This window comes from Zingiber officinale, chromosome 1A (genome assembly GCF_018446385.1).
Source record: "Zingiber officinale cultivar Zhangliang chromosome 1A, Zo_v1.1, whole genome shotgun sequence".
Taxonomy (NCBI): Eukaryota; Viridiplantae; Streptophyta; class Magnoliopsida; order Zingiberales; family Zingiberaceae; genus Zingiber; species Zingiber officinale.
The window spans coordinates 7,399,326-7,524,943 of record NC_055987.1 but is presented as its reverse complement, the minus strand read 5'-3'; the positions used below and the strand labels follow the sequence as shown (position 1 = coordinate 7,524,943).

Sequence of the window (125,618 nt, the reverse complement as noted above, 5' to 3'; positions counted from 1 at the left end):
CCTGATGCCAGTCCGGTCCTCCAGACCGACTGGACTTTTCACCTAGGGTTACCACCCCCTAGGACCTAGGGTTACCGCCCCCTAGGGTTTTTCTCCACCTAGGGTTACCGCCCCCCTAGGACCTAAGGTTACCGCCCCTTAGGGTTTTCCTCCACCTAGGGTTACCGCCCCCTAGGACCTAAGGTTACCACCCCTTAGGATTTTTCCCCTGCCTAACCGCAGCTAGGACTTTCCTGAAACACTCATTCAAACATGTTAGATCACACACTAACTTAACTTTGAATCCTTTGCCATTATCAAAACTAAGGTTCGATCGTCAGATGCTTCCCGCACCAACAATCTCCCCCTTTTTGATAATGGCAACCGAAATTCAATGTTAAGTAAAAGAAATATGTTGTTATGTATAAGCACAAGACACAAGATAAGCGTGATAGCAAGATAAACATAGCTCCCCCTTAATACAAGCTCCCTTTAAAATATTTTCCTTGAATTTCTCTACTCTTTCTTTGAATTTGAATTTCTATTTTTATTTTTATTTCTTTCTTTGAATTTCTCTACTCTCCCCCTTTGCCATATATCAAAAATGAGCTAGTTTTGAAAAAAACTTAATTTTTCAAGACAGAATTTAGCAGGAAACATTTTAACTTAGGCAAGGAGCAAGTGAAAGGTAACACTTTAGAATAGCAATATTTTTCAAAATTTTGTCAATTGATTTTGTTTGAAGTGATTTGCCAAGAGGAACTCTTTTTAACTTAGTGTGTTTTGGGAGTTTCCAAAATTTTCACAGAAAAATTTTCAAACAAAAATTTAACTTCAGAAATTTTTAGACAAAATTTTCAACTTCAGAAGTTTTTAAACAAAAAAAATTTTCAAACAAAATTTTCAGCTTCAGAAATTTTCTAGAGAAAATATTCAGGTTTTTAAAGAAAATTTCCAAGGAAGATTTTCAACTTAAAAAAAATTTTCAAAGCTTTAAATAATTTTCTAAAAATTTTTAACTTGACGAATTTTCGAAAAGGTTTCAGCTTAAATAACTTTCTAACGAGAAAAAAAATTTCAGAATAGAGGACACTTGAAAATTTGGAGAAAGTTTTTGAAAAAGTTGCTTTAAAATGAATTTCAAGAATACTTAAGGCAAAGGAGAAGCGATAACCTTATTTTTTTTTAATAGCTTGCCATTTTATTTTAGTAAGGTATCAGAGCCCTAAAGTCCAAGCATGAGTAAAGATTTGTTTTGATCAGGTATCAGATCCCTTAAGTACAGACATGCTTAAACCTATTATTTCCTTCACCAACTGTCTAACCGTTTAGCTACTTGCTGATTGCCTAGAGGGCAACAGTGTTCACTTGGTTAGTCAAGTCAAGTCAATTGATCCAGTTAGATTTGACTAAGGCTGGAAGACTTGATTTGATTACTTTTAGTCACGTATTTAACGCCCAGACTCATATTGATGCACAGAAATAAGCATTCTCGAGTCCAGGCTGTACCCTATGCATCTCACACCGTTCTATGTTTTACAAACACAATCAAGGTAAACCTAGGTGTTTTTGAGATGCTCTGGCTGAGTCCTGGGGGAACATTATTTCTAGGGGGAAATCCTAGGCTAAATCCAACTTTTGAAAGTCTAGTAAAGTAGGGATTTTAAAAAAAACAAAGTTTTGCCTAGAATTTTAAAAATGTAAAAAAAAGCATTAAAAGGACTGAATTGAAAGTATCTATTCTACCCAGCACATTCCTATTTGTCTTCTCAGTGTACTGAACTCAAGTTCAGGTAAGGGTTTTGTAAAGATGTCAGCTAAGTTTGATTTTGACTCAACATAGTTGAGTACAATGTCACCCTTAGCTACATGATCCCTTACAAAGTGGTGTTTTACTTCTATATGTTTAGTCCTTGAGTGATGAATTGGGTTTTTTGTTAGATTTATTGTACTTATGTTATCGATTGAGATTTTTGTTTTTTGATATTCAAGTTGATAGTCTTTAAGGGTATGCATCATCCATAGTAATTGAGATGTGCATTCACCTAGTGCTATATATTCAGCTTCAGTGGTAGATAAGGCAACACAGTGTTGCTTTCTACTTGACCAACTTACTAGGCAGTGCCCTAAAAATTGACAACTGCCACTTGTGCTTTTTCTATCTAGCTTGCAGCCGGCATAGTCAGAGTCAGAGTAGCCGGTTAGATCAAGGGTGCAAGATCTAGGGTACCAAAGTCCTACGTTTAGGGTTCCCTTAACATACCTAAGGATTCTTTTTACTAGGGTTAAGTGACTCTTTTGCACAAGATTGGTATCTTGCGCACATACCTACTGCAAAGATGATGTCTGGTCGACTTGCAGTTAGGTACAGTAGACTTCCTATCGTACTTCGATAGTATTTCAAGTCTACTGGTTTACCTTCTAAGTCTGAGTCAATTTTAACATTAGTAGTCATTGGTGTATTGATGATTTTTGAGTTTTCCATTCCAAATTTACTAATTAATTCCTTAGCATATTTGGTTTGATAAATATAAATTCCATCTTTGGTTTGCTTAATTTGTAACCCTAAAAAGAAATTAAGTTCACCCACTAGACTCATTTCAAATTCATTTTCCATTAGTTTGGTAAATTCTTTTAGAAATTTTGAGTTGGTTGATCCAAAAATAATATCGTCAACGTAAATTTGGGCTATAAAGATGTCACTTTCAAAGGTTTTTACAAAAAGGGATGGATCTATTTGACCTTGGTTGAACCCTTTTGATATTAGATAGTTGGATAGTCGTTCATACCAAGCTCTAGGTGCTTGTTTTAGTCCGTACAGGGCCTTTTTTAATCTGAAGACATAATTTGGATGTTCTATGTCCTCAAATCCTGGGGGTTGGTCTACGTATACTTCTTCTTTTATGAATCCGTTTAAGAATGCGGATTTTACATCCATTTGAAATAGCTTGAATCCTTTGTGTGCTGCATAGGCCAATAGCATCCTGATGGATTCAAGTCTTACTACAGGAGCATAGGTCTCATCATAGTCTAGCCCTTCTATTTGATTGAACCCTTTGGCTACTAACCTGGCTTTATTTCTTACTATTTCACCTTGATCATTTAATTTGTTTCTAAAAACCCATTTAGTGTCAATTATGGTTTTGTTAATGGGTTTAGGCACTAATTCCCATACCTGATTTCTTTCAAATTGGGCCAATTCTTCTTGCATTACTATAGTCCAATCTGGGTCTGGTAGGGCTTCTTCTATGGTTTTGGGTTCAATTTTTGAAATTAGGGCTATTTGACTCTGGTTTCTATAGGATGACCTAGTTCTTACTCCTACAGTTGGATCACCCAAGATTTGGTCAGATGGGTGATTTGTGCTTGTTCTGGTTGGTTATATGTCATTTGAATTAGTGATTTGTTCTTCAGATTCAATAGGTTCAGGTTGAGTTTCGTCATCTTCTCTGTTTATTGGATTAGCATTTTCTGTATCTTCAGTTTCATCTATAGTGTCTTCATCAAATTTTATATTTGTTGTTTCTTCTACTTTTAGGGTATTCTTGTTATATACTCTATATGCTCTACTAGTGGTGGAGTACCCTAAAAATATTCCTGGGGTTGTTTTTGATGTAAATTTTCCTAAGTAGTCTTTAGTATTTAAAATAAAGACTTTACACCCAAATACTTTTAAATAGTTTAAGTTAGGAATTTTATTATAATAAATTTCATAGGGGGTTTTATTTTGAAATTTGTTAATTAAGATCCTATTTTGAATGTAGCATGTTGTACTAACTGCTTCAGCCCAGAATTGATTAGATAGATTATATTCGTTTAACATGGTTCTAGCAGCTTCTTGTAAGGTTCTGTTTTTACGTTCTACTAAACCATTTTGTTGGGGGGTTCTAGGACAGGAGTATTCATATTTGTACCCATTTATCTCACAAAATTCAGTGAAGTTGTGATTCTCAAATTCTCCTCCATGATCACTCCTTATCCTTTTAATTTTAGTATCTTTTTCATTTTCTGTTAATTTGCAAAAATTACTAAATTTTTCAAAGGTTTCATCTTTTGTTTTTAGAAATTTTACCCAGGTGAACCTGGAGTAGTCATAAATTATAACTAAGTAATACTGGTTCTTGCTTAGTGACTTGGCTCCATGTGAATCAAATAGATCTAGGTGAAGGAGCTCAAGTAGATGGGTAGTTCTAACCGTATCTGTGCCATAACTCAGTTTCCTCTTGTTGTGTTAGAAAACACTTTATTGAGGATAATGGTAGATAGACGGTGTAGACATTATCTTTTCTAGTGCCCTTAAGTATAATTTTTGGATTATCGACATGTTTGACTATACATTCAGACTTGGTAAAATTGACTGAATAACCAGTATCGCATAGTGGACTTATACTTAATAAATTGAAATTAAAATTTTCAACTAACAGTACTTTTCGAATAATAAAATCAGAATTAAGTTCGATATTACCTTTTCCGATTACTTTTAGTTTTCCATCGTTGCCGAATGCAACTGATCCTAGGTTCTTTAGTTTTAACTTAGTGAACTTCAACCGATCTCCAGTCATATGTCTGGAACATCCACTGTCCAACACCCATTGATTCAATTCCTACACATAAAGTAGTTGATGGATCAAAAGACAGTTTGATTGAGGTAAGTCCCAAATTTTGCATCTTACCTAATCTGAGTTAATTCTATGGGAGTTTGTTTGGTGATTTGATGTTTAATTGAGAAATATTTAAATTAATTCAATTTTGAAAATGTTTAAGTTAATGTGATTTTAAAAATATTTAATTTGCTTAGTCATCTCACCCGATCTATGTTTTCAATCAGGGTATCCTATTATTCTGTGAGATGAATTAGTTCAATTTATAGGGTTTTGTTTAACTTTATGTTAGATTTGGGTTTAGCTTTGGGTTCAACAAGTAAGCATTCTTTGGATAAACTTCTGGGCTATGGTGAGTCACAAGGAGCTCATTAAAGTAACCATGCCTTCGAGGTTTCCCAAATAGTCCTACCCATTGAGCTTAATACTAAACCTTGGTCTAACTAGTTAGGATCCATTTAAGGGTAGTTTCGGTTAGTTCCACTTGGCCAAATGCACCAGGTCGAAGCCATATCTTCCTAGACATGCGATGCCCAAGTTTTCCCAACGTACTATCATCCAAAAACTTCACCAGTACTATGCTTCAAGTTAAAATTTAACCCTTTTTAATCTATCCTTATTTACCCATCTGGGTAATCTACTCTAGTTTACTCATTTCGGGTAGATTAAGTTTGGTTACCCTGTCGGGTAAATAGATTTCGGATTTGCCAGCTATTTTGGACCCTCCTTCTATTTGATTTTTGAGTTTTGAATTTTAGATTAATTTCGAATTTTGAATTTTGAGTTTTAGATTTATTTTGAATTTTGAATCTTGAATCTTGAGTTTTAGATTTATTTTGAATTTTGAATTTTGAATCTTGAGTTTTAGATTTATTTTGAATTTTGAATTTTGGATTAATTTTGAATTTTTAATTTTGAGTTTTAGATTAATTTCGAATTTTTAATTTTGAGTTTTAGATTAATTTTGAATTTTTAATTTTGAGTTTTAGATTAATTTTGAATTTTGAATTTTGAATTTTGAATTTTGAGTTTTAGATTAATTTCGAATTTTTATTGTTTTGACTCCCCCTGGATCATAGCCTCGATAAGGTTTATTGAGGTAATGTATTTAATCCTTAGGAACCCAATAATGTCCAAGTCCAACTTGATTGATCAGGTTGGACTTGGCAACCCATGCTTGGACCACTTTTCTATTTGGTTTGTTTATTAAGGATAGGTAAGATTTATATTTCTTTTTATATCCTAGTCCAGTTCGATTGTAGATTGCCCTTTGTGTTCCAAGAATCAAGTCAAGATTCTTGGATCCCAAGGAAAATCGTTCTAGGGTAGTTTTCAAATCCTTTACCTGACTTTTCAGATTGGAATTCTCTTCCTCAAGTTTTTGAACTTGAGTTGAGGTTCCAGTCTGAACTTGATCAGTTAAGGATTCGTTGTTTGGCGTTTCTTTAAGGAGTGTTACCTCCTTTAGAAGCATTTTGATTCGAATCTTGGACTTAGCTACTTTATGCATTAAATAATTAATTAAGCTATATAAACGATTTTTACTTACAGAGAGGTTCGGTCCTTCTGAAACGGATGCGGATCCGTGGCTTCTCTCGGACTCGGTTTCTGATTCGTCCTCACTTCCGGATCCGTTGGTATAGTCCCGGGCTGTCAAGGCGAGAAAGTTCGTCTGTTCTAGTTCTTCGTCGTCGGATTCCTCGGAAGAAGACTCGTCCCATGTTGCCTTCAATGCTTTCTTTCTTTTGGGTTTCTTTGGATCCTTCTGGTTCGGGCAATTTGCCTTGATGTGACCCTTCTGATTGCATCCGTAGCAGGTCACTTCGAATTTAACCTTCGAGCTGGGTTGGGCTTCTTTAGACTGAATGGCCTTTCTGAGATCTTTTTTGTTGAAGCCCTTCTTTTTGCAGAGCTTCTTTACTAAGTTGACTATTTCGATTGTAAGTTCATCGTTGTCTTCTGAATCTGGTTCTTCTTCTGACTCAGGTTCGGTTCTCCGCTTGATTTTTGACTCACGCGATCTCCCTGTTCCTGCAACCAAAGCCAACCCTTTCTCGGTCGGGCATGCATTAGTCTGTTCATAAAGTTCGAGTTCTGTAAAAAGTTCATCTAGTTTAATGGTAGATAAGTCCTTGGAGACCTTGTAGGCATCTACCATGGATGCCCACAAGGTGTTCCTTGGAAAGGCGTTTAGAGAATACCTTATGATGTCCCGGTTGTCTACCTTCTGTCCAATTGCATGAAGACCATTGAGCAGATCTTGAGTCCGGGCATGGAGTTGGGCAGCTGTTTCACCTTCCTGCAATTTGATGTTAAATAATTTATTAAAAATTAGGTCTCTTTTACTTACTTTGGTGTCGGATGTCCCTTCGTGAAGTTCAATTAGTTTCTCCCACAACTCTTTGGCACTGTTGAAGGGGTCGACGCGGTTGAGTTCTTCTTTTGATAGGCCACACTGGAGGGTGCAGGTTGCCTTGGCATTAGCTTCCACTTTCTTGATCTAAGATACATCCCAGTCCTCGTACGGTAGTGGTTTGCCGGTGCTGTCAGATGGTCGTTCGAATCCGGTTTTGACAATCAACCAGACTTCAAAGTGAGTCTGGAGATATGCCTCCATCCGACCTTTCCAGTACCCGAAGTCATCTCCGGTGAATAGCGGAGGGCGGACAGTACTGTAGCCTTCTTGAAGGGTCATTTCAGTTTTACCTAAAGCGAAAAACAACCATAAAAAAAATGTCCCAGGACTTGGTCTTGGCTTAGTAGTGCGGTAGAAAAAAAATGGATCACGAACTCAGGTGGTGTTGCACCAATTCCAAGAAAAACCGATTCGAGGGAAAAAGAATTAGAATATAGCTATGAGGCTAAATTCTAATCAACTCCGAAAATAAAAAAAAAACCACGAAAAAATATTTTGAATGGTGGTTGCACCAATTCAAAATGACCCCGCTCTGATACCAATTGATAGATCGAAAAGAATTTAGATATCTCCACAATTACATGATATTGTCCACTTTGGGCTTAAGCCCTCATGGTTTTGCTCTTGGGCTCTACCCAAAAGGCCTCATCCCAATGGAGATATCTTTTTCTCTTATAAACCCATGATCTTTCCCATGTGTTTCCAATATGGGACTATGTTTTTGTAGGATCGAAAAGAATTTTAGATATCTCCACAATAGCATGATATTATCCACTTTGGGCCTAAGCCCTCATGATTTTTCTCTTGGGCTCTACCCAAAAGGCCTCATGCCAATGGAGATATCTTTTCTCTTATAACCCCATGATCTTTCCCATGTGTTTCCAATATGGGACTATGTTTGCAACATTTCAACCCCAACAATCCCCCTCTCAAACAAAGGACCATGGGCTTCCCACGTCCGATCCTCGACCCACCAGGTCTTCCTGCCCCTCGGTCTACCCGACCTACTAGGACTTCCTTGCCTAGCCGCAACTAGGACTTCCTACCCCTCGGTCCACCCGACCTACTAGGACTTCCTGCCTAGTGTCTGGTCCTCTTGATCCGAACATAGGAGCCCCCACTTTTTTTGTTCGAGGTCAATATTGTACTCACATGGTTCAATCAGACCATAGCTCTTGTGCACAGTCGGCGGTTAAACCTTCTGGCAGTCCGGGCTCTGATACCAATTGTAGGATCGAAAAGAATTTTAGATATCTCCACAATAGCATGATATTGTCCACTTTGGGCCTAAGCCCTCATGGTTTTGCTCTAGGGCTCTACCCAAAAGGCCTCATGCCAATGGAGATATCTTTTCTCTTATAAACCCATGATCTTTCCCATGTGTTTCCAATATGGGACTATGTTTGCAACATTGCAACCCCAACAATTGTTGGTGCGGGAAGCATCCGACGATCGAACCTTAGTTTTGATAATGGCAAAGGATTCAAAGTTAAGTTAGTGTGTGATCTAACATGTTTGAATGAGTGTTTCAGGAAAGTCCTAGCTGCGGTTAGGCAGGGGAAAAACCCTAAGGGGTGGTAACCTTAGGTCCTAGGGGGCGGTAACCCTAGGTGGAGGAAAACCCTAAGGGGCGGTAACCTTAGGTCCTAGGGGGGCGGTAACCTTAGGTGGAGAAAAACCCTAGGGGGCGGTAACCCTAGGTCCTAGGGGGTGGTAACCCTAGGCGAAAAGTCCAGTCGGTCTGGAGGACCGGACTGGCATTAGGTAATCTCTCCTGAGGGGAGTAGGTGAGGACGCGTTCCCCAAAGAGGGAACAGTAGGCGTCGGGTCGACCTAGGGTTTCCGGTTGGGAATCCGAAGTCAGACTCGGATAGTCTGAAGACTGTCAGTTATTCCTTACTGTGTTTTATCAGATTCTAACACTGTCTTGCAGGGAATTTTGCTCGGACTAACCTGGTTTTGCAGGTGAGGAACCTGTTGGAAAAAGGTGGTCCGAGCGCCCGGGAAGGATCCGGGCGCCCGGGACCAAGTTTTATCTTTGCCGCGACTTCGCCACGTGGAGCATCCTGGTTGGTTGGCCACGTCACACTCCAGGCGCCTGGAAGGGATCCAGGCGCCCGGAATGTCATATAAAAAGAGGGTCGAGGGTGCAGCCAAAAGAACAACGATTTCTAAGCTTTCTTCTGTGAAGTGCTGCCAACGAGACGACCTTGAAGTGCTACTACTCGACGTCGACAACCCAAAGCTCAGACTCTTCGATCTTTTGTTGTCGGTATTAGTTTTTTTATTGCATTAATTGTAATTCAAATTGTAATCTTTCCAATATTATAGTTGTTGCCCACCGAAAGCGGTCAAGGACCGCGGGCCTTCGAGTAGGAGTCATCATAGGCTCCGAACGAAGTAAAACATCTGCGTCTGTTGTGTTTTTGCTTTTACTTTCTGCTGCGTTGAAACTCTGTGTTTTAAAATCGTTAAAATAGCCACGAGCGCTATTCACCCCCCCCCCTCTAGCACTTTCGATCCATCAATTGGTATCAGAGCGGGGTCATTTTGAATCGGTGCAACCACCATTCAAAATATTTTTTTGTGGTTTTTTTTTATTTTCGGAGTTGATTAGAATTTAGCCTCATAGCTATATTCTAATTCTTTTTCCCTCGAATCGATTTTTCTCGGAATTGGTGCAACACCACCCGAGTTCGTGATCCATTTTTTTCTACCGCACTACTAAGCCAGGACCAAGTCCTGGGACATTTTTTTGTGGTTGTTTTTCGCTTTAGGTAAAACTGAAATGGCCCTTCAAGAAGGCTACAGTACTGCCCGCCCTCCGCTATTCACCGGAGATGACTTCGGGTACTGGAAAGGTCGGATGGAGGCATATCTCCAGACTCACTTTGAAGTCTGGATGATTGTCAAAACCGGATTCGAACGACCATCTGACAGCACCGGCAAACCACTACCGTACGAGGACTGGGATGCATCTTAGATCAAGAAAGTGGAAGCTAATGCCAAGGCAACCTGCACCCTCCAGTGTGGCCTATCAAAAGAAGAACTCAACCGCGTCGACCCCTTCAACAGTGCCAAAGAGTTGTGGGAGAAACTAATTGAACTTCACGAAGGGACATCCGACACCAAAGTAAGTAAAAGAGACCTAATTTTTAATAAATTATTTAACATCAAATTGCAGGAAGGTGAAACAGCTGCCCAACTCCATGCCCGGACTCAAGATCTGCTCAATGGTCTTCATGCAATTGGACAGAAGGTAGACAACCGGGACATCATAAGGTATTCTCTAAACGCCTTTCCAAGGAACACCTTGTGGGCATCCATGGTAATTCCAAAATCTAAATTAATGGCCAATAATTCAGGGGGAGGCTCCAAAATAGCTGGCACCTCCAAAACTAACGTACCCGACAGGGTAACCCAAAACAAACTAACCCGGCAGGGTAATTAGGATTAGTTAAAGAGAGACCAAGTTTAACTTGACTCATGGTACTGGTGAAGTTTTTGGATGATAGTACGTTAGGGAAGCTTGGGTATCGCATGTCTAGAAAGATATGGTTTCGATCTGGTGCATTTGGCCAAGTGAAACAGACCGAAGCTACCCTTAAACGAATCCTAACCAGTTAGACCAAGATTTAGTACTAAGTTTCGTGGATAGGACTATTCGGAAAACCTCGAAAGGTTGGTTACTTCTAATGATGTCCTTGTGACTCACCAAGCTTAGAAGTTTATCCGAAGAATGCCTATTTGTGGAAACCAAAGCTAAGTCTGAATCTAACACAAGTTAAAACAAAACTCTGTAATCTAACTAATTTCATCTCACAAAATCATAGGATTCCTTGATTGATAATATAAATCGGGTGAGATGAATAAAACTTAAATTAATTTCAAAATTTTAACTTAAAAACTTGTTTTTAAACTTAAAAATTATTTTCAAAATTTTAACTTAAAAATTTGTTTTTAAACTTAAAAATAATTTTCAAAATTTTAACTTAAAAATTTGTTTTTAAACTTAAAAATTACTTTCAAAATTTTAACTTAAAAATTTGTTTTTAAACTTAAAAATTACATTCAAAATTTTAACTTAAAAATTTGTTTTTAAACTTAAAAATTATTTTCAAAATTTTAACTTAAAAATTTGTTTTTAAACTTAAAAATTATTTTCAAAATTTTAACTTAAAAATTTGTTTTTAAACTTAAAAATTACTTTCAAAATTTTAACTTAAAAATTTGTTTTTAAACTTAAAAATTATTAAACTTAAAAATTACTTTCAAAATTTTAACTTAAAAGTTTGTTTTTAAACTTAAAAATTATTTTCAAAATTTTCACTTAAAAATTTGTTTTTAAACTTAAAAATTATTTTCAAAATTTTAACTTAAAAATTTGGTGTTAAACTTAAAAATTATTTTTAAAAATTTGTTTTAAATTATTTGCAAAATTTTAAAAATTTCAATTTTAAACTTAAAAATTATTTTCAAAACTTTAACTTAAAATTTTTAAAACTTAAATCAATTTCAAATCTCAAAAAAAAAAAAAAAAAAGTCAAAAACCAGGGGCGGGCGCCCCTGGTATTCTCATCGGGGGCGCCCGGAAAGGGTTCCAGGCGCCCCGCCCCAGCAACCCCGGGCGCCCGGAAAGGGTCCGGGCGCCCGGAGTCCCCTATAAATAAGGGGCAGCATGCGCCCCCAACCTTTGCCCCACTCATTCTCACTTTTGCCAAGGTTCACTTTGAACCTCAGTACGAAAGTACTCTAAATTAAAATTTTCGTGCGGTGAAGACGCTGTTGCGATTCAACCGAGGTCGTCAAATCTATATTTTTCGATGGCTCCTCGGTAAAATATTCTTCCCCTCTCTAAAATATTTTTTTGTTGTCTTCTAAATTTTTTTTATATATAGTAGGAAACGAACAAATACTGGTGCTGGACCCTCCAATGCTAGTACAGACCCTAGGTTTCCCACAGACGAACTTAGGATTAAGTTTGAGTCCACCATCTATAAGGCCATTAGGACTACCTGTATAGATAGAGCGTTCTTCCTAAGGTCATGTCCCTCTGCCTTAGAGGTTATAGGTCATTACAATTTAAGGAACCTTGTAGAATGTACCAGTCCAATAAACATAAGTCTATGTGCATAATTTTGCAATAACCTAGTAAAAGTAGATGACTTCACCTATACCACTAGGGCTGCAAGTACTGATATCGTATTTTCCCCTACGACTATCCGAGAGTTTTTAGAGTTGCGTCCTTCTACTTGCTCCTTTTTGTGCTATCCTCCGAGGGATCTACCGTTCGACGATCCCTACTCACATATTACTCTCGATACGATGTATTCGTATTTTTTTGGGGGAGAGAGAGATCCCACTGTGACACAGTTTAGGTCAGTAGAACTTAGCGTCCAGGACTACGCTCTTTATAGGGTTGTAGTTCTTTGCATTTTACCACTGACCACTCGGGACATCGCTGTGATGCGCCCATTCCATTCATTCCTACTTTATGCCCTGATTCATAGGTTAGAAATTGACATTAGCCTACATATCTTCTCGACCATCATTTACGCAGCCGGATACGTGACTGACAGTCGAGTCCATATGCCATTTGGTCACATTCTGACAGCCTACATGTCCTCGCTGCACATTGATGTCACTAGAGGAGACGTTGCCCGTATGACCGAGTTCGATGTTATATCCTCTCGGAACTTTTCCCTAGCCGGCATCCAGGTAGATAGAGATGACGGGACTATGACTTGGCGGAGGGGGGCACAGCACCAGCCCGATCCAGACGCACAGATGGACGAGTTCATGCTCGCACTATTTCCGGAGGAAGCCGCACCGGATCCACCACCACCCCCAGCTCGAGCACCACGACACGCTCCCCGCACTCTAGCCGACCGTATGACCGGACTAGAGAGAGCCATGGCGAGTCTCCAGCAGGAGAACTCCGATTTTCATTGGGGCATACGGCGAGAGGTTGCCGAGTTACGAGCTGCCGGGGACACCCGCCACACTGAGATGATGGCACTTCTTCGATCCTTGGGATCTGGACCACCCCCTTCATCATCGCAGTAGCTTTAGTGATGACCTACTTCTGTAGCTACACTATTTGTAAAATATTTTGGATTTATCTAGTGACATTTCAAACTTACATTGAATATGCTCTATCTCAATAGACTAGGAAATTTCAAAAAAAATTCAAAAATAATTTTATCAACTTATAGGCTAAACTTGTTTGTTTTCAAATTTCCATTTTTAGACTTTCAAAAACTACCCAGGTTTTGATGAATGACAAATAGGTTAAGTTAGTTGTGTTGTTGTCTGACACTTTGATCAAGTGTGCAGGAAAAATCCAGCTAGGTCGACGGGCTGACCGGATAGCTGGCGAGAAGTCCAAGCGGGTCGACGGGCTGACCGGACGCTTGGCGAGAAGTCCAGCTAGGTCGACGGGCTGACCGGATAGCTGGCGAGAAGTCCAAGCGGGTCGACGGGCTGACCGGACGCTTGGCGAGAAGTCCAGACGGGTCGACGGGCTGACCGGACGTCTGGCAGGTAAGTGAGGTAAGTCACTGGAGGGGAGTGACTGTGAGGACGCGTTCCCGGGAAGGGGACATTAGGCGTCGATCCGGCTTAGATCCATTTCGGATATCTAAGTCGAGATCGTGACTAGATTCCGGTCTCGGAAAGACGGAATCTAAGTCATACTTTGCTTATCGATAAAACTGTGCTAACATTCTTTGCTGCAGGGTACATTTGCCTCGGACTAACCTTTTCTTGCAGGAGAAGGACTTTCTGGAGAAGAGGGGTCCGGGCGCCCGGAGGTCCGGGCGCCCGGAGGTCCGGGCGCCCGGAAGGGATCCGGGCGCCCGGAGGCAAGTTTTATCCCCAGGACGACGTTGACACTTGGAGAATGCTGGTTGGGAGTGTTACGTCACATTCCAGGCGCCCGGAAGGGATCCAGGCGCCCGGAGCAGCATATAAAAGAAGCCCCAGGCAGGAGCTTCAAAACATCAGTCTTCTGAGAACTCTGAATCCAATCACTCTGCTGCTCTGCGCTCCAACGACGCTCACAAAGCTCCGACGACTCACTCCGGCTCTCCTTCTTAATTTATTGTTTGTCGGTTAGCTTTGTTTTCCTTCTTTTCATTAGCAATATTTGTACGTAAATTGTAATTATCCGAATTGCTAGTGAATTGCCCAATGAAAGTACTCAAGGAGTACGGGCCTTCGAGTAGGAGTCGTCACAGGCTCCGAACGAAGTAAAAATCAACAGTGTTCATCTCTTTACTTCTTTACATTTCCGCTGCGTTTTAACTCGAGATTTTCGAATCGATATTCACCCCCCCTCTATCGAATCCAACGGTCTTACAAATGGTATCAGAGCAGGTACCGCTCTGATTTGGTGCAACCACCAATCAGACAGGGGGTGAAATAATTTTTTTAATTCCAAACTGATATTATTATCTTTTTGGAAGATTTTTTTTCGTTGCATTTAAAATCTAAATTGGTACAACACCAACTTAGAACTTCTATTTTTTCCCGCACTGCTAATCCAAGACGAAGTCTTGGGATTTTCTTTTTCCAGTTAATTTAGTGTGTGCAGGATAAGATGTCTCAACAAGAAGGCTTCAGCACAGTACGTCCTCCTCTATTCAATGGGGATGATTTTTCGTACTGGAAGAGGAGAATGGAGGTCTACATGAAGACAGACTACGACCAATGGATGAGCGTCACAAGGGCTTACAAAATTCCAGTAGACAACTCCGGGAACATACTAGACCCTGAAGACTGGACAAATGATATAAAGAAAAAGGCATCAATTGAAAACAAAGCCATCAATACTCTACACTGCGGACTAACACGAGAAGAACTGAACCGAGTCGGACCGCATCAAAACGCTAAGGAGCTTTAGGATAAACTGATCGAGCTGCACGAAGGAATAAGCGATGCGAAGGTAACAAAAAGAGATTTGCTGTTAAATAAAATTTTTAATATAAAAATGCAGGAAGGAGAAACGGCAAGTCAGCTCCACGCGAGGATCAAAGATATCCTCAACGGTCTCCACGCGATAGGTCACCAAATGGAGAACCGAGACTTAATAAGGTACGCGTTAAATGCTTTTCCGCGAAATAATTTGTGGGCATCAATTGTAGATGCCTACAAAATTTCAAAAAATTTATCTAAATTAAAATTGGATGAACTCTTCTGTGAATTAGAACTTCATGAGCAAACTAACGCCGGGGTCGAGAAAGGTGTAGCTTTATTTGCAGGTTCCTCTAAAGAAAAGAAGAACAAACCCGAATCTGAAGAAGATTCCGATCAAGACTCTGAAGACGAAGAACACCTGGTGAACCTGGTAAGGAAAATGTTCACCAGGAAATAGAGAAACTTCAGCAAACAGGATCTTCAGAAGATCAGTTCGCCATCCGACTCAAGAAATGTCACATGTTTCGGATGTAACAAAAAGGGGCACTACAAGAACGAATGCCCAAGATTGAAACTTGACAAACCAAAGTCAACAAAGAAGAAAGCCCTCAAAGCAACATGGGACGATTCCTCCTCAGACGAATCGGAGGGAGAAAGGCAAAAGCACCAAAGTCACCTCACGCTGATGGCTCGCGAAGCTGAAACGGAAGACGAATCAGAGGAATCGGAAGACGGGTCCGAACCCGAATCAAGCCACGAGTCCGCACTCGTTTCTGAAGGTTCCGAAGAGGTATACCTAAACTTAAATCATAAATTCTTTAGAATTATCTCGTGTTTAAATAAAAAATTAGTTAAATTGGAAAATGAAAGTAAATCTCTTCTTGAGGAAAATCAAAACCTCAAGGAACAATTAAAAAATTCGAATCCAACTCAAGACCGAACACTTGAGGAGGAGAATTTATCATTAAAAAATGAAATTAATAAGTTAAAAGAATTGTTGGAAAAATTCACAACAAGATCTAAAAATTTAGATTTAATTCTAAATAACCAAAAGGCATGCTATAATAAAACCGGATTTGAATATAAGTCAAACTCAAACAAAACCTTTAAATCATTATTAACCCAACACAAAGCAACCAAACAAGCTTGGGTCCCGAAAGCGTGCTTAACCACGCAAGTAGGACTTAATCAATTCTATATACCTAAAGATAAAATACATTATATAAACTTGAATAAATCAGATCAAAAACTAAAATATAAATTAAAATCAAAATTCAAAACTCAACAAAATTTAGATTATCACCAAGTTGATTATAACTATAAAAAGAATCGACACAAACCCAAAATCTAAATTAATTGCCAATAATTCAGGGGGAGGCTCCAGAATAGCTGGCACCTCCAAAACTAACCTACCCGACAGGGTAACCCAAAACAAACTAACCCGGCAGGGTAATTAGGATTAGTTAAAGAGAGACCAAGTTTAACTTGACTCATGGTACTGGTGAAGTTTTTGGATGATAGTACGTTAGGGAAGCTTGGGCATCGCATGTCTAGAAAGATATGGTTTCGATCTGGTGCATTTGGCCAAGTGAAACTGACCGAAGCTACCCTTAAACGAATCCTAACCAGTTAGACCAAGATTTAGTACTAAGTTTCGTGGATAGGACTATTCGGAAAACCTCGTAAGGTTGGTTACTTCTAATGATGTCCTTGTGACTCTCCAAGCTTAGAAGTTTATCCGAAGAATGCCTATTTGTGGAAACCAAAGCTAAGTCTGAATCTAACACAAGTTAAAACAAAACTCTGTAATCTAACTAATTTCATCTCACAAAATCATAGGATTCCTTGATTGATAATATAAATCGGGTGAGATGAATAAAACTTAAATTAATTTCAAAATTTTAACTTAAAAACTTGTTTTTAAACTTAAAAATTATTTTCAAAATTTTAACTTAAAAATTTGTTTTTAAACTTAAAAATTACTTTCAAAATTTTAACTTAAAAATTTATTTTTAAACTTAAAAATTATTTTCAAAATTTTAACTTAAAAATTTGTTTTTAAACTTAAAAATTATTTTCAAAATTTTAACTTAAAAATTTGTTTTTAAACTTAAAAATTACTTTCAAAATTTTAACTTAAAAATTTGTTTTTAAACTTAAAAATTATTTTCAAAATTTTAACTTAAAAATATGTTTTTAAACTTAAAAATTATTTTCAAAATTTTAACTTAAAAATTTGTTTTTAAACTTAAAAATTACTTTCAAAATTTTAACTTAAAAATTTGTTTTTAAACTTAAAAATTATTAAACTTAAAAATTACTTTCAAAATTTTAACTTAAAAATTTGTTTTTAAACTTAAAAATTATTTTCAAAATTTTAACTTAAAAATTTATTTTTAAACTTAAAAATTATTTTCAAAATTTTCACTTAAAAATTTGTTTTTAAACTTAAAAATTATTTTCAAAATTTTAACTTAAAAATTTGGTGTTAAACTTAAAAATTATTTTTAAAAATTTGTTTTAAATTATTTGCAAAATTTTAAAAATTTCAATTTTAAACTTAAAAATTATTTTCAAAACTTTAACTTAAAATTTTTAAAACTTAAATCAATTTCAAATCTCAAAAAAAAAAAAAAAAAAAAAAAAAAAGGGAAGTCAGCAGGCGCCCCCAACCTTTGCCCCACTCATTCTCACTTTTGCCAAGGTTCACTTTGAACCTCAGTGCGAAAGTACTCTAAATTAAAATTTTCGTGCGGTGAAGACGCTGTTGCGATTCAACCGAGGTCGTCAAATCTATATTTTTCGATGGCTCCTCGGTAAAATATTCTTCCCCTCTCTAAAATATTTTTTTGTTGTCTTCTAAATTTTTTTTATATATAGTAGGAAACGAACAAATACTGGTGCTGGACCCTCCAATGCTAGTACAGACCCTAGGTTTCCCACAGACGAACTTAGGATTAAGTTTGAGTCCACCATCTATAAGGCCATTAGGACTACCTGTATAGATAGAGCGTTCTTCCTAAGGTCATGTCCCTCTGCCTTAGAGGTTATAGGTCACTACAATTTAAGGAACCTTGTAGAATGTACCAGTCCAATAAACATAAGTCTATGTGCAGAATTTTGCAATAACCTAGTAAAAGTAGATGACTTCACCTATACCACTAGGGCTGCAAGTACTGATATCGTATTTTCCCCTACGACTATCCGAGAGTTTTTAGAGTTGCGTCCTTCTACTTGCTCCTTTTTGTGCTATCCTCCGAGGGATCTACCGTTCGACGATCCCTACTCACATATTACTCTCGATACGATGTATTCGTATTTTTTTTGGGGGCGAGAGAGCTCCCACCCTGACACAGTTTAGGTCAGTAGAACTTAGCGTCCAGGACTACGCTCTTTATAGGGTTGTAGTTCTTTGCATTTTACCACTGACCACTCGGGACATCGCTGTGATGCGCCCATTCCATTCATTCCTACTTTATGCCCTGATTCATAGGTTAGAAATTGACATTAGCCTACATATCTTCTCGACCATCATTTACGCAGCCGGATACGTGACTGACAGTCGAGTCCATATGCCATTTGGTCACATTCTGACAGCCTACATGTCCTCGCTGCACATTGATGTCACTAGAGGAGACGTTGCCCGTATGACCGAGTTCGATGTTATATCCTCTCGGAACTTTTCCCTAGCCGGCATCCAGGTAGATAGAGATGACGGGACTATGACTTGGCGGAGGGGGGCACAGCACCAGCCCGATCCAGACGCACAGATGGACGAGTTCATGCTCGCACTATTTCCGGAGGAAGCCGCACCGGATCCACCACCACCCCCAGCTCGAGCACCACGACACGCTCCCCGCACTCTAGCCGACCGTATGACCGGACTAGAGAGAGCCATGGCGAGTCTCCAGCAGGAGAACTCCGATTTTCATCGGGACATACGGCGAGAGGTTGCCGAGTTACGAGCTGCCGGGGACACCCGCCACACTGAGATGATGGCACTTCTTCGATCCTTGGGATCTGGACCACCCCCTTCATCATCGCAGTAGCTTTAGTGATGACCTACTTCTGTAGCTACACTATTTGTAAAATATTTTGGATTTATCTAGTGACATTTCAAACTTACATTGAATATGCTCTATCTCAATAGACTAGGAAATTTCAAAAAAAAATCAAAAATAATTTTATCAACTTATAGGCTAAACTTGTTTGTTTTCAAATTTCCATTTTTAGACTTTCAAAAACTACCCAGGTTTTGATGAATGACAAATAGGTTAAGTTAGTTGTGTTGTTGTCTGACACTTTGATCAAGTGTGCAGGAAAAGTCCAGCTAGGTCGACGGGTTGACCGGATAGCTGGCGAGAAGTCCAAGCGGGTCGATGGGCTGACCGGACGCTTGGCGAGAAGTCCAGCTAGGTCGACGGGCTGACCGGATAGCTGGCGAGAAGTCCAAGCGGGTCGACGGGCTGACTGGACGTCGACGGGCTGACCGGGCGTCTGGCAGGTAAGTGAGGTAAGTCACTGGAGGGGAGTGACTGTGAGGACGCGTTCCCGGGAAGGGGACATTAGGCGTCGATCCGGCTTAGATCCATTTCGGATATCTAAGTCGAGATCGTGACTAGATTCCGGTCTCGGAAAGACGGAATCTAAGTCTTACTTTGCTTATCGATAAAACTGTGCTAACATTCTTTGCTGCAGGGTACATTTGCCTCGGACTAACCTTTTCTTGCAGGAGAAGGACTTTCTGGAGAAGAGAGGTCCGGGCGCCCGGAGGGGATCCGGGCGCCCGGGCGCCCGGAAGGGATCCGGGTGCCCGGAGGCAAGTTTTATCCCCAGGACGACGTTGACACTTGGAGAATGCTGGTTGGGAGTGTTACGTCACATTCCAGCCGCCCGGAAGGGATCCAGGCGCCCGGAGCAGCATATAAAAGAAGCCCCAGGCAGGAGCTTCAAAACATCAGTCTTCTGAGAACTCTGAATCCAATCACTCTGCTGCTCTGCGCTCCAACGACGCTCACAAAGCTCCGACGACTCACTCCGGCTCTCCTTCTTAATTTATTGTTTGTCGGTTAGCTTTGTTTTCCTTCTTTTCATTAGCAATATTTGTACGTAAATTGTAATTATCCGAATTGCTAGTGAATTGCCCAACGAAAGTACTCAAGGAGTACGGGCCTTCGAGTAGGAGTCGTCACAGGCTCCGAACGAAGTAAAAATCAACAGTGTTTATCTCTTTACTTCTTTACATTTCCGCTGCGTTTTAACTCGAGATTTTCGAATCGATATTCACCCCCCCCTCTATCGAATCCAACGGTCTTACAAAGGGAACCCTAAACGTAGGACTTTGGTACCTTAGATCTTGCACCCTTGATCTAACCGACTACTCTGACTCTGACTATGCCGGCTGCAAGCAAAATAGAAAAAGCACAAGTGGCAGTTGTCAATTTTTAGGGCACTGCCTAGTAAGTTGGTCAAGTAGAAAGCAACACTGTGTTGCCTTATCTACCACTGAAGCTGAATATATAGCACTAGGTGAATGCACATCTCAATTACTATGGATGATGCATACCCTTAAAGACTATCAACTTGAATATCAAAAAACAAAAATCTCAATCGATAACATAAGTACAATAAATCTAACAAAAAACCCAATTCATCACTCAAGGACTAAACATATAGAAGTAAAACACCACTTTGTAAGGGATCATGTAGCTAAGGGTGACATTGTACTCAACTATGTTGAGTCAAAATCAAACTTAGCTGACATCTTTACAAAACCCTTACCTGAACTTGAGTTCAGTACACTGAGAAGACAAATAGGAATGTGCTGGGTAGAATAGATACTTTCAATTCAGTCCTTTTAATGCTTTTTGGTTTTTCATAACATTTTTAAAATTCTAGGCAAAACTTTGTTTTTTTTAAAATCCCTACTTTACTAGACTTTCAAAAGTTGGATTTAGCCTAGGATTTCCCCCTAGAAATAATGTTCCCCCAGGACTCAGCCAGAGCATCTCACAAACACCTAGGTTTACCTTGATTGTGTTTGTAAAACATAGAACGGTGTGAGATGCATAGGGTACAGCCTGGACTCGAGAATGCTTATTTCTGTGCATCAATATGAGTCTGGGCGTTAAATACGTGACTAAAAGTAATCAAATCAAGTCTTCCAGCCTTAGTCAAATCTAACTGGATCAATTAACTTGACTTGACTAACCAAGTGAACACTGTTGCCCTCTAGGCAATCAGCAAGTAGCTAAACGGTTAGACAGTTGGTGAAGGAAATAATAGGTTTAAGCATGTCTGTACTTAAGGGATCTGATACCTGATCAAAACAAATATTTACTCATGCTTGGACTTTAGGGCTCTGATACCTTACTAAAATAAAATGGCAAGCTATTAAAAAAAAATAAGGTTATCGCTTCTCCTTTGCCTTAAGTATTCTTGAAATTCATTTCAAAGCAACTTTTTCAAAAACTTTCTCCAAATTTTCAAGTGTCCTCTATTCTGAAAATTTTTTTCTTATTAGAAAGTTATTTAAGCTGAAACCTTTTCGAAAATTCATCAAGTTAAAAAATTTTAGAAAATTATTTAAAGCTTTGAAAATTTTTTTTAAGTTGAAAATCTTCCTTGGAAATTTTCTTTAAAAACCTGAATATTTTCTCTAGAAAATTTCTGAAGCTGAAAATTTTGTTTGAAAATTTTTTTTGTTTGAAAACTTCTGAAGTTGAAAATTTTGTCTAAAAATTTCTGAAGTTAAATTTTTGTTTGAAAATTTTTCTGTGAAAATTTTGGAAACTCCCAAAACACACTAAGTTAAAAAGAGTTCCTCTTGGCAAATCACTTCAAACAAAATCAATTGACAAAATTTTGAAAAATATTGCTATTCTAAAGTGTTACCTTTCACTTGCTCCTTGCCTAAGTTAAAATATTTCATGCTAAATTCTGTCTTGAAAAATTAAGTTTTTTTTCAAAACTAGCTCATTTTTGATATATGGCAAAGGGGGAGAGTAGAGAAATTCAAAGAAAGAAATAAAAATAAAAATAGAAATTCAAATTCAAATAAAGAGTAGAGAAATTCAAGGAAAATATTTTAAAGGGAGCTTGTATTAAGGGGGAGCTATGTTTATCTTGCTATCACGCTTATCTTGTGTCTTGTGCTTATACATAACAGCATATTTCTTTTACTTAACATTGAATTTCGGTTGTCATTATCAAAAAGGGGGAGATTGTTGGTGCGGGAAGCATCCGACGATCGAACCTTAGTTTTGATAATGGCAAAGGATTCAAAGTTAAGTTAGTGTGTGATCTAACATGTTTGAATGAGTGTTTCAGGAAAGTCCTAGCTGCGGTTAGGCAGGGGAAAAACCCTAAGGGGTGGTAACCTTAGGTCCTAGGGGGCGGTAACCCTAGGTGGAGGAAAACCCTAAGGGGCGATAACCTTAGGTCCTAGGGGGGCGGTAACCCTAGGTGGAGAAAAACCCTAGGGGGCGATAACCCTAGGTCCTAGGGGGTGGTAACCCTAGGCGAAAAGTCCAGTCGGTCTGGAGGACCGGACTGGCATCAGGTAATCTCTCCTGAGGGGAGTAGGTGAGGACGCGTTCCCCGAAGAGGGAACAGTAGGCGTCGGGTCGACCTAGGATTTTCGGTTGGGAATCCGAAGTCAGACTCGGACAGCTCAAAGACTGTCAGTTATTCCTTACTGTGTTTTATCATATTCTAACACTGTCTTGCAGGGGATTTTGCTCGGACTAACCTGGTTTTGCAGGTGAGGAACCTGCTGGAAAAAGGTGGTCCGGGCGCCCGGGATGGATCCCGGCGCCCGGAGGTCCGAGCGCCCGGAACAGGTCCGAGCGCCCGGGACCAAGTTTTATCCCTGCTGCGACTTCGCCACGTGGAGCATCCTGGTTGGTTGGCCACGTCACACTCCAGGCGCCCGGAAGGGATCCAGGCGCCCGGAATGTCATATAAAAAGAGGGTCGAGGGTGCAGCCAAAAGAACAACGATTTCTAAGCTTTCTTCTGTGAAGTGCTGCCAACGAGACGACCTTGAAGTGCTACTACTCGACGTCGACTACCCAAAGCTCAGACTCTTCGATCTTTTGTTGTCGGTATTAGTTTTCTTATTGCATTAATTGTAATTCAAATTGTAATCTTTCCTATATTATAGTTGTTGCCCACCGAAAGCGGTCAAGGACCGCGGGCCTTCGAGTAGGAGTTGCCATAGGCTCCGAACGAAGTAAAACATCTGCGTCTGTTGTGTTTTTGCTTTTACTTTCCGCTACGTTGAAACTCTGTGTTTTAAAATCGATAAAATAGTCACGAGCGCTATTCACCCCCCCCCCCCTCTAGCGCTTTCGATCCATCAGTGCGGAGTCAAGACGGCCTAGATCTGGTGGTGATGCATAATCGAGGTGGTCTGGTGTTGGAAGTGGCATGGAGTCTGGGCGGCCTAGATCCGGGAGTGAGGCATAGTCAAGGCGATCTAGAGCCACTACCTCACTAGGATTGTCACATCCCGAGGGTAAGGTTGTCCGACAAAAATAGGATAGCACCTCCTCTATAACAGTGACAATTGAAACCTGTATACAATATCACAAGCCTACTCACAAGATATCAACAGCCCACACGGCTAGAAACAAATATAGCAGAATATAAGAACAATACACAACCTACACGGCTAGTACAAATACAAACCACGCAAGATATTGCATTAACTGCATGTTGGCATGACTTACACAACCACAACACATAACCAAAATAAGGTAGCCATAAGGTTAAAATCCAAAAGCAAGATGAATCACTACACACCAAGTCTGAAAAACAAAGTAAGAATAGCACATTGAGAAATAATTGGAAAAATAGATCTCAGATGTGATGTGGGACTGGCAGCCAGGATCCTCTAAACCAAAAGAGTTTGGTTTAATTATGAACTAAGATGGTTTAGTTTTGAACCAAACTTAATCTTAATGGTAATAGATCGGATAGACTTTGCTTATTGGGTTTGGGAGATGACTTGCTCCCCAAGTCATGTAGAGATGTATAAATATCTCTCTATAAGGAAAAGAGAGGAGTGGTTTTATTCTTTGAGAGAAAACTCTAATTTGATTAGGGTTTCTTCTCATCCTCTTTTTCCTCTCTCTAACCGCTGTCCAAGCTCTTGCCGCTCCAGAGTTACTATCGGTCATCTCCAACCACTAAATTCAGTGCCGACGAATTCAGTGCCGACAACTTTAGTGCCAATGAATTTAGTGCCGACGAATTCAATACCAATGATTTTGGTGCCAACAAATTCAATGTCGATGATTTCAATGTCGCACCACCCACCAAATTATATCATGGGAGTTCTCTCAGATTGCTTCATCTTCAAACTTGGCTAGTATTTATCGGAGATGAATGAACTCGTGACTTTGTGATGTCGTTTCAACGACAACTCGACATGGATACAAATAGAGACAATCTTCGTTGGATTTGCTAGTTGATGCTCTTTCCACTTTGCATCATCCATCAGGTATGCATAGAGTAAAAGTTATTTTAGGAAATTTTATTTTATGATCATGTCTTACCGTGTTGTATCCTTGCATGCATGTGGTGTGTGTGATGCAATATTTAAAAATTATTATATTTTTATTTCCGTTATGCATGTTTTCTTAAACATATTTTAGCACGCACCATATCAGGCTCCCCAACAGAATAAACCACCAGTAAGTTGGCGTTGAGGTTGATTAAGTCGTCGATCACCCAAGAACCTCAAGGATTTGTAGAGGCATCCATTGGAGCCTAGAGAGAAAAGAGAATAGGGAGAAGACTATTACAATAATAGCTGGGGGTTCTCAAGCCCAAGTCACTCTGACGCTCAAGTAAGCCTTCAACGGAAGAATGCCGAAGACGAAGAAGAGTAGAGATTTCTCCAAGCCAAGGTGTCTGTGTATATACCTTCGCCCATAGGAACGGGTGACCTCTTATAGAGTTGTAGCTGCATTCTCACATTCTCCACATGCTTCGAGTTTTGCACCTATGTTATCTATATTTTCTGAAATAAATAGTTGTATTTTTCCATGTTCTTCAAAGAAAATAGTCATGTTACACGTATCTTCCACGAGCACAATTCAATGTCTTGCCTGTGGAGTCTGAAATGGCACAAAACAGGAGCGGTTCGGAGTCAAGGACGACATGGAGCCAGGGCGATCTGGAATCGTAAGTGGCACAGAGTGAGAGTGGCCTAGATCTGGGAGTGACATAAAGTCGGGGTGGTCTGGTGTCGAAAGTGGTGCAAAGTCGAGGCGGTCTAGATCTGGGCGTGACGCATAGTTGGGCTGTCTGGAGCCACTACCTCACCAGGATTGTCAACCTGGAGTCAAAAGTGGTATGGAGCAGGAAGCAGCACTGACCCGAGGATGCCTGGAGCCGGGCCCAACACGAAGTCAAGAGCGGCACTGGATCGGGATGGCCTGGAGTCAGGGAGAGTCTGGAGTCATATTTTGACCACATTTTTACCTGACTTTGACTTCTTATTGACCACGTGGCACTTTACGTTTAGCAAAATGCAAAATGCAAAATGGACTGCTAAAAAGCTTCTCCACGACTTTCCGCAACGACACAAATTCCAATTATATAAGCTAGTGATTGACAGGGAATCCAAAGCTTGGTACAAGCTGAGCAATCAGCATCCTCAATATTTGAAGGTATCAAAAACAGCCAAAACACTAGGATCCCCAGGAATTGAGCGATGAAGGCTACTTAACATCTACTAGAACAGAGTAGAAGGCCAAATGCATGCTACAATAGTTAATTAAAATAGTATATCTTTTTTGTGTTTCCCTCCTTTCTCTTGTGGTAACTAGGCAGCAGAGGGCGTAGAGATGTAGTTTACTTTGTTTTCTGACGTGACCGACTTGATGGAGAAAGTCTTCAAATAGCTCTCTCCTCCTGCGGCAACATCTTCTGCTTTAAAATCAAGTCCCTCGTCATTGTAGATATCCCACCATTTTGCTACCAACATCTTGATGTCCTCCCTATCCATGTTAGCTTCCTTCCCTGTGTACCTCCATGGCTTTGAACCCTATCATGAATTCATGATCACATGAAGCAAATATGTAAGCTCAAGCACAGTCATGCCTATGCATAATTAATGCAGAACTTACTGCAGCACAGTAGTGAACTACTTTGACATCCTCAAGCTTGACATTCTCAGGGTGACGCCACAGCATGGCCAACACCAGATTGTAAGCGAGTGGAATTGGTTTGTAGATTTTCTCAAAAAACATGTTTAAGAAGTCCTGCCAAAATGAAGTCAGAAACAGAGTTACCAAAAAAAACTTGGATTCATAAATACTCGCCTGCTCTGCAAAGGGAGTTGGAGGAGTTATCCTGAGAGTTTCGAGTAGTGTTTCGTAAGTCGATCGAGCTGGTTCAGAGACGAACATGCCGGCATTGAAGTAGAATGGAGGAGGGGATCCCATGTCTGCAGGCCATGCGACCTTGTTGGGGCACTGCTGACAGTAACCGATGGAGTACTGTCGAGAGTGGCTCCATGTCTTCTCGCAGAAGCAGTCCATCGCTGCGTAGAAGTAGCCGTCGGGGAGGTCGAAGAGATGATCTATGTTGTCGTAAACTTGGATGTCTGCGTCCAAATAGATCATCTTGCTGTACTCCACAAACTGCAATTGCGATCGAGCAGTGAATAGATAAGTTCCCGGTGAGCATTAAGCGGAGAACTAAGCTAACGTAATTGGTTGCTACTCACGTTCCAGATGCGCAGCTTGGAGTAGTTGATGACGTAGTAGGCCATGGCGAACTGCACCTGGTTCTCCGGGGGGTACACGGGCTCGATCTCACGGAGGACGCAACCCTGCGCTCGGAGCAACTGGCGGTGTGGCTCCGGCACGTCGGGCAGCATGGCCACCACCAGCGAGTGGGCGCTCCTCACCTTCCTCAGGCCCTTCGCCAGCCCCACCACGCCCAGCACGTAGTCTCCGTCGCCAGCGAGGAACGTCACGTAGGCCCTCTGCTTTCCTGGGCTGGCGAGAGGTGCCTCAGGGTCCATTGGAACAGGGGAGACTGAAGGACTTGGAAAGCTTTTGCCCTTCTTTAAATCCGAACTAGACTGGTAATATCTGTTCAATTCATCTGAACCAAAAAAAATCAGAAGCTTTGATAAGATTGTTCCTGTGGACTGGGTGGCACACTAAGTAGATTGAAAATCAGTGGATGCGTGCCTCTTTTCTTTTCTTCCTTCTCAAAAAAAAAAAAAAAAAAAAAGTAGCGTTTTCAATTGAATGTGTGGCTGTATAATATCAAAATTCTGGTGGTCTTGATCAAAGCGTAAAGGTTTAGCTTTTCCTGGGTAGAAAGAATCTGTTTGTTTTAAGAATATATATGGCACGGGATTTCTCGTGTATCCTCGGCAATTTAGTGTCGCTATCAAAAACTTGGATGTTCCTTAATTTTTCAACATCGTAATATTCCATTTTGATTACACCACGTTGCTTTTAGTTTAAGTCACGTCCATCGAGGTTCACTTGGTGATGGGGCGGAATCTTGCCGTCCTCGCGTGTCTCAAGTGGTTAAAAATTATACTGAAGTGTCAATCAAAATTAAATTAGTGTAGAGGTGACTCGCAGTCTAGAAGGGACTCGAGGGACTCGAGTCCAGTTGAACTCGTTCAATATACCCACTCCCAAGATTTGAGTTTATCAAGGATAAATCAGCTATTACATCTGGGTTTTAGTCATCGATATCGCCCCTAGCTCGGCCCAAATCTCGACATGCTCCACGCCCAGGCCTTAGTCATCAAAATCCTCTTGTCTCAGCTTTAGATTTCAGTATCATTTATGCCCGAGCATCGGATTCTGACATCATCCATGTCTCAATCTCATATCCTGACATCTTCCATATCTCAGTCTCAATCATCGACATCACCATGTCTCGGCCTTTATCACCCATGTCTCAACCTCAGATCCCGGAACCATCCATGCACCATCATCGAAACTCGACATCATCCATGTCTCAGCCTCAGATCCCGACATCCTTCATGCCTTAATCTCAGTAGCCAACATCGCCCCTGTCTCTGCCTTTGTCGTCGACATTATCTATATCTCAACCTTAGATACCGATATCATTCATGCCCCAACATCGGATCTCGACATCATATGCCTTATCCTCAGCCTTAGATCCCAATATCATCCATGTCTTAGCCTTAGTTCCCAACATCTTCCATATCTCAATATCAATTGCCAACATTACCCTTATCTCAACTTTAGTCGCTACCATCATCCCGATCTCAGCCTCAAATTCCAACATCCTCTCTACTTTGACCTCAACTTCATTTATCCTCAAGGCCATTCAATATCGACCTCATTTCCTCATCCTTGGGTCAAGCCCACACCTACGTTGGCCTGCTAAAAACACGTGAGTGGCATGTGAATAAAGAGGCAATATAACCGCCTTATTGATGAGGTCGTTTTTCTTAGAAGATGCGTATAACGATTGTGAATATTTCGAAACATGGCACCAGATGAATGGAGAGATCGTCAAATGTTTGTTAGATCTGGTCTCCTGGGTGTCTCCTTCAAACATTGAGTACTTGGTGAATGGACAGTTGGCAGATCTGGTCCTTTCATTGGCTCATACTAATGACAATAATGGAAATAAACTCTAATTGATTTCAATCAATTGGAATTTATTATATTTGGCACACAATCAAGATCGACATGAATCAAATAGGGAAAAGCATATTTCCAAGTCTATTATATTCCTATGTTTATAATTATTATGATTGTATGTCTTATTTAATCTTTTCATTATTGTTTTGGACAATTTATATAAATAAGTCTATTGGCTTTAGTAATAAGATTATCAAAAAGTTTTATATTATTTCTTTCCTCTATCTATTGATTTCAACATGATATCAGAGTCATCTTCTCTTCCTCTTAATTTTCCTCTTCCGAATTTTTGTTACAGCAGCTACAAGAATTTCTACATCGAGCTTTGATATCATTGTCTATAGTGCGGCAACTTCGGTAATAACAACTTTTCTTCTCCTTTCATCAACAACTCTTTTTTATCGACGGTAGCAACTTCGACAACATTAATCGTAGCAAGCAAGTGCTTTTATTCACGATCGATAGTTGTCTAAGTCAACGCAGAAAATCCTCTGCTTTCTTATCGCCGTCGAAAAGTTACTCTGCCACCCACAACAAGTGGTCGTCACCGTCCACCAAGCTTTTGATTTGTCGCTTTCGTTGGACAGCAAGGTTCTAGTGCCAAGTATTATTTCTAGCCGCCAAAAATTCTTCCAGCAAGGTCTATTACTATCAAGGGACTAGTTATTTATTTTCAATGTTTGATACTCAACGTCATCAAGGTGACCAAAAGCAAAAGTTAGACCAATGTCAAATTTGTCACATCATTGGTCATACTGGTATTCATTGTTCTAGAAGATTTGATTAGTCTTATATTCGGAGAAGATGTCAAATTTCTCTCAGAGTTGGATATATTGTTATTCAATGTCCTAAAAGATTTGACCCAAATTTTGCTTATGGTGCTGCAGCATTGGGGCAAACAACTATTTCACAAGAAGAGCATGCATCTTCAAATCGACCACCACCTTTTTGGCATTCTACAGCCCAGTCATCTCATACTGGAGCACTCTCACATTCTATCTCTCCTAATATGGTTTCATCGATTTTTGAGAACTCAGGATGATATCCGGATTCTGGAGCAACTCATCATGTTACACCGGAATATAATATTCTCACACAAGTTTCGCCTTATAATGGACCCGACATGGTGCAAATAGGTAATGGCTTAGGTTTGCAAATTACTCACATTAGAAACACATCTTTTCACTCATGTGGTCGTACTTTTCGCATGCGCAACACTCTTCATGTTCCTTCTATTATTAAAAATTTACTTTTCGTCCGTCAGTTTGCTCTTAATAATAATGTGTTCTTTGAATTTCATCCTCATCATTGTCTTGTGAAGGATCCCACAATAGGAAATATTCTACTTCGAGGAAATATTAAAGATAGTCTTTATCATCTTCAGCCCACCTATACTAATACGTTTGTTGGATAACACACTGATAAATTCTCTTGGCACACACGTTTTGGTCATCCGTCTCTACGTGTTGTTCAAAATATCATTAACCAGTATGGTTTACTAATTTCTTTAGCCTCCTCTTCTCATTTATGCGAAGCTTGCATGAAAGCAAAATCTCATAAATTACCTTTTGTATCTTCTTCTCGCACTTCTAGTTTTTCTTTAGAAATTATTCACTCTAATGTGTGAGATCCTGCTCTTATTCTATCTAATCAAGATTTTCTCTATTATGTTATTTTTATTGACAATTTCAGCAAATTTACTTGGATTTTTCCTATGAAAAGAAAGTCTGATCTCTTTGATATTTTTTGTCGCTTTCAAAAACAAGTTGAGCGCTATTTTGATCGTAAAATCCTGTCCCTTCATTCTGATTGGGGTGGAGAGCATCAAGCACTTCATCATCATTTTACTTCCTCTGGCATCATCTATTGAGTCTCTTGTCCCCACACTCCTGAACAAAACGGATCCGCCGAGAGAAAACATCGTCATGTGGATGAAATTGCCTTAGCTTTTCTTAATCATACCTTAATTCCACTTAAATTTTAGGATGATGTCGTCCAAACCGCAATCTACCTTATCAATCATTTACCCACTCCACTACTTCAAAATAAGTGTCCCTTGGAAAGACTTTATAATTGTCTTCCAAATTACTCCTTCTTTCGTATCTTTAGTCGCGCATGTTATCCTTAGCTACGACCTTACTCTAAGCACAAGTTAAACCCTCGCTCTTTACAATATGTTTTCCTTGGTTATAGTAATTTGCATCATGGTTACCGTTGCCTCTATATTTCGACCAGTCAAATATATATTTCTCGACATGTTATTTTTGATGAATCTCTATTTCCGTTTGCAGTTGATACCTCATATTCTCCTTCAGATAATCAAGGTCACTATCTAATATCACCAAGCAATATACTAGCAGCCTCACATATTGATTCATCAGGATAAATTGAAAGTACAAGGGGGGATGGTATCTTGGGTCCTACTCCATCTTCACAAGTTCCTGTAGACTCGGCGACTAGTGGTGATCCACTCTCTAGTTCTGATTCTCATCTGTTTGACCACTCATCTCCGAGTAGCTCTGATGATGATATTCCTCGACGGATGCTTCCTCTAAGCGATATTTATGCACGATGCCAACATGTTTCCACTCGTTATTCTCTTCCACGTGCTCTTATTGCTTCTTCAAATTTTGTTGAACCTTCTAGTTTTACACAGGCAGTCAAAGATCCAAATTAGCGTTCTTCGATGGCTATAGAATTTGATACTCTTCTTTGTAATACAACCTGGAGCTTAGTCCCTCGTACCCCATATTGTGGGCTCTAAATAGATTTACCGAATTAAGTATCGTGCAGATGGTTTTATTGAACGTTACAAAGCTCGCCTTGTTGTTAAAGGCTTTAATCAACAGCCAGGTATTGACTTCGATGATATTTTTAGTCCAATCTCCAAAATTACAACTATCAGATTGCTACTATCTATAGCTGTAAGTTCCAATTGGCCAATACGTCAATTAGATGTTTCCAATGCTTTCCTTCATGGACACCTTGAAGAAACTATTTATATGGAGCAACCTCCTGGATTCATCCACCCGCAACTTTCAACACATGTGTGTCAACTTCTGAAGTCTATATATGGTCTTCGACAAGCACCTCGTACATAGTTTCATTGTCTATCTACTTGGCTTCATACTCAGGGATTTTCTAGCTCAAAAATAGACTCTTCCCTATTATACAAATGTAATGAGGAATTTTCAATATTTGTTTTGATTTATGTGGATGATATATTAATAACTAGTAGTGATCAAAACGACATTACTAAATGCTCGTTTTTTTCTTTGGCATAGAGTTTCTTTCACATTCTAAAGGATGTCTTCTCTCTCAAAGCAAATACATTACTAGGCTCCTATAACAAGCTAAAATAGATGGTGCACGTCCTATCTCCACACCAATCATTGAGGGCGGTTTCACTGCACCTTCATCCTCCTCTTTGATGTCTGACATCTAGATCTACCGTAGTATTGTTGGTGCCCTATAATATGTTACAATTACACGATCCGATATTGCTTTCGTTGTGAATCGTGCCTATCAATTTATGCATGCTCCTACTGAACATCATTGGGAAGGTGTTAAGAGAATTCTTTGATATCTTAAAGGCATTATTCTACATGGTCTTCTTTTATATCGTCAGTCTTCACGAGAGTTAATTGTCTATAGTGATGCAGATTGGGTTGGATCTCCCGAAGATAGACATTCTACTAGTAGATATGTTATATTTATTGGGTGAAATCTTATTTTCTGGCTTTCAACGAAGCAACCTACAGTCTCTCGCTCGAGTACTGAAGCTGAATATCAAGCTATCGCTAATGCAACATCAGAAATTATTTGGCTACAATCTCTTCTTTCAGAATTACACTTTTTCCCAACTGCTACGCCTAAAATATGGTGTGATAATATTGGAGCAACTTATCTTGTGGTAAATCCTATTTTTCATGCTCGTACCAAGCATGTAGAGATTGATTTTCATTTTGTTCGTGAGCGTGTGGTGACTCAACAACTTTTGGTTTCTTATATTTCTACGGAAAATCAAATTATTGATATATTTACTAAGTCATTATCTAGACAACATTTCACCAAGTTAGCACTCAAACTCAACGTTCAAGCACTCCTGTTGAGTTTATCGGGGGGTAATGACAATAATGAAAATAAACTCTAATTGATTTCAATCAATTGGAATTTATTATATTTGGCACACAATCAAGATCGACATGAATCAAATAGGGAAAAGCATATTTCTAAGTCTATTATATTACTATGTTTATAATTATTATGATTGTATGCCTTATTTAATCTTTCCATTATTATTTTAGACAATTTATATAAATAAGTCTATTAACTTTAGTAATAAGATTATCAAAAAGCTTTATATTATTTTTTTCCTCTACCTATTGATTTCAACACATACGTGGATGATGAAGGAGAATGCAATGTCTGACGTGAAGATGCTCTTCTGATACAACTATATAAACCCTAGAGACGATAAGTGCAAAAGATTTTGGACTCTCTTCAACTTCATTGAGCTATCTCTTTCTCCTAATTCTTCCTCCTCTAGTTTTGTACCTCAAACAAATCCTAACTAGAGAATTGAAGTGGTTGCCAAGATCCCTCCCTAATGTTATTCTAACTCTTTGTTGAAGTGCTTTTCAGGTCCTCTCATCCTCCTCATCGACTATCTTCGAAGAGCGCACATGTCAGTCCATTCGTTGACTGATGGTTTGACCATCCACGGGATATGGCTAGAATAAATTAGTGTCGTATGTGGAAAATCTGAATCAAGACACTGTGATGGTTAATATTAGAAGAACTACTAACAATCATGACTCTGTCAGAGAGAGAAACTGCGACGAAGCAATCATCATGGCATAAGAAAACATCAATCAACTAGTCTTCAAGGCGATACAAGAAATACAGCCACTAGTGGGAGCCCCACCTCCCTTAGCATGCATTCTCCCTCCTTCAAGTAAGATGCCACCACCCCTCGTGCGGGTTTCATTGGCTATGGTCTCAATCAACATGGGTGTTGTCCTCCAAGATGAAGATTCACATGAGTCACGAGCAGGGGAGACGTCTCTTGCGACCGCAAAGAAAAGACGTCAGCCTTCAATGAGGGAGGTGTCCCAGGAACACCCTTCTCTAGAGAAGTCCTCAAATTTCCTCGCCATTTTTGGTAGCCGTAACTAGGTAAATACATAGGTCGTCGGACTGGGAAGATCATTTGTGTCCCTTTAAGAATAATACCCTGCTAGAATGCTTCCCTGTTAAAATACTTCCCTGTTGCATCAATATAAATATTTTCAACCAATATTTTAAAAGAAAAACTAAATCTAATAACCTATTTTAATATTAAAAAAAAACAAATCTGATGATTATTTTTAAAAATAACATATATATATATATATATATATATATATATATATATATATATATATATATATATATATATATATATATATATATTGTCTTCTCCCAACCTCTTCCATTAACTCCTTTGATGATTTTAAAGTCGCTTTCCTATACCAATTCACCAGCAGTATGAGGTATCAAAAGACACCTCTTAATCTGTTTATCATGAAGCAAAAGCCTTAGGAGACTCTCAAAGAGTACCTTCAGTGATTCAATCAAGTTGTTTGAGATGTTCCATCAACCCCTTCAGAGATCTTAGCCAGCACCTTCTCCTAGGGTTTGGTAGATGAGGATTTCTTCATATCCCTGATAAAGAAGCCTTCGACGAACTACAAAAAGCTATTGGAACAGGCAAAGAAGTACATATGATACGGTGAATAAAGTAGGACCCTCAAGTTCAATGTCGAAGTCAAGAAAGCTATGAGGTGGCGGTCAAAGTTAAGAAGGGGTCAACACTTGGAGCTGGCGTGGTCGCATGGTTCAGCCTAATAGTCTAGTCGATTAGACCTCCTATTCGATCGGATCCCAAGCATAGTCCAGTCGATCGGGTCTCTTGTCCAATCAGATCCTGAATCTTCCTGGCTCAACGAAATTCTGAGTCGTCTTAGTACGATCGTACAGCTTGGCTGAACAGTCCAGTTGATCGAACCTCCTATCTGATTGGAGCCCAAGCATAGTCCAGCCAATCAAACCTCTTGTCTGATCGGATCCTGAATCCTTTCGGCTCCCGAATCCTTTCGGCTCGATGGAATCCCGAGCCGAGTCCTCTCGGTTCAACCATACTCCTTGTTCGAGTGAATGCCTTGCTCGAGCGGACGCCAAGTTCTTAGAGAGGTCGAGTCCTCAAGGAGTCAAGTCCTCAAGGAGGCTAAGTCCTCAGAATAGTCAACACTCCTTAGCCAACCCGACCCCGTCCGAGTACAAAGTCTGACCAGACATTGGAGGGGACTCAGTTGGTCTACCAGTAAAGCGTAGTAAGGGTTCATCAGCTCAATAGCCTAATAATCCTTTTTGACGTCTTTTGTGTTGGAACCCCAATGTTGTTTTGATGTGATTAACAAGTTAAGTTAGGTCCTGTGGTGTTTAACCTTGTGTCTAAGTATGCAGGAGCTTAAGAGCACAGGGGGTCGAGCAATAAACGCAGCTAGCGAGAAGGACGGCACAGGAGAGAGTCGACAGGCTCGGTGCGTCCGAGGGACAAGGTGCTGCGAAAGAGTACGTGGGCGGACGAGAAGGAGGCGCGCGATGTTTCTAAGGGACGAGAAGCCGGAGCGGAAGGTTACTTGAGAAGACCAGAAGTTGGGTTCGGGTGAACCCTATTCCGAATGGCCGAGATCACCCAAGCAAGCAGAGCCAGAGTGGAAGACCCAGACCGAGGCAAGCTGAACCAGAGTAGAGGGCCCGGACCTGGATTTTATTCAGATCGCGGTCAAACGCGATCTATGCTAAAGGGATAAAGTTTTATCCCCTTTTAGGTGCTTGGAACGCTTCCAGGCACCCCAACCAAGGCTATAAATATAGCCTTGATCTAAGAAACTAGATATAACAAGCAATTCTTGCATTCAACACTTGTGTGCTTTCTTTTTAGTTTAGTTTCTTTCTTTTTGCGCTTTCACTGTTGTAAGAGGCTTCTCCGCCTAAAGGAGATCTTTTAGTGTGTGATTCATTCCTTGGATTATCAACCTCCCCGGTTGTAACCAAGTCAAGTCTGTGAGCCTCTTCTTTTAGTTTATTGCTTTCTTTATTTAATTATATGTAAGTGTTTAAGTTATAAGTTCGAGAAGGGTGTTTTGTGTTTGTGTTTTGTTAGGGTTATTCAACCCCCCTTCTAGTCGGCCAAATCGGTCCAACAAGTGGTATTAGAGCCAGGACGCTTCAGGAGGACTAACCGTCGATCGAAGCACCGAACAAATGGTCGGACCAAGCATATACCCACCAAAGTTTGAGGGGGAGTTTATCAGTTGGAAAAAACGAATGCAGGTATTTTTCAAAACTGACTCTGATTCACTTTTAATTATGGAATTTGGTTTTGTAGTACCGGAGGGTAAAGAAAAATACCAGTGGACGAAAAAAGAGCAGGCCGACTACGTGGCAAATGGCAAAGCAGAATTCCATATCCTAAGCGTCCTTCCACCACAAGAAGTCAACCGAATCGGCAACTACGACTCAGCAAATAAACTGTGGGAAAAGTTCTTTGAGCTGCACGAAGGGACGTCCGAAGCCAAGCTCGCAAGATGGGATTTACTTCGCAACCAGCTTACCAGCCTGAGACTTGAAGAAGACGAAGCAGTTGTGCATCTGCACTCAAGAATTAAGGAGTTTATCACCGGACTGTCGAATCTCGAGGAAAAGGTAAGTAACCGAGATTTGCTAAGGTACGCACTCAATTCAATTCCTAGAAATACTAAATGAGCATCACTAGTAGATGTTTTTTATATATCTAAGGACTTAGAAACTATTTCCTTAGAAGAATTATTTTCCACATTTGAAGTGCATGAATCGAGATGTGCAGGTACGAAGGAGATGAAGTACAACGTCGCCCTCAAAGCGTCGAGAGACGAACCTGAGTCAGAATCCTCTCTCGACGATGAAGAAATGGTAATGATGGTAAGGCAATTTAAGAAATTATGTAAATCTAGAAAAATTAACCATCCGCAGGGTAGAAAGAAAAGGACGATCCGATGCTACCACTGCAATGAAGAAGGGCACGTCAAGGACAACTACCTCAAGCTAAGAAACAAGGACAAAGGAAAGAAGCATGTCCAACCGAACAAATTCAAGACATTAAAAGCGACGTGGAACGATACGTCGTCCGAATCGAAAGTCGAGGCCTTCTCCAGACTTGCATTAACGGCAAGTCATCAAGACGAGGACTATGATTCAAGCTCGTCCGAAATGAGCATCGATGAAGGAGGAGCTACGTTGGAAGAAAGTAGCAGTTCAGGGGGAGACACGAATAACAAGATCGACAAGATAAGTCAGATACGATCTCTTCCTCCCGATAAATTATTTAAGTTTGTTAAATTATTAACTAAAGATTGCTGTAAGTTAGAAAAAGAAATTAAAAATTTAAAAGTAATTCTAACTAAATCTTACCCATTAGAAGAATTAGACAAATTAAAATTAGAAAATACTGATTTAAAAAAACAAGTAGATAACTTAAAAAATCATGTATGTTCACATAATACAAATTTTAGAAAATACAACAATCTAAATTGGTATTTTAGATATCATAAGGGATAAATTAGGAATATTTCAAAAAAGTATGTCCCTAAGAAATTCTTAGTTAATCCAGTTGGTTGGAACCTATATTGGGTTCCAAAGTCTTGTTTAACCTAAACTCTAAATTAGACTTAGCGCTTTCATCTAGAAAATTAAACGTTAAATTTCTTTATAAGGTTTTGTTTAAGAAAGTGGTTGTTGCTCCAATAACCAAGAAGGTCTAGTGTCTCGCCACCGCCTGAAAGTCAAAATATTGAAATAAAATATTTAATTAACTTACTGATAAAACATTAAAATTAAATAATACTTTAAAAAGTTTTTCAAACATTTTTTAGAAAAATTTCTCAAAATTGTCTAAAAGTTGTCTAAGTTAGAATTTTCTTTTTAGAAAATTTTCTTGCTTAAATTTTTTACTTATTCTCAAAAATAATTTTGCTTGCAAAAATATAGAAAAATTTCTCAAAGATTTGTTAAACATTTTTACTTAGAAATTATTTCTTTGAAAATTATTACAAAGGGGGGGAAATGAAATTTTTTTTTAAGTTTTCAAAATTATTACCCTTAGATTTTCTCTTGGTACCCCATTTTTTATGTGATCAAAGAGGAAGAAGGAAAAGGTTAAGTCTAAGGGAGGTAGGTTCCAATTTTTTTGCACGTTATTGCAATATTATTTGTTTTTCTTTTATGTCTATTTACCCTAGCTTAACTTAAGTTGCTCACATCAAAAAGAGAGAGATTATTGGAACCTCAAGGTTGTTTTGATGTGATCAACAAGTTAAGTTTGGTCCTGTGATGTTTTAACCTTGTGTCTAAGTATGCAGGAGCTTAGGAGCACAGGGGTTCGAGCAAAAGACGCAGCTAGAGAGAAGGACAACACGGGAGAGAGCTGACAGGCTCGGTACGTCCGAAGGACCATGTGCTGCGGAAGAGTACGCGGGCGGACAAGAAGGAGGCGCGCGGCATTTTCGAGGGACGAGAAGCTGGAGCGGAAGGTTGTTCGAGAAGATCGAAAATTGGGTTCGGGTGAGCCCTATTCCGGATGGCCGAGATCACCCAAGCAAGCGGAGCCCGGGCGGAAGACCCGGACCGAGGCGAGCTGAACCGGAGCATAGGGCCCGGACCTGGATTTTATCCAGATCGCGGTCAAACGTGATCTATGCAAAAGGGATAAAGTTTTATCCCCTTCTAGGTGCCTGGAACGCTTCCAGGCACCCCGACCAAGGCTATAAATATAACCTTGGTCTAATAAGCTAAATACAACAAGCAATTCTTGCATTCAACACTTGTGCGCTTCCTTGTTAGTTTAGCTTCTTTCTTTTTGCGTTTTTACTATTGTAAGAGGCTTCTCAGCTTGAAGGAGATCTTTTAGTGTGTGATTCATTCCTTGGATTAACAACCTCCCCGGTTGTAACCAAGTCAAGTTTGTGAACCTCTTCTTTTAGTTTATTGCTTTCTTTATTTAATTATATGCAAGTGTTTAAGTTATAAGTTCCAAAAGGGTGTTTTGTGTTTTGTGTTTGTGTTTTGTGTTGGGATTTTTAATTCAATTCCCTTTAGTCCCACATTGCTAAGTGGAGAAGCTTGGAAGGGCTTATATAGGAAGCCCTTCCATCCTTGCTTAGCAATGATAAGAGGACCTACACGCATGCGCGGGCCAAGTCCAAATCGAGTGGATTTGGGGGGTTCGAGCCGGAAATCCATAAATCAGGCGTCACGTGCGCGATTAACACGTGCAGGGGGGGTGCAAATCCCCAGCCCGTGGGCCTTACGCTCACGGGCGGCCCGGTCTGTTTTTGCTGGTTTAGTTCAGTCTGAACCAAACCAGTTTGGTTTCCGGTTCTGGTTCGGTCTGAACCAAAACCAAACCAGAGTTTGGTTCCGCGCGTGAGGAAGGGACGCGGACTCTGGTTTGGTCCGCGTGAGGAAGCGAAGCAGCGCTTCGGTTCTGTCCGCGTCACATGAGGATGCGAAATAACGCATCCGCGCGTGAGAAGAGGAAGCAAAAGCAAAGTGTGCGTCTCTTCCTCCGCACTGTTTCAAGTGTATAAATACACTTCCTCACTTCCTTCTCAATTCACTCCAGAAAGCAAAGCATTCCTTCTCCCTTGCTTTCTACTTCTTCTTCCTTCTTTCTGAGTTCTGAGGCTTGGTTCGCGATCTGAGGTTGAGTCCGAGTGCGGCGCTCGTTTTGGCGTGCACCTACGAGCGACGCGAGCGGTTGTCGGATCTTGGGAGGATTTTGCCGGAGAGCCTCTGCACCTTAGGCGGCAATCAATTCTCTAAAGACAGTCGGTACGTCCGACACTTCGACCAGAGATACACAATTTCTTAACCCTTACTGTTATTAACGTTTATTGCATGCTCGTCATTTATTGGTGCAATTATATATTACTGTATTAGCATAATTAGTTCTATTACAATTACTACAATTTTAGAGAATTGATTGTAGCATCAATAAACATGATGAACGATAGGGTAACGGGGTCTGATGAGGCTAGCGCCCGACCCGAAGGATTTTTCGGGCAAAACTTCAGACGTTGGCAACAACGAATGAAATTTTGGCTTACTACGCTAGGGCTATTCTCCGTTATAGAAACAGACCCTCCTTCACCCAATGAAGAGGAACCTGCCCGTAGTGCTACCTTAGAGAGGTTTAAGCAAAGGGATTATCTCTGCCATGGGAGAATCCTATCTGCCCTCTCAGACGCACTATTTGATGTGTACTGTTCAACCGCTTCAGCTAAAGAGCTGTGGAAATCTTTGGATAAAAAATATAATTCTGAAGATTCTGGTTTAGAAAAGTACACTGCGGCAAAATTCCTAAACTTCAAAATGGTTGAAGGCAAATCTGTGATAGAGCAGACACATGAATTCCAAGTCCAAATTCATGATCTTGCTGAAGGAGATATGTCATTACCTGAAAAATTTCAGGTCTTGTCAATCATCGAAAAATTACCTCCGAGTTGGGAAGATTTTGGCATGACTCTTAAACATCGGAGAGGTAAAATCTCTCTCGAAGATTTGATGATTGCCTTAAATATCGAAGAAGAATATCGGAAGCAACATAAAAATGATAATACAAGAATGCCTATGGATTTTATTCCAAAGGCGAATGTAGTAGTCTCATCTGACAAGAAGAAATTCAAAAAATAGAAAATGAAAAACAAGATGAAACCCAACCCAAAGGTTCAAAAGAAAACTGGAACCAAACATAAGCCTTGCTGGGCATGTGGACAGGTTGGACATTATGCCAAATTCTGCCCTAAGCGAAAGGACAAGGAGAAAAACCAAAGCAATACGTCCAAGGCACAAGTAAATGTCGTGACTGCTAGTGACGACACCAGCGATAGGTTTGTTACCTTCAAACCCGAACTAAACTTGATCTATCAACCCAATGAATGGTTAGTTGATACAGGTGCTAATGTACACTGTTGTGTTGATCGCTCAGCCTTCCTTACTTATCAAGTAATTGAAGGCACTTCCGTGACCATGGGGAACCATTCTGCAACCAGGGTGTTTGGGATAGGACAAGTTGACCTGAGGTTCACCTCTGGAAAAGTCCTGTCACTGCATGAGGTGCATCACGTTCCAACGGTCCGTCGGAATTTGATTAGCGGATCAAAGTTAGTCCGTGCTGGTTATGAGTTGAACTTTAAATGTAATAAAGTTGTAATATTACATTTAGGAACCTTTATTGGAAAATGTTACCTTAATGAAAGTTTATTTAAACTCAATGTAGAAAATGCTACTTTAAATAAATCTTCTGATATTGGTTGTTCGTATAACATTGAGTCTTATGATCTGTGGCATGATAGATTAGGACATGTCAATTTTAATACCGTAAAAAGGATGATGAATCTTGACATGATCCCTAAGCATGCTATAAATGATAAGAAAAAATGTGAAATTTGTGTGCAATATAAACAACCCCGTAAATCCTTCAAATCAGTTGATAGAAATTCTGATATTTTAGAATTGATTCATACTGACTGTTGTGAGTTTAACGGTGTAATAACGAGAGACCATAAAAGGTATTTCATTACCTTCATTGATGACCACTCTCGTTATTGTTATGTTTATTTGCTAAAAACCAAGGATGAAGCTTTAGATAAATTTATGATTTTTAAATCTGAAGCTGAGAATCAAACCGATAAAACTATTAAGAGGTTAAGGTCTAATAGGGGTGGAGAATTTACCTCGAACCTATTTCAAAAATTTTGTCAAGATACAGGTATAATCCATGAGGTAACTGCTCCATATAGTCCCCAATCCAACGGTATAGCAGAACGAAAAAATCGAACCCTTAAAGATATGATTAATTCCATGTTAGACAGTTCTGGGTTACCCAACTTTATGTGGGGGGAGGCTCTATACACTGCATGCCATGTGCTAAATAGAGTCCCAATGAAGTCAAGGGATAAAACCTCATATGAGCTTTGGAAAGGTCGAAGGACAAGTTTGAAATATCTTAAAGTGTGGGGGTGCCTTGCAAAGGTACTAGTACCTGAACACAGAAGGAAAAAAAAACTTGGTCCAAAGACCGTAGATGGTATCTTCTTGGGTTATGCTCAAAATAGTATTGCATATAGGTTCCTGATTATTAAATCAGAAATTCCTGGAATAGATGCAAATGCTATTGTAGAACTTCGCGATGCTACATTTTTTGAGAATATATTTCCTATGAAGACGAGAACACCTCAATCTAGTATTTCTACTAGAAATGAGCCTTCTTCCGTAGAGGTCCCATTATCCGTAGTGGGTACATCTTCCTCAAGTCACTCTAGACTAGATGAATCTAGTGAGTATACAGAACCGAGAAGGAGCAAGAGGCAACGTGTGTCTACGGATTTAGGCCAAGACTTTATCACCTATAATATAGAAGGTGACCCTGTGACATATAGAGATGTTATGGCTTCTCCTGAAGCTAAGCACTGGAAAGAGGCCATTAAAAGTGAAATGGACTCTATTATCTCTAATGCCACTTGGGAGTTGGTAGATTTACCTCCTGGGTGTAACACTATAGGATGTAAATGGGTGTTTAAAAGAAAACTAAAACCTGATGGGTCAGTAGATAAATTCAAATCCCGCCTAGTTGCTAAGGGATTCAAACAAAAAGAAGGGATTGACTATTTTGACACTTATTCTCCTGTTACCAGAATTACTACAATCTGAGTGTTAATCGCATTAGCATCCATATATCATCTTGAGGTCCATCAAATGGATGTCAAAACGGCATTCCTGAATGGAGATCTAGAAGAAGAGATATATATGGATCAGCCTGAGGGATATGTAGTCTCTGGAAATGAGAATAAAGTTTGTAGGTTAGTCAAATCTCTTTATGGTTTGAAGCAAGCCCCAAAGCAGTAGTACGAAAATTTTGATAGAGCTATGCTATCTTTTGGCTTTGAAATAAATGACTCTGATAAATGTGTGTATGCTAAAATGAAAAGTGATAATTGTAGTATCCTATGTTTATATATAGATGATATTCTACTATTTGGAACTAACCTTTCTATTATTAATGAGACTAAGGCCCTCTTAAGTGGTAAGTTTGATATGAAGGATATGGGTTGTGCTGATATGATTTTAGGGCTGAAGTTGACTCGTTCAACTGATGAAATAGGAATTTCTCAATCACTCTATATTGAGAGAGTATTAGAGAAATATGACTATAGCTAAGTTAAATCTGTAGTCACACCCTATGATCCTTCAAAAACTCTTCACAAGAATAAGAGTGGTGTGACAGTGTCTCAATTAAGATACTCACAAATAATAGGTAGTCTAATGTATTTAGCAAATTGTTCTAGACCTGATATTTCTTTTGCTATATCGAAATTGAGCAGGTTTACCAGCTGTCCGGACAGAACGCATTAGGATGCATTAGATAGAGTACTCAGATATCTGAAAGGCACTATATCCTTGGGCTTATGGTATCGGAGATTCCCTGCAGTCCTGGAGGCATATAGTGATGTCAGTTGGATAGCTGACACTGCTGAGTGTAAAGGCGTTACTGGTTATGTCTTTACACTTGGAGGCGGTGCAGTTGCTTGGAGGTCTGTTAAACAGACGATTATAACCCGTTCTACATCTGAGGCAGAATTGTGTGCTTTGGATACCACAGTAACTGAAGCTGATTGGCTTAAGGGTCTTCTTTCTGAAATTCCCTTAATGATGAAGCCAATACCTTCTATTTCAGTGCACTGTGATAATCAAACAACAATAGCTCAGATTAGAAGCTCCAAATATAACCAGAAACAGAAGAGACATGTACGAATAAGATTGAAATCTATTCGTGAGCTAGTGTCTCTTGGAGTGGTGTCATTGGACTTTGTAAGTTCAAAAGACAATATTGCTGATCCACTCACTAAAGGACTTGATTCTGAGAAAATCAAGAGATCCAGTAAGGGAATGGGACTGAGGCCTGTCCTGGTTTCATCTATAGCAGCAACCCAACCTATCTGATTGGAGATCCCAAAAAGTAGGTTAAATGTGGTACAAACAAGCTATAAGGGTGAAACGTAAGCATCAAATTGATTGAGATGTAATCTCATAGTCTCTTCCCTGGATAGATGCTTGACTGCTAGTAAGGATGAGCTTAGGAGCTCTTAATGAGTTCAAGGTCTTAATGACAGGATGCTTGCAGTACATCCTTGGAGAACTCACCTATGTAAGTATAACTGTGAGGTTGCAGTGTGGGGGGTCTAGGCAACTCTCCTTAGCACTTATGAAACAAGATTCGGTGGCATGGCCGTAATGCACCAACCCAGAAGGATTCAACCGTCACCAGTGATGAGTTGTTACCAATTGATCTTCACATATAAAAGGTTTAAGATCAAGACTCTGTTCTCTTCAAACCTATGTGAATAAGATTGGTGTACTTAGGTGAAAATTCAAACCGGAATGTATTTTCACTGAAAGCTCATTGCAACCAAGCCTCAGAACATATCTTTGTTTTTGACTAAAAATAATTTGAATTAGTGGGGGATTGTTGGAATTTTTAATTCAATTCCCTTTAGTCCCACATTGCTAAGTGGAGAAGCTTGGAAGGGCTTATATAGGAAGCCCTTCCATCCTTGCTTAGCAATGATAAGAGGACCTACACGCATGCACGGGCCAAGCCCAAATCGAGTGGATTTGGGGGGTTCGAGCCGGAAATCCATAAACCGGGCGTCACGTGCGCGATTAACGCGCGCAGGGGGGGTGCAAATCCCCAGCCCGTGGGCCTTATGCTCACGGGCGGCCCGGTCTATTTTTGCTGGTTTAGTTCAATCTGAACCAAACCAGTTTGGTTTCCGGTTCTGGTTCGGTTTGAACCAAAACCAAACCAGAGTTTGGTTTCGCGCGTGAGGAAGGGACGCGGACTCTTGTTTGGTCCGCGTGAGGAAGCGAAGCAGCGCTTCGGTTCTGTCCGCGTCGCGTGAGGATGCGAAACAACGCATCCGCGCGTGAGAAGAGGAAGCAGAAGCAAAGTGTGCGTCTCTTCCTCCGCACTGTTTCAAGTGTATAAATACACTTCCTCACTTCCTTCTCAATTCACTCCAGAAAGCAAAACATTCCTTCTCCCTTGCTTTCTACTTCTTCTTCCTTCTTTCTGAGTTCTGAGGCTTGGTTCGCGATCTGAGGTTGAGTCCGAGTGCGGCGCTTGTTTTGGCGTGCACCTACGAGCGACGCGAGCGGTTGTCGGATCTTGGGAGGATTTTGCCGGAGAGCCTCTGCACCTTGGGCGGCAATCAATTCTCTAAAGACAGTCGGCACGTCCGACGGTTCGACCGGAGATACACAATTTCTTAACCCTTACTGTTATTAACGTTTATTGCATGCTCGTCATTTATTGGTGCAATTATAGATTACTGTATTAGCGTAATTAGTTCTATTACAATTACTACATTTTGTTAGGGTTATTCAACTTTCCTTCTAGTCGGCCAACCCGGTCCAATATTTTGTAACCGTTCTCAGAGCATCAAGGGAATATTCCCTGTGCAGTCCATATGGTGAAGCTTCCACCCTTCAAAGCACAAAAGTAGTAGGTCTCATTTGGAAAAGATTGCATTATGTCAGATTGGTGGATCCTATTTTAGTAATGCATCGATATTCATGCGAAGATATAAGGGGTCTCCAGAGTTCACTGTTCTTGACTTTTTTTTTTTTAGCTCCTTACCTGACTTGAGTGTCAGAGTACCTATGCTAAGGACCCCTCCCTGACACAATTACTGATGTTTTCTTCTTTCAATTCTTCTCTTTGACATGTAGGATTAATTCAGTACTAGATTCCTTCTTCCTGGAGTTTTCTTGCAGTCAACCTTGACACCACCTAGCATGCTGTCTGTCTTATCTGATTCAAGACGGAATTAACATACATTTAGCACACAAGGGTGACTCCATCGTGGCCCTTCCCAACTCGCAAAGAGGAGTGAGTAGTGCAAGACTCGGCTCCCATATACGTGAAGGAGCCAAGCCAACTGCCTCAAGGGAGTTGGTGATTTGTTTTTATATTTATTAATTATTACCAATCATACGCTCATGATACTCAGAAGTATCGACAGCTTGCCTAGCTACAAAATCAAAATACTGGTGGTCTTGATCAAAGTGTAAAGGTTTCACTTTTCCTTGGTAGAAAGTATCTATATGTTAATATGGCATGGGATTTCTCGTGTATCCTCAGCAATTTATTGTCTCTATCGAAAAGTTGGATGTTCGCTAATATTTCAACATCGTAATATTCCATTTTGATTACTCCATGTTGTGTTTAGTTTAAGTAACGTCGATCAAGCTTCACTTGGTATGATAATCTCTTAGGGCATCTCAAACAGGTTTTTTCGTGGTTTTCCTTTTCGAAACTCGTGTTAAAAATCTGGCCACCATTGTGGCTAGGTTTTTTTTAAAAAACCTTTGGTTGGTTTCAAAATATCGAACGATTTTTTAGAGATGGTGGGTCATAGGTAAAAAAAATAATTTTTTAATGTGGTTTAGCTATTTTTTCGAGTTGTATTTTTTCAACATTTCCGAACCGTTATTTTTTCTACTGCTAGCTTTTCTACCATTTTTTCTTGTTATTTTTTCCCAACCATTTTTCCCCCCACGGTTTGCAATGGCTAAGTTTGGATTATATATATCTACCATTTCTTTTACGTTTTTCTCATTCATTCTACACCCCAATCATATCATTCCATTCTTATTTTTTTTAATCCATTTCATCCTCTATTCTTCTAAATAGATCCAAATTATAATGGATCTTTAAGAAATATTTTCAATTCTGAACGTGTAACTTCGCAAAGTTCATGCAATCGTCTAAATGTTCAATATTCTCAATTTTCTACTTTCACTATTCTCAAAATTTTTCAAATGTTCCATACATTCCATAATTTCTTCTAAATTTTTTCAAAACTTACCGGCTCCTCCAAATAATGTTCTTCAACCTCCATTTTATATGTATCATCCCGAATATTGGTAGTCCATGGCAAGTCAATTTGTAATGTCACCCCTTATTATGAAATTTCTTCTCCACAACTATCATTCATGTTCTTGAACGAATCAAGTAGGACTAGCATAGACATATTCAAGACCAACAAAGAATCAGTGTCACTATTTAAGATTCCAGAGTTGACCAATGAAGCGAGTTTGGATGTGCATGACATCAAACGAGCCAAGTGGTCAATGGATGAAGAGATACACTTTGCAAAGGCATGGATCAATATTAGCACTCATTCAATCATTGGTAATGATCAAAAGGAACAAACTTTCTAAAAACGAATCAGATTTCTACAAGTATCGGTCTGATGGATTTATGGAGTGACTTGCGGTGAAGGTAAAATCACATTTCTATAGGCTCCATCCGATGGTGAATGAATTTACAACCATATACAATAACTTTTATACATATCATGAAAGCAGGTGAAGCGATGAGGATGTGCTTATGAGAGAACATAAAATGTGGTAGGAAAATCATTACAACAAGTCATTCAATTATAAACATGTTTGGTGAGTTCTCAAATTTTATGAGAAATATGTTTCACAGAAAGTTGGTCATTATGTCAACAAACAATCTAAGACCTCAGAATCAAAGAGACACACATCCTCATTCAATCTGAATACTCTTATAGACTTAGATGATTGTGAAGTTCATACTCATCTAATAAGGCAAATGGCAGTGAAAAGGAAAGGCAAATCTAAAACTAGAGATATTGATGACATGGAATTCAATAATAGGTGGCAAAAAATGGAAGAATTACAAAGAAAGTGAATTGAGATGCAAAAACATGAGATCACAATGAAAGAATATGAAATATTTATGAAGGATACTAGTGAGATAACAAAAGTCAGATTAAGTTATATTCTAAATTTTGTAAAAGCATTAAAAAGATATATGATATATAGTGAATGTTTTTAAGATGATCTTTACAAAAAAAAAATTATTTTTTTTTTATTTTATTTATGCAATTTATTTTTATCTATATTAATGTTATTTGTATTGAAATGAGTTTACTAAAACGAGGAGAAATCATTATAAAAACTAGTCGTTATAAAACTAGTCCTTACAAATACTGTAAGTACCCCGGGGTAAATTTTGATATGATCAACTGAGTTAAGTTAGGTCTTGTGGTGTTTTGATCTTTGTGTCTAAGTGTGCAGGAATTTAAGAACATAAGAAGTCGAGATGAAGACATAGTGGACGAGAGGGATGGCACAGGAATCGAGTAAATAGGTTCAGTGCATCTAAGGGACGAAAAGCTACAAAAGAGTACATCAGTGGAGCGAGAAGGACGTGCGCGGTGCTTCCTAGGGATGAGAACCCAGAACGGAAGACTGCTCAAGGAGAGAAGGCCAGAGTTGGGTTCGATGAGCTCAACTCTGGAATGCCGAAGGATCACTCAAGCGACTAAAGAAGAAGCCAACGACTAGAGAAGATGTCGGACGATCAGCGCATAACTGACTAATCTGAGCACCCAAACAAGATGGTCTGAGTGGCCGAACTATTCTGGTGCTCAACAAGTACCTCATCGAAGTGGATCAACTTCGGATCCACGTCAGCAATTCGGGCGCCCGAAAATAGTCTAGGCATCCAGGAGTGGATAAATGCTTATCCCTTTACCATTGTGATACCATTGCGAAGTGGATTGAGAAGACAGTTAGGCGACCAGTTGGGGCGCCCGAATCAAGTTCAGGCGCTCGAATTGTGCCACGTTATCAAACTGTCACTTTGACCAATGAGCCTATAAAAAGGAGCCCTAGTGCTCGAGATTTAACACAACACTTGTATTCGAGTCATTTCTTTCTATTTTCATTGTTTTGAGCTGTAAATTATTATGTGAGGCTTCTCCACCTCCAAGAGTTTGCTCGAAGGAGTTCGACTAGTGTACTTCTTTTATTTTTAGATTAGCAACCTCTCCGGTTGCAAACAAAGTAAATCAGGTAGCCTCATTGCATTTTATGCAATTTAATTTTTTTTCTAATAAGTGTTTCTAATTAAAGTCCATAGTTCCGAGAAGGGTGTATTTGTAATTTCAGGCAATTCACCTCTCCCCCTCTTGTCGGTCACACCGGGACCAACATATACTTCTATATATTTATGTATAGAAGTTATAATCCTCCATTCTACTAACATTTTCTTCTCAAACCAGATTGATAGTATTTCAAATCTCACGCGCTCTAAGTGTTCTATTCTCCGTGATTAGTGGAGAAATTTTTTAATGAATTCAGATGATGACTTGGATCAAATGACATTAATACTACTTAATTATGAGAAAATGAAAGTTCTAGTAGCTCAAAGTTCTTTCGGTACAATTCATAGAAGGTATTTAAATCGAGATTGTGAAGCCGAACATGATCACCTCTTGAATGATTAATTCTTTGATCAACCGGTATATCCTGATGAAGTATTCCGATGATGATTTCGAATGCGAAAAGGGTTATTCCTTAGCACAGTAAATGCCTTGCGAAAACATTCAGAATATTTTGAATGGAAGGTTGATGCAACGGGAAGACGTAGTTTGTCACCCCTTAAGAAATGCACAGTTGTTATTCGTCAATTAGCGTATGGATCCCCTGCTGATATTTGTGATGAGTACCTATAAATGGGTGAAATAACTACTCTAAATTGCTTGGTCAACATCTGTCGATGTGTGATTGAAGTATTTTGGTCATAATACTTAAGAAGACTTAATGTTTCTGACATCCCACGTTTGCTTGAAATGTATGAACAGAGACACGACTTTGCTGACATATTAGGTAGTCTTGATTGTATACATTGGGAATCGAGAAATTGCCTCATTACTAAGAAAGACCAGTTAAATCGAGATGATCATAGATCCCAACAATTGTGCTTGAAGCGGTTATATCTACAGACTTATGGATATGACATGCTTTTATTGGAATCACGAGAACACATAATGATTTTAATGTGTTTAATGAATCACCTTTATTCAATAACGTTTTACAAGGAAATGTACCATAAGTTAATTTTATAACAAATAATACATAATATATAAAAGGGTATTATTTAAGTGATGGGAGCTATTCAGAATAGGCAACTTTTGTTAAGAACTTTCTGTGCCCCAAGATTCCAAGAGAAAGTGTTTCAAGAAAAGACAAGAAGCTTCAAGAAAGGACATCAAGCGAACACTTAGGGTGCTCCAATTTCATTGGACAATGATCATAGATTCAAGATAATTTTAGTTCAAGAATAATTTGAAAGATATCATGTATACGTATATTATTTTACACAATATAATTATTAAAGATGATCGAATGATGCAGAAGATCCTCTGATACGGATATTTTAAGATTCTATCCAAGAATTTCAAAAATACCTTTACAAAAATTACGAACTACCTAATAATTAAATGCATCATCAATTTTAAATCGTCTTAATTGGCCATATTAAAACATGTTACAAGTGCCCTGAGTATGATTAGTGAAAAATTAATTTTTATAAATTATTTATAATAATTTAGTATTTAATATTGATCTTCTCCTTTTTGAAAATTTATAAATTTTTAATATTATTTTCCAGCCGCGCGACTCTGATTAACGGGACGGGACGGGACGTTGGAGCCAGGCTGCCAGCTCTATGAGAGAGACTGCCTCCATCCCCTCAAAAATACAATTTAATCAACTCGTATATGCCTGGCTGCTTCCCTTGGCATAATCGTATGGAACTTTTGATGTCATTCTACATATCTAAAGGAATCCAGCCACTGCTCGCGGCATCTTCTTTCATCCCCTGCAAAAAACACCTTCCGATCCTCACATAATACACTCTCCATTCCAATCAGTTCCCTAATTAAATATATATAACCGTGTCCAGATCAACTATTATTTACGTTGATGAGGACGACCTGCGCCGGCGAGTAGTGTATGCAATCTAGGAGAAGGCAGCATATCCTCTTCAGAATATCCATTATCCTTTTAATTGTTTTTTCAGATGTTGACTTCTTCACTCTACTATATAAGTCAGCACCAAGAATGTGCTGTTGTGTGCTCAAACATAGTCAGTATTCCAGTGTTGTTTATAATTTACAAGGAATGTCCTGCGAGAATTATGACCCCTGCTTCCCCGACCAGCCCGTGGTGGATCGATACCTTCCCATTTGGGCAAGCCAGCCAAGTTTCTCGAACAAACCTGCGTTTGTATGGGCCAAGGATTCACCCAGTGGCTTGACATGGACCTCGTTGACGTATTCCGACCTCAACGCTGGAGTGGAAGCCATGGCGTCTAAGCTCCTCTGCTCCCTTAACAGGGGCGACGTCATTCTCGTTCTCTGCTCTCCGGGTCTACGGCTCGTTAAGGTAATCTTCGCTTGCCAACGAGCCGGTCTCGTCGCCGTTCCCCTCGTCCCGCCTGATCTTTCCCTCGCCGGCAGTGGCGCCGCCCACCACCACCTTCTTCGAGCCATCTCCCAGGCCAAGCCCAAGGCTGCCGTCGCCGACCGGAGCTATGTTGAAGCCGTGAGAAGCTCTGCGTCGAGTGCCAATGATGAGCTCGTTCGCTCGACGAAGAAGCTTCAGTGGCTTTCCGTCGAACACTTGGAGGATAGCGTGAGTTATTCTTCGAGCTCGAGCTACTCAGGCTGCGGGCCGGATGACACCTACCTCATACAGTACACCTCCGGCGCGACCGGGGTACCGAAGCCGGTGCTGGTCACCGCCGGAGCGGCCGCGCACAACGTTCGCGCGGCGAGAACGGCCTACGACCTCCAGCCGAGCAGTGTGATCGTCTCGTGGCTGCCGCAGTATCACGACTGCGGCCTGATGTTCCTTCTCCTGACCGTCGTCTCCGGCGCCACGTGCGTCCTGGCCTCGCCGGTCGCTTTCCTGCACCGCCCTCGCCTCTGGCTGGAGCTCGTAACGGAGTTCCGTGCCACGTGCACGCCCGTGCCGGCCTTCGCTCTGCCTCTGACGGTCAAGCGAGGCAGCTGCGACCACGGGAAGCTTCCGCTCAAATTAGGGAGCCTGACGAACTTGATCGTCATTAACGAGCCGGTGTACAAATCTCCCGTCGACGAGTTCATCGAAGAATTCTCCGCTGCTGGAATCGAGCCATCATGCATCTCCCCGTCTTACGGACTGGCGGAGAACTGCACGTACGTGTCCACGTCGTGGCCGAGAGAAGAATTAGGCGGAGCAAATCGCTACCCGAACATGCCGTCCTACAAACAGCTACTGCCTTCGGCCAGGCTGGGCAAACCCTACGCCGAAGAGGACATTGTCATCGTCGTGGTCGACGAAGCGACCTTCGAACCGGTAGAAGACGGCGTGGAGGGAGAGATATGGGTGTCGTCGGCGAGCAACGCGTCTGGCTACCTCGGCCACCCGTCCCTAACCCGTGAAGTGTTCAACGCCCGGATTCTTGGAACAGCGAGCCGGTGCTTCGTGAGGACCGGCGACAGAGGAGTCGTCAGAGGAAAGGAGAGGTACCTGTACGTCACCGGCAGGTCATCGGACGTGATCGTGTCGGGCGAGAAGCGACTCCTCCACCCGCACTACATCGAGCGCGCGGCGCACGGAAGCAGCCCGAGGCATCTTCGCGGCGGGTGCATCGTGGCGTTCGGGGAAGATGGAGGGCGGGTGACGGCAGCAGCGGTGCTGGTGGCGGAGCTGCAGGGGAATGGATTGGGCATGGAGACGTGCAGGAAGATATGCGAGGCAATAAGAGAAGGCGTGAGGAAGGAGGAGGAGGGAGTATCAGTGGGCCGGGTGGTGCTCGTGGAGAAGGGGAGCATTCCCAAAACCACGTCCGGAAAACCGAGGAGATGGCTGGCGAAGCGAATGCTGATGGAAGGCAGCATGCCCTTCGTGTTCGAGGCGAGATTCGAGGATATCCGCCAAGTGTCTGACGGAGAAGGTCGAGGGGGGCGAGGAATTGCACACGGAAAAGTAGCTTCGTCTTCGGCCGGCGGAGGCGGAAGGTTCAAGTTCCTTCCATTTTCCTGTCTCTGAGAAGAAAAGCCGGTTTTGAGATCCACATTTTATGCAATTTGAATAAATCAATGTACATAATTGCAAAATTAGCCATTTGACTGTAATTTATCGGCCCGTTGGCCCGGTTCTTGTGTGCGAGTGAATCACGAGTTCATTCGCTCTATAAATAAATTGGGGGTCTCCGTCTCTGAATTAGGGTTTCGGTCGTCTCCTGCCGCCGCATGGTAAATCGTTCTATCTCTGCCTCTAAAATGTGGATTGGAAGTTGGTGGAGTGTGCGATGATGACGGTTATTTTCATCTCGTTAATCTGATCTCTTCTTTAACAGTGAGGACAGCATTAGATCCATTCAAACCTCTCTGAGCACCTCCTTACAGATCAATTTCGCCGATTTTCTACTTCGTTTAAGCGTTTCGTCGCCGTCGTATTTTCCTGTTTATCCTTTTGGTTTAATTAATCGGTATCAATGATTTTGAGTGTAGAAATCTCTTAAATGATAAAAAAAATATAGAAAAAAAAAGGAAATTTTGAGTTCTCCGATCATAAACTATAAAGCTCATGAACTCAGATACAATATTACAGCTCTTATTTTTCATAGGCAGAAGCCATAATCCATAAACGAAATATATAATGTATATCAACCTAGCACATATTTTACAGCAACAAATACTATTATGGTACTAGCATTCTTGGATTGTTCATCTCATTTCCTTGAAGAAATGTATCTTCTTATATGATTGTCCCATCTTTGATTGTAGCATTCTTCACAACAATCGTAATCCCTGATCGTATGTAGAAGCCCTCTGACGGCCTATCCGCCTCTTGGACACCCTGTTTCAAACAAAGAACATTAGGGCATGATCTTTCGCGAAGGCCGAATGAGGTTTAGATCACATACGTCCTTGTTTTGGATGACGATGTTCTTGCCAATCCTTGCGTTCATGTCGACAATGCAGTTCCTGGAAACATAAAGGCTTGAACTTGTTTACTTGCGCCTTTGAATTCCCTTTGCAAATTCAATGCTCACCTGATCTTGGTGTTCTGCCCTACGCCGATCGGAACTTTACCATCGGCCAGCAGAGAAGCAATTTCTGCTTCGGTTTCGTATATATCAGCTCCCATCATCATGGTGTCCTGAGGATTCCAAAGGCATTCAAACAATTGAACTTTCGACTGGACCTTAATTCTAGTGAAGAACAAATGAACAAATATACCTTCAACTCTGAACCATAATCAAGGCGTGACCGCACTCCGACTATGGAACGCTCTATGCCACACTCGCGCAAGAAGCACCCGTGTGAGACGATTGCATCGACAACCTGAGTAAAGTAAATTGTTGTTTCAGTATGCTGAAAAATTAACAGTTAGTTTTGTTTTCAGTAACAACGTACCCTGCACTTCTCTATTTTTGTTGGGGGTAGAAACCGAGGCGATGTATAGAAGGGAGTCATTGGATCATAGAATTCAAAGTTTGGAGGCTGAGCATAAACAATAGAGTATATTTTAAGTAAAAGTTTTAAATAAGATGATCTTATGTTGTGTGTTCTTGTAGCAACCTGTTCTGTCAATGCTAAATTTGCATCGAAGAAGGATCTGATTGTTCCTATGTCCTCCCAGTAATCGTTGAACATATACCCCTGTTATGTGAACGAGACAAATTAAAAGAACAGGTCCCAAATAAAGAGAAATCTGATTGAGGTTCTCTGTATCACCTGAACATTATGCTCCTTTACAGCAGAAGGGAGGATATCTGATCCGAAGTCATTTGATTTCGGATATTTCCACCTAAAGGGGAACACAAAAGAATCAAGCATGGAAGATACAGCAACAGAATTCGAGCTCCTTGTGTACCTCAAAAGCTTCAGTAGAATATCTCGTCGGAACACATAAACTCCCATCGACGCAATGTATGGATATTTCAAAGAGTCCTGGCAAGACATCGGGAGGAAGGTTCCACCGTAGCTCTGCACTCCGTAAATATAGTTTATTTCTTTGTTATCAGTGGTTCCTATCAAAATGCTTAGGAGAAACATGATCACTTTGCAGACAATTACCATGGCTTCCAGATCTACGCCTTTGGGTTTCTCAGAGAATTGGGCAATGCGACCAGCCTTGTCCATCTTTACTAGTCCATAATCGGATGCTCGGCTTTAGAAAATAATCGGCATAATTAAGAGTTAAATTTTGTTGGATACTTCGAATGGCGAACTACTAGTGGATTTCATTTACCTGTGATCCACGGGAACGCATGAAACTGTAATGTCGGCATTAGTGTCGATATGCTTCTGCAGAGACCAGATTTCGCATAACTAATATCATCGAGTAAGCTGTTAAAGATAATGTTGGGGGAGTTTTGATGTACCTGAACAAGATCCATATAATCCATACGATAAAGTTGGTCTCCAGATAAAATCAGTATGTGCTCGATGTTCTTGTTCTTGTTATCCTGAAAAAAAATGGCAGATCCGATTTTAATCAATACATATTTAGTGATTCTTTTTCTTCTTTTCTGACTTCTGAGTGAGTGTGCCAACCTCAAAAACCCAAGTGAATTGCCTAACAGCATCCGCAGTGCCCTGAAACCAGCCCATCCCAGCTTCTCCAGAGGTCTGTGTAGCTGCTAAAACCTGTTTGTAAGCTTTTTCAGTAAGACTAAACTCCGAACCGATTGGTAATAAATAGTTCTATAGAACTTGATCGATTGACGTTTTACCTCAACAAATCCATCGCCAAAATTAATTCCATTCCCGAAGTTATACGTCCGAGAAAGGTGGCGATTCAGTGAAGCTGAATTGAATTGTGTCATAATGAATATCTTGTTTATCCCACTGTTGATGCAGTTGCTCATTGGGATGTCAATAAGTCTGTAGCATCCACCAATTGGAACCTATATATGCGTATACGAGGTACCAAATCATGCATTCAATTAATAAAACGCAAATAAGTACACTCAATCTGAGCTAAAGCAGTTTGATTCTCACTGCGGGAGTGGCTCTTGTATTAGTGAGAGGAAATAACTGACTGCCATTGCCGCCTCCTAATATCATGGAAGCAACGCTCTTCGGATCGGCCGTTTCATTCCCAAACATCGGTGCTCGAAAGACCTAAAATATGAATCTGAATGTTAGCAAACTCACCGAGCTTGATCGAGTAGAAGGAATCCATCCAATCGAGCAGAAGTAAAAGTACAAGTAGGGAGATTCTTCACTCACCATGGTTTCCTGGTTTACGTCTGATGTAAGAACAGCGAGTGCTACTCCAGTCTTGATCCGCACCCCAAACGAGCTCCTACGCTTCAAAATCTCCGGACAACCTCTAACACCTTCGCCCCAAATCCCACTCCCGAGGCTTCTTCTCTTCGCACGGCCGAAGCATACATTCGCCTTCAACCCCACGCCGCGGGCATCCATTGCAGCCGCCGTTCCCTAGTGTCTACCCAAACAACAAAGTGGGAAGAACAACTTCAAGCTACGATCTTTGAAACCGAACAGAAATTGAAAACCACGACCTTGTGAAGTGTAAGGATCGTAGAGAGAGAGAGAGAGAGAGATGCAGAGCAAGCTACTGGAGACGTAGCAGAATCCGTGAATGCTCTAGCGGTAGTGGCGATCAGCATGTGAGCGTTCACGTTATAATCACCTCGCCCGCTGTCACTGTTAGCTTAACATCTTTTGTTTGTTCTCGGAATCTACGTTCGGACTCACAGATTCCAACTTTCTCCTCGACAGTTTCAGCGGCAGAAATCCCGATAATAATAATAATAATAACAGTCGTCAAAAGGAATTACTAATGGATCGAAGGACAAACTTCTCGCTCTGGGCGTCTGCTAATGGTAAAAAGACTTATTTCACAAACTGCAACTTTCAAAAAGAGATTTTGATGAGGTCTAGTTTTCGTCGATGATAGTCCCCATCGCACGATTAACCTTGATAAGCAATCCGGATTACTTATAAGCGATAATTTGCTGCAAAAAGCAAAGTTTTTATCAGTAATTCACGGACTCTGTAAAACTGATTTCTCCGCCTGCGAATCGCACGGGGAGCAGAAGTATCCGACATCAATGCGGCACGGACGGTGGTCCATGACCGCGTGTCGCAGATCTTTTCCGATACCGACGTAAATGGAATATAATATTATTATTGCATCGATGTTGCTCGCTCGAAGCTCAGGGCATGTGGATGGGAATTAGGAGCGGCTCTGTTCTTGACGCTCGACGACAGGGAAGGTGAAAGAGAAGCGACACATCTACCGGCCGCACAGCTGTACGGCCTCAGCGGCGATAACAACTCCGGATCCCCAGGCTGTGGGCCCCGAAGGCCCCACGTGGAGGCGGATCCGGGAAGATCATAGCGGTCGTCGTGGCTCGCGGTGTCAGCACCCTGCGCGGATTTTCTGAGCCGTCCACGTGGTGTTGGTCCAGCGGCGGGCCAGTGTCGCGTTGCCGGTTCACGGTTCCTCATTTCTCTCGGAGAAATTATTTTTATTTATTTTCCTGATTAAAAAACATTTAAAAATGATAATAAGTCAAAAAAACAAAATATAAAGAATTACTAGCTAGTGGAGCCCTTACCATTCCAAATTCAAGCAAATCTGGACAAGAGAGGCAGACCAATCAATTTCCATTAATTACATTCATGAGAGTACGTGTCATAATCTTTCATGGATCCCATCGAGGATGAATATATATCGCAAAGATAATATTTCGGAAGAAAAGTACAAACATGGCGATCTTTTGGATCCAATCGAATTAATAACTAAAAAAAATCTGGTTTGGTATTTAATGAGCGATGGAGAGAAGTTACGATTGCTAATGGAGAATAGATTTGGTTCAATTGTATAAATGCTTATATTTTTCCAAACCCGTTGTAATTATAATAATTATAATATATCGTTTGTTAAATTTTTAAGGTTTAGGTTTTGATGCCGATTTGATGTTGGAATGACGTCTCGATGCTAATTTTGTACCGAAATAGTAAAAATTATCAGTATCTATCGCACATATCGGAATCGAAATTCTATTAAAAAAAGCTCAAAGATAACTTTAAAAACTATTTTTACTCTAATATATTTAAAAATTTTAACTTTGAAAACATAGTTGAAATATTTAAAATTCTTTGTATTATTTTAAATTTGCGATTAATTTTTAACATGAATTCAAAATTTTAAAATGTAGGAGCACTTGATATCCAGAACATTATTCTTTAACTTTCAAATTAATCTACAATTCACCTGAATATTAAGTGGGCATAAATAAAAAAATACTCACGTTATAATTGAATTTACGTTATAACAGTTAGTTAGGAAACCACATCGATGGTGTTGTAGATAGTTAAATCAAGATGGTAAATATTTTAAATTATTAAAATATATAATTATTTTTAAAAAAATTATTTAAAAGTATGAAAGTAATTATTAAAATATTTGTTTTAAAAATAAATAAAATTTTAAATTATTAAAATTTGTTTTAAAAAAATAAATAAAATTTTAAATTATTAAAAAAATAAACTAAAGATAAAGTTATTTAAAAAGCTTAAAACAACTTTAAAAATTATTTTAAAATTATATTTTGAAAATATTGTTGGAATATTTAAAATTATATTTTTGAACAAATTTAGATTATTTTAGATTTACAATTAGTTTTTAATATGAATTCAAAATTTTGAATTTAATTTTAATTAGTTTAAAATTTTTAAAATGTCTTTAAAAATTTAAAATATCATTTTGATATTTAATATTTAATTTTTAAACTTATAAAAAAATTATTTTAAAATTAAAAAAAAAAAACTAAATATATATATTTATTAAATTTGGATATACACTTTTAATTAATTTTTTTTATTTTTTCTCTCTTTTCTATAATATTTAAGTAATGAAATATATTTTCTAAATTTAAAAACATACTATTCATAAATATTAAATTTAAAAAATAGATAGAATAATTAATGTACAACTTTTGTTAATTATACTATATAAAATTTTAAATAAGATAATTGGTTTCCAACTCTATTCCTTCTTCTCCAAATTAAACACTACTTGTGTCGCAGTACCATTGCTTGTCGCCATACCTTATTAACGTCTCTCATTGCCGGTCCAGTGTCAATCGAAATGACGTGTCAATGCTGCTTCAGTAATGAATTATTAAAAATTATCTAACTAGCTCGATCAACGCAGTCGACATCAAAATTTTTCTAGAAAGCTCAAAGATAATTTTGAAAACTGTTTTTAAATTATATCGTAATATTTAAAAAATAATAATTTCGAAAACCTAGTTCAGATATTTAACTTTTTTAATATTATGTTAAATTATAATTAATTTTTAACATGAATTCAAAATTTTAAAATTAATTTTATTTTTTAAAAAAAAATAAAATGTAGCAGCATTGAATATTCCGAATATTATTCTTTAAATTTAAAATTAATTTATACAAACTGTTATTAAATAATAGATATATTATATTACAACGGTAGGTACAGCGAAAGCCGACAAGAGAGTGGTGAATTGCTGAAAACAAAAATGAAATTGTCCTCCTCGGATTTCAACTCAATTAATGCAATAGTGATAAAATAGTAAAGCAATAAAAAACTAAATACAGAAAGACAGAGAAGACCGGGATTTTATCTGGTTACAACCAAGACGGTTGTTAATCCAGGACGATGAAGAGCTCAGTAGAAAAATTCTCCTTCTCTGAAGGCGGAAAAGCCTTTTACACAATGATTTCTTGAGTTGTTATTGAATTCCTAGCTCCAGGAGCCTTTAAATAGCATCTGGAAATCTGATCTCGAAGCTCCAAGGCGCCTCCAACGAGGGTCCAAGGCGCCTCTAAGCGAGTGATCGGATAAAACTCTATCCGAAAGCAAACGGTCGGATTGAATGGGTTGAAGGCACCTTCAACCTAGCTGAAGGCGCCTTCAACCTGGCTGAAGGCGCCTTCAAGCTGGCAGCTCAGCTTCTTGGCTTCATTTCCAGCTTGCTTTGACTTCCAACACTCCGATCTTTTGGGTGATTGCGGCCAACCGGAATAGGGCTCACCCGAACCCAATTCCCGGCCTTCTTCTCGAGCAGCCTTCCATCCCGGCTTAACGTCCCTCGAACGCCCGCGCACGCTCTTCACGCCCACCGGAGTACTCTTCCACAGCTCTCTCGTCCTTCGGACGCACCGAGCCCGTCGGCTCCCTTCCCGTGCCGTCCTTCTCGCTAGCTGCGTCTTCCGCTCGACTTCTTGTGCTCCTAAGCTCCTACACACTCAGACACAAGGATCAAACACAAAGCAGGACCTAACCAACTTGGTTGATCACATCAAAACACCACGGGGTCCAATAATCTCCCCCTTTTTTGATGTGCATCAACCCAAGTTCAAGTTAGAGAAAAAATAGACATAAAAAGTAATATTTAAAGAAAAATTACTAAACTAACCAGTTAAGCATAACTTTTGCAATAAATAAAATTACAACATATTTTCAAAAAAAAAAATAGGTAATTTTCCTAACTCCCCCTAAACTTGTACCTGTCTCTCCCCCTTTGATCACAGCAAAAATGGGGTACCAATAACCCTTTGTTTTGATGAAGTGAGGGAAGGTTCATTAACGGAAGGGGAAGGGAGGGGAAGGAAGGGAAAGTAAGGGAAAGTAAAGTATTTAACTTCTCCTTATTTGGGAGGGATGGAAGGTTCATTAACGTAACATGTGTTACTTTGTTTGGGAGGAAAGGAAGAGGAATGAAGGTTAAATAGATAAAGTTACAATAATACCCTTAGTTTTTTAAATTAGAAAATTTTCATAATATTAATATTTATTTTATAAATATAAATTAGATATTTTTAATAATATAAATAATTTTTATATTATCATTTAAATTAGCTTTTTTTTAATAAAAATTTAATTTTTTATACTATTCATAACAAAACAATGAATTATCGATAATCAAGTAATTAAATGAGAAATAAAGAAAATAATGATTTTAAAAATCTTAAATGAAAAAATTTGAAAGATAACACTGATAACGAGAATTTCTATTCTTTAAAAACTTATTAAATTTTGATGAAAAAATTAAAAAATAGTAGATATCCTCTTAAATTTTGACGACAAAAATAATTTCTCCTTCAATTCAATTAGAAGACGTGTCAAATCCCCTCCTCTAATAATCTGGTAGCAAGCGAGCTGTGAAGAAGGTGAGGAAATTGAACTCCGACGATATAGTAAAATTAGAAATTGAAATATTTCTTAAACTATTAAGAACAGGGATAAAATTGGAATAAAAAATATTTTGTTTTCCCTTCCCCTTCCTTACACTCCAATTTGGGGTGTAAGAAAATCTCTATTTCCATGGGTAACGAAGGTTAAAGCTTACCCTTCCTTACCTTTCCTTCCCTTTCCTCACTTCTTCCCAAACGAGGTTCAGAATTTTCCTTCTCCTTATTTCCCCTTCCTTCTCCTTCCCTCACCTCCTCCCAAACAGACCATAAGAGAATACTAATTATTAAGGTAGAAAAAAATTCTGAGTAGAAATGAATTTTTTAGAAAAAAAAATTATAAGTTAAATTGATTTTTCAGAAAAAATTTCTAAGCAAAAGTAAATTTTTTAGAATTAAAAAAACTTCTAAGTTAAACTTAATTTTTGAATGTTCCCAAAAAAAATTCTAAGTCAAATGAAGTTTTCTAGAATTTTTCCAGGAGAAAAAATTTCTAACAAAAAAAAAATTAAGTTAGAATTTTCAAGAAAATTTTCTAAGTAAAAGAAATTTTTGTTTATTTTAAAAAATGTTTGATAAACTTTCAAAGCATTATTTAATTCTTGTTTAATGTTTTTTCAGAAAGTTAATTAAATATTTTCTTTCAATATTTTAGCTTCCAGGTCGTGACGAGGCACTAGGCCTTCTTGGTTATTGGAGCAACAATCACTTCCTTAGACAAAACTTCCATAAAGAATTTCAATGTTTAATTTTCTCACTGTATGCTTTTAACTAAAAGAGAAATTTAAACCAGCAAAGATTTTGAAACCCAATAAAGGTTCCTTCCTACAGGATTAGTCAAAAACTTAGGGGGTATATAATTCTTAGGAATTTTCCTAAGTTGACTCTGATGCTTCCTTATATACCAGTTTAATTTTCCATAAATTTTAAGTTTTGATTTTGGAAAAACATTTATCTTTAAGCATGTATCAGATTTCAATTTTTCAATTTCCAATTTTAAATTTTCATTTTCTGATTTCAAATTTTCATTTTTTTTTTCTAATTTATCTAATTCTTTAGAAAGAGCTTTAATAAATTTAAAAGATTGAGTCGGGGTTAGATTGCGTACCTTACTTACCTGATCTGGTGACGCTCCCCCTTCACTGCTGCTTTCTTCTTCTGATGTTCCTCCCCCTTCATCGATGCTCATCTCTGTGCTTGAGTCTTCTTCCGGCTGATGATTCGTCATTAGCGCTAACCCCGAGAATTCTTCGACTTTCGATTCGGAGGATGACGAATCATCCCACGTGGCCTTTAGGTTGTGTTTGGTTCGAGCTGACTTCTTGCTCCTTTCCTTATTCTTCTGTTTGCTCTTCAATTTTGGGCAGTCCTCCTTAATGTGCCCTTCTTCGTTGCAGTTGTAGCAACGGACAGTCCTTCTCTTTTGATGATGTTTACTTGACTGCGATCTAAATTTGTTAGATTTAAAAAACTTATTAAAGCGTCTTACCATTAATGTAGCTTCGTTTTCGTCGATTGTCGCTTCAGAGTCAGGATCGTCCTTTTCGACTTGTAGGGCAATGTTGAGGTTCGACTTCTCTACTAGATTTTCTCCAAGTCGGGATTCGTGCAATTCGAAGGTTGAAAACAATTGTTCCAATGTACTTACCTCGAGATCCTTAGAAATGTAGTAAGCATCTACTAAGGATGTCCACTCGGGAGTTCTCGGGAAGGCATTGAGCGCGTATCGAATTGAGTCCCGGTTCGTTCTTCTTCTCCAAGGTTGGTGAGTTGAGTTATTAGTTCTTTGTTCCTCGCTTGGAGTTGCGCTACCTTCTCGCCTTGGTTCATCCGGAGGTTCGTCAACTGAGTTCGGAGGATGTCGCGCCTGGCTAGCTTCGCTTCGGAGGTACCTTCGTGAAGCTCCAGGAATTTCTCCCAGAGATCTTTCGCGGAGGCGTAGCTTCCGATCCGATTTACCTCCTGAGATGATAGTACACTGAGTAGATGGAACTCAACCTTTCCGTTGGCGACGAAATCGGCTTGCTCCTTCTTGCTCCATGTGTTTTCTTCTTTGTCTTTCGGCGCTGTAAAACCATATTTCATAATAATTAAAATATCAAAGTCTGTTTTAAAGAATACCTCCATTTTTCGCTTCTATGTAGCGAAATCTCCATCGAACTTCGGGGGATGGATATTCGCTCCGGCCATCATCTTGATCGTAGTGCTTCAGTTGGCGGTTAGTCCTTCTGAGGCGATCAGACTCTGATACCAATTGTAGGTGCAGCGGAGGCCGACGAGAGGGGGGGGTGAATTGCTGAAAATAAAAATGAAACTACCCTCCTCGGATTTCAACTCAATTAATGCAATAGTGATGAAATAGTAAAGCAATAAAAAACTAAATACAGAAAGATAGAGAAGACAGGGATTTAACCTGGTTACAACTAAGACGGTTGTTAATCCAGGGCGATGAAAAGCTCAGTAAAAAACTTCTCCTTCTCTGAAGGCGGAGAAGCCTTTTACACTTTGGAAGTTTAGAACTATTGCTAAGAATGACTACACAATGATTGCTTGAGTTGTTATTGAATTCCTAGCTCCAGGGGCCTTTAAATAGCCTCTGGAAATCTGATCTCGAAGCTCCAAGGTGCCTCCAAGGCGCCTCTAAGCGAGTGATCGGATAGAACTCTATCCAAAGGCAAACGGTCGGATTGACTGGGTTGAAGGCGCCTTCAACCTGGCTGAAGGCGCCTTCAAGCTTGCAGCTCAGCTTCTTGGCTTCATTTCCAGCTTGCTTTGACTTCCAACGCTCCGATCTTTTGGGTGATTGCGGCCAACCAGAATAGGGCTCACCCGAACCCAATTCCCGGCCTTCTCCTCGAGCAGCCTTCCGTCCCGGCTTAACGTCCCTCGAACGCCCGCGCACGCTCTTCACGCCCACTGGAGTACTCTTCCGCAGCTCTCTCGTCCTTCGGACGCACCTAGCCCGTCGGCTCCTTTCCCGTGTCGTCCTTCTCGCTAGCTGCGTCTTCCGCTCGACTTCCTGTGCTCCTAAGCTCCTGCACACTCAGACACATGGATTAAACACAAAGCATGACCTAACCAACTTGGTTGATCACATCAAAATACCACGGGGTCCAACAATAACTATATAATATATAAGTTAATTTTGATACGTTGCACGGCCGTGCCTGATGCTGCTGCCCGAATGAGTCTTCCGGATGCTTTATCTCACTCAATTGCATAGCAACGTTGCACAAGCGAAATGTACAAGATATCAAATCTTATATATATAATTATGTCACACATTTTATGATACATATTCTGACTGAAATTTGAATCTCAATAAAGTCGAGATAAATATCTTCTTTATGTGTTAGTCATTATTCCAAAAGTTAATAGTCGTCCGTGATTTATCTCTTTCGTATTGACCTTGGAACGAATTGACGGGGATGCTGAAGACGAACATATTCATCTTTTGCCACCATATTCCGTGAGTAATTAATATAATTTTTTTAACTTACCTACTGTATTCTAATCTAAACCTTAAATCTTATTTTCTGAAAAAAATACAATAATGGTTAACTATGCGACATAACAAAATCCTGTAAGTTATATATAAACGGTTATTATACTAGTACTGTTAATAATGGACAACTGATTTGCAAACGTTTTATATATTTCCAAATTTAAGTTTTTAGGGTTTTAGGTTCTGTTGCGCCGCACACCCCCGCTCGTCGTCGTTGTCGTACCTCGTCGCCGTTGCTCGCCGCCAGTTAATTTTTCGCTCTCCTTTTCTCACTCTTGCGCGTCGGAACGGCGTCTCGGTGCTGATCCCGTGCGTCGTCGTTGTCGCACCGTCGCCTTTACTCGCCGCCAGGTAATTTTTCGCTCTAAACCGCCGGTATCGAGCGGCACGGGTCGGCACCGGAAATTCTGTTTACAACTATCTAAAATTTATCCTATATGATTTTAATTTGTCAGATAGTGGTAAATCAAGAACTATAAATAGCAACAGAATGATTTCTGCAACACAACAGGTACGTTTCAAAGATTCAACTTTTTTCCTTACTGCTTTAGTTGCTCAGCGGTTTGATGGCTCATGTAGATTTACGATACAATGAACCCTTTCATCGTGTGATATGGAAAAATGTTCATCCTCTTGCTTCAATGTTTTTTGTTTTCCTGAGTTTAATGTGTCTTGAAAGCTATAAATTTTAATTTGTTTGGACTTTGATGCATATTCCCTTCCCGTTTTAACATGCTTTTCCTAATTTTCGTTGAAATCAATCTGTGAAATTTCATTTTTCTATTCTGCTGAAACTGCTAATAATTCTGTCCAATGCTGCTTGTCTTTAGGAGTACGATTTATTGAGATAATGTAGTATTGGTAATTGAGGCTTTTCTTTTTGTAATTATTCCGAGTGCTGACTTTACAGAAGATCGCCGATGAGTTGGATGTAAGAGCAAGAAAATATTTGCGTGGTGATGGTGCTAATTTGGAGGTGTGCTTTATTGATATGTTCTGAATTATATCCTTCATCATTATGTACCTTTCATTTTGATTGATTGTTCATTTTGTTATTTTTTCATGACAGACGTTACGAGACAAGAAACTGAAAGGTCAGCTTGCCAATAGGGAAAAATTATATGGACAGTCAGCAAAAGCTGCTGCTAAGGCAGAAAAGGTTCATTTCTTATACTTATTCTCTTCTTATAATGTTAGTTCGAAATTTTTAACTGTTTTTTGCTTTTCTGCCCTATGCCCTATTCCAAAAGATGTACAATATATTGCTACCTATTGCTCCATTTATACTGATCCATCAATCAGATCTACTTCCAAATTATTGGATGACCCACTACATCACGTAATTTAATTACTGCCATAATAATATTATAATTTATGATTGTTAAACTTGTCGGAGAAATACTTGAACCAATGAAATAGAGATAGGATTCTACAATTCACATACAAACCCAATGATCCACATGGTGTATCTCGTAGTAGATTTGTCCCCCTGTTTATTCTTGGTGTTGGATCAAAAAAATTCTTGAATCAGGTGTCACACCTCAAGGGTGACCTTCCCTCAAATGTGAAGTATCTCCCTCAAGCCATGCTACAATTCTTTCACATAATTTAATTACCCTAAGTTACTGAAATAATTTTGACAGAACCTCTTATTTTTGTAAAAAGCCCTACTATATCATAAATTTTATAGAAGATAGGATCACACGACAATGTGCTTGCAACAAAATCCTGTCAGTGCCATTGGATCTTGTAAGTTTTGTTCATTAGGGCTGATGGTTTCTTGTTTTTCTGTACCTAACTTAATACTGTCTAGTGTCTATATACTTGTGTCCTGTTGTTTTTTTAGGGATTTTCATTACATGCTAGGATTTGGATTTGAATGTTTTACTCTGGCCTTGTTTTTTGTTATTCTGAATTGCTGCTTGTTTCCAGAAGGGACAATCCTATATAATATCCAACTAGCTAAAATCTATACTATGTGTCTGCTTTTGTATTAACCTAGGTTGTCCCTGGAACAATACTGTACCTTTTTTTTTATTTTATGAGGCCCCGTATTTCCATTTAATCCACTGTTGCATTCCTCCATAAATTCAATTTTTTTAACTAAAAGGGTATATGGTTGTTTTGTTTTCTTGAAGTAAGTTGAGTCCCTTTTTGTTTTCCTATATATTTCAGTGGTTGTTGCCTAGCGAGGAAGGCTATTTGGAGCCTGAAGGTTTAGAAAAGACATGGATGATCAAACAAGAGTCCATAGTTCGCGAAGTGGATATTTCAAGTTTCAGAAAGCCATTTGATATGATCTTACCTGGTAAAATGTTGCTTATCTTGGTTTGTGTGTTGAGATATGAATGATTTAGTTGTGCCAAAATACTTTCAGTTCTATGACACTTTTGACGATTCTATTATCAGTGCTAGTACACTTTTTTCAACTTTAATAGCTATAAATGTTTCATTGTATTTTTACCTACTTTGTGTCTTGCTGTTCTTTTCCAGATTTAGGTCCATATAAACTGGAATACACGCCAAGTGGACGTTATATGGTGATGGGAGGCCGTAAAGGCCACCTGGCAATGATAGATATGTTAAACATGAATTTAATCAAAGAGTTTCAGGTTTGTTTCTGATTCCAGCCATGTATGCTAAGTTAACCCCAAAATGTCATGCATCATAATGTATTTTGAGATTACATTTGTTTCATGTAATTGGCTGTGTATGAGATTATAGCACAAATTTCTGATGCACTGTAGCAAAGGAAATCTCGAAACCTTTATTTTCATTCATAGAGGACACTTTTTAGTTTTAGCAATTGTGAGAAGTGAATTTCTAGTGGAAGGTATCTTCCAAAATACTCAATTGTCATTGGTAAGAAAGATGTGCTGAGCAAACTGTATCTTTAGGAATCAGACATGACAATCACATTTAGCATGTGTTTCGTATCAGACATGAATTATAAGGGGAGTAGTCCATAGTTTGGGGATAAATTTAGTGTTTATTTTAACATCTAGTTTAAATGTTTAAAAGTTTCTTATGTTTTTTTAGAGCTAGGTTAGTTATTTTCAGAAGAATTGGTCGTGTTTTGAGATTAGAAAAGAGGTCTTAATCCCACATAATGAATTAATATTTCAATTCTTATAGTTTTTCCCTTTCTGAGTTTTGAGTGTGGACATTAGCCTGATGCTTTTAAATCCACGCTGCATCACTAAAATCTTTTTTGCATATAAAGATCTTGATTGTCTAAATATCACTTGCTTTTCGTTTTAGGTTCGAGAGACTGTTCGAGATGTTGTGTTCTTGCAAAATGAGCAGTTTTTTGCAGTTGCTCAGAAAAAGTAACATCTCCTACAATTTTCTTAATTTGGCTCAGTGATCATATCTAACTTCCTTACCATGACATTGTCTTGAAACTTGTATAGATTTGTTCTTTCCTTTTTTTTTTTTTAATTTACTTTGCCTTGGATGAGTAGCATCTTTACCCAACATTATTAAATATGCAGGAACTCCATGATCAAAGTAGTGTAACATTGTCTTGACATTCCTTACCATCTCAGGGTAGAATTGCACCTTTCCATAACTATTAACAGAAAAAATTACGTCTGGCCTGAATGATGCATGCTTCATTTAATAATTTTTAGTGTGCAAATGGATGTTCATGTGAAACCCAAGTTGGTGCTCAACTAGGTTGTAGTATTTTTGTGGTCTTATGTGAGATTAAAAGGATATATCTGTTCAACGTATCCTTCAACCCAAGCTGCTCCCATGCTTAAATTAACATTACGTGAATACTTTTGCAAGTTATATTTAATATATTTAATGATGTGTGCTTCAGCTTAATATTCCTAAATTTGCAAATGGAGCTCAACTTGATTGTTCTGCTTCTGCATAAAATTAAAAAGATCTATTCTAGATGTCCTGCTATTCAATCTGCTTGCAAGCTTTATATTAATACTACAGGAAACTCTGTGCAAGTCTTATTAAATATAAATTTTGAGATTAGTAATGCAAGCCAGGTCAAATTTGTTTGTATGGAAATTCTTCGTACTCGAGTGAAATTTCATTGGACCTCGTTATCCAATGTACTCTTTGCATGTGATATAATGGAGATATCCTTAGCTTGTGATTTCATGATTCTAGACTTGCACATTTCACTTTGTTAGCATGTCATTCTTTTGAGTTTATGTTCTGTGATTATTTGAAGTTTAACTAATGGTCAAAATGGCTCACTCATAAATTTTGGCAGGTATCCCTACATATACAATTGGAGAGGAACAGAGATCCATTGTTTAAAGGTAGTGCATCATAAACTTTATAGCTGCTTAGCTCAACTCCTTTTGGTGGTTTTCGGTTGATCATTGCCTGAGTACTTCTGTTCATAACTTCTGCAAATTCAGTGAATTTGATTTGTTGTAACTTCTTTAATTCCAGCATCAATCATGAACCTTTGTGTTAGAGCCTTTATTGCTGATGGCATTTTACGGTTTCAGCCACCTAGTGTCCTATCTCAGGTTTCATAGATGATACACTGCCACTATGGAATTGGTTTCTACTCTGCACTGGTTAACCATGTGAACTTTATCAGCATCCTTATTCTTCTTATCGTTTAACTATTGTCTCACTGTTTGATTACAAGAATACTTCTGTAATTATATTAGATTTTTTGTTATTTTCCATACTGTTTAATCACTGTTTTCAATTGCAGGAGCATGGTGCAGCTTTAAAGCTTCAATTTCTAGACAAACATTTCCTCCTGGCTTCAGTGAACAAATCTGCTCAACTCCATTACCAAGATGTGAGCACAGGTGTCATAGTCGCCAATTACCGAACTGGTCTAGGCCGAACTGATGTGATGCAAGTCAATCCTTATAATGCCGTTATTGGTTTGGGCCATTCAGCTGGCAAAGTCACCATGTGGAAGCCGACTAGCGCAAAGCCCCTGGTTACTATGCTTTGTCATTTTGGCCCTGTCACTGACATTGCCTTCCACAAGGGAGGTCATCTAATGGCCACAACTGGCATGGATCACAAGATCAAGTTATGGGACATCAGGAAGTTTGGCCTACTCCATTCATATACTGCGCATGCTCAGATGCTGGATTTTAGTCAGAAGGGCATGCTCGCGCTAGGAAATAAATCTCATGTTCATATCTGGAGAGACTCAGGGAATCAAGACTATAAACAATATATGAGCCATGAAATGGTCAAAGGATATCAACTAGCAAAAGTCTGTTTTCGACCATATGAAGATGTTCTGGGTATTGGCCACTCCATGGGTTTGTCTTCCATAATTGTTCCTGGAGCTGGTGAGCCTAACTTTGATTCATGGGTTGCGAACCCTTATGAAACTAAAAAACAGAGGAGGGAGAAGGAAGTTCATGCCCTCATCGATAAGCTTCAGCCGGAGACAATCATGTTGGAGCCAACTAAAATTGGTACTCTCAAGCCACGAAGGACCAAAGCAAATCCAACCAAGAAGGAAATTCAAGAGGAAATGGAAACTGCAATTGACGCAGCCAAAAACATTACCTTCAAGAAGAAGACCAAAGGTAGGAATAAGCCGAGCAAGAGGACCAAGAAAAAAGAGGAAGGGGTTTTTAAGGCGAAGAGACCCTTCTTAGAGCAAAAAACTGAGGAGAGACCGTTTAAGAGACAGAAGGAAGAGGTTGAATTGCCTAAAGCTTTGCAGCGGTTTTCTCGGAAGAAAGCATAGTAGTGAGACCAAGTAGACTTGCTGTTCTTGTAAGCGTGTATGAACACATTAGTTGCTCGCTTTCCAGGTAGAGCTGACGATAGGGAAAAAGCTCGACTCATGCGCTGGGAAAAGGAAAAGTGGAAAACCACCTGAGCACGAACTTGATCGTCAAAATCCCAAGTTCTTCAATAGAATTATGGAAATCAATGGTGAATTATGAACAAGGATGAATTATTTGATTGGTCCCTTTTGTTCGTGCCATTTTAGTATCAATTTACCTGATTCAACATGGTCAGATTTGCATATCTACTTGTCGTGGTGGATTTAGGCATTCTCTAATGCATACAAAAGTATATATATATAATATTTGTTTTTACTGTAATAGTAACATTGAAAGGTTAAAAGTTAAAATCATATTAACTAAAAACTTACCATAAGTTAAATCCTTAGCATTAATTCAGTACGTCGCACGTTATTAAGGCGAATTCATCAAAATATTGTAGATATTCTATCAGAAACATTATATGAGAAAATAATATTTCGAAAGATTTAGAATATTGTGTGGTTGAACGAAGGGAAGGGTTCTTTGATGCATGGTGATTCTTACTTGTAGTTATTATTTAAACCGGTTTGTGTTGTTCGAATAAATGCAAGGGCTATTCGATACATCTTTAAAGGAATGGAAGAATTTTGTAATTAAGAATGCTTATAGTTTTTAATTATTGTGATAGTCAACACTACTAACTTGATGGATAATAGAGTTATCTCCAAGTACGCCATCTTTAAAAAGCTTGCGAGTGTCGAACTCAAAGTTGACTTGCAAGGCGGAACAAGTAAAGTGAATTTACGGGATAGCTTCAAACTTTTAAGTCGGGTCATGTTTGGCTACAAATTTTGCACGTAAAGAAATTCCATTCAATCACAGAACACCTTAATCTTGAGGGCGTTTGTATGACTGGTGTAGTATATAATGAATGATTCATGACGGAGTTATTGCCGACATTAAGTCAATTTTTGACCCTAGTTTACAAACACAAAAGCAGAATCAATGAAATAATGAAATCTAAGTGCAATTAATAAAACCAACAACAACAAAAACATAAAAAGAATAAAAAAAATCCTTGCAATCTCTACTCCCACACCTTCTCGGATACACGTAAATACAAACACACTAGCTTCTTTTCTTAGCTATTTCCTCGGTATCTGCGTGCCAAAGCAAAATTGGATCATGCGTGTAATGAAGCAATCAAAAGGGCATGTATCAGAATGTAAATGCTGAGTAAAGCAGGAACCCTGAGAGCATCTTGTACAAGATTCCAGAATTTCACTTCCCAGTAGAAAAGAACTCCTCGTTTTCGATGCAGATTGCAACTCGTTATCCCTGCTAAAACGGTCCATTTTTAAAATGAAACAGAAAGGGAGTCAAAATATTTCATGACTTACCGATATTCCGGGGATGTGAAGAAGAACCAAGGACATGAAATACAAGCAAATAGAAATCATGGCCCCAAAAACGAAATTTTGAAAGAGGCGTTTGTTATCATTGCTAGGGATGAAATTAGTCTTCAACAAATTCGTCAGGTTAAATATCCTGCGGGATATCTGCAACAATCGTCAATTGTCAATTTCCAATATTTCAGTTGAATTTTTCTATTGTGTTTGATTTAGTTGAAGTGGTTGATTCATACAAAGAGATAAACTGCCGTAGTAAGCAGGAAATTGAGTAAAGGATAACTCGGAATGAAGCAGAGAAGCCATTTGGGTTGCCCATTCGGCATGCCTGACCTGTATATCAATCAAACATGAGCTTCAGTTAGTCAAATGTATGCATTGAGCTATCTCCATTTATTATGTCAAGGCTAGGAAGATTATTATTCAACGCCCAGACCTTGTATTTATCTTCTACTGAAACCTCTAAACACAATATCTAGATGACGAATTTTAAACCAATCACCCTTGATATATTGTGAATCATCCCCAAACCGACAAACTTTAAACAAGTTTCATCACATTTCCAGAACATATCCCATAATTCCAGCCCATTTCCTTGAATCTCCAGCTTTTCCTACTGTTTTTCCTTTTTGTCAATCTCTCATTTATCAAAAAAGAAGATCTTTTGTTGACACCAATCTACTTATGTATATCCTTATTGGGATCAACCAACTTTAACAACCACGGTTTAAAATTCCATGTCAAAGTGCAGCAGGATTAAAGTTAGTTATACCTCAGCCAAATATGGATTTGAGAGATGTAGGTCTCCAGTGTGATTTTACCAATCCAGCTGGCAGATAAAGAAGATATAAGAGAGGAAAGATGGTGTATATTTGTAGTAAAAATCCAGAGTGGAAAAATTGACTTACACAAAAAGAGTGAGGGAGGAGCTCCGAAGCTGCTGGGTGAAATTCCGCAGGCAAATGTAGACACTGGAATTAATAAAACAAGAATTATAGTCTCTTTGATAAGGCACTAATCTAAAAACAAAAAAAAAAAACAAAAAAAATTCTTTTTGGACAAGCCTTTAATACGCACGTGATAGGAATCCATGATGTATATGGATGGAACTTGTTGTAGGTAATTTTGTCTAGCTTGTAGATAAATTCATACCACAAATACCCAATCTGCATGAATCAAAGTATACTTTTCTTTTTTTATTAAAGGAAGCGCTCAACCAAACCAGAGTTAAGGTTTCCATACTAACCAACAAGGATGATGAGACTATGATTGTCTTTATGTACAATTTCCTTCTAGTTTCAGATTCCTCGAGCTTCTCCATCCATCTTTCAACCTATTTTTGGACATGAAATACAAGCTGCTTTAGGAGGAAATAACTATATAGAACATCAAAGTTAAGAGTAAACCAGAATACATTACACTAGGAGCAGAACAATTTAAGTTGCATCCCTAAATCAACTAGACAGCTAGATAACACTTTAAATTGATAGATCATGTTGAATATGATCAATGAACTTACAGTTGGGTGATAATATGCACATATCATGCCTATGATCCAGATATAGCGGTCAAGGCCAGATCTGAAATGCCACTCATGCAAGAGCGGCAACCCTGCTTTGGAAGGATTGGGATCTTTGTATCCTGCATAATAAAGCCTTAGAAGAATGGAAGAATTCAAGTATTAAAGATAATTACTAGTAGAAATAGATAATGTAATCTAGAATCATTATGCCACTAACCTAGTAGGAAGGTAAAAGGACCCATCACAATATCAAACACTCCAGGTACCTCCCATATGAAGATGACCATAAGAAAGCAGCATATTATCTTGACAGCCATTACAGGTGCAATCTCATTATATTTGTTGTAGATGGAAAGTGCAGTATAAAGCATAAGAGTGAAAAGAGTGTGCATTGGACAAATATAGTACAATGTGTAATCGTTGTTTAGGACAATGCAGCAAAATGCCACAAACAAATTTAGCCGCCACATCATCTGTGTAAAATAGGTAAATGTATTTAATTCCTGATCAGTAAGAGAAAATTAATCATAATAAAAAAAATTATTGGAATCGTGGGGGCACCTGAGCAAACCGAGCAACACTAAAATCCTTGCGTACGTAATAGTAAGAGAAGTTCCCAAAGCCAGTCATCCAAACATAAGCAGCAATGAAGACTCTTATTGCATTGTATATTTCGGCAGCAGCAAAATAGTGGTACAATAAGAATAAAATCTGGGAAGATGTTCACAACAAAAGTAAATACAAAAAAAATCAAGTCAAAACAATTTTTTATTAACTCTATTCTTACTGAAAATAATAATCATCACAGTTACAGGCTCATCAAGAAATCAAATTTGTGATTTGAAATGAGGTAAGAATTTGGCATCATATAGTTGTTTTGGACCATCCACCAAAAGCTATGCCACAAGAAAAAATAATTATGACTAATTCAAGGTATACCACATTTCAGCGACCCTTCCATTTATAATTATATTGGTAAATTTGTTCAAGTCACAACTATCATGAATCAATATATGCCAAGGATGCCACTTTGAAGAATGTCAGATTAAGAAGTAGAAATTCAACAAACCTGCATCAATCCTCTCCATTCATCAGTTTGATGACGATTCAGATATAATATGGATTTCCCAGTAAAAGATGATATGTCATTATGCTTTTTTAGAGACGTCAGGATTGAAGTTATTATAAGGAGAATATAAAGAAAAAGAAATAGGTCCCGGCTGTAACTCTGAAAAGAAACAAATAAGAGATCAGGGGAAAAGGGAGCTAAAATATTAGCAGAAAAGAAAAATATAGTACTCAGTATAAGTGGATAGACAACTAAAGAAAATTGGGGGAAAGTACTAAGTTTGAATCAGATGCATAAGTTGTCATACAACTAAAAATTGCAAAAATAAATAAAAAAAGATAAACAAGATAAACATTTGTCACAGATTTTTCATATAAAGTTGGTCAAGTTATTTTTAAAGACAATATTTAGGCTTTGCCTATTTTCTTGCACTAATCAGATGATAATCAAAAACCTAAAAAAAAATGCAAAATGTCCATATTCAAGAATCTTTTTTTTTTCTTTCTTATTTTCCAATTTTAAGTACAACAAGGAAGAATATGAAGGAGAGGACAATAGAATCTAAGTCTAAAGTCTTCAATCAATCAAACCCATAGAGGTTCTTTGAAATTAAATGATTTGTTCGTTACTACAAAACAACATAGGAAAACTTTTGATCTTTTAAATTGTCTTCATCGTCAAGTTAAGTTTGTCCTAACTTTTGAGGGTTAGGTATATGAAGCTTATTGGCTTCCATTGAGCTCCATTCAAAGCTGTATCTCTAGTTATATTTAACTCACTTAAATATATATTAAATAATATTTTAATTTATCTCCTCTACCTTTATGCCTTCCACTCTACTAGATAGGAATCTTCTAACTAAAGAAGCTATTGGCTGCTTCTTAATATGTCTATATAATCTCAAGTTATTTTCTCTCATTTATCATATATTTGAGTTGATCCTAATTACTCTAGAATAACTAGGATTTTGTTTTATGCATTCTAGTAATTTCACATACTCATCTTAGCACTCATATCAGCTACTCTAACTTTTTACATATATGCTGCTTCTTAATGTCTTAATACTTGTGATACGTATATTATGATGGACCATACCACAATCAAAATTTTCTTTTTGGCATAAGGGTTATGTAAGGACCACATCTATAGAAATTCATCTCTATTTCATCCATTCATTTTTTATCCTGTTAACATATCTTCATCAACATGCCCTTCTCATTGAATAACAAATCTGAGATCTCTATAACTCTTTCTTACAAGAGAGTTCATATCAATTCATCGATCTTACAAAAAATTGTCCTTTATTTTCTATTGTTGAAACTACATTTCAAATAATCAATTTTTATCATGCTTTTAGTTTTTTTAATCCCCACCCCCCAAAAAAATCAAGTTTCAAATTTAATCTAATTACACTCACATTAGTTCACATAATATCATCTAGAAATAATATCCGGTGATATTATCTTCAATATGATTAGGTAGTCCATCTAGTGCCAATGTTAAAAGATAGGGACTTAAAAGTAATTCACACAAAAGAAATATGGATGTGCATTGAAATGATTCATTTCTGGCAGTAAATATATATGGCATGGTTTAACACATTTTATTCATTTTATTTTGCAGAAAATGAATAGTTATTCTTTATGGATTGCACATAAGCACCCTGTTATTGTTCAACTATAACAATAAATTCTGCATCATCAATTTATTGAATATGCAACAAAAATAACAATAAAGCAGCACTCAATAACCTTGGTGGTTTGTGAAAACAGATTTGTTCGATCACAGATGTAGAAGTAAATAAGAATAGCTCCAAATTCTGCCCTGAGAAACATTAGCAAGTTAACCAAAGGTTAGTAGTCAAACATCCAAAACCTACCAAATTGAAGTATAAAAAGAAGGGACTTACATGGCTCTCAACAATGCTCTATGTTCTAGCAAAAAAGACTTGTCCATTGATATAAACCTAGAATGTGTCAATGTCAAAAAAAAAAAAAAAAAAATAATAATAATAATAATAATAATAATAATAATAATATCATTTTTTACAAGCATATACATAAAAGTAGAAAATTCATTCACCGACCTGAATAAATTTGCCCTGACTGATGTATGTCGGGATCTTATAGCAGAGGATCTTGATATGCCTCCTTCCATTAAAGCATCCCTATCATTTCCCTTGGATGTTTCTTGCTCCAGGCCGGCCAAATTTGTGTCTGAATGACTGTATCAGACAAGATACAAAATATCCAAGTAAAGCATATGACCAAATTGATGTATCAGTCAAGTGTATTCATAACATATAGAAATTGAAAATAGAAAAGACTGGAAAAATATTCTCATACAATCTTCAAAGTGAAGTTACTCCAAATCCCATGTCAATTAGTTCTCTTAAACAAATAATACACTAGATTGACTAACAGTATTTTCTCATTACCAAAGACATATGATGGATGAAGGAATATATACAAAAAAAGAAAATTATGGCACTCAGTTTAAATTAAGGTTGTTCACTCATGAATTTGACTTACAGCTGAATATTTGTGATTTAAAAACATCATGCAAAAATCCTCTCATTAGTGGCGATAAACTCCACATGTTTCAAATTCAGATAGCCCTCTTTATTATAATTTTTTTAATCAATTCAAATAGCATTGTCAAACACACTTCTGGAAGTTCAAATTTACCTACACTGTTGCAAATTGTGTTTAACAATTTAAGCCTCCATATTAATGAATTTGTGTTTCACTGGGTCCTTATCAGTAAGTTTGAAACTATAACATATTAAAGTGGATGTACAATATCTAGTAGAGAAAAAATGTACATGATTCAGAATGAAGACTTCATTTAGTGTATTCACTGTAGAAATCTTACACTTTTGTGATGAAGGAAGATTTTTGGTACGCAAAAAATTCTGAATATATCCATGCAATAAAAACAGGGAGATATCCGAGCAAGAAGGAAACCTGCAATAGACAATGGATCAAGTCTAATAACAATCTTTAGGAAACCTATGCCATAGATAAGATAACAGGGTTAGCTTTAACAAACATATTTTGGATCTGATCAGGACTTTATGCGGAGAAGTAAAATTACGTAAAATATTTAACTCACTTACAGCTTCGATTCCTAATCAAATTAAATAGATACATAATTATCTCTTATCCAGATATATTTGCCAAAAATATTACTCTGGCCTTGAAACTTAATTCAAGAGACTAGCATTGTGGCTATATATCAGCAGGACATTGTTCTACAAGTATTTTCTTCAGAACAAAATTAAAAGTTCCAACTACATCTTTGGCAAGTTAAAAAGCTCTGAATCGATAGTGTAACTCATCACAAGATCCTAGATCTTATGAAACATCATTTTCTCGAGCATCGTATACTTCCAATGTGTGCGCAGCACTGTCATGCGCACCCATCAAACACTACGGAGGCATAAAGGACGGTTTTTCGCATCGATTCGAGAATCGCCAACTAAATGGTTCTACATCGAACTACTACCTGAGTCCTGAAAACTTAACAACACACCAATTTGACTCAAACCAAAACTCCTACTACTACTGAAAATGTTCATCATACCTGTCCGGGCGTAACCGGTCCTGACTCCACCATCTTCCTCCACAACTGAGCTCGCAAAAAAAGCTGCAAGAAACGACAGAATTCACCAATCAAACAGATCCAGGAACACCGGAGCAAATTAAAGATCTAGCTACCTTCTTCCTGGGATCAGAGGGATACGAGGTGGATCTTCATCAACAGGGTGAGCAATCCACAGGATTTCACAAGCGATGAATCAAGAAAGGACCTTAGATTTGCCTCCAAATGGAGTCAACGAGAGAATCCGGAAATTGCAATGGTATGATTTTGGGCGACAAGTCGCCCTCTCGCCGATCGAGTCGCAGGAGCAGTTGGACAACGGTGCTGGAGAGAGGTGCGGGTTCGGTGACTACTTACTTTCTTGTTCTTTAGCGGGACAATTCTCTTTGTGCCCTTGCGAATTTATTAATCTTTTTATTCACCCTTCTCTTTGCCAATTGCTATCGTTTCGAAAGATTAAGTGTAATTTATTAAAATACGAAAGGTGAAGTAAAAACAATAATAATGGGCAAAATGAAATATGCTCCCTCTGCAGGATGAATATTAAAACGAAGACGGCGGTTTGGTGGAAGAAAGATGAGAGGGAATTTATATGCGGTCACAATGCTCTGCCGTTAGATTCGCAGTGTGTTAACTAAACTGCGGAATGTACGGTGGATTTAGCCACCGCACGGATTATTTTTTTGGAGCATGACACAGACGTGGCAGCTGGTAGTTGGCGGGCCCTGCCTCTATAAAATCATGAATTTTCCAAGCGTACGGATGTAAGTAAGTTTACTCATAAATGGTTTACCCAGTCTAATCTTTATCTTAATGACTGTGATTTTAAATCCGAACGTCAATCACGGATTGATTGGGTGAGAAAGAGTTAATTATGAATTTATGAGTCATTTTAAATTTTGAATTTTGAATTGACAAATCACGCTGACAGGTCAGCAAATCACGCTCTATGTTTGAAGCGCACCTTTTTTTTATGAAATATCTCGATTTAATAATTCTAATTCATAAAATATTTTGATGAACTAACTTAACGGGCCTTACTTTGGGCCCAGTACTTCGTGCATGGAAATCCGTACATCTATGTAAAAGGGCTCCAGTGAGCCTGGGCCCAGGCCCGAAAAGTTTAGAAGAGCCCACGCAATCTTTAACGTGAGTTGCTTCTTCTAAAGTCACGTTAGAATAGCCAGTCTCCAGTCTCTTTCTACTAGTTAGGTACTCGTCGTCCTGCATGAACAATGTGACTATTTAAGTTGTAAAAAAACAAAGTTGAAGTTGGAATTAGAATCCGAGTCTCAGCTAAGTTTTCAACTCCCAGCAAAGTTGACCACTTTGGATCGCCTAATCAGATTCGCCACTCCTTAAGTATTTAATTCATGAAGTTGCTTTGAATTTTCGTCTTTGTATAATTGTTTTGCACCAAATATCAAGGACAAAATGACACGTTCAGTGAGTGGGGCATTTCACCTGCAATTAATAATTATTTGTGCTCAACGTTTTCTCTGCCACGCTAAGTAAAGTTGGTGATGTGATGTTCTTAATTTTTTTTATTTTTGGCTTTTCTAGCTTATCGAGATTTTGGCATGAGGTAGGCGTGGGAATAAAACTATTATGGTCGGTGAGAGATTAGTCTTCGCGTTGCGGAAGAGACTTTGATGCATGATTAATGTTTAATGTGTTGAGTTAGGTAAGCTGGTCCTAAATCGGATAAGGAGGGTAGATTATGTTAAATATATGATAATAATGAATGAATTTATTAAATTATTATATTAATATTATATTATTTTTTAGAATGAATGTTATAGGGTTTGACTGTAATATTTCGATAAAAACGGTTATATTTCTAGAACTCAGGTGTAGTATTACATATGTAAAAGTTTGTGTTGCAAGGTTTGACTGTAACATATTGACAACAACTACTACATCAATATGAGAATTTGGGTGTAGCGTTAAATAAATAAGAGTTTTCACACCATACATTGGATAAAAAATGAAAATTATAGGAAAACTAATAGTTTAATATTTGAAACATAAGAACCTTTACTAGTAAAGTAATGGGGGTAGTATATACGATGATTAGAAGAAGAATAAGTATTTTATGTGTACAAGAGACAAAATGAGTAGGTGAGTACACAAAAATGATAGAGAATTCGAGTTTTAAGTTATGGTACACAGAAAGAGTAAAATAAGAAATGAAATATCTATTTTTGTAGATAGGTCATTAAATGATGAAGTTGTAGGTAGGGATGATAATTTTTCCCATGGGTCCGGGGCCTCATGGGGGAAAACCCAAAACAGGGGTGAGTTCAGGGAGTATTTTCGAGTATGAATTCGAGGATTTTTCAAATTCCCACGTTTTAATGAGAGTGGATATGAGGATGCTATACCCATCCCCGAACTTGCCCTAGATACGACACATGGGGGATGGGGATTCCCCTATTAGTTTGATAAATGTTAGATGGGAAGTGGGGATGACTATCTTTTTATATTTGTTCTCGGGGATGACAAGTGAGGATGGAGACAGGGATATAATTTCCATGTGGTCGGAGATAAAGATTCCTGGATTAAATAGAATCGGAGATGAGAGCAGGGATATAATTCAGAGGCAGGGATGAGGATGGCAAACTCGTATCCGCCCCGCCCTATTGTCATCCTTACTTGTATGAATAGTTAGAAAGGGGATAGAATTATAGCTCTCAAGATAGTCAGGGAGAAAGAAACTATGAACGTAATCAACATATGTGAATTTCAAGTAAGATTAGATAAAGGTATCCAATCAAGGTTTTGGGAAAACTTAGATGAAGTAGCACAAAATATTTCATCAAATTAAATGATTTTATTAGACAATAATCTAAATGAGAATGTCGAAGTAAAAAAATCAAGAATATGAGAGGGTACATTAGAGTTATAAGTTTAGAACAAGAAATGAAGAACAAATTATATTAAATTTTATGATAGGATGTAAACTTATATTAGCTAATACATTTTTTTTTTAAAAAAAAGAACACTTGATCATGTTTAAAGTGAGAATAATAATTCGTAAATTGACTTTATTACAGTTAGGAAGAGGGATAGAGAATTAGAAAGATTGCAAGGTTATCCAATATAGATTAGTAGTGTTGGATATGCGCCTCAATTATAATATCAATATAAAAAAAATATACACGACTTCTAGAATTAAGTAGTGAAAGTTAAATGATGAAAATTAAACATATTTAAGGAGAAGACAAGAGTATAAGTATTAGGTAAAATATATGGTGACTCTAAAACAACATGTGTTAAGATGATATCAAAGTTAAAAATAGTAGCAAAGAGTGTACTCGGTGAGTCAAAGAGGCATGCATCACCAAAATGTAACTTTTGAATAGTTATGTCAAACTTTAGATAGAAAAGAAGGGGAAAGAGACATTTATAGAATAGCTTATAAAGTGAGAGAGAAAAAGATAAAAGATTTTATCCAAACAAGATCTATTAAGGATGAATGCAATAGAGTACTAGAAATGATGGAGAAATAAAAGAGCGATAAAAGAGGTACTTTTATTAACTTTTTGATAAAGGTTTAGATGACCAATTTAACTTAGGTAATTTAAGTAGGTCAAATGAGTACAAAGATTTAAATTGTTATCGTAAAATTTAAACTTCATAAGTAAAATAAGTTTTAAATGATATGCAAAATGAAAAAGTCGTTGGACCAGATGATGTTCTGATATAGGTATGGAAGTACCCAAGGAAACAAGGTATTGAATGACTTACAAAATTATTTAACATAAAATTAAAAATAAGAAAATATTTAATTAATGGAGGATAAGTGCTCTAGTTTCCTTATATAAGAACAAGAGAGACATATAAAATTACGTAAAGTATAAAAGTATCAAACTAATGAGTCATACCATGAAACTTTGGAAAAGTGTAATAGAAAAAAGATTAAGGAAGGAGACCACAATGACTATAAATTAATTTGGGTTCATACCTGGATGGTCGACAATAGAAGCTAGACATATTTTCAAGCAACTAATTGAAAAGTATCAGAAGCAAAAACAAGATCTACATATGATATTCATGTATTGACTTAGAAAAAGTTTATGATAAAGTCCCAAGATAAATTATATGGAGAATTCTAGAAAATAAAGGTGTTAGCGTAATATATATTAAACTAATTAATAATATGTATGAGGATGTAACGACCAAAGTGAATGCTCCAGGCGGATTAATTGAAATATTTTTAATAAAGATAGAGTTATATCAAGAATCAACTCTAAGTCTCTATCTTTTTACACTGATTATGGATGAACTCACTAGACATATCCAAAACACAGTACCATGGTGTATATTATTTGTAGATGATATTATTTTGATAGATGAGACATGTGAAAAAGACTAAATTAGAATCTTGGAAAGAAACACTAGAAGTGAAAGATTTTAAAGTTTAGTAGAGTAAAAATAGAATATATGAAATTTAAGTTTAACAATATTACACATAATGATACAATTATTAATATAGGAGATTATGAGTTATTTGGCACTGAGAGTTCTAAATATTTAGAATTATGTTTATAAAACGAAAGAGAGATTGAGAGAGATCTACAATTATGGTTGAAATGGAGGAGCACGCCAAGTATTTTATGTGATTGTAAGTACCTTTAAAATTTAAAGGAAAGTTCTACAAAATGACAGTTATATCTATTATGTTATATAACGATGAATGTTGGACTATGACGCACATCAACAAAAGCTGAGAGTTACAAAGATGAGGATCTTAATGTGGATGTGTGGACATACGAGGATAAACATAATAAGAAATAAGAGCATTAGAGAGAAAGTCGGAATTGCATCTATTGAGGAAAAATTCCAAGAGGCACGTTTAAAATGGTAGAGACATGTACTTAGATTACCAATAAATGTTTCAGTTAGTTGATGTGAAACTTTGACAAATATGCACATTCAATGAGAAAGAGGAAAATCAAAAAAGATTTGGTTAGGAATAATAAAATAAGATAAAATTTATTTAAGTATAGATGATGATATTGTTGGTGCAATATCCCTAGGTCAAGGTTGACCTGGTTAACTGATCTTGAATTGAGTCAAGCTCGAGTCTTGATGTTGGGCTTTTGATGTTTGACAATACATGTAGACAACACATGAAGATTGCAGGTGCAATTGTTCATATGGTGAGATTGAGAAGGAGAGTCAAGTAGGTCAAGGTTGACTTGATACTTGACTGGAAAATCCTGGTGAGTGAAGCCAGGTGAAAGTCCTAACTGGGAAGTTAGGTAGAAAGAAAGTCCTAGTGAGTGAAGCTAGGCAGAAGGAAATCCTGGTGAGTGAAACCAGGTGAAAGTTCTAGTGAGTGAAGCTAGTCAGAAGGAAATCCTGGTGAGTGAAGCCAGGTGAAAGTCCTAGTGAGTGAAGTTAGGCAGAAGAAAATCCTGGTGAGTGAAGCCAGGTGAAAGTCCTGGTTGTTGGGATCCTTCGTACTCTGCTAGAGAGGGGGGGTGTGAATAGCCGACCCCAAACTTTCTCGTTTCTTCCTACGATTAGGGTTAGCGCAGCGGAAAATACAACAAAGAAACGAAAGAGAAGAAAACCAAACCTTAACACAAGGATGTAACGAGGTTCGGAGATTAGGGCTCCTACTCCTCGGCGTGTCCGTAAGGTGGACGAGCCCTGTCAATCCGTCGGTGGATGAATCCCCGGAAACCCGGCTAATAAATACTCCTTATGGGTGGAGAAACCTCGCCACAGTCTTTTGCAACAGCAAACAAAGGAGTACAACAATAGAGACAACAAACAAGAACAACAGAAATTGTAACACACTTGCTTGCCTCTTGTTGTCGACTGGAACCTTGATGAAGCAACAGCTTCTCATATCCAGCAGCTAGAACACCAGCAGGAAACTCACGCAGAGCTTCAGCAGTGATGAGAGCTCAGCAAAGCTCAAGAGCACACCTGCAGCTCAGTAGCAGAAGTGAAGAGGAAGAAGAGTTATCGCGCAGCAGCAGCCCTCGACCCCTTTATACCTGCGAAGAAGACAGCGAAGAAACTAGCCGTTGCGTCGCAACGGCTAGATTCCTGATCGGTCCATGGACCGATCAGGGAACCTCCTGATCGGTCCACAGACCGATCAGGCTTTGGTCCCTCGCTATCGTCTCGATCGGTCGTGGACCGATCGGGAGGATCCTGATCGGTCCATGGGGTCAACACCTAATTCGACGCTCACTCGACACATTCCTAGAACAGAGTGGAGGACCATTGAGCTCGATTGGCCTTGAGGTCCGAACGACTCTGACCGCGGATCAGCGACATTGTTATTCTGATCGGTCACCAGACCGATCAGGGCAAACGCAGTATCACTGGATCGGTCACCAGACCGATCCAAACTTCTCAGCCCTAAACCTAAGGCTTCCACACCAACATCCGGTCAACCTTGACCTGTTGGTACATCATCCCTAGCATCTGGTCACTCCCTTGACCTGCTAGCACTCCCCGCTAAGTGTCCGGTCAATCCCTTTGACCCACTTAGACTTTTCCACACCAGATGTCCGATCATCTCTGATCCATCTGGATTTTCCTCTTCGTGCCAAGTATCCGATCACTCCCTTGATCTACTTGGACTTTCCAACACCAGATGTCCGATCACCCTTGATCCATCTGGATTTTCCCTTGCCTGGCTTCACTCACCAGGACTTTCCAACTGCCTAACATCCCAGTTAGGACTTTCCCATTGCCTGGCTTCACTCACCAGGACTTTCCAACTGCCTAACATCCCAGTTAGGACTTTCCCACTGCCTGGCTTCACTCACCAGGACTTTCCACACTGCCTAACATCCCAGTTAGGACTTTCCCACTGCCTGGCTTCACTCACCAGGACTTTCCAACTGCCTAACATCCCAGTTAGGACTTTCTCTCGTGCCAAGCTCCCTGCTTGGACTTCTCCGTGCCAAGTCTCCATACTTGGACTTTTCCCGTGCCAAGCTCCCTGCTTGGACTTTTCCAGTGCCAAGTCTCCATACTTGGACTTTTCCAGTGCCAAGCTCCCTGCTTGGACTTTTCAGGTCAACCAGGTCAACCTTGACCTACGGTTGCACCAACAATCTCCCAAGTTCGTATTCTTGTCAACACATCAGAATACAACTTTTCTACTCTCGTCAAACATTGTCAAACATCAAAATACAACTCGAGTCAGGTCACCCTTGACCAACTCGAGTCAGGTCACCCAGGTCAACCTTGACCTAAGGTTGCACCAACACTGGTGAGTGAAGCCAGGCAATTGGGAAAGTCCTGGTGAGTGAAGCCAGGCACGAGGAAATCCAGCTGGATCAAGACTGATCGGACATCTGGTGTTGGAAAGTTCAAGTAGGTCAAAGGAATTGACCGGATACTTGGCATGAGGAGGAAAAGTTCAAGTGGGTCAGAGGGATTGACCGGACACTTGGTGAGCGAGTTCTAGCAGGTCAAGGGTGACCGGATGCTAGGAATGATGGACCAACAGGTCATGATTAACCGGATGTTGGTTTAGGGGACCTTGGACTTGTTTTTGGGCAAAAAACAAGGAGCTGGATCAATCAGTCGATCGATTGGGTGAGTCCTCGCGACAAACCTCTTCCCAATCGATCAGTGGATCGATTGGGGAGAAGCATCGCACGAACAGAACAGCTCTGGATCGATCGGTCGATCGATCCAGAGCCTCCAATCGATCAGTCGATCGATTGGGAGGGCGTTTTCGCACGATGGGACCTGGATCGATTGACCAATCGATCCAGGCGATTCCCAAGAGCACAGAGGCGCTCTGGAACGATCAACCGATCGATCCAAAGCCTCCTCGATCGATTGGGAGCAATCCAATCGATCGGGATCCGACCGTTGGCACTGGATAAAGTTGTTGGCGTGCGATTCCTTCGGTAGAACTTGCACAGTTCACTACCGATCTTCACAGTAACTTCTCCACAGCGTTCTTCCACTCTCACCGTCAGTTCTTGAAGGATCTTGGAGAGATATCCAAGTCAAGAGGCGTGACTACAACAAGAAGAAGAAGCTAGGGTTAGGGCTTTCATTGCATATCTTGTAAGATACTTCTTGTATTTGTCTTCCCTTGCTTTCTTGTTATATTGAGAGTATTGTAGGACTTCTCCGCCTTCTGTAGTTACCAAAAAGGAGTGTTTTATTAGTGGAGGATGCGTGAGTGTGTGGATCCTTGGACTAGTCACCTCTTGTGAGGTGGATATCAAGTAAATCCATAGAGTTAGCGTTTGTGTGTTTGTTTTCTTGTATTTCCGTTGCACATCATCGCAAGAGGCAAGCAACGACGAGCACGAGATCGCGCCGATCTATTCACCCCCCCTCACCTCTAGCTACATAATCGGTCCCAACAAGTGGTATCAGAGCAAGGTTGCTCTTCACCGGAATCATCATCGGAAAGGGAAAAGATCTAGAGGGTGAAGAAGTTGGAGCAAAATTTTCCAAGTCAAAGATTTTATCAAGCTCAACTTCAATGGAATTTCAAGACGGACTTGGATTCGATACAAGGGTGCCTTCATCATTTATTTCAACAAGCTTCGATTTTTGGAAATCAAGGATCAAGAACTTCTTGATGATGGAGATAGAGCAATGATTTGCTCTAATGGAAGGCTTCGAAACTCCAAAGAATTCAAGGGGCAAAATTCTCAAGAGGAGCAAGTGGAGCCAAGACCAAATCCAAAGATGTGAGACCAATGATAAAGTGACCAATCTTTTGGTCAATCTAGTGCCAAGCAACATCTTGGAGCAAGTTAGAGATTTTGAAGATGCCAAAGAATTATGGAGCAAATTGGCAAAGATTCATGAGATTCCCTTCACTGTACCAAATCAAGATAAATCCAAAGAGGGTGATTCATTGGAGCAAGACCAAGAGAAGGAGGACTCCGAAGTTGAGAGATGCTCAACTTCCAAAGAAGAAGAAGTCCAAGAAGCCTCATCTTCAAAGGAATGCAACGAGAAGGGCAAAGAGGGTGCATACTCTTTGTTTCTTATAGAAGATGAAGGTGAAGAAGCCTCCACCTCTAGGATTGAGGGGGAGCAATTTTCGACGACACCGGATCAAGAAGAAGGGGAAGTCTCCACATCCGGGTCAAGAGAAGAAGAGGATGAAGAAGCTTCCACCTCCACAAGTCGAGTCGAATCTATTGGAGGAGCATCATTATTGGATCAAGAGGAAGCCTCTACCTCCGGATCAAAAGGAGAAGATGTCATCCCTACACATGGAGGTATAAATGTTTCAAATAAAAATAAAAATCATATCATATGTTTTGAGTGTAGGGAACATGGGCACTACAAGAGCAAGTGCCCCAAATTGGCCAAGAAGAAGGGTCAAGTGGCACTAAAGGGCAAGGTGAAGCCTAAGGAGACCGTCCCTGGAACAAAGAAGAGCAAGGAGCACATTGTGTGCTTCTCTTGCAATCAAAAGGGACATTATAGGAGTCAATGTCCCAAGGGGAAGAAAGCGGTCAAGGCTCATGGAGGAAGCACAACTCAAGGGGGAGCCTCCAAGGTAAAAAGAAAGGTATCATTTATTGAGCCTACTCCCTTGAATAATGGTAAAAAGCATGCTAGTTCTAATTTTTATCATTTTAATGCTATTTACCATAGAAATAGGAAGCATGAGAGCGTTAAAGAAAAACATGTGGCTCTACATGCTAAAACTACCACACCTAGATTTAGGAAGGTAGATAAAAATCTAGACAAGAAAACTAAGAATTTTAGTTATGTGTCTAGAAACAAAAATGCTCATGGAGTTAATGAAAAACCAAAAACTAAGGACTTAATGGTGGAAAATCAAGTCTTGAGGTCAAGACTTGATAAATTAGAAAATACCCTAAAAAGGATGGAAAATATCCTAAAATGGCAAAATGAGCACAACCTAGGTCTAGGAGTACAAAAGTCATCCAATGGCCATAGAGGTTTGGGATACAAACCTAAGGCTAAGAAGGATGTAATTTCTTACCATAGGGTTCCATATAGTTATAGAACCAACCCTAGGTCAAATGGTCAAGTAAAAAATACTAGGGAAGTCATCCCTAAGAGTATTTTTGCAACAAATATGACTAACACTTCTAAGAAGTTCAAGAAGGTCACTAAAAAGGTCACAAGGGAAGAAATCCCTAGGGTTGACCTAGAAAAGGTGACCAAGGCTTCTAGGAAGCCGAACAAAGTCACTAGGAAGGTATCTAGGGAGGTTATCCCTAGCGAGTACCTAGAGCATCCAAGGAGCACCAATAGGTTTTGGGTTCCTAGGAGCATTTTTCTCTACCCCTTAGATGGGTTAGAGAGTGTCAACTCTAATTGAAAGGGTAGTTAACCCAATCATGATAAAGTTGACACTCTAAGAGCATTTTCAAGGTTATTGTTAACCTTTGAAAATGATAAGGATTAATGGCTTACTCTTGGAAAGAGTAAGATGTGCCAAAAATTTGAGTTTTTGGATATAATTTTAATTGGCACAAGAAATCAAGTCTAAAGAAATGTCAAGTTGGGATGTTGGCATTTTATTGGGAAGTTAAAGGCAAGTCTAAGCCTATTTTAATTTGTTACTCTTTAAAAGAGTAATTTGTGTCAAAATTTGAGGAATATGCTTAATTTAAATTGCCACAAAATTAGGAAAATCAAAAGAAATGTCAAAATTGAGTTTTGGCATTTTCTTGTGAAATAGTGGGCAATCTAGGGTTAAATTTTAATTTAGCTAAGGATTAAGGATACTTAGATAGGTAATCTAGGTATTTTATTTATGCTAAAACTTGTCATGATTGTTTGCCCATCATATGCCATGATATCATATTTATTTTTGCATTCATATTTTATTATGAAAACCATAAAAATACCATGTCATGTCATACATACATCATGTAGTTATAGGATATTTTCTTTTGAAAATTATTTCTTTTTGATGTATGCCATAACATTATCATGCATTATTTTAATTCCTTGCAATTTAAGGACAAATGACATTTATTAACAAATAACATCCTTGGTGGATGTTCATAACATCAAAATGCCTAGGTAGATATGCATGATCCCCAGGTTAGGGCAAAACCAAACTTTACATCTCACTATGAACTATAAGATGACTTGTATGTGGTTTCGTACACATTAAATATAAGTGAGATGTTAGGATGATGAACAAAACTCAAGATGTTGATTTAGTGCATTCTTGTGAGTTTTAGGTTCATCAAAACACATAGTTATGTGTTTTTCAATCATTGGGAAAGCTAATGTACAAGTCATGTGCATTGAGCCCAAGGAACATGGTTGGATATTGGTTTTGAAAATGGTTTTAAAATGCTTTTGGAAAACCTTGGTGAAGGCTATATTTTGATAGTAATCATCATTGAAAAGTTAAACACAAACTAGAAGAAACACACTAAAGTTTTTACAAGTTTTCTAGTTTATGTCAATCTTAGAAAATATGAAGTATTTTCTTAGAAAACTATTTTTCCATGATAATATATGCCCTAAGGAATGTCTACATGAATTTTCATAATTTTTCGAATTTTGTAGAATTTTTGGGGAGTTTCTGAAATTGACTGAAATTGAATTTCAGTTTTTTCAGAGCTTCAATCGATCAACCGATCGATTGAAGTGCCTCAATCGATCGGGCGATCAATTGAGAAGGCAGTTCTCGCGAGCAGAAGCTCCCTGGATCGATCAGCCGATCGATCCAAGCAGTCTGAATCGATTAGTGGATCGATTCAGCAGGGTTCAATCGATTGGGACCTAACTCCAATTGATTGGGGATGTTGATTTTGGCTGGTAAAGCCTGATTTCAGTATTTTGGACCATCTTTAGTCTAGGTAACCACTCTTAACCCGTCAAAACACATTTGTAAATATTTATGGAGAGTTTTCATGATGAAAACAAGGACGGTTTGGTTACGGAAGACTAATTAGAAGTTTAGGTTGAGGTTTGGTTTCTTTATTGAATTTATGAACCTCAAAACTTCTAATTTTGGGTTTCCTAAAGGTTTAGGGATTCCAAGTCATTGTTGGTGCAATGACAGAAGTTTCGTGCATGTCTTTAGGGGGAGTTACTCTTTAAGGACATGAAAAATTATTTTCATACACCTTGGAAGGTGGTTTTACCTTCTTTAGTGAAAATGCTCAAGGTTGGGCATTGGAATACAATGGAGAATAGATATCTTCATTGTTTAGTGGTATATGCTCAAGGATGAGCATTTGATGAAAATAAAGGGTATGGGACCTTTAGGGCATTCGTGTTGTAAACAACGAGTGAAGTTGTGAACAACGGATGAGTAACTCTTCAGGGGGAGACTTTCTTTTTGATGTGTGCCAATAGGGGGAGAATGTAGGATTAAGTTAGGCCTTCATTCTCATATTGGCATAAAGTAAGTTCAGGTTATGGGATTAGCCTAACTTACAAGTGGTATTGTTAAGTGGCATTGTCAAACATCAAAAAAGGGGAGATTGTTGGTGCAATATCCCTAGGTCAAGGTTGACCTGGTTGACTGAGCTTGAATTGAGTCAAGCTCGAGTCTTGATGTTGGGCTTTCGATGTTTGAGAATACATGTAGACAACACATGAAGATTGCAGGTGCAATTGTTCATATGGTGAGATTGAGAAGGAGAGTCAAGTAGGTCAAGGTTGACTGGATACTTGACTGGAAAATCCTGGTGAGTGAAGCCAGGTGAAAGTCCTAACTGGGAAGTTAGACAGAAAGAAAGTCCTAGTGAGTGAAGCTAGGCAGAAAGAAATCCTGGTTAGTGAAATCAGGTGAAAGTCCTAGTGAGTGAAGCTAGTCAGAAGGAAATTCTGGTAAGTGAAGCCAGGTGAAAGTCCTAGTGAGTGAAGTTAGGCAGAAGAAAATCCTGGTGAGTGAAGCCAGGTGAAAGTCCTGGTGAGTGAAGCCAGGCAATTGGAAAAGTCCTGGTGAGTGAAGTCAGGCACGAGGAAATCCAGATGGATCAAGGCTGATCGGGCATCTGGTGTTGGAAAGTCCAAGTAGGTCAAAAGAATTGACCGGATACTTGGCATGAGGAGGAAAAGTTCAAGTGGGTCAAAGGGATTGACCGGTGTTGGTTTAGGGGACCTTGGACTTGTTTTTGGGCAAAAAACAAGGAGCTGGATCGATCAGCCGATCGATTGGCACATGCCCAATCGATCGGCCGATCGATTGGGTGAGTCCTCACGACAAACCTCTTCCCAATCAATCAGTGGATCGATTGGGGAGAAGCATCGCGCGAACAGAACAACTCTGGATCGATCAACCAATTGATCCAGAGCCTCCAATCGATCAATCGATCGATTGGGAGGGCGTTTTCGCACGATGGGACTTGGATCGATTGACTGATCGATCCAGACAATTCCCAAGAGCACAGAGGCGCTCTGGATCGATCAGCCGATCGATCCAAAGTCTCCCCGATCGATTGGGAGCAATCCAATCGATCGAGATCCGACCGTTGGCGCTGGATAAAGCCGTTGGCGTGCGATTCCTTCGGTAGAACATGCACTGTTCACTACCGATCTTCACAGCAGCTTCTCCACAGCGTTCTTCCACTCTCACCGCTAAGTCTTGAAGGATCTTGGAGATATATCCAAGTCAAGAGGCGTGACTACAACAAGAAGAAGAAGCTAGGGTTAGAGCTTTTATTGCATATCTTGTAAGATACTTCTTGTATTTGTATTCCCTTGCTTTCTTGTTGTATTGAGAGTATTGTAGGGCTTCTCCGCCTTCGGTAGTTATCGAAAAGGAGTGTTTTATTAGTGGAGGATGCGTGAGTGTGTGGATCCTTGGACTAGTCACCTCTTGTGAGGTGGATACCAAGTAAATCCCTAGAGTTAGCGTTTGTGTGTTTGTTTTCTTGTATTTTCGCTGCACATCATCGCAAAAGGCAAGCAACGACGAGCACGAGATCGCGCCGAGCTATTCACCCCCCCTGTAGCTACATAATCGGTCCCAACAGATATAGTAGGGGATATTACCAATGGCGTAGAGGATCCATATAGCCGACCTAACCTAGTGGGATAAACTTGGTTGTTGTCGTTGTTACTGTGCTATTCTAAAAATATTTACACTAGCTGCTCACGGGGTGTGCACTATAAAGTGTGCTGATACGCTACGTGACTCATCCCTACGTGCTTGTGCGCGACGGGTGCTCGAGGCGTCTGAAAGTGATCTAAGTACCTCAATATTTACGTACACCACTTTTTTTTTAAATAAAAACTTTCTTAAATCCTGAATATTATAACCCAAATGTCGTATACCTGAGAGCACCTAAAATTTTATCCTTTTAATCTTTTTTTTAGCTTGATCACTATAGCCTAACCCCCTAAATCTTAAATGCAAAATCTTATTGGCTTAATCTCAAGCTACAAAAATAAATAAATAAAAAATGCTGTTTAACAATTAGAGTGCTTGGATTTGATCCAGATGCCTAGTTGCGGATAGAAATATCGTGCAACATTTTAAAATCATGCGTGTATATATATGAATGGAGGCGCCTCCTAGAGGCGTCCACACGTGTCGCACATGAATATCGCCCAGGATATCAAATTAAATTCGTATAATGTTAAACTTTTAACATGCATAAATAGATGCCTTCTTTTTCATAATTAGACTCGCGTGCTATGCCACAATGTTTATAGATATAATTAAATTTTGCCACCATGTTTATAGATATAATAACTTGACATATTTAAAGTACTAATCACATAATCAAGCCATTAATTCCCTTATTCCCAAACTGAATATTTCTGTCCTTGCCTATAAACAAATAAGTAAATAAATCATTATGTCGAAGAACTCCTAAAAAGAAGCATTAAGAAATTATATACATATGAATCAGTACTATAATTAAAGAAATTTTATATCAGTGAATGCCACAGAATGAGCTGTAGATATTCATGATCATGTGATCACGATAGTATATTTGCATCATTTTTGTCTTTCTTTGTATGTATTCATCAAATTGTATTATAAAATGAATATTGAGTAATTAAAATAACATAGATTTGGAGTTTTATTCATGTGGCAGCTTATGAACCTTTCAAGTCACTATAATAGGAGTTGTAACATGCATGGCAACAATTTAAGCCACTGCACAAGTGTCGGCTGGTGTTTGCTGACATGGAATGGTATTAACTCAGAGCTCTTTGCATTATTTCAATATTCTGAAGCACTTTTTTTTTTTTGAAAAAAAAAGTATTCTAAAATCTTCTTTATCTATTCACTTATCTAAATAAGATTTCCTTTCCAATGAACATCGACACTCATTTGAGGATGAGAATCGATGAGGCTCAATGAAGGAGACTTAAAGGAAGGACCACAGAGGTCAACCCTCACCTGCTTAAAGATGAAAGCTGATCAGGGACAGATACAAGGTCATTTTCTCTGAGGCAGGTGGAAGACGAAAAGAAATCAACAACAAACCTCATTCAAACCTTAATACAAGAAGATCAAGTCTTTCATCATTCTAGAAATTCATTCAATCAATACTTATCATCATCATCATCCACTTGAAATGTGATTACTTTTCTTTAACATCTCAAGCTGAAGGCAAGAGAATCAAGTTGATCATTATTAATTTGTCTTAGTTTTATGTACATTTATGGCTTCATTTATGAGACCATCAATGTTGCTTGAGCTCTCATCTACCTTACCTTACAGGAAGTTGGCTGTAGTTAAGCATCATCATCACAATTCTGTGGTCCGAGATCACTCTGAAATTAATTGATGTGCTCACACTTGATAAGATTATAAATTAAACAGGTTTTACTCTTTTGAGTTCTGGAAAGATAGAGGAATGCAAATTGATAAAACAAAACAAAAAACAAAACAAATGGATAATGTAGCAAAACTTGATAACTGGGAAGAGAGGAGAGATGCAGGGAAATTAAATAGAAAAAATGGGAGAAAAAAGTGCTAAATGATGATATCGAAACTTGATAACCTCAATTACTTATCCACAAAACTGATAGATTATCACCTCTTCTTCTCCTGCTTCTTCTTCTTATTCCAACGGTAAAAAAAGGAAAGGAATGGATCAAGTTGCTTGAGAGAAGAACTCGGTCCTCTCTCCTAAATGCCCTTCGCGTTGGGTATAATTACAGGGAAAGCCATTGGTTTAAAGGGAGATATTCGCGGGAGGTCAGGCGCATTATTGTCCGCACGGGTATTAAAAAAACGATTTAGATTCCTGGCATCGAAGGCGAATAACAAGGAGCAGCCCCCTTCCTCTCTCTCTCTCTCTCTCCATCTCGCCCCCGTCGCGCCTCTCGCAGCGACCAAACCTAGGGTTTGGTTTCGTGTCCGATTTGTTCGCGGCTGGAGATTTCTCGAGGGATTTTCGAGCTCTTTGGGCAGGCTGAGGTGGGGGTGAAGCTTTTGTTCTGCGTTTGGGGGGCAGAGGGGCCGGATCTTGGACGGAGACTGATGCAGGAGGGAAGGGGGATGCGGTTGATCTGCCGGTGCTGTTGTCTCTGTTAGTGGTTCTGTCGGACGGTGTAGTGTAGCTGTCCCTTCGTCGAGGGCTTGTGAGTACAGTTGGGATTGGATCTGTTCGCCGTGTTTAATCGGTGGGTCGGTGGAATACAGCGCGTGAGTCGGTGAGTGGGTCTTCGGGATTCAATACAGAGTTTGGCAGGATAAATGCGGTTGGTTCCCGTGGCGATCTGTCCCTTTTGACTTCTCGTGCATATTTTTTTGCGGCGCCTGGGATAAGGAAAGGCAAAGGAGCGGTGAAGAAAGCGGTAGAAGAGAAGAGAAAAGAAGCAAATTTGTTTTTTTTTTGTGCGAGGAATTTCAAGTGGCTGTACAAATGCAGCAAGATCAGCGTAAGAAGGTGGGGTTTCTTGATCCGTGCTTTGCGTATCTGTTCTCTTTATCTATTCTTACAATTTGGGTCTCTTTTGTAAGCCTTTGGGAATTTTCTTCAATAAACCTTCTCATGCTATCTATAATGCCCTTTTTGAAATACCAAACCGACATTTTTGTGGCTGTTGTTGATCGGTTGGAAAATTAAGATTCATTTTGGTTAAGTCTGGTAGTCACTAGAAGGACTTTAGTTTTTTCCGTATAATTTTTCATGCAAATTGGCTACTTGTTATTGATTCTACTAGGTGAAAATCTGATGCCAGATACTCGGTTTTAGTTTTGTGCTGTTCACCTGAAAATCTAGTGCTAATCTAAAAGTCAGTAAAGCTCTCCTTGAAATCGAATCCCAGTAACTGGAGTCGACAGCCTCAAAGCTTTTCTTTATTTATTTTTCTCTGTCTTGATTATCATCGGTGAATATACCAGGACTCTCGGTTTCATCTATGAAATTTAATTATGAGCCTTCAGAGGCTTTTCTGATGGCTTTGCTATTCCTTTTTTTATATCACTTATTCCAGTTGTTAGAAGAGGTTTTTCTATCAATTTTGGTGACGTCTGCAGAGACTTTTTATAACTTCTCTAGAATTTCTTCAGTGACCATTGCTGATGACGAATTATGGGTCCAGCTGATTTCTGTGCTGGTTACTGTTTGATGTTTCAAAACATAAACAGATCTGAGTTCATCTATAGAATCTAAGGAAATGAATCCGGTTCTCTTTACCTGATAATCCTGAGTGCCTTGCATCATTTAGGGCCACATAAAGCTGATACACAAGGCAATTTGATGATTGTATGTGATCCTACAATAGTTTCCTCTCTAAGGAAATGGAACTAGTTCTTTTCACCTGATAATCCTGAGTGCCTTGCACCAATTAGTGCCACATAAAGCTCATACACAAGGCAATTTGATGATTGTATGTGACCATTGCTGATGACGAACTAAGTTATGGGTCCAGCTGATTTCTGTGCTGGTTACTTTTTGATGTTTCAAAACATAAACAGATCTGAGTTCATCTATAGAATCTAAGGAAATGAATCCGGTTCTCTTTACCTGACAATCATGAGTGCCTTGCATCATTTAGTGCCACATAAAGCTGATACACAAGGCAATTTGATGATTGTATGTGATCCTACAATAGTTTCCTCTCTAAGGAAATGGAACTAGTTCTTTGCACCTGATAATCCTGAGTGCCTTGCACCAATTAGTGCCACATAAAGCCAATACACAAGGCAATCTGATGATTGTATGTGGTCCTACAATGGTTTCCTCTCTAAGGAAATGGAGCCAGTTCTTTGCACCTGATAATCTTGCTTGCCTTGCATCAATTAGTGTCACACAAGATAAATACACAAGGCAATTTGATGCTTGTATGTGATTCTACAATAGTTTTCTCTCTAAGGAAATGGAACCACTTCTCTGCACCTGATAATTTTGATTGCCTTTCATCAATTAGTGGCGCATATCGCCAATACACATGGCAATTTGATGATTGTATGTGATCCTACAACAGTTTCCTCTATAGCTCAATATAGAAGAAAGAAAATGCATGTAAAATAGAAGGATTACCCACCAAGATGTATGCCAGATTATTCTTTGTTATCTTAAATATGCTCTCTTTCCACTGTGATTTATAACTAAATGATGGTAAGTAGAAATCCAAAGACTGTTTACTGGAATTTGAAATTATGTTATTTTTTCTCCAAAATTTGTAGTATTTTCTCAATGAATTTAACTTTCATTCGACATTTGTGTCTTCTCCAGAATTCACCGGAGCTAGAGTTTTTCAGCGACTATGGTGATGCTAACAGATATAAAATTCAGGAGGTTATTGGCAAAGGTAGCTACGGAGTGGTCTGTTCAGCAATTGATACACATACTGGCGAGAAGGTCGCAATCAAGAAGATCCATGATATTTTTGAGCACATCTCTGATGCTGTCAGAATCCTTCGTGAGATCAAACTTCTTCGTCTTCTAAGACATCCTGACATAGTTGAAATCAAACACATAATGCTGCCTTCGTCAAGGAGGGATTTCAAAGATATTTATGTTGTTTTTGAGCTCATGGAGTCTGATCTTCACCAAGTCATTAAGGCAAATGATGACTTGACAAAAGAACACTATCAATTTTTTCTTTATCAGTTGCTCCGTGCTTTAAAATATATCCACACAGGTAAATTTTATTGCTTCTTGTGAGTCTGCAAGTTTAATGTGATTAAATGCTATTTCTGGTTGTTGTTACTATTCCATTTTGTGTTGAATTAGTAAAGCATGTCCGTTAATCTGTATGTTCTTAATGGCCTCCAATTGGTGGAAGTCCAAGTTAATAATGTCAAATTAGAGATGACCTTCTCAGCTCCATATTGGGAGTGTGAAATCAACTGGTCAAATGCTTGAGCATTCACGATTGACTTTGTTAGTCTTTGTTTTTCTACACCATCTCAAGTACAAGTAGTTTAGTTTCTAAGCAAGGTAAAGACACTAATGACATTGGGATAAAAATACGTACCAAGATTTAGCTAAAGTGGCCAATAAAGACTTCAAGGAATTATTCATTTATTCATATGATTGCACATTGGGAGGATCAGGTGTTTAGACTAGAGTATATTTGCCAGTAGGGTCCTTATCACAATTTGTACATGTTAGGTGTTCTGTTACTCCCATGACTATGGCATTAGATTTTTGACTCATGTTGGGCTTGTAATCTAATCATTTGAGCATCAAAAACAATGGGAATATTTGTCATCTTGATCCAAAATACATTTTGCATATGAATCAATGAAACATTCAACTATTTTACTTTTGAGGTGGAACTTTAAAATCAATAAGGATAATGCTATTTTTGACAGATTTGAAAAGTCATTAGAGTTTTGTGGCCTCTTTGGGGGAGCAATGACAATAATGCTCTTTTATGTCAACTTATTGATAACTGAATTTTGAGGCAATTTGGTGGTGCCTGTCTGTCTACAATACTGCTTATTAAAAATTAATTGTTTTTGACTCATGAACAGGTGTCAGCATCTTCAGTCTAATTTGTTGGCTCACTAATTTGTAGACATTGTAATTTTTCCCATTAGCACCACAACCCAGAACAATAGGAGTTAGAAGCTACTAGTAGAATCTGCTATGGCTCAGTTTTGTTTTTCCTTGATCAAATGAATGAAACTTTGTTCTTCATTTGGGTCTATGTATATTGACAGTCAAAAGCTTTTGTATGCTCCTGTGTTTTATAGCTGTATCATTTGCTTGGGGTTTTTAATAACTTTGAATTCCTTTTATTGTAGTCAAGAAAATGTGGTGCAAGAGATTGTTTCCTTGACCGATTCATCATTCTTTTCTCTCAATCTACATTTGATACACTGTTTGTTACTTTGATTTTTGTAATTTTTGATAATGGCTGATGCTATAACATTACGTGCAGCTAATGTGTATCATCGTGATTTAAAGCCAAAGAACATACTAGCAAATGCAAACTGCAAACTGAAGATTTGTGATTTTGGATTAGCAAGAGTTGCATTTAGTGATACTCCCACAACAATTTTTTGGACGGTAAGCTGAAAAGAGCATAGTTCTTTCTCTCTCTCTCTTTTTCAAATTTCCTTTTTATATCCTGCTGTAGTTGTCTTTTGTAGATTCAACAGCTAAGACGTTAATGGTACAATTCCATCTTTCTAAAATCATAACGTGTAACAGGATTATGTTGCAACCAGATGGTACAGGGCCCCTGAGTTATGTGGATCATTTTTTTCTAAGGTATTGGCATATTCTTCATCAATTTTAATATCTGTAACTGTGGAAAATTGGCACGGCTTTATTTAGCTATTAAAGCATATTCTAAAGAAAGTTGCAACTCCTCACTTGTTTGCTTATGCTATGAGCACTGTTCTGATACATGGTAATGCTAGATCTGACTGTGTAGATCTACATTCTCATCATGCAAAACCAATTTTCTATCAAAATGCTATGCACCTTGTTTTGGTTTCCTCAATAAGATGCCTTCCTGACTGGTGGCAGTTACTAAACTTAATGTTAAAACGGTAATGAAAAATGATTCAAGATTATAGACATTTTTTCCTTTTGCAACCATTGTGATGTATGGAACTTAGACTTAACAGGATTGTATTAGCCCATGTATAATCAGTTGGGTTGATTTGATTGGCTCTACTGATCTTTTGATACAAAAATAACAGGTAAGAGAAACTTGTGTTTTTTTTTTCCATCTCTCCACCAGTAACCATTAGTGTTTTTTTCCATCTCTCCACTAGTAACCATTAGTGTTTTTAATTTTTCTGATTGAACCAATCAAAATTTCGGTTCAATCAGAAAGCATATATTTTTCAACTGAACTGAATTTACCTCGGTTCCTAGTTTATATGATTTAACTGACCAATTTGGTTCAATTTTAAAGACACTATCATGTAGCAAAACTTTTCTTCTGACAGTGCCTAGTAAGTGATGGTTACTGGTGGAGAGATGAATGCTTTGATTAGGTAATGCTATTATGATAACACAACTGAAATAATCATCTAGCTATCTAGCTACACCAAGGGTTTAAACATGGGTCAGATGCCAGTCTGGACACTGTTGTTGGTATTTTAGATGTTTACAAGGTCTATAGCTAACTATCCATTATTAAACAAACACAATGAAGATCCTTTGGGGTATGGTATGTACTATTGTGTGAGACATTTTTGTCAGTCGATCTAAACCACTTTCAGATAGTTGCAACAAATGCCTTTTGTCTTTAAAAACAATGCTTATTTAACTTGTTCATTGAGAACCTACCATATGAAAAACTATTTTAACTTTCTTGAACCAATTCATTGTCATCATCAAGCCATGTTTGTCCCAACTATTCTGGGTTGGCTACATTAATCTTATTCCTCCATTTAGCTCTACGTGAGGCAATATCACTAGGTACTTTTTTTTTAATTAATTGAACTTGAATCATGTTACTGGCTTATATCATCACAATGTTTCCATGTTTGTCCCTGTGTCTTACACTTTTCTGCTAGACTTTTGAACAGTAAAGGATAAGGAAATTGGATGCTGGCTTTGTAGTATGAACTAAGATGACCTTCCTAGTTAAACAATCTTGTTTTTGTTTTTTTTGAGGATTCTACCGTTATCGAGATACTTGATGGGTCTAAATTTTAAATTATTTAAGCTAGGAGTGGAAATTATTGCTCTTCTCAAGCAGTTGGTTTATTTTAGTGTCTTTCTCCTAAATTTTTTAGGGATGGTATAGATTATACATTAAAACAATGCTTGTTCAGGAAGGATTTTGAACTCCCCTGCAAGCTGAAATATGATTAGCAAGAGGTACTTGTATGGAGTTTGTTCCTTATTTTTCTGTTTTTGTGTTAAAGTATGAACTACTTTTTCTTGGAAAGATATTGACTAGCAGTAATCAAATTGCAGTATACTCCTGCTATTGATATTTGGAGCATTGGTTGCATATTTGCTGAAGTACTAACAGGCAAGCCACTCTTCCCTGGCAAAAATGTGGTTCATCAGTTGGATTTGATGACTGATCTTCTGGGGACACCTTCCTTGGATACAATTTCTCGGGTATTTTGGTTTACCAGAACTCTCTGTATTGGATGTGATTGTTTCGAAAAATTAGAAAAGACGCCTAACTTTGAATGTATTCTTCTTCTATCTAATCCTAGGTTCGAAATGAGAAAGCAAGGAGGTATTTGAGCAGCATGAGGAAGAAACAATCAGTACCACTTGCACAGAAGTTTCCCAATGCAGATCCATTGGCATTAAAACTTTTAGAGAGGCTGCTAGCCTTTGATCCGAAGGATAGACCAACTGCTGAAGAGGTATGTTACCAATTTTTTTTTAAAAAAAAATATTATCCATTGTCCAGTATTCTTTTGTTAAGTTTGGGGGAGCATTTTTTTAAAGAAAGCTAGAACTACCTAGTGCAGCTATTGTGGAAATAAACTCAATTACTCAGTATACTAGTAGCCGACTTCACCTAGTGAGATAAGGCTGTATTATTGTTGTTGTACTCAGTATACCAGTAACCACATTGTATTTAATACTACTAACATCTTTCTCAAACTCTGGGTGTTTGTGTCCATGGAAGCTAACACATCTTTTTGTTTATTAGGCACTGGCTGATCCATATTTTAAAGGTCTTGCCAAAGTAGAGAGGGAACCATTTTGCCAACCCATCACAAAAATGGAGTTTGAGTTTGAGCGCAGAAGGTTGACTAAAGATGACATTCGAGAGCTTATCTTTCGTGAGATATTGGAGTATCATCCTCAGTTACTCAAAGACTACGTTAATGGAACTGAAAGAACAAATTTTCTGTATCCTAGGTTTGATGTTCATGTTCACGACCCTTCAATATTTTTATACATCTCTTTCTCAGGTATTTTCTTATTCTCAATACTCCCTGTTTTCTGTTTCTGTTTATGCAGTGCTGTGGATCAGTTTAGAAAGCAATTTGCTTACCTTGAGGAGAATGGTGGTAAAAGTGGACCTGTAATTCCACTAGATAGGAAACATGTTTCTCTTCCTAGGTATACTTTTTTATTTTAGTCTGGTTTTGATCTTTATGTTTTTTTTTTGTATGTAGATAATGTTCAAGTTAATCTTATGATTAGAACACTAGAGCATGCAAGAGATCTTGTGTTTAAAACATAATGTATGTTTTACTTTCCTCTTCAATGTAAAATAAACATAGTTTTAATAGATTTTGGAATATCTTTTATATTTTGACAAACCTTCGAAGTAATTATGTTGGAAGTTCTTTCCTGAACGTGTATTTTTTCCTTCTGCATGACTTACAATATAAAAAGTTCATTCTGATTCTTCGAAGTGAACTAGTTTCTTTTCTGTTTCTTCAATATTCAGTATGCTGTCAAGCTTATTATTATTCCTTGTTGAATAATCAAAAATCTTATATTAGTCATAGTGTTATACATAGGTTGAGAACATAAAATGCATTGTGAAAAACCATGCAAGCCATTGTATTATATACTTTCACTTCGTGTCATAATACATTGAACTACTATGCACACGAGTTTAGTTTAAATTGCAAGAAAAGGGTAAACTGCTGTTCCTCTCAGGCTCATTTTTATTTCCTTTAGAGTTAATACCTGAAACCAAAATAATGAATGAAGCTAATTTTTCTGTTGTTGGATCGATGGCTTTCTTACATCTTGCTCTGATATTTATCCAAGATCTAAAGCTTTATCTTTTGATTATTTGTCATGCTGAAAGAGTAGCAGATATAACCTCTTCAGTAAAGCGCAACAAGCGTAGAAAAGACAACCATAAAGCAGTTTTATTTGAAATGTTTCATTTTCTCTTTCATCATGCAACATGATGTGCAGCAGCTTCAGATATGCCTAATTTTTCACTGTTTCATAGGACGCTTAAAATTTCTTTGGCATCTGTTAGGTCAACGGTTGTCCATTCTTCAACTGCTTCTCCAATGGGACAAACCAATATGGGCACTTCCAGAGACAGACAAGGCAGTGATGAGGCTTGCAAGAATCCTCGAGAAACCGAAAGGTTGTCTGGAAATATAACAAGGACTTCGCAGGCACCACAACGGGTTCCAACTGGTAATTGTTTTAGATTCAAATTGACCATATGTAATGGTGATGATGCACTCACAATAATTGTATGGTATGTTTCTCAGCTCGGCCAGGAAAAGCTATTGGTCCTGTCTTGCCTTACGATAGTGTGACTGTGAAAGATGCCTATGATCCTAGACGGTTCATTAGGAATCCTGTTCTTACACCACAACCTTCAGCATATTGTTTTCCTGGTAGCTCGGGCAAGTTGGATAGCTACAATAGAGAACCAATGGAAGCCGAAAGTGAATCCGTTCAACATAAGCCTCCACAACCACACTTGCACAATAAGATGGCATCGGATATAGCTCTCGAGATGAGAGCATCCCCATTTTATCTCACAGGAACTAAGACCGAGCGGATCGAGAGGGACAGCAGCATACTGGAAGCAAGCCTGGTGCATGCAAAATCTCCTTACAATGGACTTGTAGCAGCCGCTGCAGCAGGTGCTGTAGCGCATAGAAAAGTTGGCACTGTTCAGTTTGGTATGACCAAGATGTATTAGGCACAGATCACAGATTTAAATGGGATGAGCAGGAAAATGAAAGGTGGGTTTTGGAAAATTGAAATGCTAAGAGTAGCAGCCACTGGGAAGACGACAGGAGAATTGAATGCAGAAAGCACAGAGGATAGGATGGCATATTATGCCCGGGCGATTGAAGTGGCAATTTTATAATGCATGCTTGACATGTGCATTTCTTACTCTGAAGGCAAACACGTAAAAAAGTTCTTGTAAACGGTGGCAGTAATGATAACTGTTCATCCTTTGCTTACAAATAGAAATTGGTTTTCTCTGTAACTTTATTCTAATCAGGTGGTTTGTTTACCAGACTGTACAGATACATTTGCTGGGGTTTATTAGTTGAGAAGTTCCGGATGTTTGTCACAATATACATACTTGGTGTTTGTCTAATACAAAAGAAAAGGATCAACGGCAATGTAATGTAATTTTGATTGTGAGGAGGATCTTAAGGTTAGCCAATATGTAATTAGTACAGCAATGTAACGTAATTTAGGCCCCTGAAGTATATTGTTTTCTTCCCATGTCTCGTCTAGGCTTAACATAAAAATGTGCCGCAACACGCAAAGCATCGCCTTTATGTTAACTTTAGCCAACCTCCAAAGCTAGTCATTTTCAAGCACTATAAAAATGTGCATGCCTCTTTGCGTTAATTACAAAAAGATCTGCCTTTCATTTTTCTTTCGCGTCTTAATTGTATCATGCATGTCAACATCACAATCCTAGAAAATAACTTGATATCTAGCTTTTAAAAGTATTAGATGGTTTTGTAGCATATTATATATCTGTCGGCATGAGTTCAGTCCACGAGATGTACTAATTCCATCAAACTTGTAGGCAACTGAGGTGCAAACGTGAATGCACGATCTGTTTGCAGGTGAAGTTGGTTAGTATGAAATAAAGTTGTTATTATGGGATGAGTTTGAATTTTGATAAAAAAATTAGAAAAATCCTTCCCACATTGATTAATTATAATTTTTCAATTTACCTCTTTACAAATGGTCAGTCTCATTGGAGTGACATATTTCACCTTTTACCACCGTGAATGATGTGTTGTCCCATTGGGACGAATAGTTGGCTAACGCATTGTGGTGTTATTATCATGAAGTCTAGTAGTCAAATCCCGGTTAGTAGCCGAGTGTCTCCCCTCCTTCGTGCGTTATTCAATTGTCCAAGGCTATAATCACCCGTAATTTATCTCTTTCGTGTTGGCTTAAGAACGGGCTGACGGAGGCGTTGAGGGTGAGTGTATCGCCTTTTGCCACTATCAATAAATAATGTGTTGTCCCCTTGGGATGAGCTATTGACCAGTGAAATATTGTTATCACGATGTCTAGGGTTTCAATTCCCGTCTAGTAGTTAGGTTCTTGTCCTCTCCATGCACTGGTCAGGCTAGTAGTCACATGTGATTTACATCCCTTTGTATAATATGAGGATAGGGACATTTGGGTGAGCGTTATCACCTTTCTGCGACCGTGAATGAATAGTGTGTTGCCTCTCAGTTGGCTAAAATGTGACAGTTTTACTACAATAAGGTAAGCGGTCAATTTTTGACTAGCGCATGCTCTTGGGAAAAAAAATTCCTCTCACCCTTTAGCCACTTAGCGGTCGGTTATAAGTTGATCCCGTGATTTACCTCACTTTACATAACATGACGATAGACTATAAGGAGCGCGTGAGCGTAATCACCTTTTGCTACAAAAGTGAATGAATGATGTGTTGTCCCCACGAGATATCAGTTGATTACAGAGCGACAGATTTATTATAATGGAGTAAGAGATCAATTTCCGATGGGTGTTACCCTTCATATAACCTAGGGACAGACTGTGAGGAGCACCTAGGATGAACATAATCATCTTTTACTACAAGTGAATGAATGATGTGTTATCCTCACGGGATGCCCAATTAGTTAAAAAGTGATCAATTTATTATAATGGGATAGAGATCAATTCTCGACGGGTGCATACCCTCAGGAAAAAAATTCCTTCCACCTCCTAGTCACTTGGTGGTTAGCTATAAGTTGATTTTATAATTTACCTCCCTTCGCATAATTTAGAGACAGACTGTGAGGAACGTCTGAAATGACAGTAATAATCTTTTACTACGACATTGAATGAATAATGTGTTTTATGGTCCTCCATTCGGTTGATGCTCATTCCTTCACCAAATGACGACATAAGCTTGTGTGAGGGGTGTTCAATATGGTATATATGATATTGTAATCGTATATTATATACCATATAGAAAAAAATTTAATATAAGATAATTTATATCGAGATTATATCGAAATTTTAGTATATTGAAATTTTAGTATAGTTTCCTCCCGTTCATCTTAAAATTTCAGCATCATTATATTATATATCATACCAAAATATTAAATTTTATACTAATATCGATATTAAAAATTCAATATGATATAACATGGTATTAAAATTTTTAGTATATGATAATATCAATATATTTTAGTATGATAAATACATATATTAAACATTTGATTTTTTTTTCACCCTTAATTGTGTAGCCAAACAGATACAAACTAAATCCAGCCAAGTCAAACATGAAACGATAGGAAGATCTCTCGTTGGTGAACAGTCGCACTCTCATTCTCTTCCTTTTCTTCCTCGATCGCCGTCAGCTTCTTGTAGCAAGAATTATGAATCGCAGACATCAAGCAACCGCCCCATATTCTCCGACACTGCATCATTAAGCCAACTAATTAAGAAGTTCCTCACCGTACTCATTATTTAACCAGGTTTTATTGCTTTCACAAAAAGAGAAAACTAATAAGCTATTCACTGTTCATAATCGCCATTGTGGTTGGTAATATAATCCAAATAAAAGAATATTCCGGCAGAGAATAACGTTAATTGCAAGAAACTAAAGTAATGCATAGGCTAGGTAGAAGGAAATGAAGGATGTGCAAGCTGGCAACAAGTTATTTTCCTATGCCGCAGCTAAAGATCCTAAGAAATTTAAACGGCAATTTATCAAACTTTTTATATTTAATTTTTATATTTATCAAAATACATAATTATTTTTCATTACGCCCTTACTTTATTAGTAATCTACTACCTATCACTCATCAATCAATTATTGTATGAACAGTTGACTTTGAAACTTTTTTATGTTCTTATTATGTGACAGTTTAACGAATTCTCGTAACTAAATAATTTAAGACTACATCAATTTGAAAAACACATAATTCTCCATTTAGATTGTGAAATTTATGTGCATGATTATACTAAAAAGATATAACAAGTACAATAAACTTGATTTAAAATATTTTAAGGTGCTTAAGATCATCAAAGTCATTGATGACCCTATACATTATCTAAAATTAGGAGTCTAAGAATCCTTTTGTGACTAAATATAATTAATGATCCTCAGTGTTTTAATGAGCTTATGTCAAATTACCCATCTCTCAATTTATATTATGGAATCCAAGTTAATTTGAATTCATGATTACATTTAGAAGACTTCTAAGAGTGTAATGGTCTTAATTTGAAATGATTATGTGATTCATAAGGCCATTAACTAATTTTGATTAAAATTCGCTGATGATCTTAGTCTTTAAAATTTTAAAATCTTGATATAATTTGAATCGGGGGAATTTTAGGAATCCTTTATTGATGTTGATGAGTAAGCATGATAAGCCTAGACGTTTTAATGAGCTTGTGTCAAATTAAGTACAATGAACTTAGTGTTTTTAAGGTATTTAAAATTATCAATAAATTTTAATTAAAACTCAATCAGGATCATTTTATATTAAGTTCATTGCACTGTTTACCGTCTTGTGAGTGTAATCATGTCTTAACACCTGGATTCTGTTGAATATAAGTGAATCGAGAAGAGGAAAGATGCTCCATTGAGAATGAGACTTTAGTCCTACATTGGGAGTTTAATGACATGATGGTTGATTTATATTGATTCATATGCATTGAGGATGTGAACAAATGTATGGGGAGATGCTCTTTCTCACGTGTGGATGAGCAGGGAGGGGGTGTGTGCAAATCCAGGACCCGGATTGCATTGAATGATATTGATTCGTGTGCGGGCACGACCTGCGGATGCATTAAATTTGAGATTAATGCAGAATCAGTAATAATGAGTGAAACGGTAGACGTTTCACTGCTCGGCTAGTAATGGTCATTAATCGACGATTAACGCTGCTGTTGATCCAGGGCCCGGATTGCACTAAACCATGTTGACTTGTGTGCGGGCACGACCTGCGCGCGCTGAATGTCGGACCGGTCGGGGTAAAATTTGTCCAAGTGGAATAACCAACGTTTTGCCACGTAAACCTTTTGCTACTGTGTAACGAATGCATTAAATTTGAGATTAATGCAGAATCAGTAATAATGAGTGAAACGGTAGACGTTTCACTACTCGGCTAGTAATGGTCATTAATCGACCAGTAACGTTGTCGTTGATCTGAGCTTCTATATAAGGAGACTGTGATTATAGGCAAAGAATATACACGGAGCGAAGCAAGTAGAAGCTCTTCACCTCATTCCCCTCCTCTGTCGTGCTACTCCTGCTCGACAGAGTGCTTGTGATATCGATTGGGGGGGGGGGGGGGGGGGGGGGGTGTGTGCAAATCCAGGGTCCTGATTGTACTGAATCATGTTGACTCATGTGCAGATACGACCTGCGCGCGCCGAATGCCGGACCGGTCGGGGCAAAATTCGCCCAAGTGGAACAACCAACGTTTTGCCATGTAAACCTTTTGCTGGTGTGTAATAGATGCATTAAATATGAGATTAATGCAAAATCAGTAATAATGAATGAAACGGTAGATGTTTCACTGCTCGGCTAGTAATGGTCATTAATCGACCATTAACGCTGCTGTTGATCCAGGGCCCGGGTGTGTGTGCAAATCCAGGGCCTAGATTGCACTGAACCATGTTGACCCGTGTGCGGGCACGACCTGCGCGCGGCGAATGCCGAACCGGTCGGGGCAAAATTTGCCCAATTGGAACAACCAACATTTTGTCACATAAACATTTTGCTGCTGTGTAACGTATGCATTAAATTTGAGATTAATGCAGAATCAGTAATAATGAGTGAAACGGTAGACGTTTCACTGCTCGGCTAGTAATGGTCATTAATCGACCATTAACGCTGCCATTGATCTGAGCTCCTATATAAGGAGGCTATGATCACAAGCAGAGAATAGACACGGAGCGAAGCAAGCAGAAGCTCTCCACCTCATTCCCCTCCTCTGTTGTGCTACTCCTGCTCGGCAGAGTGCCCGTGATATCGATCGAGTGTCACTCAGTTCATCGTGACCACTAGTGCTTGGTGGGGTTCACGGTCAAACCGTTGTATCCTGGGAAACAGACGACCCGAGTAAGCCTCAGCACAGCCGGAGGTGGGGGTGAATCTGTTTCAAGGAAACTGCGACTCTCGCAGGCCTCAGTTAGCTCGCCCGATCTGCCTTTCGCTCAGTCGATCCGTCCTTCGCTCGGCCGATCCGCCCTCCGCTCGGCCGATTCACCCTCCGCTAGGCCGATCCGTCCTCTGCTCGGTCGACCTGGCTGCTTGGTCAATCCGCCCTCTACTTGGCCGACCTGCCCACTCGACTGATCCATCCTCTGCTTGGCCGACCTGCCATCTCGGCCGATCCACCCTTCGCTCGGTCGATCCACCCTCTGTTTGGCCGACCTGCCATCTCGGGCGATCCACCTTCTGCTTGACCGACCTGTCCTCTTGGCCAACCCGCCCTCTTGGTCGATCTGTCTTTGCTTGGTCGACCTGCCCTCTCGGTCGACCCACCCTCTCAGCCGATCCGTTCGCTCGACAACTTAGACTAGCGGCTCAACCAATCTTCTTGCTCAGCAATTCTTCGGCTTGTAGCAGTAACCAGTTCTTGCTGGCAACCTGAGATCATCCGCTCAGGCCATCTCGACTGTAAGTTGAATTTAATTTAAAGTAATTTAAATTCAGCTATATTTCCGATAACATATTATTTGTATTCAACATATTCTGCATCCCAAGTAGAGGATTGTGAATATTTAAAATTGATACAATTTTAAAATATTTTCTTATTAACTCATTTGATTTATTACATATTAGAGAAAGTTAACAATCAACTATGAGTTTTAGACCTTATATAAAAGAGGATATAATAAAAATAATTATTTATTTTAATAAATGTAAAAATTAAGCATCCAATCCAATCCAATTTAATATTATTTCATTTTAAAAGGTTAAATATTATCATAAAAAATATAAATAAATAAATTATGAGAAATATTTTACTTTAATATGTTTTACCAGAATTAGGAGATCGTGCACTATCCAATTTAATATCATGGACTGAAGGTATATGTGATACAGTGAATTTTGAAAGTGGCGAGGTGAAGAATCATAAAGTTTGACTTTTGATCCGACAGAATTCTCTGATCTACTTTATGGACTAGATAATGGATCATAAAAATTTATTGATTAATTTTAATAAATCTTATTTATTTAATAAATAAAATTCATATAAATTAATCAATCAATATAATCATTCATCTTCTAAATCCAGATTTACGTTACCTCTTAGCCAAGTAAAATATCTCCTTCTCGACTAAATTTACTGAAATTTCGATGTAAAGTTTTACTTTTTCAGATTACCTCAGTGTTCATAATCGGAGAGCTCATTAAATGCTCCCGCTCGCCGTGACGTCACAATTCGGATAGAGATCTCAATTTCGATCACGTCCACGCGAACCCCTCCCCGTTCCCACAAACATATCCCTGCCACCCCTGGGCCCACGCATCCCAACGTTAAATAAAAGAGGTCAATTATTGGGTGCGAGCTATTCGTGGTTGGCCAATTTCATTTAGAAGGGCCACTACCTCCTGCCGTCCGATTCAGATCCGACGACGCCCGTAGCGCGGTCCGACCCGGACTAACGGCAGTGAAGGTGACGCCTCATAATTGGAATCCACGGTTCGGGCGATCCGCAATTGCCGGTGCCCCGGTCCCACGCGAACCTCCGGACTGACTTCTACTTCCCCACGTCGCCGACGGTGGCCGGTGGGCAGTCCAGCTTCTCTTTGCGGCCGTCAATAGTTCCTCGCGTCAATTCCCCATCAACATTATAAAATCAAATTTAATTAAAATAAATTTTAAAATAATAATAATAATAATAATAATAAAAATGATAACGAAATGTGCACCGAAACAAAAAGTGGGGAGGAAGACTAAAGCGGCACTCCACCTTTCGTCCTTTCCCAACCATCGCACAGTACACTTTTCACTCTCTCTCCTTCATTATCAAAGCTAGCTCGCCATGTCCGGCCGGGAGGTCGACGGAGATGAGCTCAGCCGCCGCTGTGACTTCTCCTTCCACGACGATCTCTCGCCGACACAGCGCGAGCGGCATGATTTCATGAGGGAATTCTTGGACGAGTCCACGTTGACCATGGATTACTTGCTGCCGGGCGGTGATCATGGAGCGGCCAGGGCGAGTACTCCGGTGACGCCCAACTTCTCGATGTCATCCACATCGGCCGAGCTCGGAGGGGAGGAGGACTCCGGGCCGTGCAGCAAGAAGAAGGAAAAGATGGAGGAGGAGGACAAGAAAGTGTAACTGGCTTAATTAATTAATTAATTAATTACCTCTCTTTAATTTGTTAATTAACTTTAAGTAGCTTCTCCCCCTTTCTTGTGTTCATGATGACAGCCCCCACGGGCGGGATCAGCCGGTTATGACATGGTATTCTTGCATCATGAGTCGGGAGGTCGAAGGTCTGCGGCAGCAATTGCGATAACATCAATATCTGTCCGTGCTAAACATCTAAGACCGCCATGTCATAGCTGGGCCCGTATTCACCGTGATTTACTCCCTCTCATACTTGTGGGGCCGGGGTGAGGGGGCCGCTGGGTTGGCGGTTCCAACCTTTTTGCATCATGATGACGGTCAATTGCTACTGCAAGCTAATTGATTTTGCATTGAATAACTAGTTAATTTTCTTAATTTGTGCAAGTTTGATTGAATTGTCTTCCTACCTGTTCTTTATTTTCGTTGGAATGAAGATTTGTTTATCTTTAGGGTTTCTGCCGTCCTTTCCCGTGCTCAGAAATTAGGGTTCAAATTAATTAACAAAAAAGAGAATTTCTTTCCCCTTTTTTATGCATCACCGAACCGTTTAATAATTATCACAATTGATTTGCTAACTGCGATGCAATTTTGACGTACAGTTCACGCAGGATTAACAGGCAGGCAAAGCAGAAATTAGGAGAGAAAAGGCAGAGGGAGCCCAGGTTTGCTTTCATGACCAAGAGCAAGGTCGACAACCTTGAAGATGGCTACAGGTGGAGAAAGTATGGCCAGAAGGCAGTCAAGAACAGTGGTTATCCGAGGTTAATTAGATGTTCACATACTATGGCAATTATGATCGATCGATATATATCAATTGTGAAATTAATTATTAGTCTTCAACAATTGTTCATGCAGAAGCTACTACCGCTGCACGGCTCAGAAGTGCAATGTGAAGAAGATGGTCGAAAGGTGCCACCGAGATCCAACCACCGTGATCACAACTTATGAAGGGAAGCACAATCACCACAGTCCAGCAGTGAACCCAATTAGGAGCTCTCCGGCGGTGGCGTTGGCGCCGGCGAACTTTGGGCATTTTGATCACCGAGTAATGTGCTCGTCAGGAAATTCCGGCATTAACGATATGCATCAGCTTAACACTGCATGTGGAGGATTCTTGTCAAACCCTAGCACGTATTTGCCAAGTCTAACACCTCCTTATCTTCCCCAGCTTCAAGTGCCGGCCGATCATGGTCTACTGCAAGACATTTTGCCCAGGATGAGCCACAGCGACATAAAACGATTGTAATTAACTATGCCTGCTTTAATTACTTTCTCTATGCTTAACAATCTCTATGCATACCTGGGAATAATATATCATCATGTTCTTATAGTTTTGTATGACGATCGAGCTTTTAAGTTATTGAACTCTGATCAAATTAATTTCTGCATGCTAGAAATATTCAATTTTTATTGGTGTTCTTTTCTTGCGATGTAGCATAAGTGATACTAGAATAATTAATGGTCTCCTAAATGGACATGATCTAACAGAAGTACATCAACTGCAAATTAATGATTCATTCAAAACCCTATCAGTGGAAAGTGGATGAATTCTTTTTTTTTGCATCGGCTTTTTTTTTATGTTATGTATAAAGTATATAGTAGTCTACACAACCTTTTTGTTGCATGAGAAAGCATTTAATTTTCATACCGACTTTGGACTGATAAAGCCTAATGATTCTTGTACCACTGCATTAAATGTGCAATGAACTGTGGGAGATGGAAGGAGAAGCATTGCATTGTATCAGGGTGGGTTGGTCACTTTGCATGCCTCTAACTGTTCGGTGGCAGGAGTAAATGCATGGAGAGAGTGTGGTGTGAGTTTTCATGATTATGGAAGGGGAATTTGGAGTAATTAATGACGGGCACAACTCACAAGCTCAAGCTCTCTTTGTCTTCTCCATGCTTGCCTTTTTTTAAGCCATTGAACTTTAAAGACCAGTGCCTTAAATGTACCGGCTGCTTATGTGTGCTTTGTCGATATGCAAGTGTAGTGGCCATCTAATTAAGTAGGATTCGATGTGATAATTGTTGAGTACTTAGGGCATCTCCAATAATGATGCGGATGATAAGGGTCACATGGCAGGCTCGTGATTGGTCAATAGGGAGTTCAGATGACATCTTTCAGGACTTGGTGAACGCAAGAGTTATGCAGTAGTATCAGAACTTTCGAGCCGGTCCGATCTTTTGAACTAATCTGACTTGTCAAGCAGCTGAGTTGTCGATCTGCAGACCTCCTGAGCTCCCGGCATGCGAGGATTACTAAAATTAAAGGATATGACGGTTACTATAATATCCCTTAATGACCCCTTCGTAACCTCATGGTGGTAAAAAAAATGAACATGTTCGTCTCTAGCGTCCCCTCCTCCCCTCGAGATGAGATCCTCTGTCTCGAAAATATTGTGTCCCCGTGTCCCAACGCCGATCGGACGACTATGATATTTTCATGATATACACTGCATCCTTGAGATGTGATTTAATTCGTCCGATCGACGCTGGGACACGAGGACACGATATTTTCGGGACAGAGGATCACATCCCCCCTGTAACCTCATAATGACCCTTGAATGAATCGCCCCACGGGATTATCCGGAGTGGTTAGTGCGTAGAAGATTGCCCAATGAGATCGTGGGTTCGAATCGCGGGGTAATCAGGGCGTAAATCCCTGGTCCCCGTGTCCCTCTTCCCACTGCGCACTAGTTTCTCTGGTTACCGTGATTAACCTCCCTCGTGATGGCCTTAGGCAAGGTACGGCGGGAGTGTTGGGGGCGAGCATTATCGCCTTTTTTGCCCAATAATGACCCTTGAATGAGAGGAGTCTCTTGGACTTTCTTGATAAAACTTGTATAAAATCTAAGCCGCATAGATTCTAAGAACCGTATAAGAACGTTGTAAATATGTGAATGGAGAAGATGTGGAAGAGGAAAGAAACTCCATTGTGAATGAGATTTTAGTCCCCATATCGGGAGTTTCAAGGCATAATGGTTGGTTTATATTAATTCACATATATTAATGATGTGAACAAATGTATGGGAAGAAGATCTTTGTTATGCGTGGGTGCAAATTCAGAGCCCGGATTGCACTAAACCAAGTTGATTCATATGCGAGCATGACTTGTGCGCTCTAAATGTCAGACCTGTTAGGTAATATTTGTCCAAGTGGAACAACCATCATTTTACTACATAAATCTTAACACTGCTCATTGCAGGCCTTGGTCCATTTGCCCGCTCAGATTCTTCACCCGCTTGGCTCGTTCTCTTGCTCAAGCAGCACTGTTCACAAACTGCTCTTCTCGGTTAGCCGATCTGCCTGGTCGATCGCTCGTCTTGCTCAGCTAGTGTGCTATACTCGCTCGACCTTTTTGTCCTCTCGGTTGCAAGCCCGCCCGATCTCTCACTCGCTTAGCCACTCGCTCGGTCTGCTCAACTGCTCGGCCTTCTGCCTGGTCAGACATTTGGTCGATCAGCTCACTTAGCTGCTTTGCCTGGCTGGCAGCACACTCACTCAGCCGCCCTGCTCGACTGCTCGGGCTCTCTGTCTGCCCGATCAGCCTCTCAGCCCACGCGATTAGTGTCTTTCCCGACCCAACACTTGGTTGCTCGCTCGCTCGACCCGAATAACCAATTTGCTTGCTCGGCCTCTCAGCTCGCTCGGTCGCCAATGTACAGTCTGCCTTCAGCACTTGGTAGAAAATCAGCCCTTGTTGGCAGTCAGAGATTATCTTCTTAGGTCATCTCGACAGATAAGTTGAATTTGATTCAGTATAGTTTAAATTCAGCTAATTCTCCAATATCTCCGGCATCAGATTGTTTTGTCCAATAAAGAATTCGTATATATAAAATATAAGAATATGTGAGTATGGATCTTCATTTCACCGAGAACATGACATAAGAAAATAAATATATAAATATAATGATGAATAACCTGATTGAAGAGTCATGTCTTTATCCTTTGGTGTCATCTAGAAAATCCTGAGGAAGAACAAGTGAAAGTAAACGAGGAGGATCTTCCAAGGGGCTTAGGGGATAACGATGCTGAAAAGCTTCTTGTCAATGGGGAACAAGAAACTATGTCAAGATAATTCTTCCCTAAACTCTTGGGGACCTCCCCTTATATAGACAATCAATCTGTTATCAGCCTATAGATGATAACGGATTGGACTAAAGGGTTCTATACATTCAACTCATATCCAATTACCCGAAATCTAATAAACATAAGTTAGATCACTTTAAGAGTTTGGATCGTATTCACATGCGTAACTTAAAAATAAGTCTACCTAATAGAGATAAATATATCGAACATTTCTCTCTATAAAGGTAAGGAGAAGAGAAGGAAAGGGAGATTCTCTAACTATACTTTCTTTCTATTACTATCAAACCTCCATGCTAAGTTAAGCATCGAAGTTGTCTCGTGAGGTAACTCTAGGTGAATCTTTTGATATTTGTTACTTTTCATAGGAAATCATAGCACTACGAGAAGAAATTGTTAGAGTGTATACTAAAAGCCTAGCTTTTTGTAAACATTTATTTGCTAAAATAAAAGAATCATATTGGTCAATATCTGTATTTATTTATTAAATGTAATTGTTCAATTAATTTATATAGTAGACAACATGAAGTGTGGTGTCACACTTAGAAGATCATGTTGTCAGTTCTTTATAAATTATAAACAGTTGCTCGCGACTAAGATAGAAAGGAACAAACTATCAGTATAGTCGTAGTGTAATTAAGTATTAGTTTATCTTAACTAATAAATTACACTGATACACTTTAAGTGTATTGAGTAGGATCATTTAGGTAAGTTCTTTTTTTACTGACTTAGTAAAAGAACTAAACCTTAGTTATTATGGAAGTGTGTGCTCTTAATCCTAATATAATAACAAGCACATATATTTAATATTTATTTCTTTGATTTATCAAAGGGTGAGGTTTAGCTCGATAAATCAATATGCCCGATAAGTTGGGAAATGATATTACTTATAGTGTGTGTTGTTGATTATAGAAAGAATCTGTGTCCTAGTTATCTAGGTTGAGAATACCCCCAAGAGGAGCTCATAAGGATTGTCATGTTAAACCCTGCAGGTGGACTTAGTCCGACATGATAATAAAGTTGAGTGGTACTACTCTTGGAGCTAGATATTAATTAAGTGAGTTGTCAGTAATTTACTTAATTAGTGGACATTCATAATCTTAAACACAGGGAGACTAACACACTCATGATATGAAGGAGCCCATAATGTAATTTGGGATTGGTGCGGTAGTGCGATAATAACTCTCTAGTGGAATGAGTTATTATTGATGAACTTGAGTTGTGTGTTCGGGGCGAACACGGGATACTCAAGCTCATCGAAAGGTCAAAACTAATTTCTCCTCTAGGTCCCTGTCGTAGCCTCATTATAGCCTCAAGTACATCCAAATGTAAGGCCCTTCTTCGTGTTCAAGAAGGGGGTCGGTCCATTGCTTGGTGACCAAGCAATGGCCGGCCACATCCTCTTCTATAGGGGTCGGCCCTATTGCTTGGTGACCAAGCTAGTAGGGGTCGGCCACAAAAATTCAAACAAGGAGGGTTGTTTTGAATTTTTAAAATCTTCTCTTTGTAGAAAACTATAAATTTTAAAAGAAAGATTTTAAATTTTTAAAATTTTCCTTATTTGAATTAGGCCACATGTTTTAATAGAGAGTTTTAAAAGTTTTTAAAACTTTCCTTTTTTAACTATCCTCATGGTTTAAGAAAAAGGAGATAAGTTTTAAAATTAAAATTTTCTATCATCATGTTAAAAAAGGAAATTTTATAAGAGAGTTTTTAAATTTTAAAACATGGTTTTAATTTTTAGAAACTTTCCTTTTTTAACTCCTACTTAAGGAAAGAGAGCTTGTAAAATTTTATAAGAGTTTATCTTGTAAAATTTTATATAAAAAAAAATTTTTCTTTTCCTTTTAATGTGGCCGGCCACCTTGCTTGGTGCCCAAGCAAGGGCCGGCCAATAGGATTAAATCAATCCCAATCCTAAACCAAATAGGATTGATCTCAACCATTGATTGATGATTAATTCAATCAATAGGAAGGAAAAGGAAAATAAAAAGGGAAAAGGAAAATTATTAAAATCTTTCCTTATTTGCCTTAGGCAAGTAATATAAAATAAGGGGTAAGGGGGCTTCATGAGACACAACTCTTATTCTTTTGCTTGGGTGATCTTTTGGTGGCCGGCCCTCTCCCTTCTCTTCTCCCTTTGCTCTCTTTTCTATTAGAGGTGGTGGTGGCCGAATATTGCAAGGAGGAGAAGGACTCTCTAGGGTGGTGTTCATCTTGGAAGATCGTCGCCCACACGACGTCCAAGGCGAGGCGAGGAATACGGCAGAAGATCTTGAGGTCATTAGCATACAAAAAGAAGGTATAATTAGCAATTGTTTTCTGCATCATGCTAGTTTTTCTTTTTGTAAGAATTCTAAATACAAGAGGCAATTAGATCTAGTTTTTCGAAATAGTTTTTCGAATTTGTGTTTTCTTCTTTTTTGAACTTGTGTTTCGATTGTTCCTTTTGGTTGACTTAGAGTTATTTAAGGAAATAAATATTAGCTTTCCTTAAAAGGCTTTGCCTAGGCGGTGGTGGTTGCTCCCATATCCAAGAAGGCCATGTGCCTCGCCATGCAGTCCTGGAAGCCAATTTTGGAAATTAATATTTATGGAATTAATAATCTAGGTAGGTTTGAATCAATAGTGTTAAGTTCCGCTTGCGATTCAAATCTAAACCATTAAGAACAGATAAGTTAAATTTGGAATCAATGATGTTAAGTTCCGTCTGCGATTCCTAATTTAACTTCTAAAGAACACAATAGGTTATTTAAGGAAAGTTTCGACACTTGTACAAAAATTTTGTACAGTGGAACCGGTATGTTTTCCTAGGATTAACCAACAGAAATCTAGGAGAAGGTCTCATTGTCATTATTCTTTATGCTGGGATGGATTTCTACCGCTGCACCATCGTGGTGATATTTTTAAATCACAAGATTTTGGCAACGTCTGTGGGAATATCAGAGAGAGACATTGAGTGATTACTCCGATGACTTTCCCATAGATAATATCAAAATGTTTTGGTTTGAAAATATATGATATTAGATAAGATCAAAATTGGCGTCATCGATGGAATTGAGAAACAAAAATATAGCATAAAACGAAAAAAAGGAGAAAAGAGATAAAAATAAAAAACAAGAAGAGAAGCGAAAATGAAAGAGATAAAAAAAAAGGAGAAAAGATAATGAGATAAAAAAAATATAAGAATAAAAATGATTAAAAAAAGGTGATAAAAGAAGAAAATATTCATGAGTTGGCTTTGATATCAAGTCATTGATCATCCAGTGGCAACAAAGATTTATGGAGAAGTCTCTCATAATTTAGAAAGGAGAAGTAAAGGAAGGAGAGAGTTAGAATGACGGCAAAGGGTATCCCAGTTCGGTCACTTCGACGCTCAAGTCAATCTACAGTAGAGGAGAATGGAGAAGAAGAGTAGTACAAGTCAGTTAGGTTCAGACAGTTACCCTCTGCACCTGCGAGGACATACGACCTTTTATAGAGTTGTAATTGTGCTCTCATGTTCTCCACGTGTTCTGAGATCCATACTTTTGTTATCCAATTTTTTTTGAAATAAATGATTACGTTGCCCACCTCTTTCGGGTTAAAAGCGCTATGTCTCCTATGTTCTTGGGAAAAAATGGTTACGTTGTTTGTATTTGCAATGAGCAATGATTCAACACGTTGCCCATCAAAAGTCGTGTATAATGGTTCGGATATGGGAAACCTGGAGTGGGGGCAAAATGCAGTCTGGAGATCATATTTTTATTGACTTTGACCTCCACCTCAACAAGACTATTGACTTTCCCTGAACCACGTGGCACCCTACGATTACCTCTCGTATCATCAATCTCCCCTTCAAGTCTAGTCAGAGGAGGCAGGAGTCCGACTGCTGGACTGTTATGTTGTCAGATAAGGGGTTCCTTCTGTCTCGACTGCATCAACAACGTGACAAATTCCAAGCATGATTCAGATGGTATTATGCAGTAAATGTGGTCACCCATATTAAATATGCACCATGCATAATATGTCTCGATCGTCTAGTCAGGTGTACATTGGTAGTATGTTTCTTTAGGTCACATCTGTTAATGTAATGTGACTATCAACAAAAACTGAAGTATTATCTGAATCACAATGATTACTGAGATTTGATTTAATCCATGTGCCCGATCAAACTGTTGAAAATCCATTCTGTCATTTCAATTTCAAAGATCCAACAGTCAAAGTGAGGGGAGCGAAGGTATATTAGGTCAAAGAGAAATGTTGTTGCTTTTATCGTGAAACCTTGCTTTTATGACTGTTGCTTTCGTTTTCTTCAATTTCAAAGATCCAACAGTCTTTTAGTAAGTGTCGATTCTTTGTCTTCATCCTCCACTTTGATCAACTGTTGATCTTCTAGCCTTAAGTTGCATCTTCTATTGCTATGTATTGTACCTCACCATGGCTATAGAGTTTTCTTCCACTATCTGGTGCAGATCCATTGAGTCAGATTTGAATGGAGGTGATTTAGATCGATCTAATGAGGATGTCCTATTAGGTGTCTGTCAACCACTAGATAGTAATTCCGAACGGAAATGACTGTCCTGATCGTCCTCTTCCTGATTTTGTCACCTTCTTCCATGGCCACTTATTGAACGAGTTTCACATCTCTATCCCAACTTTCTTTTCCAAAGTGTCTCAGTATTTTTACATTCCCCTTCCTAGCTTGGTTCAAACTCTTTCAAGATCTTCATTGGTATAGTTCTTTCGACTATACTTGATCCCTTTGACTTTCTAAGTCTTTCATTATTTTTTTATCCCATGAAAATGAAAGACAAGGTATTTTTCTTTTCCTCTCTCGACCTGGCTTCAACTTTTTGAAGAAACTCCCTTCTTCACACAAGGGGTGGAAGCCTCACTTTTTCTTCGTGAAGCCTCCGAGTCTCAAGTCTTGGCCCACTTAACGGCAACTCGAGTTACTTGCAGATCCTTCCTTGAAGAATTACCATTTGGAGCGGGAATATTTTGCCGCATCCTAGAAATTATAGGATATGAAATTCGATAACAACCTATTACTTGAGGAGGGGCTACTTCACAAATTCGAACTGAGTCCTGTCTCAATTCCTCTCAAAGCTCCATTCGGTAAGACTTTTCACCTTCATAAGTTTTGAAATCTAATTGAAGACTTATCCACTTTTGTAGCCGACACCATGCTGAAAGTCTCTGTCAACAAAGTGGTGAATGTTGGACGTTTAGGCGTTACTGGAGACGAAAGGGTTCGCCCCTTTTGCTGCTGCAAACTGATGTTTGCTGCAAACGCCAGGGAGACGAAGGGGTGTCCTTTCCCCTTCGTCTTCCTCAGCCTTCTTATTTAAGGTGCGTCCAAGCACAGATCCGAAGAGGAGGTGAATAGCGAGCAAGCGATCGAGGTGATCAGAGGAGCAGCGGAGGTGATCATGTGAGAGCAAAGGGAGAACATCCGTAGGTTGGGATTTGGCTCGTGAACCTTGAAGCGCTTTCCGGCAGTTCCGTGATTATGCTTCTGACAGCGGCAATCTCTTCATCGATCGACGTCTTCGGTTGCGGTTCTTCGGGAGATCACTGTGAGTGTTTATGGTTTTCGCATTGTTTTATCTTTATTATTTGGTTCTACATCAAGAACCATAAAACTATTTGTTACATAACCATATCCAATTAACATAGAGTTAATTTGAAGTTTCATAAAACGGCTATAAAAATTTACATTGTAACCTAAATCAAGAAGACAAATGACGGAAACCAGATTCCGTCGAATCTCAGGAGCGTACAGGACATCATGTAGAAACAAAGTGCCTCCACCACGTAGGTTGAGCTTGCAAGTGCCAATTCCTTTGACTTCAATTCTTGCATTGTTTCCTACATATATCCATTTGTTGCCAGCTGGTACCCGACGGTACTCCATATATATAGCACGATCACGAGCTACGTGGTTCGTTGCTCCTGAATCTACAATCCACAAAGGATACGAATCAGCTAACAACATTGTACTTACAACATATTGCTCATGGAAAGAAGATAAAAATGGATCTACCTTTTTAGGCTCAGTACAATCCCGAGCAAAATGACCCTTCTTGCCACAGTTGAAGCAAGTCAACCTGCTCTTAGGTTTTTGTCCATATTTCTTTCCTTTGTTCTTGATTTGGTTTTTCGCAGCAACAGCATTAGCCTCCTTTCCTTTCCCCTTTCCTTTCTTAAACCACTTGTTCTTATTCTTGGAACCAGAACCTTCAGCTACAAAAGCTTGACCCGAAATCCTTGCATATTTAATCCTCTCCGCCTCAAGTTCCACATGGCGTGAGACATCAGTGAAAGTCTTGATACTCTCACTATGGGGCAGGTTCTGTTTCATCGTTTCCCAAGAATCAGGAAGGGAATGAATAACTGCCTGAACCTGTTGTTCATCGGTCAATGTATAACCAGCAGTCTTAAGCTCTCGAATCATGTTACCCATCTCCCTGAGATGTTGGGCCATGGTAACATTCGAGCGCTTTTTACAATTATCAAACTTGATAGTTAGCTGACGGAGCTTACTCATACTGACTCCACTGTACTTCTCTCTAAGGGCTACCCAGACAGCATGAGCCGATAGTAATGACACATACTCAAATACCAAGTCATCCACCATTGAACTAATCAATATACCCTTAGCAATGGAATCCTTCCTTTTCCATGCCTTATAGGCATCAAGGTCACGTCTGTGCTGTGTTGTGGAACCATCAACTAGTTCCTCCATGAACTGATTTAAAGCCTCTAGAACTTCTTGTTCCTCAAGAACGTATTGTATCTTGAGGTGCCAGATTTTGTAGTTATCCTCATATAATTTCTCACCCTTATTGAGTTCAGCTATGATGCTTTTAGTTACCATGATCTACATAAATAAACAAATTATTTATTATTTCAGTGTAATTCATATATGTGCAACTATTTATTGACTCAGTGTAAATTAGAGTTAGTTTACAAAATTAAGTGATAACATTGTTTCCACTCATCATTTGTATGTTCTAATCTAATCAACACTGATCAATTATATTACACATATCCCATCTAATGAACGAATCATTTTTCATATGAACTAATCATATGGATATATGAACTAATCATATCATGAAATGAACTAATCATTTCCAAGTTAGTTAACATATAACATAACTTTTATTATATAATTATGTTCATACAAAACAACAGAAATTATTACATGACTAAAAAACTAGATGAGCTAACACTGCTCGTACATAACGACAGTAAATAGAACACTAATAAACTAGATAGGTCAGCATTGCTCCCACTAGGACAAACACTAGTATAGCAGCCAACACTATCCCTATTAACCTGGACTCATTTGGGATAATCTCAGATGGGGCAGCTTCAGGATTCTCCATTAGATCCATTTCTGGATCTTCCTCGAGCATCTCCTGGTCCGGACTCTTCAGGCTCTTCTTCACCCATATGGTAAAGTAGTTCCTCACACAGTACTGAATATGTGACACGCCCTTCATGACTCCTCCATACATAGTCTGCTATTATCCTGGGATACTCTGGCAATGAATGCATCAATGCCGAGATCCTATAACTGTCCAGGACTGGAAATTCTTCTTGCTCAAGTTTCCAAAATAGTCTATCCAGCCGTCTAACATGTCCGTCAACTCCATAAGCAGACTTATACTCTATCTCCTGAATCTCCTCTCGGAGCTGGTTTTGTCACACTTCGCGACGAGTCAATGTAGTAATCGTCCGTGCCATCTGAAAAATTGAAGAAGAAAAAATTAAAATTATGCATGCAATTTTTTTCTTCACGTTTTTTTTTCACAGTCTTCATCAAAAGTACTGTTCATGCCTTTTTCACTCTTGAATTGATTCATGCCTGCTCTTGAATCGATTCAAGTGCATGCAAAAAATAAAAAACGTAACTCACTGTGCTTCGTGAAATGACACTGTTCATGTGTTTTTTTTCTCTTCAATCGATTCGTGAATCGATTCAAATGCAAGTTTTTTCACTGTGCTTCGTCAAAAGCACTATTCATCTCACTTTTTCTTCTGTCTTCAATCGATTGAAGAATCGATTAAAAATTTCAATCGATTAATGAATCGATTCAACACTGTTCGTGTTGTTTTTTTTTATTTCCAATCGATCCGTGAATCGATCCAACAACTATGCGCGATTTTGAATCGATTGATTAATCGATTCAATTGATGAACAGTATGCACTGTTCATCGTCTTCTTCGCGCCAGAAGAAGAAAAACGCGAGTTTTTTCGTGTCGATTTTCATGCTTTCGATTGAAGAGAGAAGAAAAAGCGAGATGAACAGTACTTTTGACGAAGCATAGTGAAAAAACTTGCATTTGAATCGATTCACGAATCGATTAAAGAGAAAAAAAACACATGAACAGTGCCATTTTATGAAGCACAGTGAGTTGCGTTTTTTATTTTTTGCATGCTCTTGAATCGATTCAAGTGCAGGCATGAATCGATTCAAGAGTGAAAAAAGCATGAACAATACTTTTGATGAAGACTGAAAAAAAACGTGAAGAAAAAAATTACATGCATAATTTTAATTTTTTCTTCTTCACGAACTGTGCCTAAATTTTAATTAAATATTTATTTATTAATTAATAATACATATCTATATATATTTAATTAATAAATAAAAATATTTAATTAATTTATGGTTAAATTTACCAAAAATAGAACCCTACCAACTTGATCAATCAAACCCAGGTCTGGTTTAAATTATTAATTGATTTAGGCAGACCAATTTGATTCAATGATACCTAAAGCTGGTTTAAATTATTTGTTGGTTTAACCAATTTGGTTTATTATTAAATTAATTAGGTATTCTTGATTACAGAAGTTGGGCTGATCAAATAAGACCGGATTAGTTCCGTTGTGTCAAATTTGATCAGAAATATTGGATTTGTTCTAACGAGTCAGACTTAATCCAATGGGCAATTGGACGAGTCAAACGAACCTGAGTTTGATTAATAAGTCTGTGATTGACTCAAATGAGCTTAAACGATAACAGAACATATGTCCAATTAGATTAGTTCTAATGAGGACAATAGACTAAGTTTAACATCCAGACTCCTGATTGACCGGTTTAATGGGTCAGTCGACTTAAACTCCTAAAAATCGAGAAGATTTGTTTTTCTTGATTTATAATGATGGTATGCCTGTATAAATTGAATTAAACTGGTTTTGTACTGGTTAGTCGGTTTTGTACTGACTTATTTAAGTTCAATTTTTCAGATGGCACGGACAATTACCACATTGACTCGTCGCGATGTGCGGCGAAACCAGCTCCGAGAGGAGATTCAGGAGATAGAGTATAAGTCTGCTTATGGAGTTGATGGACATGTTAGACGGCTGGATAGACTATTTTGGAAACTTGAGCAAGAAGAATTTCCATCTTGGACAGTTATAGGATCCGGGCATTGATGCATTCATTACCAGAGTATCCCAGGATAATAGCAGACTATGTATGGAGGCGTCATGAAGGGCGTGTCACATATTCAGTACTGTGTGAGGAACTACTTCACCATATGGGTGAAGAAGAGCCTGAAGAGTCTGAAGAGGACCAGGAGATGCTCGAGGAAGATCCAGAATGGATCTAATGGAGAATCCTGAAGCTGCCCCATCTGAGATTATCCCAAATGAGTCCAGGTTAATAGGGATAGTGTTGGCTACTATACTAGTGTTTGTCCTAATGGGAGCAGTGCTGGCCTATCTAGTTTATTAGTGTTCTGTTTACTGTCGTTATGTACAAGCAGTGTTAGCTCATCTAGTTTTTGAGTCGTGTAATAATTTCTGTTGTTTTGTACGAACAGAATTATATAATAAAAGTTATGTTATATGTTAACTAACTTGGAAATGATTAGTTCATTTCATGATATGATTAGTTCATATATCCATATGATTAGTTCATATGAAAAATGATTCGTTCATTAGATGGGATATGTGTAATATAATTGATCAGTGTTGATTAGATTAGAACATACAAATGATGAGTGGAAACAATGTTATCACTTGATTTTGTAAACTAACTCTAATTTACACTGAGTTAATAAATAGTTGCACATATATGAATTACACTGAAATAATAAATAATTTATTTATTTATGTAGATCATGGCAACTAAAAACATCATAGATGAACTAAATAAGGCATAGAAAAGGAAGGACTCCATTGCTAAGGGTATATTGATTAGTTCAATGGTGGATGACCTGGTATTTGAGTATGAGCCATTACCATCAGCTCATGCTGTCTGGGTAGCCCTTAGAGAGAAGTATAGTGGAATCAGTCTGAGTAAACTCTGTCAGCTAACTATCAAGTTTGATAGTTGTAAAAAGTGTTCGAATGTTACCATGGCCCAACATCTCATCAGGGAGATGGGTAACATGATTCGAGATCTTAAGACTGCTGGTTATACGTTAACCGATGAACAACAGGTTCAGGCAGTTATTCGTTTCCTTCCTGATTCTTGGGAAACGATGAAACAGAACCTGACCCATAGTGAGAGTATTAAGACTTTCATTGATGTCTCACGCCATGTGGAACTTGAGGCGGAGAGGATTGAATCCGCAAGGATTTCGGGTCAAGCTTTTGTAGCTGAAGGTTCTGGTTCCAAGAATAAGAACAAGTGGTTTAAGAAAGGAAAAGGGAAAGGAAAGGAGGCTAATGCTGTTGTTGCGAAAAATCAAATCAAGAACAAAGGAAAGAAATATGGACAAAAACCTAAGAGCAGGTTGACTTACTTCAACTGTGGCAAGAAGGGTCATTTTGCTCGGGATTGTACTGAGCCTAAAAAGGTAGATCCATTTTTATCTTCTTTCCATGAGCAATATGTTGCAAGTACAGTGTTGTTAGCTGATTCGTATCCTTTGTGGATTGTAGATTCAGGAGCAACGAACCACGTAGCTCGTGATCGAGTTACATATGTGGAGTACCGTCGGGTACCAGCTGACAACAAATGGATATATGTAGGAAACAATGCAAGAATTGAAATCAAAGGAATTGGCACTTGCAAGCTCAACCTACGTGATGGAGGCACTTTGTTTTTACATGATGTCCTGTACGCTCCTGAGATTCGACGGAATCTGGTTTCCGTCATTTGTCTTCTTGATTTAGGTTACAATGTAAATTTTTATAGCCATTTTGTGAAACTTTGAATTAACTCTATGTTAATTGGATATGGTTATGTAACAAATGATTTTATGGTTCTTGATGTAGAACCAAATAATAATAGTTGTTTTTCAAACATTACTCTTACTAGTAATGCTGATGTTAATGATGAAATTTGACATGCTAGATTGAGACATATAGGACAAGAACGAATGAACAG

General features: G+C 38.8%; 7 protein-coding genes, 1 long non-coding RNA gene and 1 other non-coding gene across 13 annotated transcripts; 5 read left to right on the top strand and 4 right to left on the bottom strand.

The window, feature by feature from the left end:
• Positions 1–25,492: 25,492 nt before the first annotated feature.
• LOC121996299 (galactinol synthase 1-like) lies at positions 25,493–27,851 on the bottom strand. The gene is made up of 5 exons (XM_042550222.1): positions 27,744–27,851; positions 26,653–27,093; positions 26,246–26,566; positions 26,051–26,185; positions 25,493–25,968 (listed from the first exon to the last, which is right to left on the bottom strand). Exons 1-5 carry the CDS (start codon positions 27,849–27,851, stop codon positions 25,747–25,749), a joined length of 1,227 nt encoding a protein of 408 aa, XP_042406156.1. The 3' UTR covers positions 25,493–25,746.
• Positions 27,852–50,713: 22,862 nt separating this feature from the next.
• On the top strand, positions 50,714–52,752 carry LOC122016872 (long-chain-fatty-acid--AMP ligase FadD26-like). Its single transcript, XM_042574302.1, has one exon. It carries the CDS (start codon positions 50,714–50,716, stop codon positions 52,625–52,627), a length of 1,914 nt encoding a protein of 637 aa, XP_042430236.1. The 3' UTR covers positions 52,628–52,752.
• Positions 52,753–52,885: 133 nt separating this feature from the next.
• On the top strand, positions 52,886–52,974 carry LOC122039389. The gene has a single exon (XR_006128217.1). It is a non-coding gene; the product is annotated as a small nucleolar RNA U30 (small nucleolar RNA).
• A 156-nt stretch (positions 52,975–53,130) lies between these two features.
• LOC122016884 (glucose-1-phosphate adenylyltransferase large subunit 1-like) lies at positions 53,131–56,279 on the bottom strand. Of its 2 annotated transcripts, none has more exons than XM_042574312.1 (15): positions 56,118–56,279; positions 55,822–56,041; positions 55,591–55,713; positions 55,323–55,496; positions 55,144–55,236; positions 54,972–55,055; positions 54,839–54,894; positions 54,664–54,757; positions 54,461–54,573; positions 54,322–54,394; positions 54,001–54,246; positions 53,824–53,928; positions 53,637–53,743; positions 53,508–53,568; positions 53,131–53,440 (listed from the first exon to the last, which is right to left on the bottom strand). In XM_042574312.1, the coding sequence occupies exons 2-15, from the start codon at positions 56,017–56,019 to the stop codon at positions 53,339–53,341; spliced, it is 1,629 nt and encodes a 542-aa protein (XP_042430246.1). In that variant the 5' UTR covers positions 56,020–56,041; positions 56,118–56,279; the 3' UTR covers positions 53,131–53,338. The 2 variants fall into 2 exon arrangements, with proteins under 2 accessions (XP_042430246.1, XP_042430255.1); XM_042574321.1 differs by having other exon boundaries at positions 54,001–54,087; positions 54,166–54,246; positions 55,822–56,232.
• Positions 56,280–64,461: 8,182 nt separating this feature from the next.
• LOC122016858 (probable U3 small nucleolar RNA-associated protein 7) lies at positions 64,462–70,278 on the top strand. 2 transcript variants are annotated; one of them, XM_042574294.1, is made up of 9 exons: positions 64,462–64,654; positions 64,759–64,814; positions 65,217–65,279; positions 65,373–65,462; positions 66,479–66,611; positions 66,797–66,915; positions 67,565–67,632; positions 68,541–68,589; positions 69,000–70,278. In XM_042574294.1, the coding sequence occupies exons 2-9, from the start codon at positions 64,794–64,796 to the stop codon at positions 70,005–70,007; spliced, it is 1,551 nt and encodes a 516-aa protein (XP_042430228.1). In that variant the 5' UTR covers positions 64,462–64,654; positions 64,759–64,793; the 3' UTR covers positions 70,008–70,278. The 2 variants fall into 2 exon arrangements, with proteins under 2 accessions (XP_042430228.1, XP_042430219.1); XM_042574285.1 differs by having other exon boundaries at positions 65,214–65,279.
• Positions 70,279–70,935: 657 nt separating this feature from the next.
• LOC122016849 (protein REDUCED WALL ACETYLATION 3-like) lies at positions 70,936–77,982 on the bottom strand. The gene is made up of 17 exons (XM_042574276.1): positions 77,752–77,982; positions 77,618–77,680; positions 76,907–76,998; positions 76,119–76,256; positions 75,942–75,998; positions 75,784–75,856; positions 74,033–74,191; positions 73,525–73,674; positions 73,181–73,436; positions 72,961–73,082; positions 72,688–72,774; positions 72,519–72,607; positions 72,350–72,412; positions 72,214–72,270; positions 71,678–71,774; positions 71,433–71,591; positions 70,936–71,370 (listed from the first exon to the last, which is right to left on the bottom strand). The coding sequence occupies exons 2-17, from the start codon at positions 77,648–77,650 to the stop codon at positions 71,365–71,367; spliced, it is 1,638 nt and encodes a 545-aa protein (XP_042430210.1). The 5' UTR covers positions 77,651–77,680; positions 77,752–77,982; the 3' UTR covers positions 70,936–71,364.
• Positions 77,983–93,794: 15,812 nt separating this feature from the next.
• On the top strand, positions 93,795–103,004 carry LOC122016837 (mitogen-activated protein kinase 10-like). 2 transcript variants are annotated; one of them, XM_042574267.1, is made up of 10 exons: positions 93,798–94,455; positions 96,250–96,658; positions 97,907–98,034; positions 98,179–98,238; positions 99,907–100,056; positions 100,158–100,313; positions 100,607–100,818; positions 100,921–101,022; positions 101,906–102,072; positions 102,150–103,004. In XM_042574267.1, the coding sequence occupies exons 1-10, from the start codon at positions 94,432–94,434 to the stop codon at positions 102,587–102,589; spliced, it is 1,848 nt and encodes a 615-aa protein (XP_042430201.1). In that variant the 5' UTR covers positions 93,798–94,431; the 3' UTR covers positions 102,590–103,004. The 2 variants fall into 2 exon arrangements, with proteins under 2 accessions (XP_042430194.1, XP_042430201.1); XM_042574260.1 differs by having other exon boundaries at positions 93,795–94,455; positions 100,607–101,022.
• Positions 103,005–105,196: 2,192 nt separating this feature from the next.
• Positions 105,197–109,777, bottom strand: LOC122016831. Its single transcript, XR_006121201.1, has 3 exons — positions 109,451–109,777; positions 109,226–109,357; positions 105,197–105,299 (listed from the first exon to the last, which is right to left on the bottom strand). It is a non-coding gene; the product is annotated as an uncharacterized LOC122016831 (long non-coding RNA).
• LOC122016819 (probable WRKY transcription factor 56) lies at positions 109,764–111,587 on the top strand. Of its 2 annotated transcripts, none has more exons than XM_042574242.1 (3): positions 109,764–110,177; positions 110,799–110,960; positions 111,055–111,587. In XM_042574242.1, exons 1-3 carry the CDS (start codon positions 109,888–109,890, stop codon positions 111,443–111,445), a joined length of 843 nt encoding a protein of 280 aa, XP_042430176.1. In that variant the 5' UTR covers positions 109,764–109,887; the 3' UTR covers positions 111,446–111,587. The 2 variants fall into 2 exon arrangements, with proteins under 2 accessions (XP_042430176.1, XP_042430167.1); XM_042574233.1 differs by having other exon boundaries at positions 109,765–110,183.
• Positions 111,588–125,618: the final 14,031 nt, after the last annotated feature.

Bases quoted from the DNA above. Each gene is read 5' to 3' on its own strand.
- LOC121996299 (XM_042550222.1), bottom strand. From the start codon at position 27,851: ATGGGTGATAAAGGCCGAGACATGGTGATGTCGATGATTGAGACTGAG. The intron at 27,094-27,743 runs GCATAAATGATA...CAATCTACTTAG, and splicing joins TGTCAGAATCCGATGCTCGG to TGTGCCACCCAGTCCACAGG. The intron at 25,969-26,050 runs GTAAGTTCTGCA...AATTCATGATAG, and splicing joins TAGTTCACTACTGTGCTGCA to GGTTCAAAGCCATGGAGGTA.
- LOC122016872 (XM_042574302.1), top strand. From the start codon at position 50,714: ATGTCCTGCGAGAATTATGACCCCTGCTTCCCCGACCAGCCCGTGGTG.
- LOC122016884 (XM_042574312.1), bottom strand. From the start codon at position 56,019: ATGGATGCCCGCGGCGTGGGGTTGAAGGCGAATGTATGCTTCGGCCGT. The intron at 53,744-53,823 runs GTATATTTGTTC...TGGAATCCTCAG, and splicing joins ATTATGGTTCAGAGTTGAAG to GACACCATGATGATGGGAGC. The intron at 53,569-53,636 runs GTGAGCATTGAA...TTATGTTTCCAG, and splicing joins GGGCAGAACACCAAGATCAG to GAACTGCATTGTCGACATGA.
- LOC122016858 (XM_042574285.1), top strand. From the start codon at position 64,794: ATGATTTCTGCAACACAACAG. The intron at 64,815-65,213 runs GTACGTTTCAAA...CTGACTTTACAG, and splicing joins TGATTTCTGCAACACAACAG to AAGATCGCCGATGAGTTGGA. The intron at 68,590-68,999 runs GTAGTGCATCAT...TTTCAATTGCAG, and splicing joins CAGAGATCCATTGTTTAAAG to GAGCATGGTGCAGCTTTAAA.
- LOC122016849 (XM_042574276.1), bottom strand. From the start codon at position 77,650: ATGGTGGAGTCAGGACCGGTTACGCCCGGACAG. The intron at 73,675-74,032 runs GTTTGTTGAATT...ACATCTTCCCAG, and splicing joins AATGGAGAGGATTGATGCAG to ATTTTATTCTTATTGTACCA. The intron at 72,413-72,518 runs GTGCGTATTAAA...TATTAATTCCAG, and splicing joins ACATCATGGATTCCTATCAC to TGTCTACATTTGCCTGCGGA.
- LOC122016837 (XM_042574260.1), top strand. From the start codon at position 94,432: ATGCAGCAAGATCAGCGTAAGAAG. The intron at 100,314-100,606 runs GTATGTTACCAA...TTTGTTTATTAG, and splicing joins ATAGACCAACTGCTGAAGAG to GCACTGGCTGATCCATATTT. The intron at 101,023-101,905 runs GTATACTTTTTT...GGCATCTGTTAG, and splicing joins AAACATGTTTCTCTTCCTAG to GTCAACGGTTGTCCATTCTT.
- LOC122016819 (XM_042574233.1), top strand. From the start codon at position 109,888: ATGTCCGGCCGGGAGGTCGACGGAGATGAGCTCAGCCGCCGCTGTGAC. The intron at 110,184-110,798 runs GTAACTGGCTTA...TTTGACGTACAG, and splicing joins GAGGAGGAGGACAAGAAAGT to TTCACGCAGGATTAACAGGC. The intron at 110,961-111,054 runs GTTAATTAGATG...TTGTTCATGCAG, and splicing joins AAGAACAGTGGTTATCCGAG to AAGCTACTACCGCTGCACGG.